The 144,179-nt window shown below is 41.7% G+C and overlaps 1 protein-coding gene across 1 annotated transcript; it reads right to left on the reverse strand.

The window, feature by feature from the left end:
* Positions 1 to 6,035: 6,035 nt before the first annotated feature.
* Positions 6,036 to 106,365, reverse strand: fat4 (FAT atypical cadherin 4). Its single transcript, XM_063493417.1, has 17 exons — positions 100,852 to 106,365; positions 55,872 to 56,003; positions 50,095 to 50,356; positions 49,119 to 49,469; positions 45,646 to 46,568; positions 43,408 to 43,582; positions 32,572 to 32,752; positions 30,562 to 30,812; positions 26,004 to 30,353; positions 24,313 to 24,417; positions 23,586 to 23,893; positions 18,905 to 18,990; positions 17,111 to 17,290; positions 16,525 to 16,649; positions 14,301 to 14,518; positions 12,431 to 12,692; positions 6,036 to 9,184 (listed from the first exon to the last, which is right to left on the reverse strand). The coding sequence occupies exons 1-17, from the start codon at positions 105,952 to 105,954 to the stop codon at positions 7,275 to 7,277; spliced, it is 14,922 nt and encodes a 4,973-aa protein (XP_063349487.1). The 5' UTR covers positions 105,955 to 106,365; the 3' UTR covers positions 6,036 to 7,274.
* Positions 106,366 to 144,179: the final 37,814 nt, after the last annotated feature.

Below are 144,179 nucleotides of genomic sequence, written 5' to 3' on the forward strand. Positions count from 1 at the left end.
ACCTGAGTGATGCACTACATCAAAAGCAAGGGATTCACTAGAAAATAGTGGACTTATTATATGCATTAATCAGATTATGAATATTTTTAAATGTTACATAGAAAAGCATAGGAAAAAATGTTGTGAATGAAGCTTGTAGTGTAGATCAGAGTAAAAGGGTGAATAAGAACCATTACATTTAACCCTAGAACACTATCGCTGGGTGATTTTCACCCGAGCAAATACATTTACATGATTTCTCTCTCCTGCAGCTGTTAGTGTGTCGAGGAGATTGTGCCTTCACCAGGGAAGTCTCAAATGTCCCAGGAATGGGTGTATCAAAGACCAGCTTTCCAGTGTCATTTTTTTTTTAGGAATTTTTTGTTCTTGAATTCCAGATTTTTCTGTAATTTTGGAGCATTACTTTAGCATCCCCCCATGACACTTTTTTTCATTTTGTTAGACATGGCACAGTTGAAAGTAGAAGCTGACCACTCTGATTTGTCATGTGTTTGATATATTTTGATGACAAGTACTTTTTGTTGGTCATATTATATCGGGTAAAAATCACCCGGCGTTAGTGATTGTGTTACTATTTATAGCGATAGTGTTCTAGGGTTAAACTTGGGTAAGAGTTGCTATAGTTTAGTTGCAGTTCGTTTGAAATTATTTAACTAAATATCAGAGTCCTAACTAAATCTAAGGGTTTTAACGCACATTTGCTTCATGTGTTAAGAAAAGAACTGATTTCCATCATTGCTGAATTTTAGTTCAAGCATCAAATGTTGCTTTTAAGCCAAAATTAGTGAGGATCAAAACTGGATATTAAGTTGCAACCTTGTGACTCATTTCAGTGCTGGACCTCCAATTACTGCCATGATTTATTACAGATTCAGATTTTTATTTGATTTGTGTGTTTTCGGAACTGTAGCACATCTCAAGGAGCTCATCTAAACTCAAAGTCCACTGATTGCTTATTCTGGAGCTTACAGCCCCATCACATGATCCTTGTTATTAGAGTTTTCTCAGTTGAGATGGAAGTACTTTCCATTATTTGAAGGTTTTCATTTTTCCGCACTTTTTCCTACCATCATTTTCAACATTTTTATAGCAAATGAGCAAACAATTCATAATAGAGGGGAAAAATTAACTGTTACTGTTTAACAAACAATAAATCAGTTTTATGATGTTGAAAAACATTTGTACTCATACTTAAGGCTGATTCTGTCTTGTGCAATAGTGTTCTAATTAGTTGTGTTTTATTCCAACCAAAGTTGATGTAAAATATACCAACATATGCTTTTTAAGAGCACAGAAACTGGTGGGAGTACAGTGTGTACTCAAACAGTGTATACAGAGTTATATGTATGACTCTGATGGTTGCCAAACATGCAGTGAGTTAACCGGCACTTAACTCAGCAGCATCTTCCTGAAATACAAAACAAAACAAAAGTCAAAAATTGCTGAAGCAGCAGAATATCACACTTGGGATCACAAACAGATGTGCTGCCTCTGCAGAGCCTGACAGAGTGGCTCCCTGACAGTGCAGTGACACTTGAGCCAGGGGTCTCCTGGTGACAATGTCGTCTGTTTAGCATCCATCACACACTTCTATAAATGTTCTCAAGCTGGTGGCAACCAGAGCCGAGTTTAATCCAGGGCCCTCGGTGCTGGAGTAAAACCGCAGGGTTTTACCGAGGAAGAAAGGAGCTTTTCCAAAGATGGGACAGTCATCATCTTCCTCACACAACCACACACAAACATCTATCTTTCCCTTTCATTTCCCAACAACTCAGACTCCTCGCAGAAGCTTTCATGTGTGTTGAAAGGCATCAGCTGGCTGCAGTACACACAGCATTAAAGAACACTTATCGAAGGCGAGCCTCGCAGCTTTGATGCAGATGTGAAATGAGAAACGAGAGAGCCCCAAAGATCGGGGCATAACTTGAGGAGCATCAGTATTGTTTCACGTGTAAGCCTTCAGAAGACGGACTGGTGATTTGTCCATCCTGCTGCAGAACAAAGACCTGACTAACAAGGAGAGATGTAGTGAGTTGTCTGATGGGTACTGAGGATACTGAACAGAGGAGGATGTGAATAATCTAACCACTAATTGTCATTCATTTCTTATATATATATATTCAGGCCCAGCAAAACCGCTCAATAGAACCATCAATGCACTTAATAACAACCACCTTTTAGATTAAATAGACATATTGTCAATATTAATGTAACAGATCCATTTAATTATCAGTCAGAGCTTTACTCAGCCTGCAACACTACCTTTACAATGTGCTTTGTGACTCAGGGGGGTGATTTTGACAACAGTGACGCTATTTAGGTGTTTCTTTAAGAAAAAATGCTTCCAAAAGTTCAGCAGTAGAAATTTCGCTTAATTAAAAACTCCAGCCTTTGAACCTTTCAGGAAAGCGAGACTGAAAAATCTTTGTAAATCACTGCAAGTCCTCTGATTAATATGTTCTTGTCCTAATTGGAGAGGTTTCATTTCACAATCTGGCCAGGAAGGCTCAGAGAAATGATTGATGAGTATGAAATGTGACGGGCTCTGCAGTCATCACATCTCAACATGAACTGAACATTTAAAGGAGATGGATTTGTTGGACAGCAGTCATCACCACCATCATGAAAGCACCAAATGTGATGCAGCATGAGAAAAGCCATAGAAAGACACGGCCTGAGAATCCCAGCTGTGCAATGACAAAATCGAGAACATCCGGCTTTTCCAAACATTTCCAATGTTTGCTATCTTAACTTCCCTGTCTCTGCATATATTTCAAAAGTACGTCAAAATCAAATGTATTGAACCATGTCTGATACTTAAACTGTAAATAAACAATGCACAAATCATCATTCTGCAAACTGCTCAGCACAGCCACACACGCCTGTGGTGCAACATGACCAGTCAGTCAGTAAAATCTGTCCCATCAGTGGTGTTTGTAACATTTCTGTCTTTGGCCTGTCGAGATAACGCTGCCTTTATGAGGTTTATATCAAAAGTTTAATCCTTTATGAATGTGCTACTAGTGAGTATATGCATTTTTTCTAAAAAGTAATAAATAAAAGAACTGACACAGTTACGTTAAACATAGATAAATGAAATTTGTTTTTGCATTTTAACCTAGAAGTTTTGAAATTTTAGCAAACATAGAAAAGTAAGGAGTGAAAATGTTGCATTTTGACCAGATTTGTGACCACTAAACACATTAACTTGTACAGTATTTTAGAAGTTTGACAGGGTCCAAGGACCTTGGACCAAGTCACACTGGCCTAGAGACTGGTCTGCAACCATCTGGCAACAACCAGTCATGAGGGAAAAAATGAGGCTTTCTCAACTAGTTGTGAAGGGTTGCTACCGGTTGATAGCAGTCACTGGGAAAATAATTGCCAACAGTCAAAGTCATGCAGATCTACAGACCGGTCAGTGACTCCCTTGCAACAAACATATATTCCTCAACCAGGCAGCAAAAACTTCCCTGTGATTACTTTGGTCGCTGGCATATTGCTGCGCTGCTGGTTGGAAGGGAAGACAGACTGACAGACTTGTCTGCAAAACAAAGTTCAGCAACTCTCCAAGCTGCAGTGAAACTCTTAACACTGTGATGCAAACTGGAAATGGAGACCGTGCCTCAGTAATGCAGTCAATATGTTTTAAAAGCTGCAACTAGAAGTTTTTGCAGCTTTTTACTTTGAAGTTGACCCTTCTCCATTTCTCATTCGCATGATATGTTTTCAAATTTTACTAATACAGTTGTAGTTAGCAAGCATTTGCAGACAAACATGAAAAACTACAGGCAATCATGGCAATCTGTGAGCAACCAAAGATTCATAGGGAGGGTTTTGGTGCAGCTCTTCTTTGTAACCAGTTTCACTCAGCAAAAGCCAGCCATGTCCAGCAACTACTGCCAGCTAATCAGGGAATACACGCTTTTTCAAAGACATGATATAACTGCGGTTGCATTTTGTCCAATATGGCAGCTGACTATTGAGCAATGTGTGCATGATGTCACATGAGAAACCTCAATAAAGACCAAAAACATTTTGAAACCAGCCTCAAGTGGGCCAACACCTTCCAAAGACACTTTCCCCCTTTAATTCTTTAGTCTATCTTCTTTAATTTTCATGGTAAACATGCTTGATATGGAGATTTCTCACATTTTAGGAGATATTCTGCATCAATTTTGTCTTAGTTATAATAGCATAGATGGGGAATTAAAGCAAGGAGAAAAAAAAAGGATGATAGGGGTCAACTGGGAATGTTGTGCATGCTGGACTGCAGCCAGGATATGCCAACCGAACATAATAATTCACTTACATCTATTGAAGGACACATTCCCTCTGAGATATAGCTTTATTGTTTTTTTGTTTTTTTTTAAGTTGTTTTGATGTTGGGTTGTTCACCCTCAGCGTCTGTCCAGCACACATCCACACTCACGGTCCATTAGCATCGACTAATGAGAAAAGGAGTGACATGTGTTTTTTGATCCCGCAGTGAATGTGCTTTTAATTATCATGAGCCCTTTAATGCAAACCTTTGGAGGCACTGTTGCTGCATCAGGAGACTGAAGCTCAAAATAATCAATCTTTATAAACAAGCTTTCGGGAGGATTTTGTTGTGGGGGGAGACGCTGCTCTAAGAAAGTTACTCAGAGCTCAGTGCCATGTCCTTTTATAAACATAAGTGAAACTCTTGAGTCAACATGGAAATCATTTTAATGGGAATCACGTTTTGATGACATGTGTGAGAAAAAAAAAAGTCAGGAGGGGAGCTCCCTGGGAAATCCAACAACGCCTCTTTCACACCTTCGTTCGAGTTCATGTGAAGCTCTGCAAAATGCATTATGGCTGACTTGCACACACGTGATTACTTTGCTGCATGGCTTTCCAAAATGAGAGTTGCAATCATGGTAGCGTATTCTATAATTGTGTCATTACTAACACAAATAGCTTAATGCTTACTGAAATAACAGGCAAGTGAGCTGACAGGAGTAACAGATGCTGTATTTTCTTAAGGGCCACGTCCTATAATGTAACATGCAGTTTTTGCACTCAGGACATATGCCGCAATTAATCCTTAAACACATCATAAGCTCCTCTGCTGTTCACCAAAGTCAACGAGCCATCTGGAAAACATCCAAAAACAGCAGGACACCCCTCCCAGAAAGACACACATACACATCACGTCACAAAACTAACCCCCAAGAAAATCAGGAAGACAGATTCATGTCAGTTTTCACGAGTGTTTTACATCCTTGTGCACTGTAGAACAATGTTCCCTTTATGTATACAAGCTTCTTCTGCTTACCTATAGAGAGGATGGTGAGGGGACTTTGCTCCTGAAGTTGCCTGTGCCCGATGTCTCAGAGCTCCCACCGTCACACCAGAGAAGACACTGTGAGGTTTATTTGAATTGATCTCCCACTCACTCGTCCCACCACCCACCCAACTCCTCATTATCATTGTTTTATTATCTCAGCATAGGAGTGGTACAGCCTTTTCAAAGAGGCTTTGGTCAACAGATTTCTCTGCAAGACCGAGCCCCTCGTGGTATATTACCCAGATTCAGGCTGTCACTCTTCACGGGGTTCATGGCTCCCTGCCTTTTCTCTCGTGGCCTCTCTCCCCTCGATGATGGAGCAGATAAGCATGTTGCATGCCGAATCACTGAGCTATGGCAAAAAAAAAGCCTTTCTGCTCAATAAGACAGATGTAAATAATTGTTGAAAGCAATATAGGGCCCTGCGTCGTGGAGTCCGCTTGATGTTTTGTTTGGCTGTGAGTGAGGTGGCTCAGTTTCGTTCAGGTCCTGAATTGCCTTTTCAAATGTTTTGTTGAGACTCTGCACAAATGAAAAACTGCACAGACTGAGGCAAAAATACAGAATAACTTACCACCCGAATGATTTGGGAAGGGGTGTAATCTGAGCATGAAGGTGGCTATTTTTAAAAACTGCCAACGCATACATGCATCTAAATGAAAGGAGGAGGGGAAAAAGAGAAACAAAGCACATTTAAATAAATACTTTTTTTATTCTGTTATTGGCTTTTTACAGGTACAAAGCATACAGCATGTTATAGTTTTATCAAAAGTGGAAAATACTGATGTTACATTTGTAACAAATGTAAAAAATAAGTCTTCAATCTTACTTTCCCCGAAAGTAAGAACATACATTTCAGCATATGAAAATATTCATAAAAACACAGCTTAGGTAATTTAAGTTAATAAACAGTACAAAAATGTAGAAACCATACATGTCAAAATAATGAACAGGGACGCCAACATCAAGACAAATGACTCCATGATTGCTCATGAATTTAAAAAAAATGTACACAAGTTCATAGTGTTTTAGTTGGGGTCATGTTTACAGGATTCATACATCATCATCATCATCATCGTTGCCTGAAAACACTTGGCTGGTCTGACAATGTGGTTTTGTGACTAACGACACCCTCACCATCATCCCTCCTGAAAAATCTCCTCTCTTCCTGAACTTGGGCCCAAAAACCAGAATAGTTCTGTCCCGTACTGAAATCCTCAAATGTCTGCAAGGCAGGGGGCTTGATTAAATCTCACTCTTGGAGCGTTTAGCCAGTCGTCTGTAAGAAAACACACCAGGGCAGGCAGAAGGACAGACACAGAGGGATCATAACATCGGTGGGGTCTGCAATACCGTGCGAGCAAAGCAATGTTCATACTTTTACACTGAGGGCTGTGTCCCGTCACCTACAGGTGCAGTTAGATCAAACACAAATGCTTCCTTTTAAGTAAATTAGAAAAATGACCCTAAAAAGACAGAAACTGGGAGATTTCTCTTGCTCTATGGAATTCTCTTCCTGTGAGTTTTTAAATTATCTACCCTCTTATCTCTCCGCTGCGAATGTGACAGAAGGTTCTGGAAAGGAGAAGCAGTATTGGTAATAAAGAACAGAAGTGTTTAATCAAGATAATGTGAATGGAGCTTTGCAGTCACCAAATTGAATTCAGACATGGACTTCTTTCTTCAGTGTCAGTGGATATGTTGTAATGAGGCCTCAGAGAGATGAATGAATGTACAGTCTGAACCTAAAAAGACTGGTAAACCATTCCAAGGTGGCTCGTGATGAAATCTGTTGTTTTACAGGTGCCATTTTTCTGCCTTACTGCATTAAAAGTCGTCTTATTATTTTGAGTTATGCAAAAAACATGAAGTCCAATGTTCTCTGGAAATGTACAGTCTTCTTCTTCTTTTTTTTAATTGGAGAACGACACCATATTGTACAACATTGTAATAAATAGTCTCATACATATTGCTCAGCTTCTCCTTCATTAAGAATGGTCACTGAGCCATCTCCACTGTTCATTTCAATGTCTTTTGCTGCCGCATTTTCGGGAAGCAAGGCTAAGTCCTTGAACACATCTACATAATGTCCAAAGCCAGGGCCCCAGTTCAACAGATTGTCCCAGTTGAAGCCACCGGCTTGCTGACCCAGTTTGTGGGGTAGGGTGTAGTGCTGGTCAGTAGAGGGCATCTGGGCAACGCCAGGCCCTCCTTCTGCCCTCCGACTCGAGTAACGCCTCTGTTTAAGCCTCCCACCGTAGTCCTCATCGTCAGCGTCTGACTCATTGACTTGCGAGAGCTTGGGAACCCGGGAGCTGTAGGACACAGGCTTCTCCCGGTCATACTCCATCTCTGAGCAGGTGAAGGAGTCATGTGAGTCACTTTCTGAAGAGGACTCTGGGGCAGGAATGCCATCAGCGGGGTTACGAACCCTTGACAGCGGCCTGCGGCAGTCCTCCTCTGAACTGGAGCGCCCATGGTCAGCGCTACAGATGCTGGGGTTGCGTGGACGTGGAGTGTTAAGCCGCTCCACTTCCTCGATGGACAGCCCCACAGGAGGCCCCGTCTCCAACGGGATCTGCTCGATCGGCTGCTTCAGCCGACTGCCGGGCCTCGAGGTGTGGCCGTGGCCGGCCATGGTTTGTGGACTCTTGCTGCGCCTCCCCAACCGGGTGGCGTAGTTGAACATGGGTGGCGGTTGGCACATATCATTGTGCAGATCCAGCGGGCTGCCCTCACGACGAGCCAGGTTGAGTTCTCTGGTAGGAGTGTTTCGGTAGAAGGAGGAGGGCTTTGTGAATGGGGCTGGAGAGTGTCTGGAGAGAGGGTTTGGAGTAGGACAGGCTGAGTGGGAATGGCTGAGGGGGGTGGATCTCAGAGCTTGGGTGTACTGAGGCTGGTAGGTGTAGCTTGTTGCTCCGAGAGGTAAGGGAGATTGCCTGGCGAAGCCCAGCGGGCTGTGTCTCTGGATGGAAAACTTGGGCGTGTGACTGCGAAACTGCTTGTAGTGTTGGATGATGTCAGCATCCGAAGGGGCGATACTGCTGGCATTGTCTATATCATAATGTTCAATATCTGCCTCTGGGGCATTGCAGGGGGCACAGGGAGCACTGGGGACCGCCTCGTTGTTGTGAGGAATGTCTGTTTCATCATAGATCAGGTAAGGGTTTTCCCTCTCAATGATGTCTGGTTTGGGGTTCCCTTCCGGTTGCTTCCGTACCGTCATGTCATCTCCATATGGTGGGATGTTATCTGGGTCGTCGAATGCTACATTCTCGCTACCCTTCTTCTTTTTCTTCTTCTTTTTCTCCTTGGGTTTCTTTTCCTTGGGTTCCTTTGGCACTTTGGTCTTGTTGCGGTCCTTGCAATGGTTGCACAGGATCAGGCTGAGCACCACCAAGGCAAGGACAGTGGCACAGCTGCCGACAATAGCTGGCACCGCCCAGATGGGAAGGACCATTGTCTCTGATGTGGGACTGGGGCTGCAGACAAATCCACCATTATTCGCCGTGTTGCACACGGTACCCTGAGGGCACTCGACTCCCAGACAGGCCACCAGGGTCTCGCAAGTCTTGCCTGTGTAGAGCTCGGAGCATACACAAGTGAAACCAGAGTGGGGGTCCGGCACGCAGCTGCCTTGGTTCTGGCAGGGATTAGAGGCACAGTCGCCAGGCGGGACACACTGGTATGTGTACCACTGGTTGACGCACATGAGGCCATCCCAGCATGGATTGCTCTCACACAGGTCGGGACCTCTGCAGCCTATTTTGACGGATGAACTGGTCTTGGTTAAAGTGACGAGGCTGTGCTCTCCCATAAATGGCAGGTTCTCTCTGTTGTACTTCACGTAGGCCAAGCAGCCGTCAAAACCTGTGGACAAAAAGAAGAAAAGAAAGGGCTCAGATAACAAGAAACAGCCAACAGCAGCTAACAGGGACATAACAGTGGCCTGAAGGGGAATTGCTTCTGACTGCCACCAGACCAACTGTTTTTTTCAAAACGTCTGCTGAAGCTGGATTGCTTCCTCATAAATACCAGGAACTGGCAACTATAATAAGAGCTGAAGGAATTTTGTTTAGATGGGTAATTGGTTCAAGCTTAGGATAAAAAGATTTTCATCATGGAAAGCACCTCCTCCAATGAAAAAATAGAAAAATCATATTCTAAAAACTGGCAGAATAAATCACTGGTCAATTTAAGAGAAGAAATATGAAATATTTTCTAACAGAGAATTCATCGTCAGAGGCACTATAGCTTCAAGACATCCATCTGGGTTGGATGAACGTCTCTGTGTCTAATTTAATCTCTTGCTTTGTGTGTTGCCTAACAGTGCTGCCTCACCGGTGCAATTACATTTTTATTGAATTTATCCCAGTGCAGATTAAATCCATTTGTGTCTTTTCATTAGCCCTCAGAAAGCGAGTACACAGCGCTACACAAATGCTCAGATACACACTGAGTTAGGGGGTGGGTTCACAAACAGTCTGCCACAGATCTGCGTGCTGAGAATATGTTTGTTTTGAAATATGCCCCAGTCTTTGTGTAAAAGAGGTTGACAAATCATCCAAATTGCTCATTTTTACCATATTAGTCCATAGTATTAGGTTAGTTTTTCCCTCCCCTGAAACCCTGAAATTTACTGTGCTGCATTACCTCCTCCTGGAAACCCTCTCTTTCACCTTTTCCAAACTGTTCTTAACTCATGCTCGAGGACATCTGATCTGTGATTTAAATCTAAACTAAGAAAAGAGTCTGTGAGGCTTCACAGACAGGCACTCCAAGGCGAAGTCAGATTAAATTATAATTAGTTATTTTGTCCATAAATGATACTCTGATAAAGAAACATTTATTTAACTACTGTAAATTCATAACTTTAAATCTTCGCAGTGTCAAATAGAAATAGATTTCAGGCCAGTTACTCAGAGTCTTGTTGGATCGCCACCAAATATGGTCAGCAATTGAAAGAGCAGACTATTAATTCATATGCAGGAGAAAAAAAATGGGTACTGAATTCATAAAGATTCACGAGCTCACGTGTGCTGTCACATACTTGTGCTATATGTCCATGCACACACCTTTAGTCTGCAGAAAAGCTTTTCATAACATGTAAAAACACTGCTAGATGTGTAATTTATGCTGGGTAAAGAGTAAAATCATTAACATGTGTGTGAAACTATTGTTAAATGTATTCCAGTTGGACCGTCATGTATCTAAAATTTGATTTTCATGACTAAATGTGATGAGTTTCTTTTTTAGAAAAGCCTTTTTAACGAGAAGGAGGAGGAGGAGGAAGAGGAAGCACAGGAGCTGTTCTGACTAAATGCGATTTCTTTAGATACACCAACAGTCTTGTGTCAGGATCTGTAGTGGAATTAAGGAAGGGCAAACTCCCCTCTCTAACTTTTCCCATCAGATTTATCCTGTAATTTGGGGGTTCAACTCTGCAACACTACAGTCACAGTACATTAAAGTGAGCTCTTAGCAGCCAGTTACAAGCAAATCTGGCAAACGGATGGTGGGTTTCACCGTCCCACTCTGCCACCAGTTCTGCAGCGTCAAGTCGTAGCAACAGTTTGTAGTGTAGTTTTCTAACAGTGGCAGCAGTATGTGTTGTTTAACTAGTGATTATAGGCAGCAAACCCTGTATATTGATAATAAAACGTATATGGAAGAAAACTTATTATATGTCTTCCATTTTTAACCTTGTTGGTTTACAGCAACTATTTATTCTATATAGATAATATATATGTTACATATAGCCTCTCTACTTCTTAGTCCACTAACTTTGGCTAGTTAAGCTATATTGATTGCTCTCAACATGTAGAGAGCAAATAATACTATGTGTGAGTGACTACTGTTAACCAAAACCTTCTGTTACAAGGAACAACATGCTTTCTCTCGATCAACTTCTGGTAATCATCTTGGTCCTTTTCAAACCCTTGAATTCTGAAGTTATTTTAGGTGTCTGGTCGCAGACAGGGTATGTCATTGTGAAGAAAAAGTTTTATTTTGCACGGAGCTTTTTTCCAAAACTTTCAGTTTTCCTGCCAATTCCAACTAAATTCTGAAATTAAATAGCGGAAAATCACAGCAACATTTTATATTGTAAGGTAAAGACCTTACAAGAATAGAGAGAAAGCCCCTTGGTGACAGTGGGAAGGAAAAACTCCCTTTTACGAGGAAAAAACCTCAGACAAAAACAAGCTCAGGGGTGGGCGGCCATCTGCTGAGACTTGGTTGTGGGTGAGGGGAGGGAGACAGGACAAAAAGCATACTGTGGAAAAGGGCCAGAGAAGAATAATAACTAATGATTAAATGCAAGTAAGTGAAGAAGAAATGCTCAGTGCATCATGGGAAGCTCCCAGCATCCTAAGTCTATTGCAGCATAACTAAGGAACTAAGGAAGACCTGTTCCAGCCTTAACTATAAGCTTTACCAAAAGGAAAATGTTTTAAGCTTAATCTTAATCTTAGAGAGTGTCTGTCTCCCAAATCCAAACTGAAAGCTGGTAAAGATTAGATGCAGGAAAATGTACACCCCACTGGCTGCCTGTCCGTCAGAGGATAGACTTTAAAGTTCTGATGCTGGTCTATAAAGCTCTGAATGGTTTAGGACCAAAATACATCAGTGACCTCCTGACCCAGTGTGAACCTTCCAGATCCCTCAGGTCATCTGGATCCGGTTTTTTATCAGTTCCCAGAGTCAGAACCAGACACGGAGAAGCTGCATTCAGCTTTTATGCTCCATATATCTGGAACAAACTCCCAGAAAGCCTCAGATCAGCTGAAACACTCAGTTTATTTAAATCCAGGTTGAAGACTCACCTATTCTCAGCTGCATTTGAATAAAACACCAAATCCACACTTTTAAGCTTAAATTTCAAAACTTACATTTTAACTACTGATTTTATCTACTGTTTTTTTTTTTTTAAATCAATTTCAAATCATGCTTTTTATTTGTTTTTGTTTTTTAATGTGTCTGTAAAGCACTTTGAATCACCTTGTTGTTGAATTGTGCTATATAAATAAACTTGCCTTGCCCAAATGCCCATATGTCCATCATTTTTACTCTTCCCCCCAATCAATGACAGGTAACAGCTACACTGTCCAGGCTTACCTGCTCCAGTTTTCTGTTGAGCTGGCCCCGGACCAATCCCACCAAGCGAAAAGGTTAAAACGCTGAGACCTCCAAAATCCTGTGTGGGATGTTGGATGACCCTGGGTTGACCGTTGTCCACCTGGAGCACAGTGGCTGAGCCGTTCTTGACCAGCTGTAGCGTGTGCCACTGGCCGTCTGAAACCACTGCATCTACCACGGTGCGCTCCACCTTCCCCGCAACGCCGGCGTCTGAGATGTAGTGGATGTTGCCGTTCCTCAACTGAGAGAAGCAAATTTTAGATTTTAGTTATTCGGTCACAGCTCAGATGATCTTAAACCGGATCTAGCTGGCTTTGGTAAAAACATGCGTATAAACAGTATATAAAAGACATTAACAATCATGTGAATCTGCAAACAGCCATTATTTCTGATGTCAAGCATACAATAAAAATATTCTTTGAGGAAAGTCTAGATAAACAATGGTTAAAACTGCAGTTTTTTAGATTAATGCAATAAGTTATCGTGTCAGCATCAATCATGACCGATGAGAGGAAGTCTTGTCTCAGTCCCCACAAAACTACCACCGCAGTGCTTTCAGACTCTGGTCGGAGATCGAAAACAAAAATGCAGCTGGATGCTCATTCAATAAATCTTTCTCCCACTGGGACACACTGCAGTCAATCATGTTCTCACAACTTGTGTGTGTAGCTACAGTCACTCAGCCAGAAGATGATCAGAAGCTCGAGCACGACAAATTTAGAGAAAGCGCACATATTCCAACGGCCACAATAGAAGGCTCTTTACTGAAGAGGGACGACGATTGTGCTTTAAAAAGAAATTAATCAAGCTCGCTTTGGCACGCACAGCAAATTTGTGGCTTACACTGTGTATGGTAATCTCATGTGTTCTCCCAACTTCGATGGAAAAGTAATCCTGCCCACCTCCCCCAAAATCAGCAGTGATAAGTCGCTTCCGGAAGAATTGATTTAAAAAGGGAAAAGTGGAAGTCTCCCCAGCCAAAGAATACTAAGAGCTCTCAAGCTGGAAAACCAATCAAGGAGTTTATCTATTAAACATCTTGTTTTTCATTTCTCAGTTTATATAGTTCTCTCTCAACATATGTACACCCACAGTATGTATTCCCCTACTGCTCTTTTGTTTTTAGGTTTCAAAGCACTTATAATACTTTTCTGGACTATTTAGGAAGCCGCAGTGGTGATTTGATGAGCACCAGAAGCCGTTCAGTGGCGGAAAACAAAATCATAAGAGACAAAGCCCGATGCTGAAGTGGGACCGGGTTGATGGTGCTGAGACTGCAGGGTGTCTACATGGAAATTGAAGAGAATGAATGACCGCTCAGGCTTCTTTGGGCAGCTGCCCAGGATCAGGCAAAGGGAGGAGGGTGTATTGAACAGGACGAGAAGAGAGAAAAGACAGACTGGAGTAGGAAAGTGGGCGAGAAAGACGGGGTAGATTTCCTAGAGTGAAAGTGGAACGTAGAGAAATATATATTACCTAGACATGTTTAGGATACAAATGTTCAAGGTGTCTTAACAGTGTATCAGGAGCTGTGGCATAAAACTGTTACTGATGCAAGATACTGCCTGAAGGTCTACAGCTCTGTCATACCAAAAGAAGCTGGTACGTAGGTGCTTAAAATATCATCTACATAGTAACTTCATAGATAATATATGAAACATCAAAGACAGAAGCTTCATTTTACTAGACCTGAGTTGATCCGGGGCTTTAATTTTTAATGATCAGCCTCCGTTTCTAAACATAGCTACTTATTTACTGTTCAAAAAAACAGGATTTGGAAAGCTTTTATTGTGAAATTTACTCTTCATTGCCAACTCATTAAACTCACACACAAGGCAACCTTCTTCACCTTAACAGTAGTGTAGTTGCTGCTCTCTTGCACATGCAGCAGAGTGCCGGTCTTGCTGCGTGTCCTGAACTTGACCTCCAAGTTGCTGGGACCCATGGGGTCAGAGGTCATTCCCTGCAGAGACCGTCTCAGCAAGATGTCACGTTTTGGGCCCTGCTTCAGGGTGTAGTCCAGGCGGCCAGTGCCATCCAGAGACAGAGCGGTGTCGGCTGTCATGTCTGTGTGAGAAAGACAGAAAATATCTTGTGACTTCACACGAGTTTCGCAGGCGGCTTTTAAACTTCCACTTCCACTCTGCTCCTGGCGGACGGTCAGGTGCAAATGATTTTCCTAATCCGACTGCCATAACCACGAATCGGTCCTTCCATTCTTACCAGCGATTACTGATATCTTCCCATAACATCATCGAGTCAGTTTTCAGAACAGCCCGTGTATCGCTGAGCAAGATAATAATTTCTAATAGAGATTAAGTAGGAAAATAACTGAAATGAAAACTGCAAGCCATCTCATTATTACTTAGTGGGAAAGCACGTGAATTTTGTGTGCATATGAACTATAAACCTGAGGCATTGCTAATTGCATCATTTCATTTCAAGAAGCAACAAGCCTTTTGGCATATTTCATTATTACTGTAATGAATATGAGCCCTCTTGCTAATACACTATTAAAAGATTAGTATGTTATCCAGGATAAATAGCCATATGAATGTTAATAAAACACTGATGTGATATTATTTCATAAAAGCAGTGTATTTATGAGGATATTTGTATATTTTGGAAAAAGGAAAAAAGGCTCAAAAGTCACTTTTAAGTTTTCTATTTAAATTGTGCTTAGAAATAGGAGCACAGATGAAAATGAAACAGAATTTTAACAGATTCTAAGATTTATCAACAGTCACTGATGACTCTGTGACTCAGAAAAATTGGTGTTGGTGAGTTTTCTTACTGTCAGAGACTGACTGCAAGTAGTTGCAGTGACCAATTCCTGCCGAGAGATTGAGCCTGCAACACCCTCAACATCTGTACGAGCACAGCTGGACAGGTGTGGGAGGCAACCTGTGTCTAGACAACTGTAGTCTGACTTTAACTACATTCCATCTGAGACAACTGCCGTCTAATTTACTTATCCAGACAGATTCCCAACACGTTGCAATCAGTCTCAGTCAGTCTGTGCTAATGGGTGCAACTTCTCTGCGATGGGTCTCTTTGCAACAGGGGACTCAACTCAGCTGTGGTTGTATTCTGGTTATAGTCTGAAATAAGAGCAATGTTGCTGAACACCTATGTGATTTTGTAGCAAAGTCACCATTCTGCAGTAACTATGTCACTATTTGTAAGATTTTGACCCTGAATGTAAGCAGTTATTGTGAAAGTAGATGGGATTTTTCTTGCTAATTTATCACAGTTAATTGGCATATTATCTCAAAAAATTTCCACAAGGTTGCAAAATTGCATTTTCATTGTACCAAATCACAATCATTTTGATTGTGCCGCAAACTCCAACCACTGTTTTCTCTAATAGGACTGTAGCACAAGTCTTTCGTGCCACTTATTATCTGAGGATGAACGTTTCTGTCCCACATTCACAGGGTTTAAAAATGTAAATCTTTACGCAGTCTGTTCTTTAAATGAAATTAACCAGAGCCCTAGAGTCTATATGACATATTTTATTCACTGCATGTCTTGTTGTTGTTTATTTTTTTCATTTTCTCTTTCCAGGAAACAATACATATGGCACTATGAAAGCCTAGCTCCATGTGTGCTAGAAGAAAATGTCTCTCATCCTTTTTTTCGTGCCAGTAAGCAAACCAGCAGATTTCCCACAAAATCAAACCTGATGGCAAACAGGGAAAAGCTCGCAGTAATGATCTTGTTTGTTTCCAGTAACAATATCAAAGTCTTTGAAAAAAATCTGGTAATAATTACCGGTAACACCGCAAAACACAAAGTTGCACCTTACACAGTAGCTATAAGTTTCTGTCAGTTCTCATGTGTCTCAAAGGGTTTTCTGCATTTTTTTAGGTCTCTGATGCGAGTCTAATTTTTCTCCTATAAAGTACACAAATGCTTTGAAATGAAGCTCAGAACCCACCGATGTGGTCTATATTAAGCTACATGGTGCAGTATGATGACTCAGGAGGGATAATTCATAAATAATCATGGCAGAATATTCCTAAGTAAGTGCAAACTCAGCAAAAAGAGAGACTTCAAAGACATATACTTACATTTCTCACAGAATTTGCCAGTGAAGCCATCCACACACTGGCATTGTTGCCAAGACCAGTGGTCCACACAGGTGCCCCCATGTCTGCAGGAGCTGGTGGTGCAGGCTCCTTCCAGTCTCGGACATCTACGGACACAATGACACACAAACTGACAATCAGACAGTGAATTTGACAAGTCAGCCACACAGCCAAAAGGCGGGGGGTCCGCGGAAAAAGGAAACTCCAAAAACAGGAGCAGATGAGCTGTGATTTCTCTTCCCGTGCGGCAATACAAAAAACCCCATAAAGAACCTCAGAGAATTAGCATATTAAAAGATCTGTCCTCGCTTCGCTATTCACGAGGAAGAGAGTGAAGAAAAAAATTCTCTGGAATTCTGCAATTGGTTTCCCCCGTCAAAAATCTGCCATTTGTACTTAAAAAAAAAGAAGACATCTTTTTAAAAACTCCCAGAGGGTTTGAAAGTGTGAACAGATGTCCCACAGCGAGAGTCAAGGAGGTTAGAGAAGACGGACAGATGGGAAGAAGAAAAAGGAGATGGAGAGAGGCTGGGAGCGGGAGTAAAGGGGGAGAGGTTGGGATGCGGACCTGTCAAGGATGCCATGCGATGCCAGCGCCTGACTGGGCTCCAGCGGGCGGCCGTTGACGGCAAACTCCATGATGCAGCCGACAAAGTCGTGGGTGGCGACCTGACCGCGCCGATGAAGGATGGGTTCTATTGACCTGACGCCTCCCACAGAGAGCCTGTTGGGCTGCACATCGAGGATCCTACAAACACGCACACAGATAGATGAACAGGAGTGCACAAAGACTTAAAATGGATCACGACAGAAAGGAACATATGAGCAGAAATCCAAAAGCTCAAAAATGCATTCAAGTATTCAAAAGTATGCGAGCACACACACAGACACGCACATTTTCACAAGCTTACACAGAAAAACACCGTGGGTCAGCGAGTTTCACAACAATATGGTCCCAAGACCCTTGCAAAATAAACCTTTGCTGATCTCTGTGGCCTTTCCTCATCTGCCAAATCTGTCTCTCACGCATACACACATATACAATACGCACACACACAGCGAAAAACACACAGAAAAACATGCACGGTCTCAAGTTTTCGCCCCACAGGGCCTGGCTCTGTGCAGCAACACTGGTCATCCAGTAATTTAATGACGGTTTACATCATATATCACATATTTGCAACAGATGACTTCATTCTGACTTTGAGTCATTTGTGTAGAAATATGTAAGAGAAAGGCATTTTAAGCAATTTGCATACAACAGAAGACTTAGACAGTAACACAGGAGTAAAGGTCACAATGCTTTGTATAATTCTACAGCATTAAGGAATTTTCCCTATAATAAAAAGAATTAAAGGTCAACACTTTAACCAGAATAGCCATAAAAATTTAGAAAAAAATATAGAAATATTTGTTTGAACAAAAGTAAAGTTTCATTCTTTGCTCTCTTACGTGATTAGCACTTAATAGAATTGGAAGCATCACTGTGAAACTAAAGGTTGAACCTCTGCAATTAATCTCTAAAGTACTGCTTAAAGAAAAACAGTTAAGGCAAGACAAAAATATAAATTGCTGCTTACTGTTACGAAGCTTCCTAACAAAGTTCACTTTGTTCTTATTAATCATCTTGTGGGTCATTTAACTCACAAAATGTCTAAATTAAGCAAAGGGAAATAAACCATGCTAAGTTTATCCTGAGAAATGGCAGCTGAAACGTACGCTGTTTTCTCATTTTTAGACGTAAACTTTGACAAGTGTATTGAGAATGTCAGAGGAATACAGTCGAGACCTTGGATGTTGCGTTAGATGTCTTCTCAGTCCTCGAAATACACAGTTTGGTTTACACGAGTGCCTGAGTAGAGCCTCAAGGACACACTTGGACATTAAATGGAATTTGTACTAAGGAGGTGGCAGAGTAATGAGTCTCCTACGGTAACCTCTAGAAAAGTTGAAAAGTTCAAGGATACAGAACATCTGTACAAGCTGCTGCACATACAGCAACATTTTAAAGCCATAAAATGTTGGAAAACACGGATCGTCATCCATTGACGAGAAGGACAATATGTGGTTAATTAAACCTCTTGATTATGTAGTGTTGATTCACTGCAGAGTGCAACGCAACAGCTGTAAAATATTAGACAAGTATGCTCACACCAGGTATACAAAACCTTTTGGTTATGTATGACTTTCCATTATTTTTACAGTTGTGAAAAATTATTCATCAAGTTTTCCAGTCCTCAGAAGTGAAACTGTCAACAGCGCTTTCCCATTCACAGTTTCTACGGATCATAGAAACAGCTGTTCAGCGTACAGGGCAATACATGCATATATGTGTTTTTGTGTGCGTGTGCTGCTTTCTTACCAGTCAGTGTGCACTGCCACGTTGCTCACAGCACAGTAGCCTGGTTCCTGGTCATCACCACACAGGTCCACGGTCAGGGATGCAGCCTGCATGATGACAAGAACACACATACTGCTGTCACGTGTGATTCTCTTTAAGAGAAACAGCTGTGAAGCTACACTGACTCACACAATTATTGTTCAGGGAGGAAATTACATTTAAGTAAAAAAATGTTTCTGGAAGAGTGTGGTTGACATAAACACCAACAACATGTGTCACTCACTGTTATTTGTGGTGGGGGTGGGCCATAAAACACTCAGTCAATATCAGTCTATCAGTCACTTTTTCTTTTTTAAGAGTGTTTTTCCAGAATGTGGAAACCCCCCCTTTTCATTTGGGGCTTAAACACAGGATGCATTTCAAATTGTTTTTTAGCAAATGTATCTACACTCCTTTTGTTAGTGGTCAGTTTAAAGACAGGTCAATGTAAAAAAGGGACACATGCTAAAAATACGCTCAAAATAGGGCACCAGTGGTAAACCATTTTCTTTGCAGGTTAAATAAAATATTTGAGTAACTAAACTAATTTTATGTTATTAATGGAGCAATTCAATATATTTTGGACTATATCTTCATTAAAACAAAACAAAAAAAAGTCTACAACATGTGAAAAATTGAGCTAAAATCTGCATTTCCTCAAATGGCCACTTGGGAATGGTTCCAAAAGCAGGTAACTCCCATAGAAAGGATAAAACATGACTGTAGCTTCTGGACTGGAGCCATCTTAAGGCTCATACTCATGAGTTTTTTGTCCAACAGAAACCAGAAATGGAGGTTTACTTTTGTCACCATGCAGGCTATGATAGCAGCAACCAACTAAAGTAATCACGAGAAAGCCGACTGTTTGGGAAATACACACTTTTCCCTAAGGTCAGGTGGTTGACAGGGGTTCATTGACCAGTCTGTGTGAGTGGGGACTGCCTTCAGCATCCAACAACCATCGACAAGTGGTCAGGGAATACTCATATTCACCTCATAACCAGTGGTTGCCAGGTGGTTGCAGACCAGTCCTTAGGCTTCTGTCACTTGATCCTAAATTGTCGCCATGACTGGCGTCCAAAATGGTCACGTGTCAGCAAAACCTCTATAGGCGTAAGCTGTTTAGCTTAGCACAAAGCCTGGTACAGACTTATTCTGTCAGAGGGTTATAATATCCAGCTAGCATCATCTTTGAAATTCAGTACTCAAAGGATTTTCCATTTTGTGCTAAGCTAAGCTGTGTGCTGGTAAAATCATATCCAACTTATATATTAAAGTGGTATTAATTTTCTCTCTGTTATACCAGATGGTGAATAAGTATTTCCAAAAATGTTAAGCTTTTTCTTTCTTTTAAAGATGGCAACAGCTGTTTAATTAAACCCCATATTGTGACAGTGAACGACAGAGGGACAGAGCAACCTGATGGGTGCTATATGCTTATTGTTCAAAGTTTATAGTCACAAGAGAAAAAAATCCTCAAACCAACTGTATTTCCTTCCCGATTCCCTGCCTGAAGTATTTAAAGGCTAATTACTAAACCCTAAAACCCATCAGAATGTGTGAATATAAATAAATATTTTCTCAAGCACTGTTGGCATATCTTTTACTCATGAGTTCTGGCAACATAAGCTGAGGGTTACTTCACTCAGATGAGTTACAGTATATGTTCCTGAACATTTGTGTTCCTAAGTCTTGTTCAGTGGTTAATGTGAGCTTTGTTCACCACAAGCCATGCAGTCACATTATTTTTCTTTATTTCATGAGTGTTCGATGGGAGAGGGGCACAGAAATGCCATACAATACAGCAAGCGTTTCCTATTTCCCGTTAATGGGACAAAAGCTTTTGGCCAGATGTGGATTATTCTCTTTTCTCCCTCTGTGCTCAGAGAAGAAACGACCCTGCTAGAAAAAAAAAAAAATGGGCTGGTGAGGAAACTGCCCGGAAAAGTGTGTGAAAGTGTTGAAAAACCAGGGCAATCACGCTCCACCTCTCGTGGAGCTTAAGTAAATACGGACCACACTGGCTTGCATCTCTGACACAAATCATCCACGACCCCACCGGGCACACACACACACACACACACACACACACACTTCATTTAGTACACTCGTGTCACACCCGAGTCAGACACACGAACACACATAATCAAATGAGAAAAAATTACAGAGACAAGAGCAACAGAACGCATTTGTGACTCTGAGGCGCCATAAAGAACATCAGAACCACATAAACATTTTATTAATGTTTTTCCTGTGATCAAAGGCACTGCAGTCATGCTTCTGCATTCACTGTCAACTGTCACGAGCTGTGCAGGAGGAATTATTTCTCAAAAGAAACCTTAGAAATGAAGAGCAAATGCATCCCCCAAAAAATGAGGAGTGTATTTTTCAGCTTGGCTAGCACTGGAGGAAATTTGAAGAAAGCACCACAGGAGATCATTGTTTTCCCCATGACTAATACAATGGGGTGGGGGGTGGGGGGCTGGGACCACAGCCTTACTCTCTGTTGTGGTACATGAGCTGAGTAACATTTGTTTTGTGCTTGTTTCTAGGACAAATAACTCACTTAATCCAAAACTTAATGATTTGCTGCTGGTGTTAATCAGCGGCAGCGAGTCCTAAACTGTCAAACTGAATTTGAAACATCATTGTCAGAAGATTTGAGTTTGTTCTCACACGATATCACTGTAATTGGTATTAATGTATAATTTAATCCAAATAATGCTTATTATTCTTCTACTCACCACCAAAATGTGATCTAAGAGTACAGAAACACTGCGTCTTTGACAAGAATGACTCATCCGAGTTTTTTCTTTTTTTTGTATTCGCAAATCTCCATGGAGATTTCTGTTTATAGTTTCAACCACTACTCCTCTTTTTTTCATGCCCTCAAAGATTACTACAAACTCTGCAAAATGAAATTGATCAGATTTTCAGACTGCAGAGCAGATGGTCCGGCACGGCAACACGAGGACAAGTATGTTTTAGTTGGAGCTGCCAGGCAGGAGGAAGGCAGAAAGACCACAGAGACGTTTTATGGATGTAGTGAAGGAGGACGTGCACAAGGTTGTTGTGACACAAAGATGTGCCAGAGATAGGGTGAGATGGAGGCAAATCACCCACTGTGGCAACGCCTAAAGGGAGCAGCCGAAAGAAGAAGTAGTTCTCAAAAACAGCTCTAATCCAGTTGGCCTTCATTAGGTTAAAAAAATAAGCTAAATCTGACACGGATATGGTTCTGTTTGGGAGCTAATGAGTAACAGTTGAGAAATTTCACATTTTACATTAGAAATGACTTTTTCTTTTTCTTTGTTTATGGCACTTGGACCAATAGCTGCAGTGTTAACCACGAATACAGAAGCAAAGAGAAACATGTCAAACTTTATGAAATGCACTTTGATGTTGCATTCAAATGCTTTTGCTAAATACAGTTAATGGTACTGTAGATTATATATTAAAGGACGCGACATTAAGATAAACTCACTTGGAACAAGGCAATATGGCTGTTTGAATTTTGACACCGATGCTTTGGATGCTTTAAAGCTGGAAACAGTTACATTCTTCCTTAAACTCTCCACTGAACCTTTAACTATTAACATTTTCCATTACTGTGGTTTAAAACTGACGTCTTCGTACACTGTAACTCGTTGGACTGAGACAATTTGCCTAACATTTATGGTATTTGACAATTAAAACTGATTCCTGCAGAGATGACAGTAACTGAGATGGTTGCAGTATCTGTGAACTCTCTGCTCCCTCTGATTACTTGGAGCCTTCACGGTGAAGCAGTGCATGACCGTGTCCGTGGTTTGCGTCTGCTTTCGGGATTGGCTCAGAATTTAGGCGCAGGAACGCAGAACAGACCTCAAGCCTGGCCACCGAAATGACCCGTAGCACCTTTTGCAAACACGGTGATCAGGTTCACTTTACACCGCTCAAGGGAGCTGGCACTTCAGGCGTGACACACTCACATTTCTCTCTCATTCTTCAACAGCCCCAACACGACCACCTTCGCATAATATTCACCGGGTACCATTTGCAGACAGAATCACGGCTTTCAACGTGTGCTGTATTCCTTTACACCCGTCACTCTGCACCATCTCAAAACTGACAATTTAACGATTTTACCAGCTTCCTATGAAACTCCCAGTGCACGGTGGGAAATGACAGATTTGAAGTCCAGCAGGAGAGCTACATTATAGAAGGCTTGACAGGGCCTAGCTGGATTTTTTTCCTCCTCCTGCCTTGCCACTGCATTGCTGGCAGGGAGAAGCCTCTCATTCAGAGCACAGGAGACAGGATTTCAACCGTCATGGCCATTTTGGATCCTGGTATTGTAAATCACAACTAGCAATAAAATATAATTACAAACCATCAAAACCATAAGCTGAGCTACCCGTGGTTTGGGGAAGTTTAATTATCATCTGATGGTGCAAAAAAGAATATAAGGCCAAATTTGGAGGCAGCTTCAGCTATAAAAGCTCAGGACATAAATGCTATTGAATGTGCAGTCCCTTTGCAACTATGCAGCATTTTCTGATTTTCCTAAATGTTTTTGCTGCTAGACCCATAAAAACTAATATGCCACTTAAAGCAAGAGCGAATGATGAGAAACATTTAGAGTATGAGATATTTTCGATCGTAAAAAAACAGGAATTCTTACCATCCCAGCTCTCCTGGCAATGACTGTGTGGAACTGCCCATCCGAAACTTTTATCATGGTCATCAATTTATAAGTTCCACTTCCCAAGTTAAAAGAGAAGCGCATCTGTCCCTCGAAGATCTCCAAAGCCAGGAACTCCGCCTTGTCTCCGGTCTGGTTATCGTGGTTGTATAAAAGCAGCGCGTTGCTCTTCAGGGTAGCAAACTTGATATATATGTAGTTATTGTTGGGATCCAGAGACGGAAACTCCATGTAGGAGAGCTCCTCAAAGCCATAGCTGTTCAACTCGCAGTGCTTGCCGAAAACCCCTGAGGAAAAAAACAGACCGAAAGTGGAATCACGGAGGAAGCCAATGAATGATTCACAGTGCTGCTGTGATAAAAATATCTACAGATAAAACAGAATCTTTATCAAGCAGCATTATCTGCTTTGTATATAGAAGTAACAAAGCAGATATCGTAGCTGTGTGATCACAGTCTTGCAAAAGACTCTTCAAAAAGTTGAAAACTTTTTTTTCTTGCATCAACTGGAGACTACTTCTGAGGACAGCAATACAACACATGAAAAATGGAGACAAAAAATGAAATGACAGTTTCCACATTTGTTTAAGAAATCAAGGGTTAAGAATGAAATAGCTGCTGGGAGAGTGCACATCTGAATTTGTCCATCTTGCTTTTCAATTTAGCGGGACTCTGTAATACCCTGAAAGTTTCCTACTATTACTTACCAAATGGACAATGACAGTAATATCCATCCACTCGATTCTGACAGGACCCGCCATTAAAACACGGGTTACACTCACAGTGATTGATGATGGAATCACACGTTTTGCCTGGGTTCACAGAACAACACAAATTAAAATGGATGGGGTGGCAGACAACACAGGAAAACCCCAAAGGGAACACAGTTCACTTTCCCCACAGGCCAAGTCATGCACGCCTTTCATCGCCTCACAGCTGAGAAATGCACTGCAAAAAAAGATCCATTTAACTACGTACTACACCTTTAAATCTCATTCAAGTTCAAACAGCAATACGATAAAAGTGAAAACTGTAAGTTCACCTGTTTCAATGCAGTTTCACAAAGCTATTTTGGAAATAGCATTGCTTGCCCAAGATGATATCATTTGACCAAAAACAACATCTTGAAACTTTTATAGGAAAAAAAGAAATGATCTCATTCAACTGGCAGATTCCTCTCACTAGGAATAATCAGATTTTCAAACTCATTGCAAATTATGTTTGGACGAGGCTGGGTTTTTTTTTTTTTTTTTTGGTTTTGTTTTGTTTGTTTGGGTTTTTTTTTGCAGTGCAGAAAGGCAAATAGTTGGAATGTACACAAATGGCCACCATACATACAAGCAAACATATACATGAAGTTTAAACATCACGATAAGGAATGCGACACTGATAATACAAATAATACACTGGCTTCGAGAGAACAAACAGTTCATGAGTGGTTAAATAGAAAAAGATTGACAACGAACTTTTGAAAATGCATTTTATGCTGTAAATCTTGAGACAAGTTGCTTAATGGAGATAGATTCTGCTGCCAAACACCAGTTGTGGAAACAGGAAGTTGAAAGTTCACCAGAAGGGCATGAAAACTACTGTAAGTCAATAGGTGCGTTTCTGCAGGAGGGTCATTTATCTTGATGAAACCTAAAGATTTGTGGTCATTTTTTATCATCATAATAAAAAAGGACAGTAATGACTTGACTTGAGGCAAATTGCCTGCTACAGCCGGCTTTGAAAATGTCTTTCAGATGCTACAGTCAGAGGCCGAACAACATACAAGGTCCAAATGACCGTTCTAAGTAATTCCACTTAAAATCCACTCCCATTTTATCAAGGGTAATAATGAAGCATATTCATTAGATTTCCAAATTAAAAGGCCTGATTGGATCTGTTATAAAGCTGCTCATTTGTCATGCAGCTCAAAACCCTGCCAAATGAGAAATCCTTGATTAAGAAATCCCTGTGTATACAGTTGGATCAGAAATGTATCTGTGTGTGGCCAGAGTTGCATGCACACGAACGCACACAATGAAATGCGATAGTGGTGAACTGCGTGTGGAGCCTAGACTCAAGTCCTGACTACGGTCAGCTTCGCATCATCCTCTTTATTAAAGCAAACATGGCGGGCTGATATGCATCACAGCTGATACCCCCCGCCCCCCAAACAGCAATCCAAAAATCTAACTGTTTTTGGCAGCGATGCTTGTATGCTATGGCTACAACACCTCCTGGAAACATTCAGAAGCAAATATTTTCATTGGACCTAAAGTCATGTGTGTGACTCCAGTATTGTGGGAGTTTTAATGCGCGCATGTGTGCGTGTCCCCACGTGCTTTTTTCCGAGCCTAACACGAGTGGCTTTGAGGTCAGACATAAAATGTGACTCCTGCGTGTGTAGTACCTGCAAAGCCGGATTTACAGAGACAGTTGAAACCGCCTGGGAAATTCTGGCACAGCGCCCCGTTCTTGCAGGGATTGGAAAGGCATTCATTGACATCCCTCTCACAGGCCTTGCCGGTGAAACCTTCTGGACAGGTGCAGGAGAAATCCCCCACCAGATTATGGCAGGTGCCGCCATTGTGGCAGGGCGATGGCTGGCACTCATCGATGTCAGTCTCACACAGAGGTCCTGTGTATCCTGGCCTGCAGCTGCAGGCGTAGGGCTGCAGGGGGTGGTTGGAAACAAGGATCACTGGGACGCTTTCTTCTGTCTTCATATCAGGCCCGACACTGAGACGCCTCTTGCAGCTGCCTCCATTCTGGCACGGGTTGCGTGTGCAAGGATCATGGTCCACCGCATCTATTTGCACCCCGCTCTGTCTATATAAAATGTCTTTGATACTCTGGAAGAATGTGGCCACGCCACTCGGGTTGACATATTGTCCGTGGCCGCGTTTCACAGCTGCCATCACGAAAGTCTGATTGTTGAGCTCAAACGCTCCATAAAGCAGCACCCCTGTGCCTAGTCCTGCTAGCTGAGAGTTGGCAATGCGTAGGAAGCTGAGGTAGTGGTTGGTGAGGAAGCTTTTGACTCCATCAGAGTGGAGTCGGATGAGTATGCTGTTATCCACCGTAGCATTGTTGAAGCCCATGAAGAGGACTTTGGCTGTGTTACTAACTGACCCGTGGACACCATCGCTGCTGCGGATGGTTAGGTCAAACGTTCCATCTGTTGAGCGAGCTTTAGAGTTGAGGTTGCACGTTCCAGTTGGGATACTAAACAGACCTGAAGATGGAGGTATAAGGGAACAGTGGAACCTGTCCTGAATATCCGGGTCTTGGGGTCTGACGTCTCCCAAAGAACCACCAGGAAACATGTTTCCAAAGTAGTGGACCAAGATTTCCATGGACCTGGGCTCTGAAGGGTTGTCATTCTGATCATTTATTTTCACGTGAACTGTTCCTGTGGAGGACATTTGCGGCACGCCAGAATCCTTGATCACAACAGAGAGGTAGAAATCACTAATCTGCTCTCTGTCAATCTCCCGACTTGTGGTTAAGACTCCAGCTGGACTGAGGCTGAAGTAGCTTTTGGCAGAGCCAGAATTGAGGAGGCTATATAGAAAAGGGCCTTGGTTGGGTGGTAGATCTGGGTCAGAGGCTGTCAGTGTTGTGACTGCAGTGCCAGCTCTCTGGTTCTCCATGACCTCAGCGTAGGTTTTAGTTAAAGTCGGGCCGTTATCATTGATATCTTCAAGATTCACAATTACCGTGGTGCTTCCGGTTGCGGGAGGTGTGCCAGTATCCACAGCGAGAATCGTCAGATTATACACAGGAATTGTTTCTCTGTCTAGCTCTGCAGCCACAGACACTTGGCCAGTTTTTGCATTGATAGTAAAAATATTTTTATCAGACTCAGGAGCTATGGAGTAGGAAAATCTGCTCCAGCTTGGGACAGAGTCCGAGTCTTCAGCACTCACAAAAGTCACCAGACCACCGGGTGAGAGACCTTCACTGACCTGGACATCATAAAGTTCATTAGTAAAAACAGGCGGATCGTTTGCATCGAGAATAGTGATATTCACAAACACCTCATCAATATCTGCCCCACGGATGCTTCCTGCGTTCTTGGCTAACACTTTCAGTGAAACCTTCTCCTCTTTCTCACGATCCAGGGTACCTGTGACATAAATCTGGCCCGTCCTCTTGTTGATGCCAAAGCCCTTCTTTCTGCTCCTACCAAAAATGAGGTAGTAAACTACTCCATCTTCTCCTTGGTCTCGATCACTGGCAAATACTTCCCCTACCACTGTTCCTTTTGGAGCAGCTTCTGAGATTTCAAAGTAGTACTGTTTGGAGACAAAGCGCGGCACGTATTCGTTGGCTCCCTTTAGCTGAATGTTGACGTTGGCGAAGCTGCAGCGCTCTTCGTCTGGGACATTGAAGGCCTTGACTGTTAAATGGTAGACCTGCTTAGCCTCATAATCCAAGAAGCCCTGGGTGGTGATGGTGCCCGTGTTCGGGTCAATAACAAAGAGGTCACTGTCTGACGATTGAATCACATAAGCCATGACTGCGTTAGCTCCCGAATCAAGGTCTGTAGCATTCAGTTTGATCACGGTGGTGCCACTGGGAACGTTCTCCTGCACAATGGGGAAGTACTCATCAGGATCAAACACAGGAGGGTTGTCGTTCACATCAGTCACGTGTACTGTGACGGAGACGTAGCTTGTTTTTGCAATCCAACCACCGTCAGTGGCTGAAACCCTAAGCTCATGCTGTTGCTTTTCTTCAAAGTCCAGAGGGTGAGCTAATGATAACACTCCAGTTCTACTGTTAAGTGCAAACAGACCCTTGTCGTTGCCTGAAGTAATATTGTACGTGATAAGGCCATTCATTTCTTTGTCTTTGTCTCTTGCAGACAGGGTCCTTATTGCTGTTCCCACAGCAAGGCTTTCAGGTACAGTAGCTGAGATTTGGCTTTGCGAGAACTCGGGTGTGTGGTGGTTTTCCTCCGTAACTGCTATACTCACCGTCGTCTGTGCAGACAACGGAGGATTTCCTTTGTCGCTTGCAGTGATTTTAATCTGGAAAATTTTATTCATATCTGATGTAAGCGAAGAGGCAACAGTAATCCATCCACTTGTTTTATCTAGTTTGAATTTACTAGAGCTATTTCCACCTGTCATTAGGTACTCTACCTCGGAATTAAGGCCAAAATCTTTCTTGTCCTGAGCTACAACCCTGAGCAGTCGGGTGCCAACTTTTACACTTTTAGTGACAGGTGTAAAGTAGCTGGGGGAATTAAACTCAGGGGGATTATCATTGCTGTCTACAATGTTCACAATAACTGTTGTCTCACTCATCAAAGGCTTGAGTGCTCGGTCTGAGGCTGTCACAATGAAGCTGTGGCGGTTTATATTTATACTGCTAGCACCTGTTGAGTTCTGATATTTTAACTGCTGCTTTACAAATATCTCTCCAGTGCTGGCATTAATTCTAAAATACTCTGACTGGGATCGGATGAAATAGAAAATTTTGCCATTGAAATCCTCGTCGGGATCAGTGGCAGACACCCGTGTGACCAGAGAGCCCACCTCTGTGAGCTCAGGATAGTCCAGATAGTAAGATGGTCGACTAAATCTGGGGGCATTATCATTAATATCAGTTATGAATACGGTGACATCTGTGCTTACTGTCCAGCCACTGTCATGGGCGGACACTTTGACAATGTAGTGATTAGTGTCTTCTCTATTGAGTGGCCTGCTAATTGTTATGTCTCCTGTGTTTGGATTAATATTGAATGGAAGGCTGGTATCTGTAATTGAATATCGGCTAATGGCATTTGAACCGGCATCCTCGTCAGTGGTGGTGACTCTGGTGACAGTGTAACCCACAGGGGCGTTTTCAGCCACTGTAGCACTGAAGATCTTGGAAAACCTGGGGGCATTGTCATTCACATCCAGTACGTTGATTAGTACTTTGACTATTGTGTTTTTGGGTGGCAAACCGCGGTCAGTGGCTTTGACTTTCAAAGTGTACAGAGCCACCTTCTCCCGGTCCAGTGGCCTGGTGGTTCGTATTTCACCGGTGGCTCGATTGATGCTGAAACTGTTCTCTTTGTTGCCCTCAATGATGGCATATTCCAGCTGTCCATTTGGCCCACTATCCAGATCAACGGCAGAGACCATGAGCACCCCCTTGGGTGGAAGATTCTCCAATATCTCAGCATGGAATGGATCCTTATCAAATACTGGGTGATTGTCATTCACATCCAGCACAGTTATTTCCAATTTCTCATAAGAGGAGTAAGGTGGGAAGCCCTGATCTCTGGCCTCAATCCAGAGGACATACTTCTGTATGTGTTCATAATCCAGTGGATGTCTGATAGACAACTTGCCTGACAGCTGGTCGATATGAAAAGCATTATCCAGGTTCCCACTGGCAATGTAATATGACAGCGGCCCGCCTCTCATAGAAGACCCGGTCACAGTTGTAACAATGTGGTTGCTTGGCTGGCTTTCAGGGAATGTGAACGCACGTTCCCTCAGCTTAATGACAGGGAAGTTTCCTCCAGTAACAAATCGAACAGTCACGGTAGTCGTATCTGTTTTGGGATTAGCTCCGCCGTCTTTTACTCGAACTGTAAGTGTAACTTCTGAATTTCCAGTTAGCCTCTCATTGGCAGTGATGGCACCTCTGACTGGGTCGATCTTGAATTTCTCAGCGTTGCGGCCCATCAAGGAGTAGTGTAGCTGGGCGTTTGAACCAGAGTCCTCATCAGTGACAGTAACGGCAAAGACCAAGGACCCTGAAGACATAAATGTGAATGAATGAGTCTTTGGCACAGTGATTTAGCAGACTAATTACTTATGTAGAAATTATTAAAAATAGAGTTTATTTTAGCACGTTCTGACATAGTTAAAATATTAAGCTATGCCTAATAACACAGTATAATGACAGAGAGAAAAGGTGCACACCACAACTTTTATTTAGCACCTTTTAATGCATGTGCTCACCTGCTGCAGTAGAGGCGGGGATGTGGGTGACATAGGGGTGGTGGTGGAAACGTGGGGGGTTGTCATTAATGTCGGCCACTGTCACAGACACAGTAGCAGAACTGGACAAGCCCTCGGGCTGGCCTCCATCTGTTGCCACTACCAGCAGCTGGTAATTGGCCCTGTCTTCTCGGTCCAGCAGGGAGCTGGTGATAATCTGTCCTGTAGCTGGGTTGATGGAGAACTGACCGTGTCCTCCGGTCAGGCTGTAGCTGTAGGATAAACACAGAAGGACATGTTTTAGTGAAACCTTTGAGATAAAAACAAAAACAAAAACAAAGACTGCATACCAATTTGATGATGATAATGATGCTGTATCAGGAATTTTTGCAGTCATCTCTAATACAAATCAATATTATTCATTGGTGTTATTGAATATCTTTTATTATTCTTTATTGAAACAGCAATTTTGAATTCATCCACACATAATTTCCTGGGGATTATTAAAGTATTCTGATTCTGACATCTAATACTTGCATGACTTAACACAGTCTATACAGACTGTAGTTATATAGTCTGCTACTCTGCACTGACTGAAGCACCTTGTTCAGTGCCACAAAGTTGCCTATAGAGGGCACTGTTTCAAGGTTCACATTAGCACAGTGAGAGGGGAATATGGTCAGAGATGGTCCCCACACTACACTGCAGTCACATCAAATCAGTGACATATTTAACTAAAGTGTCCATTTGCTTTAACGCTCTGTGGGGTCTAGGCTGCATTCTCCAGAATCATGCATTTGATTTATCTTCCTCATTGTTATATTTGTTATTGTGTAATCCAAAAATGACAAGAATTTTAATAGTTATAAAAATACATGGTATAGAAAGCAAACAAAAAATACATAATATCAGGTCAAGACTCAGGGGGCTAAAATCTTTTACTTTCAAACAAATATCAGGTTTCACCCTGTATCTCCCGAGTCTCCAGCAGGACCCAGACATAAATGTAAACTGACACATAAATGTACACACCAGTGCATATTTTGAAAAGGTTTCTTGAAAAAGCATCCCCCTCCAGAGATGGAATGACAAATTGCTGAACAACGTGTGAATGCAGTGCGGGTGCAAAGCTTATTTGGACATTGAAAACAATGTAAACTGTCCACAGATGCTTGTGGTCAGAACATAGTCCAGAGACAAGTCCAAGCTCGGGACTTACATTTAACGGGCTGTGAAAATCAAAACTAATAACTATTTGTAACCAGTTCTGGGCCCCGAACCCCTGATGGGTACATCTCGTTCTGTCATAGACAATTAACATCCTCATTACTATGTTTTGGGAAACTGGAGCACGCTGCGGTACCCCCCAATGTGTACCCAGTGGGGCTGCCGAAGAAAGAGAAGGGGCTGGACTTGAGTCAGTGTCCGGCCTGAGAGAGACTGGCCAGAAACTCTTACAAGCTTCCCCATGGAGGGGCTTGTGAGCGTGAAAAAGCTTGAAAATCGCAACCCAAAACAATGACTTTGGGTTTTGACTATGACGCTACACTCCGTGACTAAATTCCTATCGTCCATTGCAACATTGGTCTGGAATTTTACAGAGCTGGAAGTGAGGTAAAGCGTTTTACTGTATGGCCCCAAAAGGGTATTTTCACACCAGGGTATGAAATCAGAGCATGAAATCAAACTGAAGCTGGCCTGACTGTGGAACTCAGTAGTTGCTGGGACCTTATAGAGTGACATCTTATAAGAAGTTGCTTCATTGACATATAGTTTTTCTTTTACTCTATTTGATATTTCATGTTCTTTAGAAAAAGAGCTTTGGGAAAACTCGGATTTTCCAAGTCAGTTCAGGGAATTTCAAACTTCAACTATCTGAATATGTTTGAGTGGTTTCATTTTATGAATCCTGTTCAAAAGAGCCATTTCCCACTTTGAATGATCAGAATATCTACAGCACACCAGGGGTCCCACTGACTGCAATAAGTTGGAGTCTGGTTGGAATAAACAACTGAAAATGAAAAAGAATACCTTATAACACCATTAACTCCCACGTCTGCATCAGAGCTGTTGACCAAAAGCACATCTGTCCCAGTTGGGGCATCCTCCATGATGGTGGTGTGAAAGATAGAAGAAGTGAAAACGGGGACGTTATCGTTAACGTCATCCACCATAACCGTTACCGTCCCTGTCCCACTCAGTGATGGAGTGCCTGGAGGTGGAAGAAAGGGAAAAAAAACATGACTGACAGTAGCAGTTTACTTCTCCTTGAGTGATCACCTTAAAGAGAAGTGAAGGAGAAACTGACTCACTTGTTGGGACAGAAACAACTCATTAACCTTTCAGCTCGCCCGACAAACCGAATATGGAGATTATTCCAAGTGACAGAATTACAAACTCTGTTTTTGTGGGGACACGTGAGTGCCATTAAGTCCCCTTCTGACTTAAGACACATGATTTATTGTACATGACTTGTCATTTGCAGCAAGATTCACATTGAAGCAATTCATATTCCTGCAAAGGCTCGACCACAATGTTCCTGCTGCATTTAATTCAAGAAAATGTCTTTAGTCGTGGGTATGCACTTTCCACGGGTTGTACTGTCACATCAACGCACATCAGCGAAAAACACATCAAAGGGGCTCAATGTCTCTGAAACCAAATCTTTCAGGCGTCCTTCCTGGGGTCTTGGACGCTCACCGATTTAATCTCCACAGAGAGGTATCTATTTTAAGGTGCGCGGCACTGTGTGAGATATTCGAGCGAGAAGAAGTGCTATTTTCAGCAAAAATCCGACCGTTTTTTTTTCCCAGAGCAGGTGACGAAACACGGTTTGCTGTGACCCGGGGGGATGGATTTAAATCAATAGCAGATGAAAACGAGCCGCAATGCAGAAAAACCTGAACAGAAAAAAGACATTCAGGCATCTGCCTTGCTTGAGCTGCCCTTTATAATCCATCCCTAAAAGGCACAGCGAACTGCTTAATCTATATTCCAAACATAAGCGCGAGTTTTCAGGCTTGTTACTGAAAGTCACAATATGGGATCTGGAGACATCCTTAAAAGCTTGATGCTATTTTGAGTTCTTAATGATTTCCATATGGTTTACAGTATGAATAATACAAGGACAGAGAGCACCTGAGGAATGAAAAAAGCTGAGATGTGAAAGCCGTAGGAGCTATTTTTCCCACCTCTTACATGTAGTTGTTCCCTCCTGTAGCTCTCTTCAGGAATCTGTGTGAATATGTCAACTATAATACAACCAAATAAAAACATACACGATCCCGATCTTGTGTCTCATGTCCCTGTGTACTCAGCTGCTCAAAACATCAGATACTTGAACTTGTGTACCGTGGAGGCCTGGATTAATAAGAGATAATAAAAAACATTTGGATGGTGGCCACCAAGATTCTCTCTTAATGCTCTTAAATAAAGAATCAGAGAAAAGTGGGTGCCGAGGGGTGGAGGGTCAGAAAGAAAGCTAGAGGGATTCTATGGCTTTATTGCGCAGCCAGCATGGATTAGTTATAAATATGAGGAAATCAGGCCAACATGCTGTTATATTTTGCACCAGTTCTTCTCATTTGGAAGTCAGATGAAACATCTTTGCTGCTGCAGTCTCCCGAGATTATACACGAGTGCTGTTGACACAATGATGTTTTTCAGTCATATTTATACGCCACTAAAAGATTGTGTCAGAGGTTTATTCCTGTTAAAAGGGAGTTTTTCCCTTCCCACTGTCACCAAAGCGATTGCTCACAGGGTGTCATCTGATTGTTGGGGTTTCTCTGTTTTCTCTGTATTATTGTGGGTTTTTTAGTTTACAATATGAAGAGCCTTGAGGCAATTGTTGTTGTGATTTCACGCTATATAAATAAAACTGAATATCAATTGCTACTACCTTATCAGTATGAAAAGCAATATAATTTAGAGACCTGTACGTTACATGCAAATCGGAGCTCCCTGCAAACTATGCTCAAACTACTTAAGAGTGTGTGTGTTTGTGTGTTTGAGCACAAAAAAAATCCTCCACAGGCTCTACAGCTGCTGGGGAATTGCTGACACTGAGTTCTGGGTCCTTGCGGGCAGAGAGCACAAAAGAGATCTTTCCCTGTGAACATCAACAAATTTGAACATTACTGTGGGGCTTGGATACCGCAGCCACTTCTTTCAGGAGGGCTGGGGATTCCTCAAAAAACGAGATTTGTGATAGTTTACCGTAACATCACTTCACTGCCTGGCTTTATGATAATAAACAGACATTTGGCCTCAGGCTTGTAATGCACCCAGGTTTTCTGGTCAGAACAGAAGTGGCTAACATTGGCATTCAGAATAAACAGAGCTGAATTCCAGAAGCAAAATAAATGACACAAAAAGAGGTGACAGTAAACACATTTCATCCCAAAAGAGACCCAGAAACCATACAACACTAATCTTTAGTGACTCATTACCAAAGCGAATCACTGAAGAGTCCTCTGCTGCTCTAGCTATACTGACTCCCGTGTTTATACCCATACATAGGCAATGTTGAATTTTGTATTTCCACCTTTACAAATATTTGTGATTATGAGAAATCCGCTTATAAACAACATTCTCTGCAGCTAGTTACACGGGACATCTGACCACAAATTTGGTGCCAAATACAAAGAATTAACAGCAGCGGAAACATAATCTGAGCATAAAATGTAAACCAATCCCCTCTATATAGCTTCATCGCAGACCTATTATGTAATAACCACAACATGTGTCAGCAAGATTATTTAATTAACATCATGCTTTACTGTAGCTTTCTAATCCGCCTATACTTGGACCCGAGGTATCGTTTGTCTCAGCACGTTTCATTTGACACGAATCATCATTCAGGAGGTTGTCATGGCAATAGATTAGAGCAGCTTTCGCTCCTCCTCAGGTGATCCTCTTAATTGAGGAGCGATCCAAGTCAGCAAGGCGTCTGTATCACTTTAAATTAACCAGCACGGAGCCGCAGGTGGTAAGTAAAGTGTGTTTGACAGTCAGCAACTCGCTAAGACTGCTGTTGATCAAAGATGTTCTGTACAGGCTGGAGCTGCTGATGGCTGATAAGAGGCTCTGAGAGCTAAGTGGCTTTGTCTACCAAAGCCATTAGCTCACACCAAGAGACTTGAGTCAATGCAGGAATGATTTGTTTTTGAATATCAAGCGCGCTGCAGTATTTTTCTGAACTTAACTGATACCGACCGAGCGCAGCAGTCGCATTTCAATAGCATTGTTCCCCTCACTAAGAGAGGAAGCCAGCCAAGCTAAAACGCTAGCGCCGACTGTGTGCATCTATGTGTATGTGGAGCACACCGCCCTCCTTTTAGGCATTTCATTTTTGCACAGGATGTGATGTCACAACCTGTTTACTGCCTGTGAACGGTCAGCCTTCTCTGTTGGAACCTTCAAAGACTCTGTCACCTAACACATCAGGGACCCTGGGGCCCAGGACACTGTTACACCAGCTAATCCTTAGCAAGCACAGAACAGAGACACCCCACCCCCCTTAATAAAGACCTAAACTACACTTGTGGGTTTTCAAAGCCCTCTAACTCTCCTCTGTCCAAAGCTGAACCTGCGTTGACCCAGCAGATGATAGGCATGGGCTCAAATCGAGGATTTTTCACATCTTTCTTGGTGTATCACTTCTCACAGCATCATGCAACTCCGTGCAGTTTCTGAACGTGCCTTCTTGGCCTCATGGGGCTAACTGATATCACATAACCCCCTGGCAGCTGTTACCTCCTCCAAGCCTCCTGTTCGATGTGTAAATAGTTCAGATCTATCTTGTTACATTGCGTGGGATGACAGATTTAGTAAAGGAACACTATATCTTGGCAGGTATGCAAATGTATGTAGATGACAGTTGTTTCAAATAGTTATGGCTGGTGTGAGACATTGTTGAGATTCATATGACGGCAGACTAAATAACAGGGTCAGCGCTGCAGTCGAGTAAGTCATCATCTGTTTCCGATTCTTAAATTTCCTCTGCATCCTGTACCTGTAATAGTAAGAAATCAATCCCAGAGCATTTTTTTTAAACGTACAAAATAATCTCCGTCCAGTTCTTCTTTCTGTGGAGGGAGTGACTCAACAGGAGAGGAATGCTCTCCAAGAGTGCTGAGAAATGCCAGCATCTCCTCCAAACAGTCTTCGCTGGAATCTGGCAAAGCACAGGGAAGAGTGTCAGGGTCAATGATTTAGATTACTGCAGACAAGGCGGGTGTCACCTCGTGCACGGTAGGGATATGGCGAGGAAATTTGCCTGGATCTGGCAGAGCACAATTTGGCCCACCGCTGGACGACAAATGACATCATTTTACCATGGAAAGAGAACTGGTGGAAACTTGCAGCGGGAAGTCAGCTGCCTACCAGTGGCAGCCATGCACTGCGGTTAGACAAATATTTTTTCCATTGGCAAGTCCTGTCCCCAGACCCTTTCTTTTATGTGAGCAGTAGTTCTTAAGGTAAATTTTAAACTTTTATAGGGCTGCATTAACCACAGACATTAAAGACATTGTAAAGGTAATCTAATGCTATTAGCCTCCATGAAACAAAAACTATCCAAGACAATATTCAACAACATATGTACCAGCATATTTAGCATATTCAAGTTGATATTAGGAAAGCGTGATCAGTTTTGTTTGCATTCATAGCACCAGTATGCCTTAAGAGCCATAAGACAGATAAGGTAATCAAGGCACTACCTTACCTCTTGCCGATGTTTGTGCCATGAGCGTAATCCTATTTCAGGGGTTAATCTCAAGTCATTTAGGAAAGCAAACCCGCCCCCCCCCCCCCCACCCGACACTACACTCCTGGTGAGTACAACCTCGCATTATTACGCACTGTCTCATTAAAATCTCATTCAAATGTCAAAGAAAATTGCTTTCAAAACTACTGCCACTGACGGCTTACTATTATTTATTGTTGCACAGAAGGAATCGAGGTTTGAGCCGAGAGGAGTGTGCTGCCTCAATCAGTAAAGAAAATAGTGAACTCTCTGGCACCATGTTTCCATGAGGTGCTTTTGTACCAGAGCCACTAAGTTCTGATGTGATAACTCTGCCTTCTGTTCAAGGGTTTTCTCCAATGCAAGACATCAGACCGATGGTGTTCAGATAAAAGGTTTTTATCCGTGAGCAGCCATTACACTACAGGATAAAGGAAAAAGACACTGGCGTCAGTGCACACAAAGCAACTCAAGCCGTCGGGGGGGGCGCTCAAAGTGCTCGTCCCACATGAGGATTCCTCCCTGCTTTAATTGAATCTAGATGCACCATTACCATTTAATTAAATGCAGCGCATCCCCTTCAGATCTAGGAATGACACAGTTGGAGCAGTGACAACTAAAACAGAGTCCTCTGTTTGATATTTCACAATAATCCTAAAAGAACTTAAAGTGTTTGTTAAACTGGCAATGGGACTGACACTTAAACCTTCCCACTAATATTTCACTGCTGCATCTGAGATCACATCTAAGAGCTTTCTTTCAGTTCGAATCACAACTGGGGGAAACTGGAAAAGCCCAGAATAACCCCAAGGAAGGAGTGTCCAAAATAACAAGCTTTCTGACTAAAGTAGACCAACTGACCATCTGTTGTAGCCTCCTCCATCGAAGAGATCCACAGACAGGTTTCCCCGTAAGCCTCTCAAGTCAGAAAGCATTGTCTAGCAAAAACATATGGCAGGGTCTAAGCACCTTATTAGTGTACATTACCGCTGGACAAATCACATTAACCTTTAAGAAGGTGCTGTGGCCATACTTTCTGCACTAGAGGGGGTACAAATACACGTGTTAATGATGATTAAGCTATGTGTTTTCTGACCGCCGCAGCTGCTATGAGGGTGCACGGCGCTGTGAGAGCCTCACAGGGGGGTTTTAAGGAGACAGCAGCGCTCACCTCCTGGGAAAATCTGCGAGTCACCCCGAGTTGCTCAGCTTAAGCTGTGCTAAGAAGAAGGTTTGAGTGTCTGTGCTGGCACAAGAGATAATCTCTTCCTTTAATATATGACTGCCTGATGTTTTATCGAAAAAAGAAATGAGGAAGGACAAAGCTGGGATGTCCAAACAACCAGGTTCATTAAAGTGGGAAGTTGAGGACAGGTTGACTTTGGGAAGACGAATGAATGTGTAAATTTATGAGACAGCCCATCTGTAGCCTAAAGCTTAAGGCTAAACGGTTAATTACGGTTTATGGACTGCGGCTAGATTGTGCTCTTAAGGGACAGCGTAAATAAAACACATCATTACTCAGGGGGGGTGAGAATTGGCTGCCAACAAGCCAAAATTGACATTTTTCTGCCTCTGAGAACCTGTTGCTTTGCGACAAAGCTTCTTTTAATGCAACCCTGTCCGGCACCCATGAAAGACCTCGTGGAGCCGAGAGCAGGGTGCAAGCTGTCCCACTGCACAGTTTGCCAAACATAACAGAGTAAACAGAGGTTTTCTCACAGTTAACAAGCAACAGAGTGAAAGGGATATCTCAGCAGAACACTCAAAGCTGCTACCCAGCATAAAGGGAGATAGAATATTCCTAATAATATGGCAATGTCAGTGGCATCCATCAAATTAAACCTAGAATTTTATACAGCTCCCCGGTTATTTATGAAGTGCTGCGTCTGAATGCTTTTGCATAATTTCTTCCACATATGTTACAGATACGGGGTGGCGGTTTGCAAGCATGCAAAAAAAAAAAAAAAACCCTATCGACAGACACAGAGCGGAGCTTTTTTTTCCATAGTTTAGGGCCCGTGGTGAAATTTAATGAAGTGATTTGCCTTTTGTGTTTTTATTACTGTGGTGCTTTTATTTGCTGTGTTGAAGAATATTTGGAAATCCCAATCTAGCACTGGGTCTGTGCACCATTCAGTGACTGCTTTCCATTTTATGGTGACATAGCAATACCAGCAGATCATAACATAGTGTGAGAGGTGGAAAACTTATACTGCCAGAATAACTTGCTCATAACACAACTCTATAATGTTCATACATGGGCCACATAAAGCTGAAATATGACTTTGGAAAAGTGTTTAAGAGCGAAAGCATGCACTTATATTCACATACATATTACACAGATTTTCAGTAAGCAAAAAAAAAAAGTGCGTTAGCAATGGCCACATATAGTTCTGATGGGTTTATTTTTGTGAGAAAGTGATGTGGTAGCCAGGCTCCTCGGTGAATAAACATCATTAAAAAGTGGATCTTGCCAGGCCGAAGCACCAATCATTCAGCCCACACCACCTTTTTAATACACGCCTTCTCCCTCCTCCACAACTTACCAAAGCTATTTACACAAACATTCAGATCCTGCAACTGTTAGTGTGTACCAGAGAGTGGAAAAGAGAAAACAGGCGATAGGAAAAAACTCTGCAAGACCACATTGTTACTGCAGAGTTTTTTAAGAGCTGATCCAGAATGTTACTGCTCTGTTAAAGTTCATTTGAGGAACCTGATATTTTATTTGGCCAAGTCCTTTGTTGCCACTAGACTGCAGACTGGGTGAAACCATCAGAAATGGACCCTATTAAAGATTTTTTATGGCAAGTGTTGGACAGTGATCTAGCGATGTCTCGGCCACGTTTTAACGCCACGTTATCAGCGTACGCGCAGGACTTTGTTTGCTCCGTCCATGTTTGCCTAATATGACAAAGACCGATGGATATATGCTGGCATTAAATTTTCTCTGTTGTTTTTTGCTCAAAACCTGACGACAGGCTGGAGATTGACAGATCATTATTCAACCAAACAAGTCCAGGGGAAAGAAAACTCAAGAATACTGAAGGGTTTACACGCCAGATTCATGGGAGCCATTTAAGAGCATAAAGGATCCTGCTTTTAAATAGGCATGGTCATTAAAATTCTTTATCTGCTAAGCGGTCGTTTAGCCCCCCAAAACTCTCCCCTCACCCACCAGCCAAAAGACCATATACAAACAGCGCGGCACTATGGAGCGATGTGCTGGAGGGATGTGAAAGACATGGGATTTCTATGCGCTCGTATCCGCCATAATAGGCATGGGCCAAGGGATTTACTGTGCCTTCTCTTTAATAAATGTGGTCAAACGCTCTGCATGTCAATGCGCCCCGAGGATGCTCTCACCACCACACGCAGACTTGCACAAACTCGAAGGCAACACACAAATGCACAAAAATATGAACATATGTATGAACAAATAATCATTGCATGTCTACTAATCTGCAGACACAAGCATAAGCACGCATCAAATCAGTTAATCTCTAATGTAAATCAAATTAGGTCAGTTTTTATAACTTTTATTAGTTGAAAGGGTTTCCAAAAACATTGAAAAAGAGGAAGTTCAAGTGGGAGTACCTACTTTTAAAAAGATCCAAGAGATTAACAAAGCAAGGCAGACACACCCTTCTGGCTAAATTACTGTCTCAAAAATTCATGGATTCAGGAAAAACAATATAAGAAAATACATTATATTAATCAAAAGCATTAGGGTTAACTTTAAAGCTGATCAGATACAAAAACCTCAAACCTGACAAACTGCCGTGTGCATGAAAATATGTTCTCCACAACCACAGATGCCTACTTAAAGCCATAACAGCAACATTGTTTTGCAAAAGCATTTGCGACTCTGTGGGAGATCTCACTGTTGTACATTCTTCCGAGCAGGCAAAACTTGTACATTACTAAGCAGTGGCTTGAAAATCTGACTTGCCTGCAGCTGATCCCAGATGTTGGCTGAGTAAAAACAACAGTCCGGGTCTGCGTACTCCAAACCCCAAATATCTTCATGTATCTGCACAACTAGTAAACTCAAAAATGCAGAAACAAAACAAATTCCCATAAACAAGGAAGGGAGACTTAAAAAAAAGGAGAAGAAATATTCTGTGTCAGATTTCCTCTCTACATGATGCCTTGTAAAACACCTTTATGCAGCTTGTATGGATGCCACAAGTTGTGGGGGCTGAGCACAGACTTTCAAATAATTGCAGAAGTTTACCAAATTGTGTTCTTCTCACGAGCCAGAACACATTATGAGAAGCACCCAGTGGGCGCCTTTGTTTCCAACCATTTCATGACAGATTTCGCCGTTAGCACAACAGAGGGAGAATACAGGAGTTCTCCTAATGAGTTTACCTTCACTAAAAAACACAAACCAAAGGAAAAAAAGCACCCAAAATGACACATGACAAGGGACCACTAAAGCAAAATGCACAGGGACACAGCTCCAGACATCAGTGTGGAAAAAGACTAGGATCTATTTATAGAATGTATAAAGAAAAAAGCTGAGTTAGAAAGAAAGAAGAAGTTTGTGATGTAGCAGTTTCTCTTAGTCATAATCAAGTTTTTAGGGCACAATGGCTGCAGGGAGATTTTCCCTTGGATTTTACATAACAACCATGACAGCAGTTTTTCAGCAAACAGACAGTCGAGACGTTTTCTGAAAGAATAGGACGCCTTTGCGTAAGAAATCCTCTGGATTTATTTTTCTCTATGTTCTTTATGTTACGACAGACAAAAGCGGGCTTTAACATGTAAAGATGAATGCGTGCGGTTGCAAATGGGTTACGTTAGACGGCAGACTTGGAGACATGTCTGCCCCATCCACCTTCAAACATTTCCTGACAGATAGCGCCTGGGAGAAACATTTCCCTCCACTGACTCAGCTGAGGCCTCAAAAATGTGAGAAAATGCTGCTGGGTAATTTGGACTGTACTATGATTATGGTGTTTTTGATATTTAGATATTCTACCCCAAATCCCTCTCTCTGCCTCGGCATTGTACTGAGATGTCCTGTCAAAATATTTTGGAATTGTTGTCAGGGCTCTAAATATGGACGCAGCGTGAAGGGTACAAAACGAGATCAAATCTTAATTAGCATGTTCGCTTTGTTGGGCAACTTTCTCCATGTGGCACAGATCTCACAACAGCTTACTTTGACAAAACAAAAAAAACAAACAAACAAAAAAGATGTTTGAGCAGGGACTTGATTTTACTTGATTTATAGACAATTTTATAATAAATATTCTAATATTCCAATGATTAAATGATGAGGTAATGAATATACCGCGTAAGTGTTTTTCAATACAAGATACTCCAGGCAAGACCGAGCCAATTCTCACCAAAGTCTCTGCATAAAGTCAAAAATACACAGCATTATGAACGGTCACATGGTCAATCCAGGAATGAAACGGAACCACCCTGAGACCATGACGGCCGCACCAGAGGAGCTCAGGGAAACATATATTTAACTGGGATACCATGTGATTTGGCTGCAACGGGGATATGCATGTACTCCTTTAACTGCACATTAACTGGCCTCTATGCAATAACAAGTTAACCTTTTATCTGGCTATAACAAGCTCTACCGCCGTATCCAAATAAACAGAGGATGCTATTCAATTGAACCCGCTGAAAAGACTTCTGTGGAATAGGTCAAAAAAAAAAAAAAAAACACCCACTAGTTTGCAAGCTAAAAACTCCAGATTGTTTGGGTTATTGTGCCACACAAAAAGACCTCAGAGCAGACTATGAAATCAAAATGCTGTTTGTTGACATTGCTGTTACTTCATGACAATATTCTTTTTCAGCTGTGTTTTGCAGGCTGATTACAAAATATTGCCTGCGCTTTGCTTAAATTCAACAATGTCCATATAGGGACATATGCAATGCTTAGTGCTCACTAGATAAACCAGATCGTGGATCATAACTTGAACACGTTACACGTGGAATGAGTTCAGACGTAAACAATTGATTCTGGAATACTGAAACATAAGGTGGCTGAGCCTGCATAAAATAATCTTTTGCTTAAAAAGCGCCAAACATTTCAAGATGCTATCGGCTGCCTTCGCAGCTCGAAACCTTAAATGCAGTCATACCTGAGTCGGTGGCTGTGATCAGAAGGATGAATTTCTCTTGCACTTCCCGGTCAAGCGTCTCGGTCAGGCTCAGCTGACCGCTGGAGGACAGGGTGAACGCGCCTTCATCGTTCCCGCCGCTGAGCATGTAGCTTAGCTGACCATTTGCACCTTGGTCATCGTCTCTAGCAATAACCTGGAAATCATGAAAAAATATGTTTATTTACAACAAACAGAAAAAAAATGTTAAAAAAAAAAATACAAAAAGCAAAAGGTGAAAAGTGCAAAATGGATCATTCTGAAGTAATTTAAGTTTGCGTTAGTTTTTTATACAAATTCCAGCCATAATTCCAATTACGCTGAGAAATCGCATGATGCTTTTTACTACATTTATTTTTTAGATTTGATTTGCTGTTACTACTATCATGAGAACATTAGATAAAATTGAACTAAGTAAGAAAAGAGAAAACAGACATGAAATTGATAGGGTGGGTAGTGAAGTAGCTTGCAGAGACAGGGGTCTGTGGGCAGGCTGAAACATCTTAAATGTAGGATTTATATAAGATATGTAAACGTGAGGTGCAGAAGGGGAATAAGATGAGCCATATGCTAACAGATTAGTCAGTATATGGCAGTCAATGAATTTAAAATAAGTCAGTAATTACATCTGGATCAGTAAACTTACTCTATTAGTAATGATGTAACACACACAGAGCCTCATTAGTCAGTATTTTGAACTAAACTTTACTAATAATACTCTTTTACTTCAGTAAACACACTTTTTGTATTTTGTAACATTTTTATTTTAATGTGATATTTCTTCTTTTATGTAAGAAAAGATTGTAATTATTGTTAATTTTTTATTATGTGTTTATTATGTGATTTATTATGTGTTAACTTTTCAATTTTGCAGCTTTATAAGACGAGTTAATTTTAACCACATAATTAAATCTATTAAATAGCTTCTTATTCCAGGCTTTGGGCACATTATCAGAATGCAAATGAAAGAAAAATACAACGGTAAAATATAATTACTTAAAGTAAAACAGTGTCCCTTTTAAAAGAAGATACAACACCTTCTTCTTATGAATGAAAAGCAATAAAACATGTTGACTGAGATTTATATGCAGCTAAAATAACTGAATGAGGTTAGTGATGAATAATTCTTCTCAACCTATGTCTTGTACAGGATAATGGTAAAAGTTATCTATTTCTGTAAGTTCTGTAAAATTAGAGGTTTTGTGTGTGTTTACTTCCATCAGTGAAGATAAAAGTTTCTTGGTCTGTATAAATAATCTTGACATTTCAGTGTATTGAGCAAATAGACCAGTTTACATGGTTTACAAGATCTTATATTCTTAAAATCAAAAATAAGCTGTTAACAAACTTCAATTTTCCTTTTTTTCTAATCCCATGAAGCTTGATTTACAAAGCTGCATCAATTTAACCCTGTCTGCAAGTAACCCAGCATAACCACGGACCTCACTGAATCTCACAGTTGAGGCTTAATTACCGTCACGGTGTTCAGCGGCACCATGAAGGTAATTGCTGAGGGAAGGAAGATCATTACTTATTCACTTTGTCTAATCAGACTTTCAAAGGGAATCCACCAAGAAGAAAACCAGAGTCACACACTGTGGGCTGCTGTGGGAATTGCAGACAGACATCTATTTAATGGTTTCTAAAGTATAAAACTATTTGCCAATCTTACTTTGCTGCAACTACTCACTGGTGTGCCCAGATGCATTGTGGGCTTTCCTGTGCATGTATCAGTTAGGTATAGCTAAATTTTGTGGGTAAACCCACTGCGCCTGGGCCCATAACTGTATCCTCATTTCCTCACTGGGTACACGAGTGAAAGTGCAATTTGCTCTGTCACTGGAAATCTGCGTTTCCAGTCCATTTTTTATGTATGGCTCATTTAGTCATCAGGGTGGTTAGAATGTTAATCGTCTCGTCATGCAATTTAGCTGAGTTTCATATTTCGCTGAAATCCTATAAAGCCCTAATTGAGCAGAACAAATGGTAGTTGTATATCATTTCTTTATCATTTCACCCAAGTATTTGCTGCAGCATTTAGCAAAATAAGACCACCAAACTTAGTGGTTTAGTGCCCTAACAGCACTCACACACCTGCACTTATTAAGTTAGTTTAACTACTACGAATTTGGTTGAGGCATTAAGCTTGTTAGAACCTTTTTTCACCCTGGAAGACCTTTCTGTGAATTTCACTTAATGTCTTGGCATATAACAACTAACCTGCAGAATGTTTTTCGGTAGGTTCTCAAGGTTCTCCTGAACATTGACAGTGTAAGGAGAGAGCTCAAAAACAGGTGAGCAGTCATTAACATCCAGTAAAACAATGTTGACTGTTGCTCGGTCCACCCTGGGGCTGCTGCCACGGTCTGCAGCTTGGACCACCAATGAATAGGATGAACGCGCCTCTCGGTCCAGCTGTTTGGCCACTGAGATCACCCCCGTGACAGAATCGATCCGGAAATCAGAGTTGGTGTTTCCCCCAGAGATAGAGAAACGGATCTGCCCATTGGTGCCTTCGTCAGCATCGCTAGCAAACACCTGGATGACATCGGTCCCCGTCAAGATGTTCTCCTCGATCTCGATGTCATAGATATTCTGTGAGAAGCTTGGGGTATTGTCGTTGACGTCCAAAACCACCATAGTCACATCCATTGTCGAAGAGAGAGGCGGATCGCCCTTATCTGTAGCTACGACTGTGAGCGTGTAGTTGGTATGCTCCTCTCTATCAAGTTCCCCAATCAACCGGACATCTCCGTCTATTGTACCAATGCTGAACTTGTTACCGAACGGGCCTCTGAGGGAGTACTCCACGTAGCTGTTGGGGCCACTGTCAGCATCTGTGGCTTGGGTCGTGAACACAACTGTGTCCACTGGAGTGTTCTCCTGGATGTAAGTCATCTTCTGAGAAGTGAAGGCTGGTGGGCAGTCATTGACATCCAGAAGAATGATCGACACTTGGGCAGTGCTGGTGAAGCGAGTAATGGGAGGTGGGGCTAGGTCATTTACTGTGACTACCAGGTTATAGAAAGACTGGGTTTCCCTGTCCAAAGACTTCTTAGTTTGGAGGACCCCATCTTTGGTGATGACAAAGTGGCCTTGGGGATCCCCAGATGCGATTTTGTAGAGGAGCTGTGCATTCTGGCCTGAAAAACATGGCAAGATGCAGGTCTTTAGAAGATAAAAACAATACCAGGAAGTCTTGATGCATTCTCAATCATCCAGGAAAGTAAATCTCCAAAAGTTGAATCTGTTCATCTGGAACGCTACGTCCAGATGAACAGATTCAACTTTTGGAGAATACCAGGAAGGTGAAAGTTAGATTCATCTGTTAGATTTTCTGCACCAAACCAATATGATAACTGAAAATACCTAAATATCATCTTCCATGCAGTTACTTCTTTCAAATTAAAAGACCTCATTTTACACTCTGATTTTTTAAATTGAGTTTAAATGAAATTATTTGATGTGGCCTTGAACAGAAAGGACAGCATGGTGGAGGTCAAATACTGATAACTCTGACTGACATCCATTGTTCTAGATATAACTGTTAGATATTCTCCATGTGTTTGAATTAGGCACTTATATACATTATCAACTTCCATTTCCACAAATTGTGCATGTGCAACAGCTCTGTGCTACTCTTATCATCCGAGTAGACAATCTATTCATGTAAAATGACAGATTGCTATCAGAAAGAAATACCACTGTAACCACTTCCTCAACTGATAGTTTTGGAAAATCCCTCTGAACTGAAATATTTATTTTAAGTGACATAACTACAATGTCTGTGAATGAATGGATGGATGCACTAAACTATCCAACCTTGAAATCTGGCGTAATCTGTACAACCGCCCTGGAAGTGGGGGTTAAAACAAGCTTAAATTGAGCATCTGTAATTCAACTCAACGGGGTATTCATGTGGAAAACGCCGCCACCTTCCCACACTCTTGTGTGCATTTACAGTATACAAGCAATCTCTTATCAAAAGCTTGAGTGCTACTTCTATCTGAGTTTTGGCTACGCTGTCTAGAGCCAAAGTCTGGGGGTCAGGGGTCAGGGCTTAGGAAGCGCTAACAATGGCGGTGTTTTGTTTTGACAGTGCAGAGCGGCAGCTATATATCTGAGAGGACGACGTGGTCAGATTATGCGGACAGTGGAGAAAGAAGCCAGACTTTGGTTGAGAACTAGGCAGCATATTTCCCAGGAATGTAGGTCACAATAACCACATTAGGCCCGGGTGAAGCGATAATTACAGCAGAGGAGAGTAGCGGTGGCCGTTCAAATACCACACGCTTCTTCACAGACACGAAACCCACCACCTGAAACGCAGAAATAACTCCAGCCGCTTAATCACATGGTGAAGATGTTGTATTTCATCAAATCAATTATATGCGACTCAAAATAAAAACGAAAAATAAAATGTAGGCTTGAGAGCTTCTGTGTAACCAGCTGTCATAACAAAGTGACAGGCCTCTATTAAATTAATCTACTAAGGCTAGCTCACACTTGATTTATACGATGAGAGTACATTACTGCTTTAAACATGCCCACTGAGCAGCGTTTTTAAATACACTGACATCACCGGAATACTTCCAGGACTTAACTTGACGACTGTGTTTTCAAGTACAGTTAAAAAAGGCTCATCTTCAGACATATTTATCTTCAGCAAGTGCCAAATAGTTCCAAATGTAGCAGTGTTCAAAATATTTAGTGGCATATCAGTTTTAAGTCATCTGAACTGAGAGTGAAACAGAGAGTGAAATCAGTGCCACAGCTGCACTAGTATTTCTCATTTTGTCTGATAGGTGATGTTTAATACGAAACTAAGCTTACGAGAAATAAAAAAATATATATAATTATAAACACTATATATCAAAGCATGGGAAAATTCCACATTGCTTATTTTAGAAGGGGACCACCACTCTACCTACTGAGGTATCCCTGCCCTTTTGTCATATTTAATATGCTTACACACAATGACGTGAGCAGCGTATGTGTTTATATATACACTACACTATATATACAAGTATATGTAAAATTAATACTTAAATCACACCTTGATTTGACAAACGAAAGAATCTTTACTGATGCAAATCTTATCATTTTTTTCTAAGAATTGAATGACATACCAACAATCAGGGGGGGAAAAATCATCAACCCTTTAAAACCTAGACTCAAAACCACAGCCAAAGTCAAGGTTAAATATTGAAATCACAGGTTCATCCAAGTTCTGTCATAATGTTGCTCAGTAATGTGTCCTCAGGTGCCTGTTGGATTCAGGTCTGAGGAACGTGAGGGCCAGTCACTGGGATCAATGCCTTCATCATCCTTCACCACTGCCTACATACTCTGGCCACCAGATATTATCCTGCACCAGGAGGAACCCACTGCACCAGTATAATGTCTGACACTGGGACTTTGTCCTACTACCTAACAAAAGTCAGGGTACTGTTGGCTAGCATGTGGAGGTCTGAAGTGCACCTTCACTGACCCACTACCAAACCAGTCATGCTGGACGATGTTGCTGGCAACATACTGCAGTGCTCATCATAACATCTCCAGACTCATTCACATATGTGCTCATGTGAACCTGCTCAGACTGATATGCTGGTCCTGTGGTTGGATGAGCTCAAAAGTACTAGTCAGGTATTAGTACATTACTATATCCTATGTAAATTCTTATATATACATACCATTATCAGCATCAGTGGCTCCCACGGTGATGATACTGGATCCAGGCGGCAAACTCTCAGAGACAGACGTGCTGTACGCGGTAGTGTTAAAAACAGGCGCGTTGTCATTTACATCCAACACATTGAAGTACACTCTGACTGTGCTGGCCTGCCCCCCACCATCCTGAGCCTTCGCTGTCAGAATATAGTACTGCTGAGTCTCGTAGTCTAGCGGACGTGTCACGTTGAAAAATCCCGTCACGGGGTTCAGGAGAAACGTCTCGTCCTCGTCATCTTCCTCCAGCGAGTAGGTGACCTCTCCGTTCACCCCTGAGTCAGAGTCGCTGGCCAGGATTGCTGCCACGATGGAGCCTGTGAGACACGGGTTGTAACACAGAGGCGAGAAGTTAGACTTTATGGCCCTTTAGAAAAAAACTAACTGCAGGGGGTTAGAGAGAGGTTTATTAATACCAGTGACTCAGTTATTGCTGCGCCAGTTGCTAAAATAACTGATGATTTTTTAATGTCTTGGCCTGTTCTGCTTTGGACTAAAAGCAGTCGCTGATGTTTTCAGCTTACAGCTGAGGCTGAGCACACAGCTAATCATTAAGTGTTTTATTAGAGCTTTACGTGAAACATTTCTAAATGACACCCTCATTCATCTTTGATTACCAAAATTATGCGTCTTTTTCTTGAGAGTTAAGTGGAGAAAGGAGTGAGGACGCGAGGCCAGACAACTGTCAGTACTGTAGTAAATCCTGCTTGTTGCTGATAGATTTCCATATAAATCAAATATCAGTTACTGTCACTTTGACCCATTAAACTCATGATTTCCCCCTGAAGGAAGATGCACAGGAAAAAAAATACTACAAAGAATTTACCCCCAATAATTTGTAACTGATGATCTTAACAGAGAAGTCCAGTCTGAAGGGCCTTTGCATGAGATCAAACATTGCTTGTCTGCCTTTGCAATCTTGAATTTTTAAAGACATCTTACCAGGCACCATGTCTTCAGGGATATCAAATGAGTACGTTGCACGGGAGAACTTTGGCGTGTGGTCGTTTACGTCCTTGACGGTGATGTTCAGCGTCATGTCAGATGACTGCTTTCCATCGTCTGCACGCACCAGGAGGGAATATTTCGAACGTCTCTCCCGGTCTAGTTTCTTGGTGGCGATGAGATCTCCGGATTCAGGGTCGATACGGAAGCTGTCATCTGCCCCACTGATGATCGTGTACGTCACAAGAGCATTGGGACCCTGAGGTTTAAAAGAATGCGATAATACCAAACAACAAGTTAGGATAGAGTCATCTATTTCACTCCAATATGATTTTTCCTTGTTGGGTTCCTAGTAAACCCAAACTCATTACTTGCAAGTGAGGATTTATAAAAACAGTTTGATTTGTTGTGCTGAACCATGATTGAAATTTAAGTTCTTCAGATACAAGAGGAAGACCATCAGGCATCAAAGCAAATCTATCTACTAGGAAATTAGATTGTTTATTACATGTTAGCATGTCATGCCTCTAGGACAAAATCTCTACTTGTCTAGCATGAATGAAACCCCAAACATGGCCCTTTTCCACAGAGACAGTCCATAAAGTGGAGGCTTGTGATTTCAAAAAGGCCTTGAAGAAGATCACAGATCAAGATAGTGACACCAAATAAAGCACAACTGGGAAAAAACTGAATTGAAGGGATTACATCTCACTGACCTTCACAAACAAACAAGCTTTGAGCATGCTAACGAGAAATCCACCCATCTTATCAGGACCTTAATGTTGTTGCTTTAGCACTAAGATTTTATGTTAAGAGAAAATGTCTAGCAGTGTAGAGAGAAGGAACAGGTTTTCTTGGACGAAGGCAACATTGCTGAACAACACAGAGGACCCATTTATAAGCATAAATGACACGGAATAATAGATTTTTGGAAAGCTGATAAACCTAAATGGCCTTTTTTACGATTAAAGGTCAAACTAGTCAGAAAAAAATACGAAGAAACACAAGAGCTGAGTGGTGATATTCACGAGAGACTTGCGCTTCCTCTTTGAACTTTTGGGGGGTATAGTGTTCGTCTATAAATGCAACTAATAGATCATCTATTACATCGGACAAGTACAAGCGCCATAACACATGCGATCACTATAGCGAGAGGCTTTGGAATCAGAGATGGGGACTGAATGCACTATGACATGTGAATGAGGCTGACGACAGAGCTTGACGTTTACATTTGTGCTGGGGACAATAGGAGATCAGACAACTGTCTCACTCTGTGTCTTCTGCCAAAAAAGCTAAAGCAACATCAAAAAGCTACTGCTGCTCAGCGAGATGAAGCGAGGGCTCCGGTTACAGTTGGTTAAGAGCAAAGCTAAAAGAGACTCTTTCAGCTATGCCTGATGTTTGTGTGATGCTTTTTGATCCCCTTGGAACAATGGAAAGGCTTATAGGGTAGAAGTGCTGCATTAAGCTGGTTTTTATATGCGTATTGACACATTTACTGCCTAAGTGAATAAGCTGTGTTGAAATAAACTGTACGTACGCAGCGGTGCTTCATGGTAAAATCAGCTGGAGAATGATGTGTTAGTTGGCTGTTGTGGTATAAAGCTCCTCCATGTTTTACAGATTCAACCTCTCTTTGGCAATAAAGCAGTCTTCAGACAAATATTTTTGTAAAAATAAAGAATTTTAAGTTGTTAAGATCACTGTTTTGGTTTTTAACGTTTCCAAATCTATTGAACAGATGGTGAACTTGCATTTGTTAATATGAACAATATTTATTTATAACTATTTATTTCATTAACTCAGTGGTTTCAATTAAAGTATTATAATGCATATAATTGCACGTGTAAGAAAATAGCTGCTCCCTTATTTCTCAAGGGGAAACCACAGGGAATGGATCTGCATGCTTAATTTGGCACAGATTTTATGCCGGATGCACTCCCTGAGGCAACCCTCCCATTTACCCAGGGCTTGGGACTGGCACTAGGAATACAAGAGTCCATCTCTCCTCCTGGAATCAAACCGGGTTTGATGTGTGTGTTCCCCCCTACACCACAGAGCCACATCTTATTGACTGTATCCCTCAATCGATTTAAGAATTCTGGAACTTGTTATTTACTTTTTGACATTGAAAGACATTTGAAAGGTAATCACAGTTTAAATGGCTCACTGTTAAAATGCATGTGGGATTGAACAAACAATTTATACATATAGTACATAGTCAAATGCAAATGTAATGTTTTACAGTAGGATTATTTAAAGTGATCCTGTCATTAAATCAGTGAACTCTGAAAGGTTAAAAACTTGAATGTAGAGGAGATTTTACTGTTTGGCCATGTCTGACAGAAGAAAAACACAAGAAACTATAAAATATTCTCTTCCCTTGTCTAACCTTTTTTTAACTGTCTGCTTTTAGGCACAAAGACTGTGCCTAAAAGCAGACATTTAACACACAGAGTCAATATAATCACAGGGCTAACTTCTCTTACTTGCTCTTATCTCTTTCCCATGGCCTGTTTTTTATGATAGATAAAAACTCTGTCTTATTGACCTCGTCTCTCATTGCATTACCAGACTTGGTCTGAGATCCAGGCCCAATAAAAAAATGGGGGAGATGAGGAGGACGGAGTGAGGTTCTGCTCATCGAAGGACCCTGCTGTCATCAATCAGTGGCTCCAGATCTGGCAATCTCATTAACCACCTGGGCCGCAGTCCGGAACCCAACACCCATGGTTTGCCAATTAATTTTCTGATAGGGTTCAAAGGCAGAGCAAGGAAGGTGGGAGAGGCCGAGATGGGGGTCCATCTAGGCTTCAGTCCAACACACACACATACCAACAAAAACTATAAACACAGGCATTTAAAAATAGGTTTATTCTCTTTTTAAACTGTTTGATTCTCCTGAACAATCCCATGTCTTTCTCTTTTCGTAAAATCTTTACACGCACTCAAACACACTCACTTCGACACTGTTCGCCCTCTTGACCTCCACTCAAGAGTCTGACTACTTTACGGCTCTCCAAAGACACGGAGGGTTGTTCGGAGGAAAAGAAAAAAAAAAAAAAACGAGGGCTGGCCAATTAAACAGCAGTATTCCAGGGAGCGAAGTGCACCAGGCAGGGGCAGAAGGAAACTCATTTAGTAGATGAGTGGCTTTTGGGAGCACGCAGTTCCTATGAGAAGCGAGAGGTGCGAAGCAGACAGCACCGGTGGGGATAGCAAGCTTCCTGTATGCAACAGCACCAAGACAGCAAGCCAATCATAACATAGACTCTTGGAAAACAAGCGATGTGTTGTCACTAACAGCTACAGATAAAGAAAGTTAAGGATGACCCAACAGTCTGCGCCGCTGGTGTGTAAATCCATTCTACAAGTGTGCAAAATAGCCAGAAATCTCCTTGTTGTGGGTTTTCAGGCCTCTGGAATGCATTACTGTTCACTTGGAGCCTGTGCTTCCTTGCAGGGATCTCTCCTAAAACCCCCATTGTTGCGTTTTTCTTCATTAATAAAGTTTTTTTCTTTTTTTTTTTTTTTACCTGTGACATATTTTCCACATTAGGTCAGAATTCTAATAAAATGCTCACAGTCTCTCCAAAAGCACAAATGGCTGCATATTTCTTTTAAATGAGGTGAGAAACATTCTCAGAGAGGCCTAACTTGCATTACACAAAAGAGCAGCGTTTTATATTGATTTCCTTTCAACCCCACTGCAATCCCCTCCTCCTTTTTTGGGGTGGAAATGGGCACAGTGAAAAGCGGATGGGTAGAAACAGCATTTTAATACCCTCACACATGAATCCCACATGTAGCACTGTTAAATTGGATGGGATCATTATGATGTCTGAATTCAGCCCGTCAGCTGGCCAACAGCTTGCACTCTTGGCTACTCTGCGCTGGCTCACACATGTGGCTTTCTCAACAAGAGCTCCAATGCGTTCCGTACGCTTAATGTCAGCGCAACTTAAGTTTCCTGCGTAAGGATGTGGGCAAAGGCTTGGCTGGCCTCATATCTGGCTCTGAGTGAGAGCTGGAATGAAGCACAGGCTTCTATTTAGCAGCCTATTCATGGCAGCGCTGAAGTTTGGAGTAAACATCACTAGAATCTGTAATTCTTAAAAAGGCTCCTCTACATTCTCTTTAAGTACTTCTTTTTTTCATTTGCTTGCTTGGAAGTGAAATGTGACTTCTCTTGAATTCAAGTTCTTTAGGTGGGTAATTCAAGCGCGGCTCATATGCATATGCGTGCTTGTAAGAATGAACGCTTAATTTTCTACAAATTACCGAAAAGCCTTCGATTTCAGCCTAAGCACCACAGGTCAGGCTTTTCTTAACTTCAGATATGTGGAAAAAGTGAACAACTGCGCAATTTGATTTCAATACCATATGCTAAGCCTTTCAAGATCAAAACTGTGAATAGTTTGGAACTGAAAAAAGAAAATAATCAAATAACGTCCTTAAGTCCCCCTACTGAAAAGACTGACCTGCCTCCAGGTCCGAGATTTACAGTCAATATAGTATTCTGACAAAAGAGAAATGGCATAAAGTGGGACTTTGTATGACTTTTCTCACATTCAGAGCAAAGAGATGGGAGCGAGGTAACAGCTGTGCAATAAAAAACGTGTGGCCTCATAAGTTAACATTAAATCTGAGTCCATATTCCTGCGTTCTAATCTCTCGCCCCTCTATGGCCCGACTCTTTCCACTCACTTCAACTGTGTCCTTTGGCTTGGGTGAGGGACCGCAGACCTTTGAGATGCCGGCAGGGCCTGCTTTTTGCTCGCGGCAGGATTTAATGTCCGTATCCTGCCGAAAGCAGCCAAAGATGGAGCCTTTGACTAATTCAGAGTGATACTGCTGATGTAATGTGAACTACGGGGACCGCGGAGGGACTATCAGGATGACAGGACGAAGAATCAATCGATGTTTCTGCGACACCAGCGGACTCAAGACATCTCAGATAACATCAACATTTAAGGGTGAAAATGAGCAGACTCTAAATGTGCGTGTGTCTTAGGGGAAAGCACATTAATTGCTACAAAGCGGTGATTTATGCTTTTGTGGTAGTGCGTAAGAGTTGAGGGAGGCAAGGATGGTGCTTTCCCAAATTGTCTTGGCTGCTTTGTGTCACTGTGTGGAGTCGCGAGTACGTGCACATCTGAGCTTGAACTCAACTAACGCTGTACTCTACAACAGGCAATTCCCTATTTTTATGAAATTTAATCAAATAATTGCTGCAATATCTATAGATGATAGTAAAAAATAAAATTTCCCACAGCTAAAGGCAACGTCTTTAAATCACAGCAAAAACCCAGAAATTTTTTCATTCATCATTTTTGTCATAATTGACAAAAATGTTTTTTTTAATCCTGAGGTAATATACTGCTGAGATTTTCCATATACCAGGTTACGGTTTACTGACTTTTATTGCCAATGACAGCGACTGTAAAATTAAAAACTGCTGTAAAAATAAATACTACCCTTATCAGAATAATAATGAACTCGCAATCATAATCAATCAGGGACATGCAGTCTAGACTGTTTCCATTCCTTTTCTGCCTTGAATATTTGCTATTTTGGTATGAAAATGGTCCAATGTAAAGATTTTAATACTGACAACGATGTTAAAAAAAACATTTGAATCTTTAGTGGTTTTGACACTGTAGGAACAAAAATTTAGAGCACGTTTTTAATTCAAATCGCTCCCAGGATATCTATTCCGAAAGCGGCGAAGTGGAAAACGGGCAAAGAAAAGCACAAAGACACCGAGCCATTACCTCGTCTGCATCCGTGGCTGTTAGCTGCATTATCTTGAAGCCATCTCCAACGTTTTCCTCGATGGTCACGTCAAGAATGTCATTAGGGAAAACGGGCGGGTTGTCGTTGACATCCTGTAGCGTGATCTCCACCTGTGGAGGAAGAATAAACAGCACACTTTCCATTAAAGCACTGCCAACCTGCTACAGTCTGTCTGCAACAGCTGTTAAGACTGCTGTAAAGAAAAAAAAAATGTCTGAGTCGTCTCGGGTTTCAGAAGATGAAGAAGCTGCACTAGCAGGGAAATTTATCATTTTCTGGCTCCACGGGGTATAGAGAGGAAAAAGTGTGAAATTATCAGCTGCGAGTCTTGCCGTGAAAGCTTGCAAACAAGAAAGCCTGAATTTTTCTCCCATCCAAAGTTCGTGTATTTTTCGATCTACTAACAGAACAAGTCACATCTTAAACAGACAGAACTATATAATTGGTCGAGAGTGAATGCTCTATAAAAATGTGATGATAAATATAATTCAAATGAAAAGTGAATTACTGAAAGTTGGTGCTGCTTTAGGAGCGACACCAACCCACGATAAGCTTCTGTAAACCAACATATCTAGAGAAGTGCATTGTGGGTCTATGGTAGACCTCATATACCCCACTGTCACTGGAGCTCATGGAAACTGTATCATTTACAAATTGCAGACGTGCAGCAAATATAACAGTAGAGCAAACTAACTGCAGCGCAGGGATTTTCACTTTCAAGTCTTACAAACCAAAATAAACACACATTACAGTAGACCACGGACCCCCCATGTGGAAAAACTTTGCCCCCCCACACTGAGAGACTTGTTCTAATAAATTAAATCTAATACAGATGCGACAGTGGGAAGAGTGAAACCTATGATTAGATCAGTTGTTTATAGAAATTATACGATTTCAAGTGAATCAAAGCGTCCTTTGGCTTTTGCTCATTCACACAAGACCATGTGGAGCACAAACGTTCTGTGACCACACGTGGAGAACCCTCTGCCACCATCCCGGCTTGCAGCTAATACTCCATGTGCGGACGTCCCTTTCAAGAATGTTTGTTGTTGTGCTTTTGATTGGACAAGTTGTTTGTTTATAGTAAAGGAACTCTTGAATTGACGATCTTTTATGCTCAACTTAGCCAGCACCCTCACTGACAAAGCTTAACGCAGATGATAAAGAAGCAATCGGTACTCCATCGATAATTTAGAATGCTAACCGTGAGCCAGGTCTTCTTACAAAAAAACTGAATGAAATCCAACAAGGTAGAAGCAACAGACATGTACATTATGCATTTTCAATGGTTTGTGCATCTAAATAAGTTTACTGCTTTGCTTTCAACCATCTACGGTATAGCGGCACAGTATGAGCAGTCACATGACCCTGTTTGTCCATCTGAGGGGGAAAGTGGAAACCCTGGAGACAGTGAGAGTGACACATTTATGGCTTCAGATGTTCTGCGTCTAGCGTGGCGATATTACATTTCCACTCGCATCCCACAACTTAAACTGCTATCCCTTCCACCTCATCTACTAACCCAAATATGCATTTCAAAGCCGGTAAACATGGCTCGCTTTTGAATCATAACAGACATTTTGCTGCGCATTCTCTGTTTATTGCTTCTATAAATATGGAAAAGCCGTGTTTAAATTCTCCAGTGATAGGATCTCCATTAATGTTGACAGTGATTATGGTAATTCTTGTGCCAGGCATCACTGTAACACACACGCGCACGCAGCGAGGCGTTACTGAGATGATATAAAGAAATGGGAAAAGAACAGTTGTTAAAAGTCTACAATGGGTGCAGCACTTTTTTTTTTTGAGGTAACAAGAGTTTCCCAGTGGGCATTTATAGAGCAGACAACAGGCCTCAAGGCCATATGACCACAGAGACGGGGGGCTTAAACACAGCGGTCTATTCATACTGGGCTATTTACAGGAAAAGCGGCCTTCACATGTCCCACAAATCTGCTTTGCAACCAACAGAAGCAGGAAGCGCTTCATAACAGCTGCCACTGACGCCTTTTGGGAAAAGCTTAGTTCATTAATGTTGACCCAGAACAAAAAGCCTGATGGGGGATATGGCTGAAATAGTGTCACAGCCTGACTGAATAAAATACTCTTCTACTGTTCACTAATGTGACACCGCGAGGGCAAGTCTGAGCAAGGTCACAATTAGAACGAATCCAATCGCTTAACACTGCCTGGATGCCAGGATGCTGTCCACTTATTAAACCCACTCTGAGTTGGTGTCTGTCTGTCTGCATGAGTGGAGATAATTACAGAAGAACAAGACAGATTATGTCCCGGGCACCGGCAATACAGAAGTCTCATAAACAACCACAATGACAGCGGCTCTCGACTCAACTTGCGCCCGAGCCGAGGGACCGGGGCAAAGTCAACAAACAATGAATATTTATCTCCCGCCCTGTGTGTCCCCTTGATGTGTAAATAATGCAAGGCCCACTTCTGAGGAGTGAACTAATTAGGGTAGAAGTGCAGTTTTGAGAAATAATTACGCCTTATGCTTCCAGTTTGCATTACCCGGGCTCCCACGGGACAGCAACATATCAAAGCGCTCTGGTGAAAAATTCATCGGAGGAAGAGGAAGCGAGGTCAGGAGAGGGAGGCTGAGAGAGGCAGGAAGAGAGGTTTTGTTCCCTCTACCTGTCTGCTGATCATGGCGAGCAGGCGGTTAACCCAGACGCCGTGGCCCAGGCAGGTGAAACACATTAGTTTACAAGGCAAAGATTGTGTTTCACGAACTACTGTTTCAAGTTGCAGGTGCTGCTAACTGGCTGCCAGAGTTTTATTATTTATGGGGAGGTATGAATGATTCAGGTGTCAAGCGGTTCCTGAGCGCTGTCGATTATAAGACCGTAAGTGATGGAAAGTATTTGTCCGAGAGCCTGAGACCGGAGCTCAGGAGTGATAAATTCATCTGAAATTCCCAGAGCTTGTATGATGCATGCAGAAATGACAGGTGGAAAAATTTAGATGTCTGAGCTCATGTTATGTAATCAAATCTCTTTTCTTGCGCATAAAGTTGAAATTTAAAGAGTAAGTTCACCTTAAATCACAAGAGACGTTTTTCTCACCGACCTCTGTTTTGATTGCGAGTCCAACACAGATGGAGCGAATGAACTGTCAAATTTGCTGTGCTCAGAGCTTTAAAATTTTATATTTCAGTATTTCAAAAGCAATGTGTATTTCTAGTACAAATGTCCCTGTTACAATATAACATTACTCTTTCTACCAATATAGAACACTGGGGACGATTAAAGATGATGAACTGAAACTTTAAAAATCATCACAAATAAAGTCTGCACAGTATTGTGCAAAAATCTTGAGCCACACCTCATTTCTTTACATTTTGCTAGGAAAATGGGAAAAAGGTGCAGAGATTTATTGAAGCATGTGGGAACATACATGGAAACATAGTACACAATGCAAAAACAGAGTTTGTACAATTCTAATGAGCTTTAAAGTCAATATTTGGAGTGACCACCTTTATTCTTCAACACAGCCTAAACTTTCTTGTATTTTCTTTAAGTAGTCCTTAAGTAGGATATTCAAAGCCTTTTTTGGGTGTTTTTTGTCCTGTTCTCTGTCAAGATGATAGCACACTGCTTGAATAATGCTGAGGTCCGCACTGTGGCGAGGCAAATCCATGACTGGTTGTGTTCCACTGCATGTTTTTTCTTTCAGAAAGTCTAGAAAACTATTGCTCATGACCATTTTACACTAAATCTAAAGACTATTACACAGCAATATATCAAAAATGTATAAAATCAACAACTTGGATGGCTTGTAAGTGAATCTTACCATATAGCTGTAGGTGAAGCCTAACAAACACCCAGCAGCTAAAAAGCCCATGGCCCTAACTTTGGGTCTTAATAAATTCTAATCAGTCATTTAAAAAAAAAAAAAAAACTTCAACCCCTATACAGTTGTTATAAAGAGATAAAACAGCCATAGAAACCCAAAGTGCTTTTGGCATAAGGTTGTAGACATGCATATTTCTGCTGTACATTTGGGAATTTTAACATAGTGGGGGTCGATTGACTTTTGGAGTGTGACATAAAGTGGAAATACAAGGAACTGCAGCTTCTGGCATTTCCATATTGCTTCAATTTCTCAACCCGAGAGGCTGCCTCCAGGTACAAACACTCCACATTTATCCATCTTTAGAAAAACTTGCTCGTAGATTAAAAGCAATATCAAAGTAAAGGCATTCAGTTCAAGCGTAACAGCATATACCAGAACACGTCTTCGATTCCACCACATTTTATTTTCCACAATGAGAAGGAACCAGTTGTGGTTACAGCTGGAAAAAAATATATATCTATCACCTGCGTCCTTGAAAGCCATTTTCACCACATCTAAAAAGTGGAAGTTGCACAGGTTTTCATATGTTTCCCACTTAAAAAAATCTCATACTTGCTCTCTTGCCAGGTCCACTGCAGACAGTCAGACACAGGCAGGGGGCAAAAGCAAAAGATGTATTATTTGAGTCCGGTCCCATGTACACTGCACACATATTTTGTCAGTTAGCAACTCAGTTGTTTTTAATAACTAGTAGAGAGTCTGATAATTAAGTGAGCAATGGTGTGCATTAAAAATGAGTAATGCAGTGCATGCTTGCTCCACTGAACGCCACGAACCTCTGAGTGAAAAGGGTGAACTTCACATCATTAGCACAAACGTTTCTTCCAACCTCGCTGAAAAAAATGTGACCTCTGAGTGCAACTGATGCAACAGTTGGCCTGTAAATGTTGAGATCATCTGATCGTTAAAAAAAGTAGAAAAAATTGCTGGAGCTGGGTGCGCCTCCTGCTGGAAATAATCATTTCAAAATGATTAAATGTCTCATTAGATGCTGTTGACGACTTGGGGTCAAGGGTTGGGGGAAGCACCGACTTCCCGTGCTCATTATACTCGGCCTCTGAGATTGAACGATTCCACTTTGCATCATCCGCTTTTCACTGATGTGCACGAAGATCAACTTGGGCCTAATGCGTTAAAAACTGGGATCACAAAGCAATCCAAAATACTACACTTCATCACAGAGTCTGAGCCAGAATCATACACTGTTAAAGTTATTCAGGCTTTTTTGGCAGAGTCGAAACTGTTAAATTGGACAATGAAAATTTTGCAAAGCCATAAAAGAGTTGACACTAAAAGCCTTTGATTATGATGACGTGTAAGAAACAAATAACCAAAATGAATTCCATCGAGGTTTGTTTCTTTAGAGCGACGTGATGGACGTCTAAGGTTCTGTTTATCTAACACTTCAGCTGGTGTAATGCAAGGACTATAAAGAGTTGAAGGTTGGTACAGCTCGCGGCGGTTAGCTGAGTATTTCAACAGAAGCCGAAAAATACTTCAAGTGTTGCGTTTCCAAAAAGGAGCAGAAGAGTCATCAGTGAGCCTTCTCATATTCTGACTGAGAGGTTACATCCCTTCCAACCACTAACTGGGAAACCTTTGAGGAACCACACCCATGCAGGTCAGTAAGGACAACTGATTCGACAAAGCATCAAACTTCCAGGAGCTTCGAACTAACTCGCAACATACTGGAAAATCATGGAGTCTCCACACTTCCTGCACTATATAAGGGGCACTGTATTGTATGAAGGAATCTGTCATCTCTGAACTGAAATGGATTACCGACCGTCTAGAAAAAGCCCAGGCCCGTGTCTGTGTTTGCCTTACTTAATCTGAAAACCGTATGGCATGATCCATGTGCATCTGATGAATTCCCTGCTATGTATAAAGAGAAACTGTAAAGTGGACCTGAATGATAGAAGGCCACATTCAACATGATACATTTCCCGCAGCTCTAGAGACACACAGACAAAGACCATCATTATTTCACTTCATCTTCACTTCCTCCTCTAGCTCTCCTTGTGGTTATTTCAGCTGTTTAGACAGAACATCGTAGACTCTTGGCTCCAGATTTATGGAGCTAAAGAAGTCACGAGTTCTGTGGGTCAAGGATATTGGTAAAAGTGCCATCTTGGTTCAGTCTTCTAACAACAAAAGGAAACACAACTAAATAATTAAGACAAGGTCAAACGGAGCTCCTCTGTACGGCTTCTTTAACACGTGTACAATCGCAACTGGCTCCATCTGTCAAACAAAGGCCTGCAGAGTAATTCATCTTCCAACCGCAGTCATCAGGCTCGGCAAAGTGCATGCGCGCCCTGGAGACAGGAATTTGCTGGAGATGGGAGCGTGCCCGGGAAAAAGCAGACAAAGCTGGATGTCAGCCAAACCTCAACGCACAGTGCAAGGGAAAAGTCAGGATACGATCATATCCCCCTCATGTCCCCCCCAAAATTTTCTGCAGTCCCATGAAAAAAAGAAAAAAGAGCAACACTAAGGAATAAAATGAGAGACAAAACAACACAAAAAAAACCAGGAGAGTCTGCAAATGATCAGAGAGCACCTCGGCCATACGCAACCAACAAGGGGAGAGACGATGTTGGACAAGTGGTTTTAATAAAAGGGATCACTCTGCTCTCGGTGGACCACTTCACCAACTGTTAAAAGATTGTTTGTCTACAGCAGGCCTCTTCAAGCCCCCTGCGAACTCTTGCCAAATGAGGTTCCCTCCAAGTGTTTAGAGCGGAATATACTGTATAATCCAACAGAACAAATAACCTTCCAGGTCATGTGGGCCAGCGTATTGTTTCACCCAGGCTCTGGGCCATCTTTGCACACAGCAGAGTGGAAAAAAATTGTGATGGATTGCTATTTTTAATGGTCTCGCATCCGGCCGCGAGCAGCGCATACAGGGGTTCTTCTTCACTATAAACAGCCATAACTCTTTCTCCATTATTCCTACCTGGGAGAGTTAGATGGAAAGTTTAATTAGACCTTGCGCAAGATCAGAGTAGAGACAAGATTTCGCTCTCCTTGAAGCTGGAGTACAATTCAAAGCCATCGCTGAAATTACCATAGCCTATTAACTGCAGCGCGTTCTGTATCCATGGATTAAAAGGTTAGAAGAACATCAAAACAAGCATTTTCTCCTTCTGGTGAGATGAAAGTTAAAAAACAAAATAATTAGCCTATTTGTGAGAAGTATGCTTTGAAGATATAAGAGAAGAAATGTATTTTGTTTTTATCAGTTGTCTGTCTTTTTTAAGGAGTTCTTAAAAATGGAAGGAGACCATAACGGCCGCCTGTCTCGGTGTTGGTGCCACTGACTCTGCGTGAGTCTATGGCCTTATCACTCTCACTCGCTCTCGCTACAATTACTTCCAATCACGGCATTCAAGCCGTGCAGACCATGGAAAGCAGAGCAAATGAGAAACACAGCACTTTGTTACCCCTAAAATAGATCAAAAACACAACTATGTTCAGATTTTTAACCATTTCTGGGACTGATTGCTGTAAAAAAGCCATTAATTATTGTAGAAATGGCTCAACGTGCCGAAAGCTTAATAGAAAACGACTTGTGACCAGTGACTTTTTCATCAGCCTCAGTATCATTTCTGGATACTTTGCACCATGTTTCAGAGCAAAATAATGCATCTAGTCCTACTGTTTACTTCTTAAGGGTTAACATACTGCTTTGTTTAAAAATGCTCCTAATGACAGCACATTTTTGCAAAGGGTAAGAGATTTGAGAATATTTCCCAGCCTGTGGATGAGCTTGTAATCCTTAAACTGATTTAAAATAATGGAAAAACAAAGCTTCATGTTTCATCCCATACTGTAGCTGCAGTAAAGTCAGATGCTTTGCCACAGATTAAATTCTTTAACAGTAATGAAGACAGAGTCTGTGCCAAATGGATCACTTAGAACATCAAAAACAGAGCCTACAGACTACTACATAAACTACTTAACACACCTAATGGGAAGGTTCTTCAATAAAGGTTCTTGTACATTTTTTACTTTAGATGAACAAACTATTATTTCAATGCGGTGCTCAAAAAAAGGACCAAGTAATATTTTTCTCTACCAACGCAAATTTGCTTCAATATGTCTGGAGCCGTCGTACACATATGTAAGACGGGAAAATTGTTCCAAGTAATGCACGTAATCACAGACCTCGCAGTAGTGGGATTTTTACAGATAAATGCTCAATCTGAGTGACATACAGTAGATATCAGGCATAGTTCTCTAAAGCCAATGTTGGTTTCCAAGACTTCTGGAAGGTCTGTGCGAGGCTTTAAAGACCATTATGGCATCAGTTTCATCGTTACTGTCACCCACTGATAAATGCATAAGATTTACAGGAGCTGAGGGAATGAAAAAACACATTAACGAAGGATCTCTGTTTGGATTTGACCTAATTATTAATAAATCAAATCTGCGATGACACTCTCCCCCTTCATCCCCAATGCAGTCCGCTACTTCTGAAGATAATTAAACAATTAGCCTACGCTAATGATGTTTAGGACTGATCAGATTATCTGTCCATTAGATCTGACTTCCATCATGGTGACGTGTTGGAAGAAGATGAAAGGAAATTTCCCTCCCAGACGTTTCATCTACCTGTTTGTTAGTAACAGAGCATTTTGAGATGTATCCCTCCACTGACTTAGAGGGTCTATATTTAATAGTATTATAACTGCTTTGCAAGTAAAGTTACAAAAGATTAAAAAAAAATCAACTGAACGAAACACAAAAAAGTGCATGAGTGGAAGGGTCAGGAATATAAGTACACATATGGTTTTGTGCGTGTCTATGTGAGCGGTGGTGTAGAAACCAGCTTTAATCCAAAACAGGACTTGGATTGTTGTGTGAAAAGCTGCAGGCACCCCCTGCAGCCCCTGTTTATGTGAAAAAGCCCTGAAAACATTAGTGCAGAGGAGCAGCAGAGTGGGGGTAGGTAGAGTGGATATATTTGTGTGTGTGTGAATGTGGGGGAGCTCTAGTAGTCAACTTGTGGCTGACCTGTGCTCCAGGAGGAAGCCTGACTGCCACCCAAGGTCCTGCTGATTAAATGAAAAATAACATGGTAGCTTAAGTGATAATTTGGAACAATGGGCGGACGTTTAGGTTTCATATTTTGATGGTCTTAGATGTTTCTATTCTTGTGTGATGCTTAAATGTAATGCCATTTAGTAAGTTGAAGATAAATATGGGGAATTTTCAGTGTATAACGCTCCGGGAAATCTGCTTTTCCTTCTTACCGAGCATTAGATAAGATACACACCGCTCTCACGTCTGTGTGTTAAGCATGGAGCCTGAACCGGGCAGCGGTTAGCTGAGCTGACCATAAAATGGAAACACAAACTGAAATGTAAAAACGGCAATTTGTGGTTTTATGGGGAGTTACGTACTGTAACTACAAGCAAGTTTATCCATCCACCTAGGACTTCTGTTAGCTGCATAACATCTGCATTCTATCAAAAAAGACCAAAAAACGGGAAACGACCTAAAAAAAACAAACACCTTTTTTAATGTATATATGTTGATTATATCAGTGTTTCCACCTGCTCTCGGTCTTAAAGCTAAAGTACGCAAATTCCTGGAAAAGTCATTTGTATACCAAATTAAGCTAAATGTATCATGTCCTGTCGATTATTGTAAAAAAGGCAAAATTTCAACACAAAAATATCACACAGTAACACATCCCACTTAAGCCTCAACCTCACTGTAAAATCGACTGCTAAAAGTCATAACAGTGGCCCCTTTGCCCTCTATTCTGATTCTACTGACCAGATCATGTAACAACATTAAAAAATAGTGACCACCAGTTACCCAGTGACCACACTAATAAAGCTCTTAAAATCACAGCTCCACGTCACATATTCGACCGTGTTATTCCTGATCCTATAAATACCTTATTCCTATTCCTGCTTCACTGCCATGAAATGTAATTTTGGTGTATTATACATCTGCCTCGGTCGTTTAGGCCTCAGCAGGAAACAGCTTGGCAAGAAAACCTGATCTGAAGACATTCTGAGGGGCAAAAGGAAAAAAAATTGACGGAGAAATGTTGATGAATTTAACATGAGGTGGTGTAAAAAAAGTCTTCTGCCAAATAACTTGACAATGAGGGACAGTTTCCCCCTGCTGAAGCCATTCATGGAAACAGGCTGGAGGGTCTGGAGACAGCTCTGCCTCTCTTTTCTTCTTCTCACTCACAGATACAAACACGGATGAAAATGCAGACTCTGCACCGATCACACAGGAGGCTATGACATGCTCATTCATACATGCATGATGGCCACCCTTCCCCCCTTTATTCTGGACACATACCTCCGCTTCCACACTACACAGAGGTCTTACAAGGCCTCACATGTTTAACTCCCTATTATTATGATGAAGATGGGCCTTTTAGAAGTACCATCCATCTTAATTAACAAGCCATTTGTATGCGCTTCAGCCCCCACGACAAAGCAGCATGGGAAGAAATCCTGTGGCCAAAGACGAATTCTACAGCTCTAAGACATCATTAGTGGATTAAAAAACAAAAAAAAAAGAAAGCCTTTAACGGCCTTCCCATGTTGCCTGCATATTTCATTATCTCCCACTGTTCGTGGCAATTCCCAGTTTCATCCTCTGGGTTTTTGGGGCTTTTTTTAACCAATGAGCTCAAAAACTTTCTCCATGCAGTGAGAGCCTTGCTTCTCATTCCTTTAAAGTTCAACATAATTTGAGGCACTCTCCTCTTGATTTACAGCCCGGCCTTAACATCACTGCCTTCGCCGTCTGTAAAGTTAAAGCAACTGACGTATAGCATGTCGCTCTGCGGCTACCGAAACGAGTGAATATAATTTCTGCCTTTAGACGTCAGGCACGAACAAACAAACGTCAGCCTCGATATGATCTGTTTTCTCTCACCAGTTCTGAAGCTACAGGCTCGCAATAAGAAGACCCACTGAAAGATCACTATGTTAAAGTGGCGCCTTTTTGGCAGATGCCTGGCTTTCGAAATGGTCACTTTTCTGGGTGGTGTGTGCGTCTGAGTGCATGGGGTCTTCCCATAGGGCCTATGTCTGGAAAACAAAAAGGAAATGTCTCAAAAACAGCCTTATGGGTAATCTGCCTTCACAGCCATTGCTTTCTTCTTTTCTTTTTCTTTCTTTTTCTTTGTCTGGCGGCACGCTTGAACGCAGCTGAATAGCCAAGAGACAATTCGTCTCAATTCTGCTTTCAGGACGCCTACAGAGGCTATTAATTGTCAACTCATAAAGGCCCCATAGACGCCCCATGTGAGAGGAAGCACCTCATACTCCGGGACTCTTTTTCTCACTCTCCTCGTCAGTTTTAGCTGTCTCTACTATCATCCATAACACCTTTAGGTTTTCTCTAGGGTTTAGAGGGTCAGAGCACGAGGTCAGGAGGTTATTATTAATTCCTCTGAGAAGTTGCATTGTGGGAGCTCTTGGTTACTCTGGGGTCAAAAGCTCAGTTTAGTACAAGGGTGTCATTTGTTAGTTGACCTTTCTTGCGGCTCTGACAAGCATTTTGTCGATCGGGGGAAAGACAAAAAGGATAGGGAGAGCGCATGACTTCTGTTGTTCATTTCTATCACTTGCTGCTTTAAATAAATCCTCCAGACTTTTACCTCAAAAAAGAGACAGACTGCCCAGACAACAGGACTTGTGGGTATTTGGGAATTTGACAGAAATAAATACTCAGACAACAAAAGAGCAATGCTGTTCTTCTCTTCTTTTTACTTGGGAAGTGAAACCAGCAATCAGCAAGCATTCAAACAAAGGACTTCATACAACGGTGAACAAGAAAAAAAAAACGTTGATGTTTACTAGTGGGGAAATTGTTTAGTCTAGCAAAGACAGCAACAACAAAATTCAAACGTCATTATCAATATCTGTGGCAAGCAATGTGGAGATGAAACATAACATATACAGCGTGTCCAGAACTCACTCCTCACCCAGGCAAGCACACAAACAGAGCTTGAGAAGTGGCATATTAATTCAACATTTATACAACATTTTAAACAAAGGGAAAGGCGGATTGCCCTCGGAACCATAATCTTTATGAGATATGTTTAGACTGAGTGGCTTTGGAAAACACAAATACACAGTGGGCAAGATTTGATCCTGGGCATGTACAATGTTATACATCAGATATGGGGTTTTTTTTGTTTGGGAAACTCGAACGGGATGTCACAGATGAGTCCATAACGAAGCCAGAGTTTACCCACAAACTGTCAGTACCCCTTTCATGACTTCATTGCGGATTTGGGCAAAGCGTGTGATCGGAAACTGCGCCAGCATCACTACCATGCAACAGGCGGTGCATGTCAAAAAGTCGAAATGCCGGACTGACAGTTGCACGTCATGAAACGCAGAAGGGAAAAGAGCTCCCAACGTCTAAGCCGGAGGACGTCTGGTTGTTGTCACTCAGTGCAGAGAAGAGGATTTAAGAAGGGCCGAGGCGGGGTAAAAAGGCTTACCGTGTCACATATGATCTAGTCACCGACAGTTGCAGTCACCACCTCCACCTCCACCCATCCAACCCCCTCCATAGCCGTGGCACGGCATGCATGGATGAAATCAGCCACTTGGCTTGACGGGACTGAGAGAAAAGGGGGAGCTTAGAAAGTGGAAAAAGAGAATGAGGGCAGCAATTGAGAAGGCAGAAAAAGACAAGTGAGGCCCTAAAGTCAATCGGGCCTCTTGTTTCCCCTCTCTGCGCCTTTTTTTCCTTTACTCTCCCCTCCTCTTAGCCTCTTCTTCACACAGACACACATACACACTTTATTTCAGTCTGTCTCTCAGCTGTCCTGCAGGGTTTGTTCTACAGCGTAGTGTTATACCAATAAGCTGAGGCGATGCACTAAATATCCGATGCGGATATGGGGGATGTTCTTCCTCAAAAAAAGTTGCAGACATTATTAGAGTACAAACCGTTCTGTAAAAACACTGCTATGACCTTTCGGCGCCTCGAATAAAAGTAACCACTTACTCTATAGCGGTGATCTCATCCTCCACTTCTAGACATAAGCTAAAACATCATAACCTCCCATTTTAGACTGTTTTGGACTCAAGATTGATCCTTCATTGTGCTATATCCTGCCTGCGCATCCTGTTTGAACAGGAAAAAGACCAAATTGAGGAAGTAATACCTTCTCATGCGACCTTTAAATTGGCTAATCTTGATTATTTTGTCCATCTCATTAGGGTAGGCTAAATAACAGAAACACCCATTTGTATACAAGAGTGGGTGTATGCAAACAACAGCATTTATAAAGACATTAAGAGTAAATCAGCACCTCTAAACTATATATGCTTAATTTATTGTAGGAGTCTTTTCCTAAACAGCGTAGACTTTAAGACAAGTTTCCCTAGTAAAAGTTTATTTTTTAGTACATGTCCTGTTACAGATGTGCAAATAATTCTTAAGCTGATGATTTTGGCATTTGAAAAATAATTTAATTGTAAAATAAACCATAAATAGGATCTGACATCCAAAGTAAGGCAGAAAATCTCAGCTGTTGTAAGCTTGCTATTGTGAAAATGCCAGAAGATATATTAACCATGTCCACTATCAGTCAAACTAAGTCTTACTGTGTATCTCCAAACCATCCACTATGCTCACATGCACATCAATTCCACTTTCTATTTTTTCACAGCACACGAGAGCTCCTCTTGCATTTGAGGTTCCTCTGACACGCAGCTAAGGTTTCAAGTAAATCCAGCTCTGGACCCCAACTGTTTATCCCTACCTGATAGAACAATAGCTCAAAAGTTGAGAACAATACTTCTAAGAATACTTCTAAGACAATAAACACTACTGTATGGCTTCACTGTGTGAAATTCAGCACACCAGACTGTCACACAGTGAGAGGTTTATTTTCTATTAGCGTGATATAATTTCCATCTGACACCAAGCTTGGTTCATCAGTGGACCATTGAATTCTCATCTTTCTACCCAGGGAGGCTTTGCTGTGCAGACGCTGAAGTACAGTCTGCTTCACGCTCATAAATCTACACACATTCAGCTGCTCAGTGCTAACACAGCCATCTACTGTTGGTACCTAGGAAGTTTTATTGAAGCTGATGTAGCTTGAATGAGTTGATTTCTCAAGGACACCTAAAAGCTTGACATTGAGCAAGTGTTTCTTATTCAAGCCTTACCATAAATGTCCTAGCTGTGGGAGGAAGTTAGAAAACCTACACAACCACAGGAAGAACATGCAAACTCTACACAGTGTTCTGTAGGCTAACATGGTTTGGTTGAACCTAAAGCTTGCTAAAAAAAAAAGAAGTCTTTGTCCATAATGGTTCAACTCAAGCAAGAATACTTCTAAGGTATGTTCTCATCATTAACTCCCTTTCTAACTAGTCTTTCTTTAGCTACTGCTGCTCTGTATGTCTCCACATTGTCTAGGAATGCCTTTACATAGCACTGCAGCCCTTAGACTTGGTAGGCCAAAAAAACCTCTCCAAGCCAGATGGTTTGGCCGGACAGTGGAGGTCTGGATTCCCACGGAGGAAACACTGAGCTTGGAGCTTTTTCAGTTACGCTTAAAGCTCCCTGCAGCACTGTGTAAAGCCATGATTCAAACTCATTGGGCTGCGTGATGTTTAATTGAACCACAAGCTGTTAATCCAAGGAAAGAAAATCAACTAATCCAGATTAAGGTCAGCCAGGCGGGGAATGGAATTGTCAAAGACACTCCCCGGCCTGCTGGGTACCTTTAAAGATCGGGCTCATTACTTGAAAGCCAAACATGCTCACGTGAAACAAACACCAAATGGACTCAGGGTTTTGTCGCACCGTGAGAAGATTTTGACATAATCTCACACCAACAACTTACTGGTTTGTTTGTTTTCTGCTAAACTAAGGCTCCAAACCGGACAAAGAGCACTGTGAGAAATGTCTGTTTGGACTGATCCAGGAATGGAAATTTAACAAGAGAATTGTTAGGTGTGAGCAGCGAGCAGACGAAGGGTTATTTGATAGCATTAGCAGATGCGAAGTGCACGCCTATCGGTTTCATAGCAAAACTGTGTCTAATTCACCCTCTACTTATCTGCTGACCGTAGACAAACAGACTTTCTCACTCAGTAAGTTTCTTTTACAGACACACATCTGCCAGTTTTATCTGCATTTCACCATCCATCCCATCTTCACTCAATAGATAAATGTAAGAGCCACAACGTCTCTTTATGAGTGTACCGTTGACAGGCAAAATTCCTAAATAGTTTTCTGTTACTCCAGCAACAGCACCACCTACAGAATATATTGAATGTTTTTGTCTTTTTTTCACATCAATGAAACAGTGGGACATTCATCCACCCCTCACTGAATTCTGAATGTGTGAAAGTATAGAAGAGTGAAAGCTATAATATAGCTAGACTATTCTATACACTCAGTAGGATACCCACTCATGTGTAAAGCCAGCCTGTTCCTAACCCCAGGGCATTTGGGACTAAACAGATGCACACAAGATGTCCTTTGGTGTCAGTGACACGGAGCACTAAGTTTTTGGAGATAGTGAGATGGGTCCCGCTCCGAATATAAAGGACCCCTTTGCATTAGACTCAAAAGCACTTGCGAGCATCATTTTTCAACATGTTTATGGTGTGAGGTGCCATGATTTAACCCAAATCAGAATCTTTTTCCAAACACAACCAATGGATTTTATTGCCTTAATCTAATGAAGAACTTTTGGGTGCCTAAACCAAACCAAGCAGCGAAAAAGTACAATGAAAAAGAAACAAAACAGCGAATGAAAACAACGTGGTGAGAAAGCTTACAAAGAAGCCACAAACCACTTTCTGCTGGTTGACAAACTTGTGACTTACTCTACCACCAGTGATGTAGCATGGTTGCTTTTAAAAGGTTGCTTCTTGCCATCCAGTATTGCAGAGGCTGGTTGTCGAGGCTGGGACCACAGTCATGGAATATCATTACATCTTCTTGCTCTACCCTTCTGGATTATTTTCTGCTTTGGTTCCTATTTTGCCCACTACACAATATTTCAGTGTGGAATGCCTGATGCCTGCCAGTGTTGATGAATAAGCATGGGTTCCAGCCTCATTGTATCACTCTGTAACTGTGGTCAGACATAACTGTGAGATTAGAGTATATCATGCACACTGCCAAGTTTATAAAGGTCTCGTGGCACTGTGAGGTGCTTGGGATTAACCTCTCAAACAATGACGAATGGCATCAAGTGCTGTGCTTTACACTCTGTGGCTATTACTGCATACCAGAGGGGACCAAGTATGTGGGAATTCAAGTACGAGGACAAAGAAACAAAGAGTCAAAGATCACCAAATGTATGATTTTTCAACATACTTATACTTGCTATCCTGTATTTTCTCATCTCTTGCAAGTGTAGTGTTCAATAATTAAAAAAAAACAACAACAACAAAACAAGTCATTTTCTGACACATTTCTGCACATTTTTAACATCTCTATTACAAAATAATTTTAGGGTTTCAGGGAATGTGAACATATGGGATTACTTCTTGATGAGTTATGGTTGAGAATATTCAAACGGTGTTGCAGAGGCACACGTGGATAATCCATCCCATACAGCGCTTGTGAGCAATTTCAGGTGTGCTGGACAGTAACATTTATAAAAACCTCTTCATTATTCTTGGGGCGTCAGTGCAAAAGGGGAAAAAACGGGCCCAAATTTGACTAGGCAGCTGTGTTTTTGAAAGGAAATGATTTATCAAAAATGGGGAGCGATATATGCTAACCCCGCATGCGTCGTCTCATTGGCGACCAATTTGATCTGCAACTGTTCTCAAAGATCCATCACAGCCTCTAAGATAGATACGCTGAGAGCTGAGGCCTCCACAATTAGTGTATCAACAGCTGGAGAGACCATTAGACACTCCTGGGTGTTTGCTTCAATTCCTTTGTTTAGAGAAGGCTGAACAGCATGGACAAATATGGGCGACTAATGAATGGTGTCTGTCACTGAGAGTGGGAACGCCTGCTTCTTAAAGGAACTGTGAATTTCGAGGTAAAAACGGGATGAAAACGGGGTGAAGTGACGTCAAACAAACCATGGAGAACTGTTTGGAAAATCTTATTAAGATGTGTAATTTTTGCAGATGTTCATTATACTTTGGCTAGGGTTAAGAAAATAAGTGGTATACAGTTTTGCCATTTGTCTTTGGAGAATAGATCATTGGCTGGAGCCCTGACTAGGAGCCATTTGAGGCCAATGTAGCATATGCATGGGAATCAAACCCAAATGTGAACGTAATTCTTGCCTGATGAGTGCTGCGTACTATGTGAGCTTTCTGGCTCAATCTGGAAAATTTAATTGATTGAACGGATCAAGTTGCTGTCCAAATGTTGCTGCTTTCTGAGCCCAATTATCTGCATAAATGGCAAATTCCCATTGCTCCCATTAATTTGCATTCACGCAGACTACAGGTAGGATCCAAGGCAGCGAGGACAGTGGAGCAGCGAGAGTGTGGGAGTCTGAGAACTGTCCACATTATCTTAAAGAATTAAGATAACCCAGAAGTGAATCATTCAACATGCGCTAAACCTAATCTAAGCCCCAGCTGATGTATGCCGCATTATCTCACCTACACTCACACACCAGCAGGCACGCACACACATGCATGAAAACAAACAGAGATTACAGACGTCATATATCCTCGATAAGTCAAACCAAGGCAAAGGTAAAGTGAATGCACAGAGGGTAAAATGTACCCCCAAACACTCTAAATGTGGTATCGCTGCTTTCAGGAGCAGATAAAAACAGAGTGTTTGCAACGTGCTGCTATAGTTTCCAAAAGACTGACAGTGGTTATATTTTTCCTTTCTTCTTTCTTACAACAGAGGTTGTAAATGTAATCTATCCCAAAAGGAGTGCACTCCTTTTTGCAACAGACTCCCCTCAATGTTGTTATTGGCAAATGCCCTGTAGCTGGCAATCCCAACGAGTGATGCTATTTTCTGTTAAACACTCTCTTTCGTTTTTTTGTTTTTTTTTTGTGTTTGCTCTCTCTTCTCATCTATTCCTGAAATGCTATACAGTAAATATGTTGATTCTTTGGGCAAATGTGGGCTAGAAATCGAAGGCCTGTAATCAGTTTTCCAAACCTCCCCGCCTTCACTCGGCCAGGCTGTTTATTTCTATCTTGATGACATTGTCCAAAGTTGGTTCATGCTTAAGGATGAAACATCAAGACTCAAACCCATACTCTTACATTATGATTAAAAACTCTGGCAGGAAAGGCCTGTTTTTGTTCAAATGAAATACAAAGCAGGATAAATACGGAGTAAATAATGATTAGCTTTTCTGAGGATGATCAGGCTCTATTTGGTGAGTAAGGGGGGGATGTCAAATTTATGGGTACTACATCAAGATCATTTTCCATGTGTTCCACAAGAGTGACACAAATGTATATATGCTGCCCATGACATAAGACATGAGAACAAATGGAATAATTAAACCACTATTGACAGTAACTAAAGGTTCTCCAGCATCCAGATTTAGAAGATAAACAAGGCTGAGCCAGATTTAATTCAAAATGTAACCAACTGTGGCTCCAATGTCTCTTAATCAGCTTTACTACAAGTATGTGGGATTTACAACCTAACCCACTGTATTTGCCACTGGAAGCTATATGCTCATATACGACATACTATACGTGTGAAGATTAACAGCGCAGAATAACAGCTTAAATGCTGCACTTACTTTCTAAGAAAATATTATTTGAAAGTTTTGGGACAACAGCTGGCTCAGTTATCAATCACAGGGCTGTTTATAGTAGACAGAGTAACCACTAACTCATCCATTTACTGTGATCTCAGGAGTAATTTAATCAGAGGAAATGTGACAGTTTTCAAATGGCGTCTTTATCCATTTCAGAACATGAGCTTCAAAGGCAGAAAAGCTTTTAGTGGACTACTTTTACAAATTACTTGGAGGAACACTACATGAGGGGAAAAAAAGTTGCCTCAAGTGAGGGAGATCTAAGATGGAAGCAAGCATATCCAAGTTAAACTCTACTTCTGCAGTTAGAATAAATACAGCATAGTAGAGGAAAACGATACCCTGACGAAGAGCAGCTGAGCCCGAAACACACAAAGCTTGCAACAAGCCAGAGTTCAGATAGTTTCTCTCTTTTGTTTTGCTTTGTTTTTTTTTTTTAAACGCCATTTCTATGAAGAACAATGTATGTACACGTAAACACACTCCGTCCACTTCTTTTCCATTTTTGGTCATTGCTTCTAAATTATACTGTGACTGGACAAACAAACGGCCCCTGAGTCACAATGTGACTGAAACAATACCCAGTGCCACTGCCTAGTGTCAAACCACTCTGGGCCAGATTTGACCGAGGTGACACGAGGCTGAAGGAGGTCATAAAGTTAAGTCAGCAGCAGAAGGGAAGGAACGAAACACAAGGGTGGGGATTGTTGGAATTCTCGGAGCACTGCCAGCGCCGCTTCCTGTTATTTGTTTTGTAGTAAACGCTGACTCTCTGGGGGAATATGAGTGACCGTAATGCTGGACACAAGTCGCCGTTTGTCTTCTGACCGCCACTGTTGTCTGCATAACTCCGTGTGAGTGGACATATGCTCGTATATATGTGAATGCACGGGTAGAATTGAATGTGCCATGACTCTGTGTTTCTGAGTCAGCTTATTGTTTTTGCTTCACATTTTTCAATGAATGTCAACTTGCATATGCATTATTAATGACTTTTATATGGTCATTTGCTTGTATGGAATTCAGAAAATTTTAGTGAAGAGCAGTGCTGCAAACGGATGCAGATCTAGCAAAAACACATGCATACAATAGAAGTAATGATGGCACAGCAGCCAGAATGAACAATAAAATCTCTCATTAGTGAAGTCTTTTTTGCCTTTCAGAAATTCAAACACTAACAAAATCCGTTGTATAATAGACATTAAAATCTCCAAAAAAATTCACATTTTCTGTGGTATTGAACCCATTCTGAAGAATTTGTGGATAAGTGCAGCGCTTTGAATTTGTTTCCACTCATCTGAAGCTCCCAACATCCTTGCTTTTCTTTCTTGTTTCCTTTACACTCAAAAGTAGCAATTTATCTGTATTTATTTCTCAGTGAAAGAAATTACTTGAAACTTTGTTTAAAAATATGCAGCCAGCACTGCACAATTGCTGGTAATATATACACAGGGGTACAGAGAAGTAAACACATGCCGAGTATTTGCGGTGCAGATATGTTCTGACGTGTCTACGGTTACATGAGTCAGCATATCAATATGTTTACTTGTGAGCGATTTGACTCAAGTGATTCGACTCCATAAAAACATGAGAGGCATACAAATCTGATGCTCTCCTCCATCGGAAACTAATGGGCCGGGACCCTTCCTCGCCTCATTATCTGGTTCTGCTTCTTCTCAGAAAAATAGGAGAGAACAAGGAAAAAGAATTAAAAATAGCAAAATGTAGATGGAGAGTGGAAAGAGTAAAAAAGAAAGTAGCAGAAAAACAGAACCAATCAGAGATGATAAAGGGGGTGTGAACAGTTGAGAAAACTATGAGAAAGGGTAAAAACATAAAATGACAAAGTACTTCACAGCAAGCCATTGAGAACTGAGCAGACTCTGTGGCGTAATTTTTATTGTCTAACTACTTAATTGTAAATAACAGGCCTCGGCGATGTGAACGGCCATTCATTCGCCCAGACAGAGTGATTAATCCATGCTGGGCTTTGGGAGAGTGGGCAATGTGTGTGAGAAAAGAGAGAGGGAGCAAAAGAGAAGGGTCTTTCTTTCCCTTTTCTTGTCTCTATCTCACTACCCTGCAGGTCCTAATTGGTTAATTTCATAAACTTCTCAAAGGGGTGCACACAGAGGCCCTAATTGAAAAAACAGGAGCCAGTTCAGCATCGCTACCTGCAGATCCTCGCGTCTTTGTGGCGGTGGGGGATGAGAGTCAGACAGCGACTGCAGGGGGTTCCTTCACAGGGAACTACAGCACGGAGATAATGGGCACGTTGTGCGGCCCAGACGGGGAGACCTTTGAGCCCAGAGCGAAGCTGGTCACTTCTCAGTGTTTTGTCTATGGTAAAAAGTCTATGACCTGCTCATTATTTCAACCTGGGGTGCTGTCGTGATATCATAGCTAACAAGCCGGTCAGGGAATTGAGCGCATTTGGTGTCGTGCCTGGCAAGGTTTATCTGAACAGAACACTGCCTGCGTTTTGTTTTATAGGAATAGAATTTAGGAAGCCTGGTGCATTAGTGCTTCAAAACTACTTAATTAACTCAAATGCTACATTTAAATTGGTTGTAGAGAAAGTTTTGGAGATAAATTGTTGGAAAATAGTCACACCCAGTACTTGTCACCTTACATAGTTAAAGAAGCTTAACTAACACACTAATGTTAGCTTGACACATGACTGCTACAGTAAGAGAAACTTTCAAAACCTGAGATTTTATGCTAATAAATATAGGCTAACTACTACTAGGCTCACTTAAATCTGATATTTTAGCACTACATATCTACCAAAAACAACTAAGAACTATTTCTTCTGTGTATAAAACAATCCAAGTAGTTAAACTGAATACACTGCCAGCTCTTTTTTAAGTCTATTCTGAATTTTAATGGCTACATTTAAAAGCTACCTAAACTAGCCAGTAAAGCTAACTAGCACTAGTACTAAAGCTCCTTCATATCCTAAAACTTTAGACTTATAAATAAGTAGTGGAGTCCAGTCCGGGGAATTATATTCATGGCTATGTGTTCATGCACCAGTGTTGCCAGAACAAATTTCTCTTGTGCTTATTTCACTTAGTAAGTGAAGTGACTCAGATTCTAATTTTGGCCGAACTGCATTTTGTTCACGCAAGAGAGTCATTTGGCTTTGTGCACAAGAGTGTTAATGTTTATTTGCCAACCATGGAAGTTGTTTCTTCTACATGAAGCTGAAAATAGACTGAATACGCTTGAAATAACATTCAATGAATTAACAATAATTGTGTATTACCAAAACAGCCAACTATAATCACTCAATAATAACAACACTAAATGGCCGCCTTCGAAATTGGTGCAGCCAGACATGTCTACATCAGTTACTCTGCCTGCAGCAGCTGCCGTCCCAATGGTGCTCACTTGGAAGAAAGGTATTGTGGAAAACTCCCTATCAAAGCTCGGGATCACAGTTTTTAAAGTATTTTGCCCCTAAAAAAAGGAAACAAACCAAGGCTCTGAGGCCGTGTTTACGCTGCCCTTTCACGGCAAAGTGGACCCTCCGTAAATGTCTGGGCAGAGGAGGAGATATCATCGCACATCGAAGCCCCTTCAATATGTGAACAATAGGCATCCATCTACCTTTCCACCCACCTTGACGAATGAGCCCTTTCATTTTTTTATTCACATGATTTGCGCTGCGGTACCAAGCATTTACGAGAGGAATTCCAGCCTTTGTATGGCGGAGCACTCTTAACAGCAGATAAAAACTCAAAGTATAAACATGCTCCCATTAGGGAACTGGCGGCCAACCAACCTTTACCTCAAAGTGATCTGTGTTATCTGCAAAGCAGCCTCGGCCTGAGTCCGAGTGATTCACAGGGGACTGCCGGAGAGAACTTTGAGACGAGCCAGGTCTCAGTGCAGCCGTGGCCTAAAGGCCAATCTATCTCCATAAAATTGACTCGTTCGTCCAAAATGAAAGAACAAGAGGTGTCCGCGTGTTTGGATCCATGTGTGTCGCCTCTCAAAGCAATCCTACACTCGCTCTGTGTGAACCTTTACATTTCAAGTGTGCATTAAATCAACAAGTATGAGCCTCACGGACCATTAAGAATAGCAGTCTCATTTAAAACAGCCTGACGCATATCTAAAAAGGTGGGATTTTTCTTTGGAGTTTTCTACTTAAGAGTTGATAAATATTGTTCTGTATCTGTAATTGTAGGGGATTTTGCCCTTGTGGTCATGCACAACACTAAAGACACTGTAGTACTGCTATTCATCAGCATCACCAGAGCAGTTTACAGTTCTATAAAAGTGTTACTCTGTCTTTGCCTGTCTGTAAATCAGGTGTGTAGAAAACTGACATCACAAGTAACACAAGGCTAATAAACCAGAAACTAAGTCTGAGAAACTTTCATAAATTACATATATTAAGAAGGCAGGCTGGCAATAAAAATAGAGACCGGTGCTCCATGGGAATGGTGTCCTGCTGCTGAGGCAATTTCTATTCTTTGCAGTCTTATATTTAAAGAAGCGCAGCTGGTTTGAGAAGAGACAAAGTTTGAGACAAAGTTGGAACATGAACTGTAAAATGAGCTACAAGAAAAAATAGTTGCAGGATGCATTTCAGTGAGGGAGTTAAAAAAAAGAAAGAAGCAGAAACACAAACATTCACATCTGCAACTTTCTTTCATCTCGACTTTCCGTGCCGTTAGCCATGACCACTGTTCACATTTGCATTTACATATACGACTCTGCAAAAGCCATTTTATTTTTTGCTTATTGAAGCCGCTTATCAGTTGCTGTTACCAACCCGGAATAAATCCCGAGGATTAAAGGACTTCAAAAAAAAAAACTTTTTGAGGGTGTAGAAGGGTGGGGTGGGGGTGAGGGTTTTGGGGAGGAAAAAAGCCGACAGGATGAAAAGAAGTTGGGGGCCCATAGAAATGCTAAGGAAGTGGCCCTCTTTTTTTTCCCCAAGTCGCTCAGGGGTAGGAAGTTCCCAGCTCTGCCACTTCATTAATTCATGCTATTTAACAAGTGGGATTGTGGTGGGGCTTCTTCGGCCCCCTTCACACTGGAACCAACAACAGTGCCATCAGTAACTGACAACCCCCCGGGCGGAGGGGCTATGGCCTCCGGGGTCCACGCTGCAAACAGAGCCACGGGAAGCAGAACCTTGCCATTCAAGAGTTCAGCCTTTATTTGTCATCCCTGGTTTCTCCCCACCATACACATCCCCAATCATGGGCCTCCGAGGGTGGACGGCAGATTGGAGGATGAATCTCCCCTGTTTCCTATTAGGACAGAATAGAGGAAGGATGGGGGGCTGGGGGCTGGGGGCGGGGGGGGGGGGGGGGGGGGGAGTGTTGCTCATCAGCAGAATCAGTATGCTTATCCATAACTTCTTAACGTTCGCTGACCACAGGGTTTGAGAAACGCTGTGCGGTAAGAGGAGGCAAATCGAGGTAGCAAATGCCAGAAAAAAGAATTAATAAAAACCAAAAAAGAATTGCTTACGGAGAAACTTATTTAAACTTTGATGGCAGATTTAGCTTTTTTTGTCAGCAAATAATTCACAGCATCTATTCTCTTCCAGGCGCTATGATACAACCTGAGCTCTACACACAAGCTCTTTAGTTCTTTACACAGGAATGGTTGTGACTCACACGGATCCATCAGCTGAGAAATGTGCTTACTTATTATTGTTGGCCATTTTGCAATTAAAATTAAAGTCATAGTATTGATTTAGGAATATAAAACACACATATTTTATCTAGATGGACTGAAAGATAAAGGAAGGAAAGAAATTTAATACGATAAAATGCCGTAAATAATCAACTCAAAACTGTTTCCAAGCCTTAGGGTCTGGACCCGATCAGTAAATCTCAGAGAATGCAAAATGTAGAATAACTTCTTGTTAGATAAGATTATGTTTGTATTTTTTGAGTTTTTCCTTTGTTGTTTTACTAGATAACTCTTTTTCAAATACAGTACAACAATTCTGTGTGAGGCAATATTTATACTGGTAAGTACTGCAGCTTATGGATTATTTATAGTTTGCAACAATTATGAAGTTGAGTCAGTAGTTTGGACAGAAAAATGCTTGAGCTTGTCTTGTAGTTTCTCTTAGATTAACAAAACCTGCAAGAAAAGACACTACCATCAAAATGAACCTAAATGTAAAAAAAAAAAAGTATGTAACAATATTTAAAGCCTCATTTCTGTGGTGGGTGGGTAACATAATGAAGTACCAAAATATTACCTACAGATGTACATCGACTCAAAAATAAACGGTAGTGACAAGCATAATTTTGGAAACTAAACCAAAGACTAAAAAATTAGCTAAATGACACAACCCAGTAAGGTAATAGTGGGGCATAAATCACTGGTCTCTCACACAAGACATATAATACAGATTTATTAGGAAACATTTGTAACATTTTAAGGCTTGCTCAAATTTTAAGTATGCACTGAATATGATAGCGCCCAGTTATGTATCTTACATGTGGGCTTCATCCAACAACAGCTCTATGCAAACATGCTATGAACCCTCAGGGGAGATTCATAAAGAGGTAAGCTGACAGATCACTGGGCTGTGAGGGGAGGTTTGCAAATCATCCCCGAGAAATGTGCACATGTGAGGTTTACTATGATTATGGAATGAAAGCTGGGTTATCCTCTTGGTGAATTAGGTAAAATTACATTACATTAATGCCTGTCTAGAAGAATGCTACCCAGAATCCGTCATGAGATCCTGCCTGGGCCCCACATCACTCACCCTCCTTGAAGGTGTTGAAATCAGGGGAGAAATTCCCATATCTGTAACCTCAAACTTTAAATTTAAGTCACCCTCAGCTGCTCTACAATCTGCTCATTTATAATGTTGAGCAACCGTCGAGGGACGGCAACTGAAAATAAACACCGCATATAGTGTTATATCGTCAAGTGACATTATCTTAAGTCTGTTATCTATTATGGTGAGACCATAATGGATGAGGGTTAAAGAGTACATGGATGATGTCTTCTCACAGCCCATTAAGCCTTGCCACAGCCGGCCGAGATGAGGGAAAAAGGGACAATCTATAGGCTCCGAGTGCGGCTCAGCGTCCTCTCTTAATTGCTAATATAGTTATTAAGGGATGCCAGTGGGAAGACCACCGGGATAGGATTGTCCCTGAATTATCACAGTTGCCTTTCAGGCCTGTGGAAATCCTCAAAGGCCGGTGATTCAGTGCCCACAAGGCTTTTATCATTTTCCCATGGGGCCCGAGAGGATCCCCACTAAGACCCACAAAGCCCCACGCCAATACACATTCACAAATACTTACACATTCATAGAAATTCAATTATTACCAATTAATCACCAATTTTACTGCAAAATTTCCAAACGTCTTTTACTTACAGCTTTGAAATTGTTACAGTTTATTGCTTTTCTTTATGTTAGGTGAAAATAAAGTAGATATCTTTGGATTTTTAATTTCTTCTTGTAGAGAAAATGCTTTGTAGTAGTGATGCATGACATGACTATCTCCTTATAGACCCAGAAATTATCAGATACTGTAAGAATTAATTAAATTACACACCATAATGCAACCCAGAAGTTGCCACTTACAAAAACGAGGATGTGATGTACTACTACAGGAAGATCTGGCCAGAACAAATCTTTGGAAATCAGGCTTTTTTGTCCTTCTTTGTCACTTTTGTTGTCCCGATAGCTCAATTTGTTTGCTTTGAAACTGCCACACACACATGCTGCATCATCAAAAATGAGTATGTATAGTGCATGTTGAAAAAAAAGAACACTGTCTACTAACAAAACCTGCAGTGAGATATGAGTATCATGGACATGAACCCAATGAGACATACTGAACTTTCCATTATGCCAAGCTGTCAAAGCTTTATCTAAATCAAACTTCAAGACAGCTTCATTTAAGGAAGTTCACGTTTTAGCAGAATTAAAAGTACTGCTTCTTTTTCAGACATATGCAGAGTTAAATGGAAATCCTGGCAACTGACATCTAATATTTGAGTAAACTTTGTTCCATTACTGAAAGCTAAATGCATTGAGACAAATGTAGAAAATGTACCCTAACTTGACAAGCCACTTCTCTCCTTTTTTCTTAACGTCTCCATTTTTAAAACATTTCCCAAGATGTGACAAATCTTTCCTGAATGAAGTAATGAGCATTAAGGACACTCTTGCACACATCAACCTCAATTCTTCTCTATTTTTTTCCTCTCCCGATGGCTAATGACTTTTACATACATGGATGGGTAGTACGGGTGGATGCTCCTTTTTTTCCCTTAGCCAAACAAGGGGAAATGCCTGGGAATTACCTGTTGGACCCAAGTAATCCTGGCAAGTCCAATGCAAGGGTGAGAGGGCTGCAGTGAAAACGTTCATTTTAACAAACAAAGACAACGGCAGCTCAGGTTTCCAGGGTAAAATTCGCTCATTAATTCCACTTAGCTAAATTTTGCACGGTCTTCACTGAGCACTGACTGACAGTTTGCTACAAAGACAGCATTGAGACATCTTCACTTCTGTGGGAGAGCTGTTAAAGTTCGATAAGGCTACTGTCACGCTGCTGAAGCAGCGAAACTGTGACTTTGACCACCGATTTGGCATAGAAAGTTTCCGATCCGCCCTCCCTTTAAGGCAACTTAGGCTCAAAGAAAAGAATCCTTAACACACTTTTTCCAAATTAAATGCAATATGCCGTTACATCTGATTGCTGGAGCGAGCTTTGCTCAGCTGGGTTAAGTTAACCATCAAAACGGGTCAGAGCATTTTAATGTAAATCCGTTGCCAGGAAGGACATCAGCCCTCAATTATTTGTCAAAGTGAAAAGCGGAAATCCTGCAATAAAAACTTCTAGGACAGTCAATAGACTGTATAATGGGATGGAAAAAGAAAGACTAGAAATGCTGGCTGATGAGATGTGTCACAGTTCACGACTTCTTTCCCCTGTTTTTGCCCTTTTTTGTTTTCATTTGAATCAGTGTGATAACTAACGAGGGGAAAGATTGACCAGGCGTCTCTTTGAAGGCAACAAATACCCCCTGGGTTTGTGACATCTCTGCCTGGTAACAGATAATCTCCGCGGTCCCAGGCTGTGCCACTATTAGCATGGCAGCAGTGGTGCGCGGAGAGCCGGCCGGCCTCTGTGCTTGCTCAAACCTCGGCTAAATCTGTCTGATTCTCATCAAACACAGAAAGGGGAGAGGCAGAGGGAGAAGAAAAAAAACTCAAGCCTAGACTCAATACAGACACTGCGCCACACAACTCGCCTGGCAGGCAAAGCTGTCACCATTCAGTTTACTCCGGTCCTCCAAAGAGACAAGCCAGCTACAAAAACAGTCTGGTGGTGCCTTGAATCGTGAAAAGGAGTGAGGCTACAGAGAGGGGAGAGACAAGAGTGAGGTAATGTCAAGTTAATGGAACATGATAAGGAAAATGTGTCCTTACCAAAACAAGTCACTGTGACAATAGAAAGGTTAGTTTTAATGGCATTATCTCAAATTCTTTAAGGGTGTAGGCACTGGGAGTAGCGAGTGAAAAGAATCCTTGACCTTAGTTCCTGCAAAGTTTCACTTCTTGAGTGGTATAGTTGGAACTGGGATAATTTTTCCATCTTTTACCACCTCTTTCCACCCACTATGCCCACTCCAACTCGTCTTTTGTATTCTCTCCCCCACCCCCCCTTCCACTCAAAGGGTTTAACCTCGGGTCACTGCTAACTTCTTAATCAGTTCAGCACATGACCATTCCTTTCAATCCCCACATACCAGGAGAGAAGCACTCCCTGATACAGTAAATTACGATAAAGAGCTCACGACCCAAAATCGAAGGACCATATCCCCATATGAAAGCTGGGGCCCTCATACTTCAATAGACAGATTTGGGTGTGGGGTGGCGGGGAGGGGCTTTGAAGCACTTCTCCAGAAAATCCTCACTTCAAAAGAAGCCAGTATTAGATTGAGGGGGAAAGGGAGCAGGAGGGTGTGTGGGATGTGTGGAAGATAGAGTCCCCCTACAAAGTCTACCATGCCGATCCACTGCGGTCACCAAAAGAAAGGAAAAATCTGAAGGGAGCCAAGATGTGTGTGTTCTCGAAATTCATTGAAGGATACAGGCCTAATGGTTACCAGTTGGCTTATCATCATTTTGATGTCTTAAACCAAAAATTCATGGGCTGTGATCTCCAACTGTCACCACAGCATGATTTTACTCTCCATTGTGTTCTCATTATACTCTTTTCAACAAACGTCCGAAAGAAGGTACTGACTCGCTGTCAAAGGGAGTCGGGACAATTTCCTGGGTTAGCCCAAAGGTTAGAGGTCAGAAAGAGCTCTAAAGGTTGGATGCCAAGTCGGGAGGGGTTAAAGTTCAGGCGGTGCAATCGTATTTCATTTCCCTGCTCATGAAACCCTGGTAAAAGCTAGCTTCTGACCCACATCTTTTTCTGTAATCGCATAACTCCTTCTGTTGAGTGTGTTCTTTTAATTGGTGTGAGAGATTACAGATTTAGCTGTGAAAAAGCACGAGATAAGTAAGCATGAGTGACAATGACGAAACCTAGGATTATATCAGACTGATGAAAAATAAAAACTGTTTTGGTTAGCTTGAGTTCTGCATCTGTAGAAACAACTCACAGGAGCTCAAATGTGTTTTCACCCAACAATGTAGCCTTGCGTTCTTAAGCTCCAAGTCAGGTTTAAAATTATATCTGGCAAACCTTGGTAATATATTAGCTGGGGCTTTGGAACACTTCTAAGTAAGCACTACCAGCAAATATTCCATCCTTCACACATCCTGGACGCCTGCCCAGACAAAGCCCACATACAGTATTTATCAGAAGGGAAGCAGAGCCAGGGATTACTTCAAAGAGAGGGCTCGATAAGACTGACCCGATAACCTTAAACCTAGACCAATGTACTACACTCTGATGGCTGGCCAAGGCTCTCTGGTTGACACAAACTTGTTAATATAAGAGCAAGGGCTTGAGAGCAGGATTTGAAGTGAATACAAATGACAACAGCTGGACAACTGCTGCCAACACCCACCAACTGCATACATTATTTAGAAAAGAAATAGGTTAATGAAAGGTAAGAAGCAAGAAGGAGTGACACAAAACCTCTGCATGTATTTGTGTTCTTTGCTATATCGACAATCATTCCTCTGGTGCACCCCAAACTTGGCAGGTGCATTACTGAGGATCTGAGAAAGTGCAGTACAGAATTTAAAGTAATAAGGGTGAGATATGGTCTCGTTTTTTTGGGCCTATACCTGTGACCAGTTACAGCAAAAGCCCCACTTGAGAACCCTAGTAAGGCTCCTAGCACAGTCAGCAACAAATAGATCTGAAGAGTACTCTTCCTCCAATGAAGATGACAAACAACCTCTGCACCCAGAGACGATACGACTCAGAGGGAGGGTGTCAAGGGTCAGAGGATAAAACGGCAACACCTCTGCAGCCACTTGACAGGATGAAAAAAGAGCGGGAGAAGTGGGTGGCGGGGTGTTTGAGAGAGGGTGGGAGTAGCACTTGAGGCCAGAATGGAAGACACAAGCCTCCCAGCAGCAGCAGTCAGAAGCAAGGGGACACAGGGGCTACTGTTCCCATTGAGGTCTTTGTCTCCCAGGCGCTCTCTTGTTTTTCCTCAGCAAACCGTGGGTACAATGAAGGCGGCATGCTCCCCTCCCCTCGCGCAAAGGGCTGTCAATACTGGACCTATCAGACCCTGAATGGCCGAATCAGCCTTCCCATGAAAATCAAGTCAATGACCTGCTTCCCCTTAGCTCTCCTCCTTGTGAAATGGGTGACAGCTATAATTTCAATAAGTAAAACAGAGAGAGAGAGAGAGAGAGCGTTTTCTCACATGTTGCTGAGGGGACTTCACCTCAGACTCGGCATCCTCATATAAAATGCATTAATTCCTTCGTTGTGAGCTCACCGTAAATGATTTGATTGTGGCCGATTCGACATAGTATTCCGAGCTTCCCCGAGCGCCATTAAAAAAGAGGAAAGAAAAAACATGACGCTGGGAATGCTAAGACAATTTTGAACCAAACATTTAACCTCAGCCTTCTGACCCAATCAAGTGGAAGAGAAGACAGGCTTTGTCTACCTTGGCCCATCCACGAAAAGTTAGAAAAGAGAGAGTGAGGGAGAGAGGGGGGAGAGAGGAGGAAAAGAAATGTAAAGATTTTGCCAAGCTTTTGTCACGCCTTAAGGACTGGCTTAGTCAATTGCTGTCAGATCAAGAAGACAGAAAGAAAAACAGCCGTGGTTGCCTTATATAAAAAGAACACTTTCTCTCACAGCCAAGTTGGGAGAGTCCCCATAGACAGAATTACACAGTTACTTTTAAAGGATTTGCATTTAAAAGATTGCGTACAGGCCTGAATGCAGGTCGTTTCCCTGTGACCATAGAAACACTAGAAAAGGTGGAAAATTCAGTCCGCTGAACTTTAAACGACTTTATTAAAGTGTCACTAATCAGACGTGAAAGACACAAGGTTTTAGTGTTTGGGCAAACTTACAGAAAAACTCAAAAAAAGCTTAATGACCTGTTAAGAGCATTACTTTGAAAAGCCTTGTTGATGTCCCATCCCATATTAAAGAAAGGACCATTCCCTAATGTCGGGAAAAAAATTAATACCCAAAATATTTCAAGAATTTGACTTCAGCATTGTGCAGAGACGAACTTTAAAAACAACCTGACCGTTGTCCTGTTTTACAGTATTTCTGTAAGACAATATAAGGTTTCAGCTAAACTAAAAGAAAATGCTGAAATGCAAGGTATCAGGATATCAGTGTAAACAAATATTTCCCCAATAAATCCAGCAGAGAACTCAGAGTTGTCTAAAATGTCACTCTTTGTGGAAATACAATTTAACAGGTTTTACAAATTGCACATGATAAATGCTTGATTTAAAAACATTCTGGCATGTATTTCCCCCTAGAAAAAGCCAAATTCCTAAGCAGAAAATTGCTACCATTACAGCATAATGGGATAACAACCCAAAGAATAATCCCTCGCTAACAATGGTGAGATTTGAAAAGACTCCTGTGAGTCCTGCTTGGTGTCTGCCAGCAGAGTGCTGCATTTTGCAGCCACCAACCAACGATGTAATCTCATCTCAATGGAGACCTGGAGAGACAGCTTGCACACTAGCTTCTCTACCCTCCACCCCCATCCATCCATCCATTGATCTACCCATCCCTAAAGAAATGGACAGACCTCATTTCCATCCAACACAAACAGCGCAGTGGAATTGGGGCTCTTATGATCGGAAAGAATAAAACCTCAACACGACAGGAAAGGATTGCGAGAAGGAGGAGACTTGTGGGGGTTTTGGTAAATGAATTAGCATCAATGCCACAGAATAAAAAGAACCTCTGATCTTCGAGGTCGGTCCTAATCATATACACCCTAAATGAATCACCCCGGGACTGCTCCCATGTTCATTTCTGTGCAAGAATTAATTAAAACCAGAGCGAACTGATGTATGCAGAGCAGCGGAAAAATAACAATGTAAACAACACAACAATAGGGTAATCATTGTAGGGGGCTAATTTGTGTCATAATGATATGAATTTAATTTTGCGAGACGAGGAAGATTAATGAGGGAGACACAAATACTTTTTTGAAGAAGATTTTAAATGGCGCAGAAGGGATGCTGGTCCTTCTTTTGCCTTTTTTTTAGCATAAATTTAGGATACTGCACTCAAGATTGTGCAAATTTAACTGTGCCACCACTGTGAACTCTAAAATTTATTTCATTCTGAAGATTATCCCGAGCAATGTGCAGTGAGTTTAAGGTTTAAAAAAATGAAAATGATCATGTTATCACTCTCAAATGCACCCCATACTTGGTCATTAAGGTAAGCTGGATACAATCTTAACTCTCGTGAGAAACTGACGTCGCTGTTTTGTTAATGCCAAACAGCACCATGTCCATGCATCCTCTATATGAAGTTATATGCTGGGGGAAACGCAGAGAATTTGACAGTTAGGGAATCAAACTGGTTCCATATGACCACAGCTGGCATTTCTCCAGGCCCGGGGCAACCACGGTTTCCTCACAGCCTAAGTAGAGAGCTCGTGCAACTCAGCAGCGGGGGTTATGTATGCAGCCTGTGAATAAATCTTGAGTTTCAAAGACAATTTGAAATCCGATGCCCATCCCCTTTTACTGATTGCATTCCACGGTGAGAGTATAATTCCCAAAAGAGAATACCCCGAACTCAAGCGAGACAAAGAAAACACTGTACAAACTATAAAGCCATTAAATATAAAAAAATGTGTCATTACAATCTTCTTTGAACATTTCTTAAGGCATGAATATGTTGTCATAAGAATAACAAGATAATCCTAGCTTCAGTGAATACGTTGCTCTAGTTGCACTCAGCTCTTGAAGCTGTCCTCCATAGTGTACCCCTTGATATGACCACATGTAAGTCAATTTAACAATACGCCTAATTTCCACCAGTGGTGGTGCCAGCTCTACCTTCGACAAGCCCACATTTTGTCCGATTTAAGCACCTAATGTTATGTAGTGTTATACGGGAGAAATTGGAGTAGTTTTTGTGGGAATAAAGTCACAGAAGATGGATATCTGGGGTCTGCATCTATGAATTACTGTTTAAATTCTTGCAGTAGCCCCTCCCAGAGCCACTGATGTAAGTGGTTACAACTTTGGGCCCAGTAATTGCTGTGGTGGCATGCCGAGTGCTAGTTTTCTGGCACTGGCACCAGTCTTTTGTTTTTTGTCAAAACCTGTGGAAAAGTTTCAAGATTGGGCAGGAGCACTACGCAGGTGGAAAAAAGGTAACGGAAACCCTGAAAATTAGACTTTTCCTGTGATACTTCTCTTTCTCATTATTGATTATGGATTTATAAAATTGAGGGACATAAGTGAGGAAAAATGCAAAATCAGTTGACAGTTCTTTGTCGGGTGTCTGTTCTCTATTATAAGCAACCATTTATAGTGTTAGCAAATAGCCTTTGAAGACTATATTGCCATTTGACTTTAGACAACACATCAACAAAATATTAAAACTTTTCATATGAGAAATGTATCTATTTTATTATTAATGTAGAATATCTCCCAGCTATCAAATTTAAAAAATACTGTCTCAAAGACATGACAAAAGCAAATAAAGTTATAATTTCATCTTTTACACAACATGATGATATCATATTGAAGAGCAGTTTGGTGAACGAGGTCCCATGAGTGTATCCCTAAGTGGAAAACGCTTCATAAAACAGCCACAAAGTGCTGGCCACAGTAGGCAGTCGGTGAGGGACACAGTGAATATACCGCACTGTTTTACGGCCCGGCCTGCAGTGAGGCATGATGGGAAGTAATAACCACATCATTACCAACAGCGCCTCAGCCTTGTCAGACGTCAGAGACATAAAGAAAGCATGCAGAGTTCACGCTCAGGCTGCCAGTCTACCACGCTGCAGGACTCTGTCACATGTTAACATGCTCTCACACACATACGCACAAGTGTTTTTTCGGCTTGATGAAACACAATCGCACTTTCTATAAGAGTATATCCACTCACACAGACACTGTGACAGACACATAGCTGGCTGTTTAGCTGCCAAGAGATGTTGCTGTGCTTCCGTTCCAGTTCTGCCAAGTGAGGTCAAAGGTCACAAGAGTGACTGGGAAGGATCCTGAGAGTGTCGCTTTTCATTGGATCACTGAGTCTTTATCAAATAGCTGCATCGAATGGCACGAAACCTGTGCAGGATCATGTGTAAATCTGCAGGAGGACGGATTAACACTGAGCCAGCTGGCGCGCCTGAAGAATGCAGACGTCACTTGTATATTGCATTTCAATAAACTTTAATATCTGACAAGAGACATATTTCAATAAAATGCAAACTAATGTAAGTGTCTTTAATAGTAGACATCTCTAAAAAAGCACTGCACCTTTGAACAGCTCAGTTATGTGATTTCAGAATCCATTAAGTAAGCTGTCAGGCACACACTGGATATATTGATGTTTTCAGAAATGTCAGTTTCCTTGATTCAATTATACTTTTACATTAATTCCATCAATCTGTTTTCTTAACAGCTTATCCAACCAGGGCCCTGGAGCCTATGTCAGCTGACGCTGGGCGTGAAGCAGGGTGCTGGGCAGGTCGTTGATGGTATTTCCAGGTCAGACGCTGGTACTCCAGTATGACTGACCATTAAACAAACACTCCAGGAGTCAAGTCCAAGCTTATTCATAGCCTTGATAATTTGATAATTCATCAGTTAGATGCATGAAAACGTGCGCCAAAATGCTAACGTGCAAAAAGGGTGCAGTTCTTTTTAAAGTCCTTCATCTAGTGAAACGAAACTGACAATGCAGAGAGCAAGCTGGCACTGTTTTCAGCTCACTTCAGTTGCTTCACATTTTCCTAGAATAAATATTTGTTTTGATTACCTCAGTATGGCATTTACAATGATTACAAAGAGACTCAAATATTTAAAAAAAAAAAAAAAGACTCAATGAGAAGAATAATAGATCTTTTTGGCTATTTAAGAAGAACGTGAGCAGATTTCGATTGACTTGAATTGTAAGTGTTGAGTTGTTGCTATTTTGCTCTCATACACCCACAGGCATCTGCGCTCAGTCTGCACACCTCACTGTAAGTGAAGCCCTCAATAGCAGAAGCCCCCTGGAGCAGATAGAAACATAATGTAATATCTGATCACCCTCTATGTAATACCCTTAGATCTTAGTGTCGTGGGAGGGAAACTTCATTACGATCTGTCTGTCAACAGCCGGCCAGCCAAGTTTAGACGATGTTTCGGATGATTCATTGTTCAGTGGGCTGTTTAGGTTTTTTTTCCCATCTCAGTGAACTACGTGTCAGTGCCAGAGACAGCGAGCAGGATAACTTCAGAAAAATTTGGTAAAAAGTACGCAAGAACAGTAGGTTAAAGGCATGCATACGGAGGTGTGCATGTGAGCAATCAGGCACGTATCTGCACTTTAACACACATATAACTAAGAAATGTATACAAAGTCAACAACAGTGTTTGAAAGGAAAGACCATAAAGTCAACTTTGAGAGCAGCAGTTTGTTAAATTACACCTCGACACAAAAGAACCTGCTGAAATTAGGCCACTTCATCCATTTGCATAGGAAAATCACAGAGTGGGCAAAAAAAGAAAAGAAAAAAAAAAAAAAGCGAAAATAGCACAATGTCAACGAATGTAATCGAAACCAGAACCACAGCTTTTTCTCTCTCGTTTAGGAGCTGAAAACAGTCAGACTTTCCTTTAGTCTGCTGCATGAGATATCACAAACTTTGAGAAAAACATAACTTTTGTCTGACAACAAAGCAAAAGGGGGGGCAGCTCAGGTAAAAGCCTGAGTCACGCTGAGTCGACCCCCGCGCATCGCTACCCAGAACCCTCACCAGCTGGTTTCAATTAAACTGACCCAACCAAGGAGGGGAGAGCAGGGCCGCGCTCACCAAAATGGTTAGCTATTTCAAGCCAGGAGTTCTTGCTGCTCTGTTTCTGACAGCAGATCAGTTGTTCGAAATTTGTGTAAACACTGTTTTGTTTGCTATCGAGGGCCAGCATTTGCTAGCTGCCATGCAGAGCCACACAGTATGCCGTGCAAGATGGAAACGTTTGAAGGCGAAGCGTGCACCCAGCATACTCTGTGAGATTTCACCATCAAAGATGCTTTAAGATTATTGCTTTGGAAATACAGCGCACCAACGCCAGCATGGAGACAACTCGGATCCAAGAATCTCCTTCAATGAGATAATAATCCTACAAAGTGAAGCTCATACTCTCCAGTTATTGTCCTGGTGACCACTAGCAATTTTCCCGGGACGTTCCACTCGACTACGTGCTCAAACAACCACATCGTTTGAGCAAAACAACCCAAGGGAGGAGGATGTATACGGGGAATTTAAGCAGCGAGGAAGCTTGAGTTTTCTGATTGTTTGTAAGGTGGTTCAGAAACAATCAGTCTGCCCAGAAACACCCGATAAGAGGCACCTGTCAGTTAAGTAAAACCTTAAACATAAATATCTTTGTAATCTCTCTCTAGGTTTATTTTTAACTTGTTCATCAAATAACGATAACATTTTTGTTTTTTAGGTGAACCAACCCTTTAAACACTCAGCCGTAGGCTTTTCTTTCGGTTCCTCAGCTGAAGCTATTAAAAAAAATATATTGTACACATTTCTTTCAAATTAAGGCTGATATATTGATTTATGATGTGGTTTTAAACAATGTCTGGCTGCACAGCGTGAGTCTGTAATGACCTCAATAGCACTCCATAATATTCACAGTACACAATTCTAAGAGGAGAAAAAGAAAGGATTAGAAAACAAAAAGAAACAAAACATTAAAATCAGCTATAATATGGGGGGAAAACCCATTAGATCGCATTAGATAGGTCAGCGGATTTTCAAAGTCCAAGAAACGTCCAAAAAGCTGTCAAATGAAGAGCACGAACAGAATTACGACTAACACTCCATTGCATGATTCTAAAAATCTAACAACTTGCACAGAAATTGAGTGCCGGAAAAGTCATGCAGGGACATTTTGAGAGCTGAAATATTTCAATTCTAAAATTGAAAACAGCTGCAAATCAACCGCAGCTTGGCTTATTTTTTGAGTTAAGACCTGCACAGCAGACTGAGCAAGACAAAGCTTGCAAAGATTTTGCAAGCTTGAAAAGTAATATTATCACAACAACACAGCTACAAAACATAAAAAAAATAAGTTCTGCTTAGACTCTAAATCACAGTATGGTTAACCTCTTAATAAAGTTAAAAGTGTGGCGCACGCAGAGCATGAGCTACAGTGACTCTCTTGATGGAAAACTCGTAAAATAAGATGGGAGATAACAATAACACAAGCTCTTGCTCTCTGGTGCCAGTCTATCTTTTGCTTGTCTCCTTCTCCTGACACTAAAGTCCTACTCCACTCCTCCCTCCCTTTCTCCCAGCTCCAACCTTAACTCCCCTTACCCCTCCTCCTTTCACCTCCCTCCATCTCTAGATCCTAAATTATCTGCCCAGGCTGTGGGAGATACCCCTTCCTGCCTGCGGGTCACTCATCTTACCGCAAGCAGGGGAGATGAGGGCTATGCATTTCTGCTGTGCACGTGAGAACTCTGCATGCACAGCAGAAGTCTTCTCTGTGTCCTTTTTGTTTGATGTCCCTGAAGATGTGAGGATCTGTGAGTAAGCCAAAAGCACCAAATGTCACTCAAGAGGACGTGAGGGAGAGGGAAGTGAGATGAGCAAAAAGAGCAGCAAGTAGCTCTTTTTTGTTTTTTCTGGGACACAAAGCAGACGGACAGGTCAACCAGGCACCACAGTCAAGTCTGAGCTCTGAAAACAATGGAAATTTGCTGTGTGTATTTCTGCATGTGGAGTGTTTGTTGATGCTAGAGAGCTCGGTAAGTCACGTGGAAGAACAAATCATTCTGTAGCTGGGATCCATTATTACCACTGAGAATATGTGCCAAAATCAACCCACCACTCTGCCTCTCTCGCTCTCTCTCTCTCTCTCTCAAACTCCATTCGTTTTACAAGTGAAAGTAGTGGAACTTTTTTTTTTTTCAGCTGGAGAGACTTGAGTATATTTTATGGTCCCTTCACAGTCAGAGCAGAGCAGAGAGGAGTGATGAAGAAATCACAGGGATGTAGTCATACTCTCAAAGATTTATATCCTTATGTAGCACTTGCTCAGGCAAAATGTACAAACCAAATCATAGCTCTACCTGATCATTCCCACTTCAGCTACTCCCAATCAAACCTTTTTGCGGTTGAGTGACTGGAAAGGTTGGAAACTTTAGATCACAGCTTCCCATCGACCTTTCTGATTGCACTTGAAGAAATCCCACCTGCTACAGTACCAAACAGTAAAGGTCTCCCTTTTGATCACGCCAGATTCTGCAGACCAAAGGAGAAAGGCATTCCCAGCGGAGATTAATACTATTTCAGTCGCACATTTGGTCCGAGCATGTGTGCTTAAGACAGAGGAATGACCCCCTCCCAAATGAGGCATGACAATCAAAGTCACACAACAAGAGAAATGAATCTCTGAAGTGAAAATAAACGCAATGATGCAAAACTCTGCAGAGCATGCACAGCTCTGGCCGCATTCATTTATTATTCTAACCGAAGGTCCTGCATTGACTTTTCATGGGGCAGAACAGGGGGAAAAACTTATTTTGTTTTGTTTTTTTTAAGTTGCGGACAGTCAACTGCAGAGTTAAAGATTTTTCTTTTAATACACACGTACATTCCTTTCACGAACATAATTCAGCGGTTAGCCATTTTTTCTTTTAAATAGAATATGTAAATAATTTTTGTTTTAACCTGTTTAGAGTAGAACAGGGCAGGGATACCACACCAGCACAATTCAGTTTCCCGCAGAAGACAATACAATGAGTGTTAGAAAGTTCAGACAATGCCAGTGAAATCTTAACAGTAATGTCGTTTACTTGGATGTCAGTTTACTTTACTGGATTCGACATGTGTCCAAAGCACCATTACAAATTCCCAAATACCAAAAGACTGAGTTGAACTGCAGGTCAGATACATAATATGACTCTGTTCCTGACTTCTTGATTGAACGTTATTTTAATTATCTGTTTGTGCACAATATTTAACATTTAAGAACTTTTATAAACTAGGAAAAGCACTTTATATTCCAAGGAAAACCTTAAAATATTAGAGACAATCAAACATTCCCCTATGTGAAAGCACTTGGCATGGTAGGGACGAAAAACTCCCTTTTAACAGGAAGAGATCACAACCCTGTTCAGGGAGTGGCAGCCATCTCCTCTTAATGGTTGGAAGGTGAGGGGAAGGAGAAATGAAAAAAAATGAGCGTAGAGAGACAAGGACAAAACACAACTACTAATTTTTTAAAAAACGTAATGAAATGCAGTAGTGGTGTACATACACATTGTGAGTGAAAAGACAAAGTGGAGAAGAAATGCTCAGTGCATCATGGGAAGTCCCTCAGGAGCCTGAACCCAAAGCCGCCTTACTAATGGATGGTTCAGAGTTACCTGATCCAGCTCTAACTCTAACTATTCAACTATATCATCAAGGAAAGTTTCAAGCCTAACTGCTACACAACACATGGAGATTCATTTATGATTATGCCACGAATAAAGAATTTGACTCCTTATTCATTTTAGCAGGTGAAAAACTGAAAGTGAGTTGTGGGATTTACCAGCTTCTGTGACATGTGCCAAAAAAAGGGTTACTTTAGCCGTTTCATTACTAATGCGATGGTTGGCTTAACTTTATAGAACATGGCACAGCAGAACAATATGATCCAGGTCTTGACCTTTCAGGCCCGAGTTTCATAAGTGTGTGTTATGAGCTGTGTTATGAGAAAAAAGTCATATGTTGAGGAGGCCTGCTGTAGCAACTACTCTAGCGTACGAGAGCTCTTCAGAAAAAACGTATAGCACAGTATTTTTGATCTTCATCATTAATACAAGCATCTGTAAGAACTTAAAACAAGCAGAATTTCAGCAAAGCACAAAATAAAAGGCAAACGAAAACAGACAGTTCAATACAATAAAAGGGCGACATGAGTTTGACTTTGAATCTGCAGAAAAGAGCTCTCAATGATCTTATTTGACAGTAACATAATCATACTAATTAAAATGAAACAATTATTTTGACTGTTGCTACCATTTCATATTTCTCCACGAGTCTGTATGAGCTTGTGGTCAGTGTGTGTGTGTGTGTGTGTTTCTGGCAGCATTTGCTTGCAGGCATCTACGCATGAGTGAATGTTTATTCAGCTTTTATGGCGATGGCGTCTCGTAAAACGAATAGACGCTCTGAGACAACCGGCACTCCCCAACACCGGTTCACTCACAGGTTCACCCAAAACCCGGAGAGACCACCTACCAGGAGAGCTGAGCAGATGCGTCACCTCTTCGGTCACCATTTTAAATCGCTTGTCCAGCCAGATTACGGGGTGAATTACAACCCGGGTAATGGCTAGAATAGTGTGTTACCACCCTTTCCCAAGCACATGTGCACAAGCAAAATATCCCAATTAAAGCATGAATTACAATACACAAGGATGCAGTTTGTTCTGCATCATTTTTCATCCAGTTCTTGTAAAATGTGCCTTCTGAGAAACATGAAATTTTCATACTAAACTTGCATTTGACTCAAATCTAATGAAAGCATTTTTTTCTATTTTTTCGATTCAGGAAATTTAAATGCACAGCTGGAGTTATTGGTAATAATATTCCCTCTTTTCTGTGGAAACTGTAGTCATCAATATTTCAGCCTTTATTACGCTCACAAAACGACACGAATGCACAAAGAAGAACCAGCATGCATATCACATCATCATGTACGTGACCTTGTTTTCCTGCCTCGCTGACCTGGATGGCTTTACAGGTTTTGTATTTCAGGGAGGCTTTTTTTGTCTTCTCTACAACCCCAATGATGCCTCTGATCACATTTCCCTCAGAATTCACATTAGAGGAGCTTCAGCATCATGAAATATGGAGAAAGCGAAGGGACTTTGACATTTTGCTACCATTGAGATTTATGAATCTGACAGTGAGACTACAAGCAGTTTCTCAGAGACACAAAACAGGCACGCAGATACAAATGAGATGTAAAGACATGAAGATATACAGCTCTAACGAGGAGGGGAGGATGAATCTACAGTAATGGAGTTCAAACTATCCATAACAATGGATCAACACTAATTTGAGCCTAGTATCTGACTGCATTCCCCGACTATGATGTCCAAAACCTGCTAGCAGACTTATCCCTCTTTCTTGAACCTGCTTGGAACATGATCCTGGACCACGACTGTGCCTCTTACTTCCCATGTCCTTGCAAGGGTCCCTGTGTCTGGCACTTCGAACACCCTCCTAATAACGCTTCCCGTCACCCCACCTCTTCCTTTATTCCCACAACTCCCAATAACACTGTCTGACATGTCCACAACCCTCCCAAAACACTCTTTTCTTTCCTCAGTTTCATGAGCCCAAACAGATTGACTGTGCGTCGCTCACTGGTGCAGACAGGGGAGGAAAGCTGGCTGACAGGGGCATCCATACACATGCCTAAATCTGCCAAGGAAAGACGCTGGCACAGACAAAAAAATAATAAAAGCCTCTCGAATCGCGGCTGGGGCAGCGCAACACTTTATCTGCGAAAGTAAAACAAAGGAAGGCCTGTTCAACGCTGCGACTGTGTTTACTTTTAAAGGGGGAACAATGCCTTTAGGAGGAGGGGGCAAGGCCTGACGTGGCACTTGAGGGTCTGTCCAAAAAACAGCACTTCATTTTGATTCACAGTGAGTTAAGAAAACAGTTGTAGCACTACATTGTATAGGGGCTGATGCATCTGAATGTGAGGAGGAGGCTGATGAAGGGAGAGTGTGCAGAGAGGATAAGAAACAGAGACCAGTAAGACCTCTCTGGTTTCTTCAACAGCATTCACTCCTTTATGCAAAGGAATGCTCCAACCAAATATGCAACTTGAAAAAGAAGAAAAAATAGATTTTGAAAGGTGGCAATGAAAAGTCTGCAAAAACTGCCAACACAAATGGAAGCTGTGTGACATGTCTAGGATGCTTAAGTTCATTTAAAGGGTACGAAGACATATTTCACCCAGAAAGTGCAATGACAGACAGTGGAGATAGACAGAGTGGCTTTTGCAACTACAGTTTCATTTCTCCTCTAAGAACCAGCAAACTGTTCAGTCACTTAGTGTTTACTGATCAAAGGCTATGACTCTGAGTAATGCCGAAATATGATTTTAATATACAAGACACAGTTTCTGGGTCACTTTGATGGATGCTTTTGCCATTCTAAAGAACAATAATAAACAATAGTCTGCTGCAGCCCCACTGTCACATGGCAGGTGACATTTGCATGTAATGACCATTTTACTTTTGGCGGTTAACATATAAACTCTAATCGCAGGTGTTTCGTCTAGCTTATAAACACCTCCTGTCATGTTGCCGATGGCCCAAAGTGGAACCAACATATTTCTTCGCCTGTAAACACGGACATTCCAGGATGTGATGAATCAAAACTTTGACTCAAATGAAAAACATCCTTCTAAACACTGAATGAATTCATCAACAATAGATAAAGCTGCCGCCAATGCATGTTTCCCCCAGCATATTTACCCAAAGTAGGAAACAGGAGAAAGAAACTCAGAGATCTCTGGGTAATGAAGTCATAGGAAAAAGATTTCCAAATGCAAAATGACAACAGCAAAAATACGATTAATAAACTTTAAGTAGAATCGCTGTTTAGTTAAATGAAGACCTCACTGGATATTACATATGACCCAGATGTTTGCCAGAAGGCACCAACCAACAATTACTGACAAACATCCCGAGCTGTTTGAGATTGCAGCCACTGATAAAGCATGTCCAACTAGATTCTCTGTGTTTAAGTGTTTCCAAAACATCACACGTGGTGCACAGTGCAGGAGAAAATGCCAGCTTTCTCTCATGCATCCAATCAATGGGGAAAATGGGAAATGGAGAATGTGAAAGGGTCATAACCTCTTGGATGGAAATACTCCCCAAGTTGCTACTGGGTATCTGGTGTATAAACACTGCACTGGAAAAACATTAGTCTAAGTCAGAAGGTTTACACTATTGTACCACACTGTGCATTGAGGTCCCATTGACAGAGGAGACCCAAACAGTCTGAACAGAACCTGTTCATCTGTGCTGTGAAAAAAAATGTGGCCATAAAACCGACTGCTTATTGCCTTGCAGCACAAAAACCAGCCCATGTATCCAAATGTGGACAGTCATTTGAATTCCACTACGTTATTAGATCTCACGCTTCTCAAACGGGAAAGATTGACTACTCGGCCAGGTGGTATGGTAAAGTCATCTCTCCAAGGGGTGAGAAAGTTCAAACTTAGCATGAAACCAATCTAGAGTTTAAGGTTTGGGAATGAAGCAGTGAAGCACTATATGCTCTCATTAGCCCGACAGCAGAGTCTGCAGGAAAGTAGATTGCCATCTTTGCTTCAGGCAAAGTGAGAGAACATTTGATATTCCCATTTGGCCTGGGCAAACTTTTAAGTTAACTCTGCTAACACGATTTTGCCAAGTAATCCTTGATTTCAATAATATGTGAGTTTGTCTCCAAATAACAGATTGCTGTATTGGATTTCAGTTTCAATATGCGTCTTGGTTGAAAAGGCATCAATCTTGAACTGCTAATCTTAAACTCCTAAATCATTTTGCATCAGGCATCCTTAGAAATGCACTAACACGAAACACATTTTTTTAAAAATATATGAGGTATGAGTGTCATCGAGTCTGTAACAACATGGTATTTTAAGCCCTGGCTAAAATTTCAAAAACATATATAGAATCACATTTGCTTTTAATTTGACTAGCGGCTAGGTATTAGTCACCGAAACTGGCCTTAGGGTTTCGCATGACACTTAAGAGAATTAACTCCATCTCCTTCAGAGAAAACCTAAAAACGATGCATCGCATAATGCAAAGAAACTCAATGGACAGCTTAAGTTTCATTTTCTCTGCCCTGATCCTTTTACAAAGTCTTAAGAGGTCAACTGATTTTAATGGTCACTTATTGCCTGTGGAGCAGTTCCTGGTGGTATAAAGGCACCCAAAGACCACCCCAGTGCCAAAACAGCCTTAGGCCCAAAGGCTCAAAGTAATACCAGCGCTGATGATGCATACCTGTACTGGAACACCGTATGAATGGCTCTCCTTTTCATTTCTGCTTCACGCACAAAAGAAACCATTGTGGGTCTTGAAATTGAGCAGCCTTGAATGAATTATGTCAACTGTGGGGAAATTAAAAAGTGGTCTTTCTTTGATTTGTGCAGTTCATAACCTGCTGATAAGAATATTTCAGTTCAGGAAAGCGCTAGAGGAGCTTGCGCAGAAGACATGCAATGCTCATTTCCTTTCCGAGACTCAAATATTAGAGGAGCCACACTCAAGATGAATTGTTATGGCTAGAATGCTTTGGAAACGAGAACAATAAAGTTATCATGCCAAAGAACAAGGCTTTCTTAGTCGTGTCCAACAAAATTATGATTTAATATAATGCAAAGTGTGTGTGTAAAAAAAAAAAAATTAATGCACACCCAAATGCACTTGGTGGCTCTGTTTTATGTGTGACTTGGACAGTCACCCACCCTCCAACTTTGCTTATTACATTTATTTAATCCAAATGTCTCTAACAAATGCCAGTGGGTGAGTTCATGCCCTTTTCCTGCCAAACAGATCAAATAGACCAATAGTGCAAAATATAAGGTGGCTTTCCAGTACCTGCAGAGAATAGAAAAGTCAGCAGTGTCCTTACCTCAGTACGCTGTGTTCTCGGCTGGCTGGCGTCTGTCTCAATGGCGTACACATCCACCAGGTAGAGGTCAGACCCTTGTTCTCGATCCAGCTCTGCAGCTGTCTGTATCACTCCTGTGTTTCGGCCGATGGTGAAAAGGCGACCCACAGCTTTTCCGCCGCTGCGCACCGCCACAATGAAATACTCCACTTTGGTTGCAGAGCCTCTAGGACTTGAGGCATCCAGGGAGATGACGTTGGTGCCCGGTGGCTGGCCCTCTTTGAGGATGGTGATGTATTTGGGCTGGGAGAAAACAGGTCCATCCACTCCTTGAAGGATGATGGTCAGCTCAGTTCTGGAGGTCTTGCGGTCAGTGCCGTGGTCCGTGGCTGACACTGTGAGAGTGTACATGAGTCGGGATGGAACCAGCTGAGACGCCAGGCGAATATCCCCGCTGTACCTGTCCATGATGAAAGTGTCCGCATCCCCTTCCAGAAGCTCATACTCCACCTCCCCATTCGCACCATCGTCCGGGTCAAAGGCCACCACTGTGGTCAAGATGGAGCCAATGACTATGTTAGGCTCAGCCACAAGTGCATTCTGGGACACAAAAGTGGGAACATTATCATTAAGGTCCGTGACCCATATTGTTACATTTTTCAGGGCATAGCGACGAAATTCAACTGGAACTGCTTGGTCAGTGGCTTTGATTGTCAACTCAAAGAGATTTGAGAACTCTCTGTCAATTTCCTTGCTGGTGTATATAAGCCCAGTGCTTGGGTCAATGCTGAAGTGGTTTCCCCGTGGAATCTGCTGAACAATCGAGTACTGCAGCTGGCCATTTATGTCTGCATCTGTGTCCTGAGCTGTAATGGTCATAACTGAGGCAGAGATAGGAAGATTTTCAGGGATGGATTTGAAAATGTCTCCAGGGGTAAATACGGGAGGGTTGTCATTAAAGTCCCTGACACGAATAACCACAGGAATGGAGGAGGAGCGGGGAGGTCTGCCATTGTCCTTTGCAGTGATGTTGAGTTTGTAAAATGACTGCGTTTCAAAATCCAGCTTTTTAACCAAAAAAATGCTGCCAGTGTTAGGGCTGATGCTGAAAGTGCCATGGTTGTTTGTGGCTGTGATGCTGTATGTTATGTCTGCATTCTGACCCGAATCTGCATCGGTGCCGGTCACAGAGGCCACCAGTTCCCCTATCCTCATGTTCTCCAGGACGTCAACCGACAGTGAGGATTTAGGGAAGATGGGGGAGTTATCATTTTCATCCAAGATGCTAATGCTAAGCATACAAGAGGAGGATAAGGGCACAGCCCCAGCATCAACAGCTATGATTTTTAGTGAATATGAAGATGTGGATTCATAGTCAAGCTTTCCAACCAAAGTCACCTGTCCAGAGCTGCTATCGATTGTGAACTGGCTTTCCTCGTTGCCTTCAGCGATGTGATAACGGACCAGTCCATTTTTGTTCTCATCCACATCTGAGGCGGAGACCCGTAGCAGCTGTGTCATGTTTTGAGCTGATTCAGAGATGGAGGCCTGGAATATGTCTTTGGTGAACTTAGGCGGGTTGTCGTTGATGTCTTGTATGTAAACTTGCACTTTGGCCTGGTCTCTAAGGGGTTTGGGGAGACCCTGGTCTGACGAGACAACCACAAAACTGAACACAGCGGCGCCTCTTTGTCTCATGAGTGACTCCCGGTCCAACTGCAAAGTGCTCGTCAACTCCCCTGTGATGGCATTCAGCTCAAAGTTGGGCTGTGGAGTCTCAAATGTGTATCTGACCTCACTGTTTGGGCCAAAGTCCTTATCCTCAGCAAAAACCTGCCCAACAAGAGACCCTCTCTTCTGTTCTTCCTCAAAATGAAACACATAATTGGTGCTGTTAAAGAGAGGACGATTATCATTTACGTCATCTAGAATCACTGTTACATTTACAGTGGCACTCAGCGGCTCCACAGCCCTGTCTTTGGCTGTAACCACCAAGTTATATCTGTCCTGGATTTCTCTGTCCAGCTCCGCTTTGATGTACAACTGCCCGTCTGGAAAAATCCCAAACACATCACCTGTGTTCCCACCAGCGATGTCATACATAATCTCGCCATTGAGACCGGAGTCTTTGTCAGTGGCCTCCACTTTAAAAAAACGGCTGTTGACAGGCTCAGATTCCAGGATGATGACCTCGTATGAGAGCTGGTCAAATACAGGTGAGTTGTCGTTTACGTCGTATACGCTGACGATGAGGATGAGGCTGGAGGTGTGCTGAGGGACTCCCATGTCTGATGCAATGACTTCAATCTCATAGGAACTTGTCGTGATCTCCAGCGGCCCGGTCAGCGTGATGAGGCCATGCTTCTCATGAATACGAAACAGTCCTTTGGGGTTTTGTTTGAGGCTGTAGACCACCATGCCATTTGCACCTTCATCAGGATCTGAAGCTTTGGCCTGGAATATTACATGACCTGTGCTCCAGTTTTCCACTGCGCTCACATGCTCCACGGCGTGAATAAAATGAGGAGCATTATCATTTAAGTCCTTTACAGTTATGTTAACAAAGGCCTCTCCTGTGATCTCCCCAGCTCTGGCTACAACTTTGAGTTGATAAAAGCCCTGCTCCTCTCTGTCTATCTGGCTCGATGCTGTGATCTGACCTGCACTGTTGACAGCAAAAAGCCCTCTCTGGTCTCCTGAGGTGATCAGATATGAAATGTTTGTATTTAAATCAACTGTGGTTGCTGACACTGTCCCTATAACTGTCCCAACACCTACATTTTCAAACATGACAAAGCTGTACACTTTCTGGCTGAACACTGGTGGATTATCCTGTGTGTCTATTACAGTTACAGTCACAATGGCTGGTGTGTGTGAGCGCAGGCCACTACCATCTGCTGCTGTCACCTGCAACTGGTAAGCAGTTTTCTCCTCTCTATCCAGGGGCACCAGTGTGGTAATTTTGCCTGTATTGCTATTAATGCGGAATTTGGAAGAGTCTCCAGCTGTAATTATATATTTGACTGTGCCGTTCCTACCCAAATCGGGGTCTGTGGCTGAAACCGTGGTTACATAAGAACCAGAGGGCTCGTTCTCTTTCACATTTGCAAAATACTGTACAGGATAGAAAACTGGCCTATTGTCATTGATATCCCAAAGGGTGATATTGACTTTTCCTACAGAGTGCAAAGGGGGGCTGCCTGCATCTGCTGCCTGGATGTGGAGTAAGTAGGAGGCCTGATCCTCCCTGTCAAGCTCCACGGCTGTGCTTAATCGCCCTGACACGACATCCAGGCGAAACAGCTCCTGGACGCTGGCTGGAGTCTCTGCATCAAATGAAAACCGGATAGTTCCATTGGCCCCAAGGTCGTCATCTGAGGCAGACAGTACCACCAGTTCTGTGCCGGCCGGAGCGTGCTCCACCAGTGAAACGTGATATGTGCTCTGTGTAAATGTAGGCACTTGGTCATTCACATCTGTGATGTTGACTATCAGTTTAGTGTAAGAAATCTTGGGCTGCAGCCCCTGGTCTTTGGCACTAATATTGAGCACAATTTCAGATGCTATTTCTCTATCCAGCAAAGCAGCACTGGTTACCAGACCACTGTTTTCACTGATGGAGAACCAGCCCAAAGCATTTCCAGACACCAGGGAGTAGCGCAGGTTGGCATTCTGCCCAGAGTCACCATCTGTTGCAGAAACCCCTTTAATGTAGCTGCCTTTTGGTATATCTTCACTGATATCTACTCTGTACACTGTTTCCTGAAATATGGGCGGGTGATCATTGATATCATTCACAAAAATAACCAGACTAGCAAAAGAAGACCTAGCCATAGGTTTACCGTTGTCTGACACAGACACAGTCAAGTTGTATGAGGAAATTCTCTCTCTGTCTAACACACTGGCCACTTTGATCAGACTTAAATTGGGCACAGGAGACGTGTGCACTTCAAAGTGCCTCTGCTCGTTGCCTCCTAAGATTGAAACAGATATGTTACCATTAGCTGTAGAGGAGTCTGCATCTGAAACGGTAAGCAAAGCCACAACTGTGCCAATCTGTGCGTTTTCATCTACAGAGGCAAATTTAGAAGTAGTGGGAAAATAACGGAATTTCACGACAGGGTCATTATCATTCACATCTAAAAGTTTGATAGTGGCTTCTGTTCTGCCTGACAGAGAGGGCACCCCATTATCTACAGCATGAATAGTCAGAGAATATTCTTTTTTACTCTCATAATCCAAACCTTCTTTTATTATAATAGTACCTGCTTTGGGGTCAATTTGGAAAGGTGTCCCCTCATCTAAAAAGTACCTGATCTCGGCATTTGCTCCCTCATCCTGATCTGATGCTGTAATCTGCAGGATGCTTGAACCTACAGCTGCATCCTCAAAAACACTGGTTTGATACTGGTCCTGCTCAAAAATCGGGGGGTTGTCATTTATGTCTTGAATAGTGACGTTTACTTGCATGTAGCCAAACTTTTTCGGCTCTCCTTTGTCCTCGACTTCAATCAGGAGCTGGTAGAAGGGAGTAACTTCCCTGTCCAAGCCTCCGGTTGAAACAAGGTGCAAGAATGCCCCCTCTCCACTAGGATTGACTGTAATATCCAAGCGGAATTTCCTCTGCTCGTTGCCTTTCACTATTCTGTACGTGGTGTGATCGACTCCGTTACTTCCTATGTCGGAATCTGTAGCAGTGTCCAGGATCACTTGCCTGCCGCTGCTGGCGTCCTCCTTAAAAGACACGACAATTGACGCGTCTGGAAACACCGGGGAGTTATCGTTAATATCCAAAACTACTATCCTGACCTCAGTAGGGTAGGTGGGATGGCTGGACAGCACCACAACGTTGATGACATCACTTTGCAAAACCTCTCTGTCAATCACAGATGAAGTAGAAATGACTCCCGTGGTGGCGTTAATTGCAAAAAGTTTGTGATTTTCGCTGAAGCGGTACGTGAAGCTGGGCTTGGTCCCTATCGTGCCCACATAGGTGCCAATGGGCTGTTCCTCTAGGACTTGAAACTCTTGACGGACTTGGCTGGATGCTGAGTACCGCGACAGAGTCCATAACATCAGTAGAATCAAATGAAGCCGGCCTGAGCCCATACCTGTGAGCGCCATGGTCAGTTAGCCAGTCCACCTTTCTCAGACAGAGTTCATGCCTATGATGCATCAACTTTACTGAGTTTGGACGAGTCACTAAATCATTGTATTCCAGAAAATGTGCAGACAAAACTCAATGAGAAACTCTTTCCACGCTTAGTCAGTGTACCAAAGTGCTCCAGAAGTGTTATTTTATCCTGCGCACCGCGCCGTTTAATTGCAACAAAATCCTCTAAACGGAGAGAATGATTCCTGCAGCTCAGGAAAGTCTCATTTCAACTCCTTAAATAGCATTTTCAAGAAGAAATCTGACAATCCCATGAAAGACAAAAGAAAATAAAAGTTCCCGACTCCTTGGAGATGCGTAAAAAAAAGTTTATCCAAAGTTGGGGCGCAAGTCAGCGGTGTTAAGTGTATGCAGGCGAGCGAGCCTACGCACCGTCCCGTGGAATAACGGTGCAGACGCTTCAGTCATATTGTGCTGGAGTCCCAGTAAGTTAGAACAAAGCCGGAGTTCGCCAAACTCCCTCCCATCGCCAGTCCCATTGGATAGCGGTGCTCCTGCCTGCCCGCCCACAGCCTTTCCTCCTCTATTATGCAGTACAGCTCGCTGTCCCCGCTTGTGGAAGAGAACGTCAATCAAACACGACAGGTAAGGATGCCCCAAGAGATCTTAATTGTCAAATAATATGAGACATATTATCTTTTCTGCAGAAAAAAGGAGACAGTGATCACCACAGAAACTATTTATATAGAATATAAATGTATACAGTAAAGGCATAGTTTAACAAATTCTTTGCATAAAACGAGGTGAAATTCTTCAAAAATAATCATTTTAAAACCGTTCAGGGCGATGTAAAGTCCTCTTTGACATGCCAGACCACATTTTCAGAATGTATAAAAGATTTCAAATATAAAGATGGTGCACAAAACACAACAAAGTCTGCACGAACTTAAAGAAATGTCGAAATTTCACAAGCTGCTTTGGAAGTAACTGCTTGAATTAAAATGACAATTCAGATGAATCATTATTAAATAACATATTGCGTTTGAACTGCAGAGTGATATATAAGAAGAACTATTAACATACAAAAAATAATTCTTATTTATATTATATATATTAAGTCCACATTCTTTCGAAAGATGTTATAATTAAGAGTTTATTAGAGCTTTATTAGTAAGTTTTTTTCTTCACTGAATCATACGATCAAGTGAGATATTTGCATATAATGTAAGGTACAACGAGCGTCCAAGTCATAGGTGAGTCGCTCCATCTAGTGGCCAAATTATGGTACTTCCGAACAAACTGTAACACTATAGTGAATACGGGACAAAGCCACTCCTGAAAAATATATAAAATAAGTACACAAATTGATTTTAATATTTAAGAAAGAGGGTTGCAACACTTGAATTAATTCACTGTGGAAACCAATACATCAAAAATGCTCCAAAAATAAGAATATTAAAGCAAAATTTTCCATCTTCAATGACTCTGTGTTTAGAGAAATATAATTCAGATATTATAGACTGGTAATAATTATAGAATGGTTAAACAGCATTTGGATAAATTAAGGGTTACAAATAAGTAAATTAATGACAACATGAACAGCATATTATTTTATATTCATGAACCAGAACATTAATACTTATTTTGTAATTACTGGCAGATACGTGACTGGAAATGTGGTCATTCAAGAGGCAGGCTGTTGCTGTTTGTATAAAAACTGCACAAATAGAGTTTTTGCTGTGTAAGTTTATGTTACATTACATTCAGTCACGCCATAATTGCTCCATCGGTCTGGTGGGTGTCAAACATACGGCCCACGGGTCAGAACCAGCTCGCCAAAGGCGCCAGTGAGCCATCCTGTCTGGCTCAGTGGTTTATTTTTCAAAGTGTGAAAACTGCAGAGAAGGAGAGCACAATTTTTGAAGTTTTTAAGAATGAATTGTGTCATGAGAGTGGTTTTCCAAACCATTAATGTCAGCACACAAAAGTAACATGGTTACACCAAGGAGACAAGCCCATGTGTTTTCCTGGTTAGAGGGAGCAGAGTTGACAGACTGAATGGAGAAACAGTGAGGCAAAATATTGAAATTGCATTTCTTATTTTTATTTATTTTATGGTCTATTTCCCTTCAGACCAAACTCACATGTATGTCTCCCTGTACTGGGACTGGCTGTAGCTCAGGAGTCAGAGCAGATCATTTATTAATTGGAAGGCTGGTGGTTTGATTCCTGGCTGCTCCAGTCTGCATTCTAAAGCATCCCTGGGGAAGATCCTGAACTCCTAGTTGTTCTCCGATGTTAGAAAGCACTTAGTGTTTGTATGACTGGATGAATGAAGCATGTAATTTAAAGCCTTTTGAGTGCTCAGTTAAAGTAGAAAAGCACTATATAAAAATCAGTCAATTTATGTGGCCCGTATGCATAGTTTAAGAGAAGAAGATTGCCACCAATGTATATACACTGAGCAGTCTCGACATTAAAAGCAACCATTACTGTGAACACGTACACCAGTTGCTACCAAAATGGCTCACAAGCATGGAAACAGCACCTGTGTAAGTGGGGACTTTGGCGTGGGTTGTGGGGTGGGGCCTACGGATGGGAATCGGGAACTGATTAAGTTCTCTTGGAATAGTTAGTCTGCTTGCCTTTGCTCTGCAATCAGCTTGTCCAGTTCCTGTGCCAGAGGAGGAAATAGTGTAACAGTCTACAGCGGGGACATAGACGCTAGTGTTACTTTATTTTTATTGCACAAAAAGATGAGAGCCCGATTGTGAAGTGCAAACTGCATCCTGGATAGAAACAATTGCATTATCCTGCTAACCCAACTTCAATTCTTAGCAAGCATCTGCACCAACAGCTAGCCAAGAACCCAGAGTGATGTTAAAGCTGAGTGAATCCTTTAACATTAGTAGTAACAGTTAGCAGTTTAACAATTAGTGTTATAGAAAAAGGGAGTACACAAGTGTACAAAGACTATTGCTTAAGACAATCAAAAAAAGTCTAACCTCCACTAATACTAATTGCAGTTATTTAGGGAACAATTAAGAAAAAAAAATATTCCGATGGAATAAAGCATGATTGATCTGTCTAAATAGTTTGTGTGTGTTTACCTGTCATCATAAGGAATTTCCCATATTCTTCCACGAAAAGATACTCTGCTCTACATTTAGTTTGTTGGGATTTGGTCGCTCCAGCTTTGGTGGGATTGCACAGATAAACTGTAATTAGATGATTTCCTATACTTCAGTTAGTGGTTCTAATATTGTGGCTAACTTGCATACATCACATGTGCTGTGCTGTATATAAAAGTTTTATGGTCACTTCGGATATCTATCAGTGTTCACACTGTACATTCAGTAACTGCATGACATAGATGATAGAAAATGTCAGTAAATTGAAAAAAAACATCCAGCTTATTCCAGATGCATTAAAAAAAATTCCAAAATAATTTTTGTAACCAATCCTACAAACACTGTGTTTGCAGGGATTGATATTGTTCTATTTCCTAAATGTTTATAGCTTCTGGGAAGAGTTCAGGGTCCAATGAGTTCACTGAGAATTGGAACTGCAGCAGCTGTTCAAATTTCCATGCAGATGATCTGAGAAATGAAGTTTGTTGCTGAACTCTTGCACCACACTTCATATGTCCTCTGAAATAACATTACAGAGCATAATTACAACCCTCCTGGTTTTGAGAGACATAAATGTTTATTCAGGTTTGGTATTTGACAATTTGTGGCTTCCGTAATCAGGCCGTTGACTGCCTGGACGCTAAGTAGGACATGAGTCAACATATGTAATTGAATTACAGAGTGGGCTGGACTGGCGGTTGCTGCTCAGACTGTATAGCCTGACAGAGATTTAATGTTTCAGTAGCAGACGGGCAGCATCAAAGTAGATTACTTCCTCACGGGAGATGTTTAGCTAACCTGATTACACCAGCTAAGCCAGGAGCTTGCAGGATGCTTTTGATAGAAATATCAAGTTGTTGTTATGTTTGAGCTAATTCCCTTATACTGACTGATGGGTTTCTTATGCGCCGTCACTGATCCGAGGCCTAATTTTGACGTTAAAGTGAACCACAAATACAGTAGCAAAGTGAAAGCTGAAGTGACTTCTGTAGCGGCCTGTTCAACATTCTCTAAAGCTGGCTGCTTAACTTTGTATCCTGCCATCATATCATATTAAGATTAAAAAGAAGATATGACTGGGTTCTTTTGAAGATATTCTCTGAATTTTCTTTATGGCAGCATACTCATCTGCTTATGTTATTTATCTTAAGGTTTTTGCCTTGTGGCTGTCGGCTGCTTTGGTCAAATGAAAGATCCATTTGCATGAATTTGTCAGACATGGTTAAACTGCAGTATGTATTAATATTTTAACCAAAACAAGTGAGCTAGTCTTCTCAAGTGTCAGTCTCAAGTCATCATAAATGGGGACAGTAGTGTCAGGAGAAGCACTGGGCTCTAATATGCAGATTAATCTGATGTGGTGGCGCCATAAGGGAAAAAAAAGGGCAGCAGAAATTAATTACATACTTTTTTTTTTTATCCAAAACCAACACATACATGTGCCTAGTTTTAATAAATCTGACCATTTTTCATCTATCCATCCATTGATCCATCTGTCCAGTTTAAAGCAAGAAAGTCCTGGGTTTGAATCCAACATCTGGGGTTCGCCACCTAGGGTTTTTCCAATGCTTACAATGGGTCTTTAAACAGGGTCTATGCACTTAATCACAACTGGAATATTAAAGGCAATGAGTATATATTACCTTATATGAGATAAATCTATCCCTCTTCCAATATTGGAATTTTTAGTCAATGATATGTGAAATGTTAATTATGCTTGAGTAAAGTAAACCATAAATAACAAAACTGGTTAGGCATAATTGATTTGAAAGGTGATGATTATTCCATATGGCTTATCCAGGTTTTTTTTTCCAATTTAATGACCTCTGTGGTAAGGTCTACATGGATTAAGTAGATTTTTTCTGAATGTACTGAATCCAAAGAGAAACAATCAAGACAAAGCTGAATCAAACAATTGATCAGACTTGGAAAAATATTGGCGGACGAAATAGACAAGACACAACACATGAATACAGATTGCTCTTCATCATATCTTAATGAAATCCAGCTATACCGTTTAGTAAGCAGTTCTCTCCTGAATGTTTTCCAAAATAAAGTAGAGCCTTATAAACTATTTGAGGGCCAATGTTCTGCTTGGGGAAATCACCACATGCGTGGGGCAAGTTAAGCCATGCAGGGATCAAACCACCAGTTCTACTAGTTCATTAATACAAAATTCTGGCATATGCACTTTTGTGATCATAATTAGACATAAAATGGTGAGCGCTTATGGAGTGTTTAATTTTTTTCCTGATGCCTTGTAGATAGCTGCATGCAAAATAAGTCTGGGAGAAAGATAAAATAAAAGTGAAATGAAATTATACTTGGCGCTGTTTTTAGCCAAACATTTAGCTCAGGCAGGCAGATGTCAGAAAAGTGAAATCCCCTCAATAAGATTACTTCAGACGTTCAAAGGCTGTTTCCTTCACTCTTAAAAAAGCTCAGTGCAACTACAGTGCCTACTCTCATAAAATCTATCAACATATTGTAAAGTCAAAGCCCGGTCATAAAGATCAAACGAGAAGATGAAGGGCTGCTGTAATCCAAAGCAGCCATTCACGCACTACGTCGTGTCTCCCGTGAAGGGTACAGAAACGGGATCTGACCTGGATGAACTGACGCAAAAAGCGCAATCGAGTTTGAACATGAGTTAAATTAAAATTAGGACAGATAATGGAATGCTAATCATCATCTTTTCATTCACCGACACTTGATTGCAGTCCTTAGGGTCAGTCGTGTCTCATCCTTGCTAAAATGTAGAGAAACCAGGTTGAAGAGGGAAGTAAAATAGTACTTTTTTTTTTTTTAAACAAGCAAATCATTGCTTTCGGTTGCAGGCAACAGGGGCTGGAGTTGAATAGGCTTTTAAAAAGCGAGCTACAAAAAGGTTATTGTATGCCTCGGGGAAGCCAGAGCCAGCAAAACAACACTGCCTTCTTTTCTAATAACAAGTGTGTGAAACGGCCAAGCATTAATGCTGACAGTCGATCTATTACATGTCTGTAGTTGTTTAACATGCTTCTGGGTTTTAAATTGTCGTCCTGGTTTTCTGCTAGTTTTCCCAGTAACTCCTTGTTGCTGAGTCTAATGTGAGGGCCTGCTGTTTCCTCGCATGCTCACTTCATCCCATTTTCCATCTCCCTTATTTGCTCGTCAAGAAGAAATATCAGGAAGAGGAAATAAATGGGCAGTGAGAAATGAGATGTCATTTTCACCAGCATTAGCCAAATAAACCAAAATGTGTCGTTGTGGGGTGAAGGACTGTAAACTGCAGTGTACCTCACCGATGAAGTATGCAGGAGGTTTTTTCAATATTTTCATACCAGATTTAGTCAGATGGGGAAAGCATGGGTTAATGATATATGCTGGAGTTTAAGAAATACAGGTAACTCCCTAATAATGCAGCTTGTAAGAAAATTTATATTTATATCGCATGTGTGGTTTTCACAGTGCTAAATAACTATAGGAAATTTACCTAAGATAGAGTGACCAGCCGTCCTCTTTTATGCAATTGTTGACTTGTAAAAGCCTATATGACATTTTTTATTTCACCATTCATTATCCGCATATAGAAGGCATCGTTTACATATGTTAAAATTTTCTTTAAGCAAACAGTATTATTAAAGTTCTTCATGACTGGGCCAAGTGTCCTCTTTTTTGGAAATGAAAATATGGTCAGCCTACCTAAGAGCTAAACTTTATCACATAACATCAGTGGCAGACCTCAGTAATGCACCTTTTTGTTAGTCTTTTCATGAAACAAAAGAAGCTACCACCACTCCACTTACCTCTTGCTCTTCAATCATACTCTTAGGTTGTGCCTTATGCTGGAAGCCAACTACATATCCTTATTTTGTCTTTTTAACCTATAAGAGAAAAAAAATTTCCCACTTGGGGGTCATAAAAATCAAAACTGTGAACAAAACTTGGCAAACAGTAGCTTATTCATGCATCTAGTTGTTATGGAGCAATATATTGGCTCAGTTTTAGTTACGTTTCTGGCAAACTGGTGAATGCAAGTCTAACATCCACACTCTTTTAGCTCTGTTTTTGCCCTCTATCAACTAGATCTTTAGCTGCTAAGATAGAACCACTTTGTCGGTACTTGACTGATGCAGATCTGCTTTGGTGCTTCTTGAGGACCAATCTAATAACAGAAGTTTGGATAAGTTCTGTGGGAAGAAAACCATAGCAGACAGAATCTAATGACTGCATCTCAGCATGAAATCTGTGAATGTCATGCAGTAGCCATTGACGTCAAAGGCTGCAACCTAATTTCAAGCTGGTGCCAGGTTTTTGGGAAAGGCACCAATCTTTCTGGTGGAAATGCATGGGGGTGGTTGAAGCTCGGGTAATACTAGAAAAACAGTAGCTGGTGCCTGTCGCACAATCAAAATTCATATTAATTGCTTACGTTCAGACTCCAACCAGATCCTAAATTATGTGAAACGACAACTCTAAATGTTGTTGCTGTGGGAAAATGATTTAACTAGATTTAGGTGCTTGACAACCTTGCTTTTGCTTTCTTTTGTATCCATCACAGTATGAGTGAATGTGAATGCTAGATGGAAAGCACCTATATAGAGAAAAAGCGCTTGTATGAAGGGGTGTGAACAGATGAGTGAGGCAAGTTGTATAGAGTGCTTTGAGTGCTCCGGTAGAGTAGAAAAGGGTTATATAAGAGCCAGTCCATTTACCCTTTACTTATATATAACTTGAAAATTGCCATCACAAATACTTGCAATTGGTTGCAGAATGAAAAAAATGTCTTACAATCACCAAACAACCATGATTTCTTCCTAGTTGCAAGGAGGTTGCCATCCTATTTTTACTCTAGTGTGACCCAGCCATTAGGCACTGATAAGTATATGTTTACAGCAATATGAGTTAGGTAAAAATGAATAAAAATAATCAACCTATTCTAAATTCTACATCTGTATTTGAATTCTGCTATAGGAATAGTAACTTTGGGTTACTACTTGGACTTCCTCTTCATATCATTAGTGTTAGACAGATGAAACATTATTGGGGTTTACATAAGCTTTTTATATAGTGTTACCTCTAGTGGATTTTAGCTTTTTATATGTACATTTTAAATTTAGCATCTGTACACCATCGCTCTTAAAGTTTTTGCATATTAGTGTAACTTTGGACCTCGTAATGAATTTTTCACTCAACAGCAGTTGGAATCCACTCCACATCTTTCATTTGTTCAATTTTTATTGAGTATGACCTCAACTGGCCAAGAAACTGCTTATTGGTCAATAGCCGAATTACATATGGGGCACTGAAAATGGGAGACTGTGTAAAAAATGGCTGCAATACCTAGACAGTTGATAGAGTACTTTTGTCTAACACCTTGAAATAAAGCTGAAAGTCTGCACACCAATCCTAACTGCCTGATTTAAAATGCACTATGGTAGCATACAGAGGCAAAAAATGTAACCAGTGTCCACAATCTCGTGTCCCTAACTGTAAAATGAAAATGTCAACTGTCATTTTTTGGGCCTAATGTTTTTGTATTGGTTTGTATTTGACCACACCACAATCAAACAGGACAATGTCACTTCGTTCCTTTCTCATTTAGAGATCTGCACTGCTTTAAACTATAATTACCATAATGCAAGATTGCTAGTATATGTACAATGATGCTTGTACACAATTATAGACAAATGTCCAGGATAGCACTATAAGAGTCTTTTTGCATTCTGTTTTTGATTCATAGTATAAACAGCAACATACAGACGTTCAGGTGACAATTAAAATCTGCCACAAATCTACACAGCCAATACCTCTCAGCCAAATAAAGCAAGACCACTTAAAGACAATAAATATTGCAGGGAATATCTGCCATTCTACATGCAATACCACAGCTGACCTACAGGGGTCAATGCTGCATCATTAAAAAGTCTTTGATCAGTACCCCCCGAGCTCCAGCGAGACAGTGCAAGTTTTTAACCCCCACCCCCATCAAGAAATAAGCAGGGAAACTAAAAACTGTTTATTCCTCAGGACACAGGCCTGTTTATAGCCGAGTTATGTTAATGGAAATATGGAAAAACCAGAATATTTTTATGGGAGTCCAGAGGGGAATTGGCCAGTTCTCTGCCTTTTCATCTCACAAACCGCAAATAGGAATGCCAAAATAACACAGCACTGGCACAGAAGCCATAAATTTCATTCATTAATTGCTTCGGTTATTTGTAAGACAACAAAGGGATTGGATATGTGTGTATAATGCAAAAATTGGCAAGATAATCAGACATTTATATGCTTAATGAACTATCACATATTTTTTGCACTAGAGGGGTTACTGATATTTGACTGATTTTGAGAAAATGCTGAAACCAACACAAAGCCATGAGAAGTACCAATTCAAATGCATTTTAGTTGACTTCTGTAGTCTGTAGCTAAAATCTGTGTGATTTATTTAAAACTTCAAATACCTTGCCAGCTTGGCTGTGCCTGTTATTATGCAGTATTTCCAGGGACAGATTATCAGATGGAGGTTACACAAAGCAACCAATTTAAATTAACTGAAGTCATTTAAATAACAATCTGACCTTTGATAGGTTCAGATGGGGATCATACAGTGAGGTGGCTTTCCTATACAAACACTGCAAATTGCTTGCTGTGCAGATGATCCTGAGTGGAGATAAGAAAAATGAAGACGACTGCTCCTTGATTCCTTTGAAACTGATATGAAACTGTACACTGACTGAGGCTGCAGAGGAGTGAGGCGGACAGTGACAAATCACAGCGAGTGGAGTGTGCTGCTGTTCATTAGACCCCTTATTCCATTTCACACTCGCACTGGGCCCTGTTTTTTTGGACACCCTTTTGAAGTGCTGGGTTAGAGATTTTGCATTCGCCTTGAACATGGTTGAAGGACAACTTTAAACATGACAAAGATTTAAATGTGCTGCTCCCTTTTTTTGGTCAAGAGTTTAAGATCTGTCCGTGTGCTTCACTTAATATTATTAAATGTAAGTGTGAAGGATTAAAGATGATGCTGTATAGGATAGCTGGTACTTAAAGCACATCATTGGCAGAGTCTTACAGGTTGGCTTATCCAACATACTTTACTAGGATATTAAAAAGAAGCTCCTGTCAGTGGTTATGAAACACTGTTCAATGGAAAGCTACACCTCCTGGATGGGAAAACTAGCTAATGCTAATCTGCAAACAAGACCTAACCAAGATGCTGACATAACTATTCAGGATTGTGATAAATGTTGGGTGTGAAGACAGTTGATTTAATGTTTTCTGTGTGGTTTTTTTTTTTTTATATCAGTGTAGATGACCCCGAATCCTCCCTCAGTTATGCTGCAATAGGTCTAGACTGCTGGGGGATTCCCATGATGCATTGAGTATTTCTTCTTCAGTCAGTTTTCTCACTCACTATGTGGTAATAGACCTCTCTGCACTCAATCATACTTGTTATTAATCTCTGGCTCTCTTCCACAGCATGTCTTTTATTCTGTCTTCCGTGTCTCACACCAACCGGTCGCAGCAGATGGCCGCCGCTCTCTGAGCCTGGTTCTGCCAGAGGCATCTTCCTGTCAAAAGGGAGTTTTTCCTTCCCACTGTCACCAAAGCTGTATAGATAAAATTGAATTGAACTGAATGTTGCATAAGCTATAGCTTCAACCTACACCCTTTCAGTTTGTCATTTGTTTTCTTTTTAGGGCCCGAGCACCGAGAGTGCGAAGGCCCTATTGTATCTGCTCCGTTTATTATTATTATTATTATTATTATTATTATTTTTTTTTTATTTTTTATTTTTTTTTTTTACCGAAATGAATTGCCTTTTTGAGGGCTTTAACATGCTCCAAAACTCATGAAATTTTGCACACATGTCAGGTCTGGTGAAAAATTTTGTATTTTAATGGTTTCACATATGAGCACTGGGAAATGGCTCTACAGCGCCACCTATGCCCTGTTAAATGCAGCCCTACGAACACATCGTTTGAGCTACATGTATGAAATCTGGCACACATGTGTACCATGCCAAGACGAACAAAAAAGTCAGTGGGCCCATTGACGCAAACCCAACAGGAAGTCCGCCATTTGGAAGTGAAGGTGACATTTTGGCTCTAATTTTGCCATTTCCATGCCTTGAACTTTTTCGAACTCCTCCTTGGGATTTGGTCGTATAAGCTTCATATTTGGTCAGTTTCAACTACACACCTGGGCCATGTTAAATTGCGGAGCTTTTGAGTTTTCGCGATACGGTGAAGCCGTGGTGCCACGGCGAATTTCGATGGCTCGCCATGAAAATCTTATTGTCTCTCATTCTGTCATACATGGTCTGACCTGGACCAAAGCGCACAGATATGATAAGGCTCCACCCCTGAACATATTTCAACTGCCATATTTGACATTAGAGACAGCGCCACCTAGTGGGAACAGGAAATGTCATGTTTTACACTTTGGGGTACAGTATTGTGATGGGTGACATCTGCAGCCTCAAATTTCTCCAGGAAAGCCCTAAGGAGTTGGTCTTGGGTTACAGTGAAAACTGTGAGTTTTCGCGGAAGGGTGTGACCCCTGCAGCATGGCGAACTTTGACGTCTCGCCATGAAAAAACAAATTAGTATAACTCAATCAAATCCAGTCTGATCAGTACCAGACTTTACAGGGATGATGTCAGACCCGTCCTGAACAGATTGATGTGCCCATTGTCAGGAACACATAGAGCGCCACCTAGTGGGAAGAGGAAATGTCATGTCTTTCATTTTGTTGTACTGATTTTCACAGGTCCGTCGTGGCCACCTCAAAAGCGGTGAATGTCACCATCAGTCCCTCATGATGCTTCAGTGAGAAAATTGTGACTTTAAACTGAACGGCGCACCCTGGTGGCAACGTGGTACACCATGAACAATGAAGTTTCTTTTGAGGGGCTTGGAAAGTTTAAAATGTCGTGAAACTTGGCGTACACCTCTAATGTGATGAGGGCTTTCTTGTTATGTGATCACCTTCCGTGAATAGTGCAAAATGGCTCCATAGCGCCTCCTACAAAATTTCAAAACATCAGCCCCTGCTCTGTGTTTTATGTATGAGTCTGAAACCTGGTAAGCTTATAGGAGATATCAAGATGTACAAAAAAGTCTCTTGAAGCAATATCCCTAATCCTACAGGAAGTCAGCCATTTTAAAATTAATGTGTAATTTTGGCGACATTTTCCCCTCTTTTCAGGCCTCATACTTTGACGAACTCCTCCAAGGGATTTTATCATATTGCCGCGATCCCCAGTGTGTGGAATGTAAAGATCTTTGTGATGTTAAATTGTGAAGCATTTTATGTTCAGGGAAACGGGGTGGTCATGGCGGCACGTGGAGTTTCAATCACTTGCCACAAAGCAGTAATCTGCTGTCACTCAAAAACACAATGTCCAATCTCTCCCAAAGGTCGCAGTTATGATAAGACTCAAGCTCGGAAATGTTTGTTATGCCATTTGTCATTAATGGTTAGAGCGCTACCTAGTGGGACGACTATAATCATGATTGAATGAGATTAAATTTGAGCTGGTGGTTAAATGCATGAATTCCATCAATGTGACATCAGATCGGATGTGCTGGTTGTAGGTGCTGGGCGTGGCTCGACGTGCCGGGGGTGCGAGGGCCCTCATAACGCTGCTTGCAGCTTTAATTATTATTATTATTATTATTACGGCAAATGAATCGGCCTTTTGAGGGCCTAAACATGCTCAAAAACTCATGAAATTTTGCACACGCGTCAGGTCTGGTGAAAATTTACGTATTTTAATGTCCTCAGAAATATCAAGGGAAAATTGGCTCAGTAGCGCCACCTAGAAAAATGAAAAACGCGAGCCCCTGATGTGGGTATGACCTACATGTATGAAACTCGGAACACATATCTAACGTTCGGAGACGCACAAAAAAGTCTGTTATGGCCATGTCCTAAACCCAACAGGAAGCCCGCCATTTCGATGTGAATGTGACATTTTGACCCTAATTTTGCCATTTCCATGCCTCGAACTTTTGCGAACTCCTCCTTGGGATTTGGTCGTATAAGCTTCATATTTGGTCAGTGTCAACTACACACCTGGGCCATGTTAAATTGCGGAGCTTTTGAGTTTTCGCGATACGGTGAGGCCGTGGCGCCATGGCGAATTTTGGTGACTCGCCATGAAAATCTTATTGCCTCTCATTCCGTCATACATGGTCTGACGTGGACCAAAGAGCACACATATGATAAGGCTCCACCCCTGAACATATTTCAACTGCCATATTTGACATCAGTGACAGTGCCACCTAGTGGGAACAGGAAATGTCATGTTTTACACTTTGGTGTACAGTATTGTAATGGGTGACAGTTGCAGCCTCAAATTTCTCCAGGAAAGCCTTAAGGAGATGGACTTGGGTTACAGTGAAAACTGAGTTTTCGCGAAAGGGTGTGACCCCAGCAGCATGGCGAACATTGATGTCTCGCCATGAAGAAACAAATTAGTATAACTCAATGAAATCCAATCTGATCCATACCAGACTTTACAGGCATGATGTCAGACCCGCCTTGAACAGATTGATGTGCCCATTGTCAGGAATACGCAGAGCGCCACCTAGAGGGAACAGGAAATGTCATGTCTTTCCTCTTGTTGTACTGATTTTCACAGGTACATCGTGGCCACCTCAAAAGTGGTGAATATCACAATCAGTCCATCATGATGCTTCAGTGAGAAAATTGTGACTTTAAACTGAATGGCGCACCCTGGTGGCAACGCTGTTCACCATGACAATTGAAGTGGCTTTTGAGGGGCTTGGAAAGTTTGGAAAGTCTTCAAATTTGGCGCACACCTCCAATGTGATGAGGGCTATCATGTTATGTGATTAATTTCATTGAATAGAGCAAAATGGCTCCACAGCGCCCCCTACAAAATTTCAAAACAACAGCCCCTGCTCTGTGTTTCATCTATGAGTCTGAAATCTGGTGAGCTTATAGGAGATATCAAGATGTACAAAAAAGTCTCCTGGAGCAATATCCCAAATCCAACAGGAAGTCAGCCATTTTAAAATTAATGTGTAATTTTGGCGACATTTTCCCCTCTTTTCAGGCCTCATACTTTGACGAACTCCTCCAAGGGATTTCATCAGATTGGTTCAATCTCCAGTGGGTGGAATCTAAAGACCTTTGTGATGTTAAATTGCGAAGCTTTTTACGTTCAGGGAAACGGGGTGGTCATGGCGGCACGTGGCGTTTCAATCACTCGCCAAAAAGCAGTAATCTGCTGCCACTCAAAAATACAATGTCCAATCTCTCCCAAAGGTCACAGTTATGATGAGATTCGAGCACAAAAATATTTGTTATGCCATTTGTCAGTAATGGTTAGAGCGCCACCTAGTGGGATGACTATAATCATGACTGAATGAGATGAAATTTTAGCTGGTGGTTAAATGCATGAATTCCATCAATGTGACATGAGATCGGACGTGCTGGTTGTAGGTGTTGGGCGTGGCTCGACATGCCGGGGTGCGAGGGCCCTCATAACGCTGCTTGCAGCTTTAATTTATCATTTAATTTCTTGTAATATAAATGAACTGAATAAAGATACCGATAAAGGATAAAATTGTCATGTATACATTTAGCAAACTACGTTTTTTCCTCCATCAAAACTCTCCACTGGTATCTGTAAAACCAAACCCTGCTTTGTCTTTACTTAAAAGAAAATCTTTTAAGTAAAGACATTTCTAATTTCTGCAGAAACATTTTTTCACAATTTGAAAGTTCCAGGATTAAAATCCCCAAATCTACAATAATGTAAAGTAATAATTAGTATCTATTTGTGCTTCTTGCTAAGATTTGAGATTTTCAATCTATAACTGCTATAAAGCTTTTTTTTTTAAACATCTTATAGATGTTTATATGTAGAGTATAGCTTTCCTGATTTTCTGGTGCCAGCACACTCTCATCATTATGAGAAGTAACATTTTAATTCTTGTGTAGAAGTTTGGTCATGTTAGTGAGCAGAAGTGCATCTTCATAGACCTGTTAAAACAGCATAAAACTTGAACGTAAAATGTAAATTTCCTAAATGTTGGTTTCAAAATCTCATTGACTAACAAAAAATGAAGATTTATGTCTATGTACACATAATTTTAAGTAACTATTTCATGAAAAGTTCACCATAGGGTAACACTGAGCCATACGGTAAACATAGTAATCTGTTTGCCACATCAGAACATCCCATGTGCACTATTCTCATTTATCACCTCACCGTGTGTTCATCCTGTCTGAATTACCAAATATAAATACTGCCACATTTTCCACTGCTGTTTTTAATCTTTCTACTAATTTTCTGAGGTGTTAAAGATATACCTCACATTACAAGAAATAGCTCCCTTGTCACAATTCAAAACCTGAAATGATAGTACTGTGTATGTCCTCAGCAGGGTGCCGTTTTCTAAAGCCATGGAAATATGTTAGTTGCAGGAAGCCATACTTAGAAAGGTTTATGGTGTTGGCTTAATGAATGGCACAGTTGTTCACAGACTGGTGGCATCTTGGGTTAAGCACTAGTTGATAATCCTTCCAAATGTTCAGGTAATTCACTTGAGTCTGGCCCGATTGCTTTGTCAGCTGAGTTCATATTTGAATTATCCCTGCTGCTCAGCAAGAATCAATGACTAGTATGTGATCTAGATTTCAGATTACACTGTTGTACTGGGCTTACATACCAAAAGGAGTTTTATTATGAAAGTATCCAGACTGTAAGACGCAAAAGCAATTTCGCTAATTAGATTTTAACACTAGACTTGATGACTCTATTGCATCATAGAAGCTTACATGAGGATTACAGCTAAACCTTTTCCTACTGTTACATCATCAAACACTAATTGTTACATGAGAATGTGCTGTCAGTAGTGATACTGTGCATGAGTTTAAGTCGTGTTTGGATTTTACTTTCATAATTCTGATTTGTGTTTTTAACCTTTGAAGAATAGGATCAGTATACAGAACTTAATCATCTTTGAATGGAAAAGAAAACTGCCCGACAGCATATAAAATAATGAACATTACCTCAGTCAATGTTACAATTTTGTCTACATGTGAATAAAAATCATAATGTTGCTGCTGGAGTTGATTACAAAGATGTTGTGGTCCATTAAAAGAAAATAATGAGGGAAAACAGGATTAAATCCATAAACCAGAGGGGAACATGTTAGTTAGTAACACAGACTGTATGGATGTGGCCACAATGCCATTACTCTTTGCTTTATGGACTCATTTTGAAGCCTCAAATTTGCAAATTACCTTCTTGTTTTTTATCCTTTTTTAAACCAAATGCAATGACTAAGTGGGAGATCTGACTGAGAAACTGAGGACAGTGAACGCTATGATATCCCAATAGCAACAAATTACTCTAATAAAATGAGCATCATGTTGTATTAAAGACTGAAATAGCAATTGTTTTCTGAAGTCACAGATCCATACCTTTATATGATGCAACTTTACTTATTTTATTCTTTTTTACAACTCCTGCTTGTCATGAAAGAAAGCAAAAATGCAGGTTTAAAAATGTATTCACTGGCTTTACTTCCTAGATCCAGATGATCAGATTAAGATTATCCTCTGTAAGTTGGATCCATGTGTTTCTTTTCACCTGAAGACTCTAATTCCAATACGCCGAGCATAATGTCTGGATGAGCAACAAACTTCAAAAGGGGGACGTGTCGCTTGCCTCACTCTGTCTGTTTAATTAGAAAAAAAAAAGGTAACTGATGTGCACACTTACAATTGCATGCACACATTATGTCTACAAAACAGAGGGTATAAACTAAGATGCACAGCAGGAAACCCAATGAAGTGAATTTACATTTAAAAGAGTGCTGCAAGAGTAAAGCTCATATATAATTAATAAATTTTCACACTGGGTCACCAAAAAGGATACACACAAAAAAATCAAGGATAAAAAAACCTTCTATAAACTATGCCAGGAACTGGCATGCACCATTACAGCAATTGTTGTGGTTATGAAGAAATTTAAAAAGTTCAAACAATACATCTTAGCATGTCTTAGCACCATATTCAAGGCAGGAGAGATACTTTTTGAAAGTGCACAAGCAGAATAATGAACTCACCACACACAGGGACAGATGAAGTTGCAACCCTGTGAGTCTGGAATTTCTCAATATGTCCATTTGTTTTGCAATTTTCCACTGAGATCATTCACAACCTGATAAATGACCTCTTTTTTAGCTCCAAAGAGATGTGTGGGGTATTTCCCAAGCTCTGGCTCGCAACTGCTTAGGAATTAAAGCCTTTTTTATATACAGGGCCCCATTTTCAGAGGCTCAAAGGTAAATAGACAACTGACTAACAAGTAGTTTCAAATGTGTGGAACTAATTTTCACTGGAAAACTCAATATGATGTCCAAAGAGATGCTGCAAGTGGAGGAGGCCACTGTTAGGCTGAAAAAACAAAACAAACTCATCAGAATGAAGATCTTTAGAACTTAACTAAGAACTTAACTGATAAAATCAACAATCTGGTGCATTTTGTTTGGTAATGTCATAAAGTTGATGATCACAGATTGTTTCCTTGGTTATGAAAAACTCTTCACAGCATCTAGACAAGTCAAGAAAACTCTTGAGGAGGTTTACAACTGTCATCAATGGAAATACAGAGGATTTACAAACCACTGGTTATACTCAAAAACAGGAAGGTCGGGGCTTGCCATAAAATATTTAAAAGAGCCTTAAAAACTGTTAATTTGTAACAAGGTAAAATTGTATCAGAATGATGGGAAGAGAAAAAGAGAAAACCATGATGATGAAGGAAAAAGCTCATGATCTGAAGCTAGGGCTGTGCGATATGACCAAAATCTCATATCCCGATATAAGACATCTATCATCCCGATAACGATATAAATCACAAAAATGTAACATTTTCTGTAAATTCTGTGAATTTCGGGCAGCTCCACTTGCGTGAAGTGTTTCCAGCTGGGCATGAAACGATCAGCCCGTTCTCACTCCCGAGGCATAACATCCCGACGTTTTGTCACGTCCCGCGGCGTTCCTGAGGAACGCGAAAGGTGACCTTCCACGTTTTTATGGTACGCAGCGGGTTCCAGCCCTGTATTGCAGCCCTAAACCTAACCTTATCCCTAAGCCTAACCATAACCTTATGCCTAACCTTAAGCAGCACTTTAATGGCGATTTTAAGGGAAAAAGCTAAGATGTGTAGATTGAGTCCAAAGGGTTCTCATGTGTCCGCAGTTTTTCGATGTCGTCACGTAGGAACGCGTTGGGTGCCCGAAAACGTAATATGTTGACGATTTGTCACCTAGCGTAAAATGTTACGCCTCGGGAGTGAGAACGTGTTGGAAACGATACATTTTTAGACATAAGTTGTAACGGCCGCCGTTTTCTTTTTGAGTATTTACTACACGGCGTGATGCGGGGAAAAGCCTGTTCTAACGTTTGAGTCTAAGGTTTATTTTTTAGCACCTGGCGGCTCATTTTTGCTTCTCATCCGTAAACACTAGTGATGGGTCGGTCGCGAACGAAATGGCTCTTAGAGCCGGATCCTTATCGCGAGCCGTGGGTTTTTTTTTTCTTTCTCTCACCCTCTCTCTCGCACTTTTTTTTCTGCTTCACTCCGCACGCGACCCTTGTGCTTTGCGCTGGGCAGAGGGGGGAGGGGTGGTAGTTACAGCTGCAGTAGCACAGGAACAGAGAGAGAGAGAGAAAGAGAGCCAGGGACAACAACCTCACATTAGAAAGGTATAGTAATCATCCACAACTATTTTCAGTTGCAGATGATAAAGGATAATTTTTGTATTATATGATTTATTTATTACATTTTATGTGGAGTGAATAAATACAAGTATATTTACGGTGGCCCCTAGAGACAAAGCAGCACGTACAAACTTCAAAACATGTACAAACCCTGAAGCACGTACATACTCCAAAACACGTAAAAACTCAGAAGCACGTAAAAACTCCAAAACACATAAAAACTCAGGCTACGTCCACACGTACCCGGGTATTTTTGAAAACGCAGATTTTTCTATGCGTTTGCACCTTTCGTCCACACGTAAACGGCGTTTTCGGTCACTGAAAACGTTGATTTCTAAAAATGCCTGTCAGGGTGGATATTTTCGAAAACTCCGTTTTTGCATTTACGCGTGGATGAGGAAAACGAAGAAAACGCACTGTCAAAGATGTGGGCCTTTTTTGACGTCACACTGTGCGCCACGTTTTTTTTCGGTGAAATGAATTTCTACAATACTGTTACTGTTAATTGTACTCTCTGCAGTGTTTAAATGCTTACATATACACACACAGTTACTGTCCCTCCCTCTACGCCCCATCTTTGTTTACTATTTCCCACCGAGGCTTCTAGACTTCTGATTGGCCAACATTTCTACACGTTTAGGAATATATCGGCACCTGTTGCTTTGGCATGCTCCTAGCAGCGTTTTCCTTCATTTCTGCATTTACATGTGGACGGGATTATTTTTTAAAACGAAAACGGAAAATCTCTGTTTTCAAAAATACCCGTGTATGTGTGGACGTAGCCTCAGAAGCACATAAAAACCCAAAACATGTACAAAAGACAACAGAAGTGCTCCAGAATGCTAGGCGCAGTGTTGAGCTTTTGTTACCTAGAGGCTACACAAGCCAGCAAGTACCAACGACCGGTGTGTGGTAGTAAGAGGTAAATGAACTTTTTTTTTTTAATTATTTGAATATATATGAGTGCTTGTGTATAAATACACAAACAATACACATATGCTTTCAATTGTGTAATTTAAGTGATCTAGGTAGCTCTGTTTTGGAAGTTCAGTTAACGCTAGAAATGTGTTTTAGAGTTTGTACGTGCTTTTTGGAGTTTGTACGTGTTTTGTCTCTAGGGGCCACTGTATATATTTATATATAAACATATATAAATAAAACTACTTTTTTTTAAATTAGTAATTCCTTTTGTGCATAATTTTATATTATTGTAATAATAAATTAATTAAGCAACAAAACAACCTGAAGAGCCGGTTCGGAGCCGAAAGAGCCGGCTCTTTTTAGTGAGTCGAGCCGAAAGAGCCGGTTCTCTAAAAAGAGCCGGAAATCCCATCACTAGTAAACACTCTGCATACTCTTTCACGTGATTCAGTTTATTTTGAAAAGTCTCAACAGGATCTTGAGCTTTATTGTGAAAGGTTTATGTGGAAAATAAACAAGCGGACATGCGATGGTTTTACCATCGTTGTTGCAAACGGCAAACGATAAGGCATAAAAACAGGCTCTTGTCCGTCTGTAGTGTGGTTATATTAAATATAAGAGAAAGAGAGAACTTTAAGAAATTAATATAGCCACTACAGTGACCATCAAAACCATGAAAAAATATTAATAATAAACAGTTTATTTTGCGACACCATGAAACAAACGATAGCGTAAAATGAAACGATAGACGTTTTTATATCGTCATCCGATATATGTCGTTATATCGAACAGCCCTATCTGAAGCACATCGGTAGTCTTTGGTCTAACAGTGTAGAAGCAGTGTTTATGTCACAGACATGGAACCAGGCCAGTACTGCTGATGTGACTGCCAACAGAAGTAGCATGATTTCTGTGATGTACAGGATTATATAAAGACCCAGAAATAAACAGCAACTGAAGGTGGCTCCAAAAATTACCTAGCAGAACATTCCAGAGAAGAAACGGAGCATTTGGTGATACTCATGGGTTCTCAACAGTCATTGACCACAAACGACTTTCATCCAACTATTAAAAACAATCCTTTCATTTAAAATGTCAGGTTGTCCAATTACTTTGTGTGTCTGACAATTGGTGGCTTTATATAGAAAAATGACAACACAGTTAACAGAAAACTTTTGTTAAACCCTCTGAATAAAACCTGTAACCTTTTTTAAAATGCTAAATCGTGAGACTTAATTTCACTTGTAAAGGTACACCAGTATAGCATTGTGAGCTCTACATTCTGAACGGGGAAAGTGACCTTATTCAATTAATATCAACTACTAATGCCCATTCTGCGAATACCCATCACCTTGTATCTCTGGTTTGGTCACCACCACCAACCCCTAAGGAAACACTTGGTTCTTTAATAGTTAAATGCTCCAATGTCTTCACAACCACACAGTGTACAATGAGATTTTAAGATGATATGATTTTCTGCTTTTTGCAGAAAACAGATGTTTCAGGAAAGCAGCTGAGAAACCCAAATTTAGTAGATCAGTGAAAATCTCAAAAATTAAATTAAAGTGGCTAAAACTGTGCAGATGGGTGTTAATACAATAATGTTTGTTTACAGCTTTAAGAAGGCTGAAAACACTTCTTCACCATTACATACTTTACATGGTTAGAGAGATGCTTTAGAAATTATGCACCCATTATCTATTTATTCAGATGTGAAGCATGCATCTCTGTATAGTAAGTGTGTTATCCTTTGTGGCCATGTGGGAGCTGTGTATCACACTCACATGAAAGCCCGAGGCTGTCCCAGGAGAAGTGTGTAAATCTCTTACTGTACATTCAGCCACCTTTTTATAATGACTTCTGCAGTTCTATTATTACCAAGGCATAGATTTCATGTTTGTCAAGGCAGAAAATAATAGCTCTGAAAGTGTTACATTCCTTTATGAAAAATGTGAAAAAGAAAAGCTCAGCTAAAATGTGCTGACTGTGGGCGAGTGCAAACTGTACCTCCCACAAAGAACAGGGGATACCGTGATTTGTATGCCTCCAACCACTGATCACATATCGTGAATGGTGTCGCGATGGGGTAAAAGGGAGCAGGGGTACAGATGGATCCCTGAGGCACCTCCATTAAGCAAAGTTTAACAAGGTAAGCATTTCTTGTGTTACACTGGTGTCAAATGCACTGCTGCCTGTAAAGTGCCTAGGGATACATTTTTCAAGTGTGAACACAAAAGGTACAATAAGACTTTGGCCTTCAGCCATATGGGAAAATAGTTGAATGAGAAGAAAATCTATTTATACCATCACATTTGCCATGCTCAGTAGAAACCAAAATAAACGTCTGTCTGTATGATAAGCTAAAAACAACTTTGGAAAGAAAGGTCTATTTAGCCAGCTTGAAAAGGAAATTGGGGACTCATTAGCCATCAGGAAGCTGGTCCTGAACATTGGCAAGCTCCTGCAGAGAGTTCCACTGAGGCTAGGAGATGTTCTGTAATTTCCAACCCGGAGCTAATCTGTACAACATGCTGTGTGGTGAGATTGCGATTTCTACTCGGGGCGGATGGCGTGGTGGCGGTGGTGTTGGTGGTGCTGGGAGGGGGGGGGATGATGGATTTGTTGCATTTGAACTCCCTCATGTCTTCCTTGTCACGTCTGTAATTAAATATGTGCTCCCTGGGAGACAGAGGGGTACCGAGTAATAAAAAGCAAGCTTTGTAAGCGTCCCTCTCTCTCTCTCTCTTTTGATGTTTTAGTTTGTGTTTGTTGGCATAGTGACAACCCCCAAGACATGCCTTACATGCAGTTTTAATGCTTGTAAAAGAAAATCTCAATATCAGCCAAGAACCATATCTGCTCATACCTCGCTGTGAGCTTGCAGTCAGCAAAGAATGCGGTATAATGTTAATTAAATGGCTGTAATGCACATTTCCTTTCATATAGCCTAAGAGGAAAAAATAAATGGAGGCATTTTCTGTATTTACAGCAATTTTGAAAGACTACTGTATGTCCTAATTACATTTTTTCCACTTTTTTCTCTTGTTGTAAATATGAGGTTTGAAACTGCAGAGCAGAAGCTCAGGGGTCATTAAAGCATAGTACTGTAAAACAACAACAACAAAAACTGGCAGTCACACTCTGTCTGTTATATTTTATAGCCACTATTTCAATTTTCTTTGTTAGTCTGTTTTGTGATTCACCATTGGATTTGTTTTTGTCCAACTGGAAGTTCAAAGAGTTCAAAATTTCGGACTTTCAACTGTAAACGGATCAATTTTTATAAGGTTAGTACTTTAATTTCCTGCTCTGAATAATCAAAAAAGGTATCAGTTTTAACTGGTGTTCTTGAAATCTTATTCTGGGAAGAACATTGGGATAGAAAGAAAATGTTCTATGTGAATCATATCCCCAGAACACAAGCTTGATTTTTTTTAATTAACCAAAGTTATTGATCTAACTCATGGATGTTTTTTTTTTTTGGGAGGATAATTTGTTTTAAAGGGAAGGTGTAGAGCCAAAGATATTGTGTGAGATGAGAGGTACATGGAAAAAAGAGAAGAAAAAAGCATGTGGGAAGTTAGTTGTTGTTTGGTCCACTTATCAGCACAATCAGCTGTTTCAACAGCAGCTGCAACCCGTAGTACATGGAGCAATCAAGGCAGGCTAACCCCCTTAGTGCATAATTGCTGCAATTTGTGTCAGAAGTCAGACTCATAATTTAGTATCAAAAATCTGAACACATGTATGTGATACTAGCCTAGTCTAACAGCTGTTTGTGAGGTCATTACAAAAATCAGTCTACTGTTTAGTGTGGACGCGTTATCACCGCCATTTTCATGTCACTGAGCACGAGTTATTAAGTAATGTAGTTCAATAGGAAGTATATTTCATGTCAGGAACATGTGAAATATACCATGTGTATATCACCATGACAAAAGAAAAAAACCTTCATGCTTCAATCATATCAGGACAAAAAGAGATTGGATCAAAATTATTGCAACCATGTGCAATGAACTTGCAATCTCATTGGACCAGATCTGCAACCACTCACAGTTGTTGTGGTCTTTCAAAATGGTGATAAAGACAGACTCTTTAATTTGGGAAGGAGTTGAGTTGCAGAGTCATTACAATGTGTTAGCAATCACAGCATGATCACAGAAAGGATTCCCTCTGCCACAAACCCTCTAACCTCTTTTTGGCCTTTTTAAAAGTTGAAAATATGAATTTAGTGAAGAATAAAGAATAAAAAAAGAATGCCATTATTTGCATATCTCATAAACTCATGTTTTAGTCACAATGGAACATAGAAAATACATTACATGTTTAAATGGAGAAATTTGTTCTAAGTGTCAGCTGGAACTTTTCTTTGGGAAGTTGAAAAATGTTTGCCATGTTTATCTCTGTGTAACATCCCCACTTCTTTTAATAACATTCCTGGCAACTGAGGAGAACAGCTGCTGGACTTTTGGGAGAGAAATGTTGTCCTATTTTTGTCTGATGTAGGCTTCTAGCTGCTCAGCAGTCCTGGGTCTTTGTTGTGTTTTTCATTTTCATTTCACGATGTGTCAAATGTTTCCAGCTGGTGAAAGGTCTTGTCTGCAGACCTCCAAAGCTATGCTGTTCTAATTGCTGCAGGATACAATAGTATACAGCTTAAAATATTCAAGACTTTTCCTCAAAAAGATGTCATCGGATAGGAGCATATGTTGGAAAAGGGTAATTAGACGTAGTTTAAAACAAACAAACAAAAAAACTTTGTTGTGTACCACAAATAAATAAATGTTCTTGAGAAGAAAAATGCAGTTTTTGCAGGACTCAATCGATCCAATTTTGGGGGTTTGCTCAGTATCACGGGCATTTGCTTTTAATTAGAAAAGTAATTCAATACAAAAGAGTGTGTTTCTTTTTTATGTAAATAGGTTTATTTTATGGGTCATTTTGCATTAAAAGTCCCTCGGATTACCATTGTCAGCTGCACTGTAGCCGTGTAAGTAATGTGTAATTTATTATAGAGCAGCACGTTGGTCATAGTGTGTTAGTACCTCAGCAAGTTTAATAGTTTCATAACACCCCATAATAAATCCCTTCAGACCAATCTGATTCCGTTGTTTGCACACCTTATTTGTTTTCCCAGCATACAGAACTGGCTGTTAGAGCCGGAAGAGCCGATTTATTTATTTAAATAAGGCACTGCATGAAAAGTGCACACAGCTGCCTAAGCCTGAGTACATGAACCTTACTAAAACTGTAAGTTTGAAGATTTAGATGCAATGTTGAAGCTATTTAAATAACGTTTTTAGAGGGCAACTCCAATACAGATTAAGTGTTTATTAGAAAATAAACATTAATCAGTGGTTGACATTACATAGGCTGCTAATGTGTGCTGGTTAGCTGGTTAAAATCTTAGTTGTTTGTACAATGCGGCATTTGCTATTTGTTCTGCGTCCAAATTTCCTCACCAGTTCCCTTATTCAAAGTCTCAAGTCACAAGTTGTGTTTTTAGGTTCATTCCTGCCTGTGTCTAGCTGAAAGACTATAATTTTTGTGACATGAGTCTAAAAGTCCAGGACTCAACTCTGCTTAATTACTGTATTCGTTCACGACACTGAACACAGGAAGCTGCTCGCGATGGCTCCTGAACAGTTCAGATTACAAAAATAGCTTTCTGTGATAAAATCTCGAAGTTACTTGAATGTTAACAGTTTGGTTGTTTGTCCGCAAATGCGTAACAATATGTGAAATAGTGTACCTGTGATGCGTTTCAGCAACGAAAGCAAATTAAGTCACAACAATGTGGGCCCTGCACTGCCCGCCAGCATATATTACTGGCCATAAATCCAGTTTTATCGCTCCTGCATTCTTGAGGATAAATGTCCTCTCTACAAAGTGGTATTAGGTATCACTGTGCAAACACAAAACCGATGATATCTCCTCTATCTCATGCATTGCTCATACAGAATCTTTGTGATCAGGGTTGAGGGGTCGTTTAGTGCTCAGCTTTTATCTCATATTTCAACAGAACAAGGAGCCAATTTGCCTCTATGCTTCACTGATGCAGGTTTATTGTGAGTGTCTCGTCAGCAGTTTCATATAATCATAATAATTATGTGATACTTTGCATCATGAAGTGCTTTCTAGAATATACATGTTCTACACTATTGAACACGTTGAAATAAATCTTCATTTTCACCAGAGTAGAAAGTCAGAGCTGGATCTGATATTGCCATTTTGACAGCCTTTCCAAGATCATATTTCAGGTCTAACATGTTCATTCCTTCTGCATATAAATGACTGTACAGTTTGTACAAGGGAGTGGAATACATTCCTCCCACAAACTGCCCATGCCTATACCCTATCTCAGCTGTCATCAGACTAGATAATGCACACCGGTTCCACTCTGCTGCTGTAGAGATTGCAGTTTCAACAAAATAAAAAATAGTCGGGAAAAAATGCAGTGTTTGTCATATCTGCCCCGATGCTTGCTGTGTGAAAGCGTGGCTCCTGTGTTTCTCTGTACACAGGTTGTTGAGCAAACTTGTTATGATGGACTTGGGTTTGTGTTGTCAACTCTGCAAATGATCTGTGACTGAGGCTGTCTGCCAGCCCCGATCATGCAGATACTGCCATAAAGTCATGTTTATCAGTTTTGTTTTATATTTTGTTTGTCCTCAGACTGGGAATATTCATAATTGTATTCAGGAATATGCAGTAAATGAGAGAAATTATACTATTCCTTTCCAAGAAGAATCTTGTGTTTTTCTCAGACATAGACATAGTAGCTTTAAGTTAGCATGGGCAGCCTAGCCATGGCATTTTTACCAATAAGTAGTAAAAAATGTTCTCTGTTAAACGTTTTCTTCCTCTCCAACAAAAAGTGGTGGATGATCTTTGAGGTTTTAGTGTCATAGACCTGCCCTGAGTCGTTTTAACGCTCTAGAAGCCCGGGATGGCTGAGCACGCATTCTCCGTCCTGAGTTTTCCTTCTCTATAGCGAGACCATCACGCTCATCAGCCACATATATAAAAAGGAGCAGTTCTTGCTCTTAGTCCTCTTGTCAACTTCCTAAGTGTGGTAAAGATGTTCTTCCGTAGCTTCTTGGTGAATTCCTTTCTTCATTGTGCTCATCTGTTTTAATTTCTGATGCCTTCCTGGTGCCTGAAAAAGTGAATAACTTACCTACATATCCAACCTGTTTCTGTTGAGCTAGTTCACTCTGGAAGCCTCCTCGGTCCCTCACCTGCCAACTCACCCTCCACCGGCCACCATCTCTTACGGAAACAAAGCTTTGGACTCCCACTTCTTCCTGTAATTAAAGTAGGCATACTGCAACAGTCCCTTTTTGTCAATGTGATAATGCTCTGTGGACCTTTTGGAATAGACTCACCTGGTCTAACTACTGTCTCCTCTGTGAACTCTTTTGTGACCTGGGTTGCTCTCCTTTATCCTCCTTGTGCCTCTTCAGTCACTCAATGATGCCTAATATTAAAAATAAAGGAGGGTATAAATTTGTTGACTTTTAACTGTATTTTACAGCTTTTCCTGCTGATAAAGACCTCCCACACAGCCATTTATACTACACCAAGGTTAAATGATTTTTAATTGGAGATTATGTATCGGAATTTCAGGAGTGGGACCACGCCTCCAAACACGCTCCTTCCAGTTGTCATCTATATAGGTTCCCCCAGTTCTGCAAGCTGTTCATTCTCGTTTACGTGCCCCACCCTCCCTCCCTCCTTGTTCTCAATTCTTAAACTTCTTCACTCCTATTTAGTACATGGGGATCTGCCAGGCCCAGGAGCTGTCGCCAGTCCCCTTCGAGGCCTTCCCCAAACCGCAGGTCAATTCATGTCCAAGCATTCACCTTTACCTACCTACTAAAACGCTGTCAAACCTAAAATGAGGACATGGGCCCAGCTAGTGAACTGTCTACTATAGAAGTTTGGACTAAAAAAAAAGCTATCACTAAAGCTCTTATTGTGGAAATACAGACTAAAACTTTTTCTGTAATTTCATATAGAAAACTGAGATTTACTATATAATTGCGCATCTGTATTTTGTATTAAAGCATTCAGGGATCAAATGTGCAGTTAAGCATCTTCCCACTGACAGAAAGTAGAATTTCACTCATCTGACCTAGTTAAGTGGGTTGTATATGCCCTGTGATGTAAAGTGAGTTTGACATCCCGGGTCTAGATAATATCACAAAATAACCTGGATTTATTTAGTTCTCTTGATTCAGGGAATTAAATTATGCATGGTGTGGCCTTGGTTGGAGGTACGCAGTCTTATTATCTTCTTGGGTTGTTTGCACTATTGGTGAGAACAGTATATTCTCAATAATTGAAAACTGAAAAAGTCTCAAATAATAAACACTGAAAAAAAAATCTTTATTAACCAGGAACTAAAACACTCGAGATTAAAGGGTTGAATCACCGAGTGTTGGTTGTGACCTGGCATTCCAGGCTCTGGTTGCCCAGGTAATAGCCCTGTTACGTTTGCTGTGCTACCTGTGTGGCGAGTGCCGCATGACGAATTTAACATGACATCTTGTGTCTTGTGCCGCAAACTTTGTGGCACTTCTGCCGGCCATGCACCTCTTGATTTCTGTAACCTGGCATGTCACGCTGAGGCTGCCACACCTGGGTTAAAAACACCTGTGTGCGATTGTGTTGGTTTTTACTAACACCATGGACTGATATTCCAGTACAGAAGCTCAGGGACATACAAATGTGTCTGTCCTTGGCTCAAGGAAGCATTAGCCTAGGTTTATTTTCAGTAGCAAAATTGTAGCTTCCAGAGAAAACCTGTGCACGCATGAGAACAACATACACAATCCAGAGAAAAAGAATGTGTCTAGGTGTTTACTCAGCAAACAATTCTGTCACTGCATATGCAATACACTTTAAGTTAATCCTTTATTTGCGCCCAAAATGCAAAATTGACTTTAGTTCCTATAGAGGAACAAAGAAACTTTTATGTATGGAAATTATATTGTAATAATATTAATAATAATAATGACTTAGATTTGTATAGCGTCTTTCAAGAAACCCATGGACGCTTTACACAAGAGTAGCTAGAGGTTAAAAAGGCTAGAGGTTGAGGGTTTTGTTGAAGAGGTGAGTTTTGAGAAGTTTCTTGAAGGACTCCAGTGACGGGGCATTGCGAGTTCCAAAGGTGCCACAAAGTTATTCCCCAAAGGTATTGAGGTTGGTGCAAGGGACAGAAAGGAGACCCAGGGCTAAGGACTGTAGCAGACTGTGTGTATGTTTGCAGCAGGTCAGAGAGATAACGAGTTGCCAGGGCATTGAGGGATTTGTAAGTAAGAAGAAGGATCTTGTAAGTAATGAAAGCCTTGACCGGGAGCCAGTGGACACTTATGAGGGCGGGGGTGATATGTTCCAAGAACTTAGTGCCTGTTAGAAGCCTGGCAGCTGAGTTCTGGACATGCTGCAGCCTATCCAGGGCTTTAGTGGAAATCCCAAATAGGACCTCATTGCAGTAGTCCAGCTGGGTCGTGACAAAAGCAGGGATGAGGGTCTCTGCTACAGGGTCAGTGAGTGGTGGCTGAAGTCGAGAGATGATCTTTAGGTGGAAAAAAAAGCTGTTTTGGTAACAGATTTGACATGAGTAAGGAATGAAAGAGTGAAGTCCAAAATGACACCCAGATTGCAAAGGTAAGGTAAGGTAAGATGAGGCATCCTATGTATATATTATATATAATGTTCTCTCCCCCCCCCTTTTTTTTTTGCACAAGTCGAGGAGTGTGTCAGGTTACATTCCACTGTGTGTTATACCTGTATAACTATGCATGTGATGAATAAAGAACCTTGAACCTATGTCAATCTTCTGTAGCAGGGTTTGGGACCACAACCAAGAGCTCTTTTTTATTACTGTTAAGCTTGAGCAGGTTGGTTAACATCCATATTTTGATTTCATTCAGGCAGTTGACAAGTGATTGTGGGGGGAGCAAGGTGGAGGGTTTGGTACTGAGATAAAGTTGTGTATCATCAGCACAAGAATGGAAGCAAAGACCATGGCGACGGATGATCTGACTAAGGGGGGGGCATTATGATGGTGAAGAGAAGGGGTCCAAGCACAGAACCATGGGGCACACCGTGGTTAACTGGAGCAGAGGTGGATTGGGAGTGTCCCATGGTGTCAAACTATGTTCTGTTGGAGTGGTATGACTGAAACCAGGAGAGTACCGTACCAGTGAGACCAAGATAGTTGGTTAGGCTGGAGAGAAGCATGGTGTGAGAAATGGTGACGAAGGCTGCAGAGAGGTCTGGGGCGATGAGGATACTGATGTGGCCAAAGTCAGCTACTTGACCATATATTTTTTAAGAAGGACAAACTATGCTCAGGCCAGGAACAGCTATCCAATTCCAGAAACACACCATTGACTCTTTCCCAGCATCTACAAAGGTGACAAGCTAACACAAAGCCCCTAGCAAAGAACCCAGAATGATGTTAAACTAAGTGTATACTAACCCCAGCCAAGCAGCCAGAACCAAGCCTTCAACAGATAACAGAAGCAGTCAGACTTCTGGCATATGAACCTCCATTTCTATCTATGACTGTTTCTACAGTAGAATTGCCACGTTGATCTCTGTGAAGTGCTCTTTTTACTGGTTTTCAGCTTTGCTCTTGACTATGTTGTCATACTTAAACATTGAAAGAAAGATTTTGTGGGATCGTGTCAGTGTGTGGGCAAGTAGCCTAAGGTTTATATCTTTAACTGCTAATTATCTGACAGTGTATTTCACCCCATGATGTGGAAGTGATATTTATGAAGTATAGAGTAGTTCATTACTTTCTGCAGGATGTAATCAAGTGATGTAATACATGTCCTTTACAAGTAATGTATTTCTTTTCTTTTTGTTTGCTCTTTTCTATGACTGTGTCTGATGTTGAAATGTGCTTTACTTTGTGTATGCTATCTCAAGGCCACAGAAATGAAATAAAAATACATTTGTTCTGTTGCTTTTATACTTGAAAAGTGCCTGCGATTACATTATTCATAGAACTTCAGGTCAGTCTGTTAAAATGTTGTAATCATTAACACATTTCTAATCTAATAAAACTTTAATATTCCCAATCAAACAAACAATTTTGAGTTTGACTGATTCAGCAATTACCTAAGCTTAACCTCAAAAAGGTGTGGTTTTCCTTTTCTTTGGGTATAGTGTAAGGGAATGCTGTTATTCTTTGAGACCAACATCACTGCCAGATTATTCCTCCATTAGTAAAACCAGTTCAGAGCTCTTTTTAATGGACATACTTGGGGCACAAGCCAAAGTAGTCATTTTCAGCACTTCTGTTCTGAGAAATGACTCACAATTAGCTCCATTGAGGTAACTGTCAGCGCACTAATCTCTGGCTTTTTTCCATATAATTAAAGGAGCTGCTTTCAGGGTGTTTACACAAAAACACGATCGGATTCTTGGGAACAGTGGCCTTGTTGATGAGTGGGAGATTTTTATTTGATCTCCCTGAGGCTTCTGCATGTGGGAAGACAGGTCACCTGCATCATTCAACCAAATCCCCCCACTCCACCTCCACCTCATCTCTCCCTCAGGATAATGCGGGTGGTGGACAGATGAGTGTTGACTAAGTGATGCTGACTTGCGAGTCCTCGCCTCCCTCATCTTGTATGTGACTAAAAATCCTCGGGTTGTGTTCCTGTGCAAGTGCATAACTAACTCAGAATGCAGTGTTTTCACATCGTGACAGTGGTATGTTTACTGAAGTAGCTGAAAGGATTCGCCTCCACTAAGAACACCCCAAAGGACTCTGTGTATATTACACTTATTACTGGCTATTTCTTCTGTGATGTTTCTTCTGCAACAACATCGTAAGCCACTTTATGGCATTTGTTATCTTGTCTTCACACATCAAACTAGCAGCAGCTGAAAAAGTAGACATTTGATAATTGGTCATAATCAGGTGTGTGGCTAAACTGGGCCACATGTTCCTCCTTCAAACACAACAACCACCTGCGAGTTTTTTTCCTATTATTTTTAAATGGGGTGCACCCCAGAGGTGGCAAAACTGCACGGATTCTTTATTGAAGTAGAAGTACATGTAATGCATATGATTAAAAAAGAAAAAAAGTGAGAAGCTGAAGTGTGGAAGGCTCAAAATTGTGCTCAAAGTATAAAAGTAAAAGGCAACTCTTCAAAGGATATCTCTAACACCTATTTTTATCCAAAGCTTATGTCTGATGTATCTCAACATCTTTCTCTCACATGTAATAAAAGTATATCAATAAAATGCTCTTTTGTGTGCTATTATTCCTCCCTTTAAGTTCAAATCGGTTTTGATGTCAGGAAAGTGTGCACAGACATAAAATAACCACTAGCTCCTCTTCAAATATGTTAAAGTTATGAGCCCGTTTGGAAAATAAAAGGATTAGAACGTAAATAGGTATACTCCAGCGAACCACAGTGAGCTGTTATCCACACATGGAAAAAACTTGGAACAGCAGTGAACTTTCCCAGGAGTGCTAGGCCTCCCAAAATGTCTACAATAGCACATCAACAACTCGTCCAGGAGGTCAGAATAGAACCCAGATGAAGATTTCTTGAAGTGCAGCCTCAATCAAGGTCAGGGTTCATGACAGAGATGGGGCAAAAATATCATCCATGGGAGAGTTCCCCTGATGATCAAAAAGAACACAAAGGATTATCTCACATTTGCCAAAAACATCTTGATGATCCCTAAGACTTTTAGAAAAATATTCTGTGGATTGACGAGAGAAAAGATAAACTTTTTGAAAGGTTTTTGGGAGGTTTGAGTCCCGTCACATCGGGTAGTGTGATGGTCTGGAGCTGCCAGGCTGCTTCAGGACCTGGACAACTTGCAATAATTAATGGAAACATGAATTATCCTGTCTACCAGAAAATCCTGAAGGAGAATGTCTGGCCATCAGTTTGTGCTCTGAAACTGAAACAAGCACACTTAGGTCACACAGCAGGAAAATGATCCAAAACACTCTAGAAAGTTCACTTCTGAATGGCTAAAAAATAAATAAAAGTCATGTTTTGAAATGGGCTAGTCAAAGTCTGGACCTGTTCCTGCTCAAAAATGACCTGCCCAAAATGAATAGAGTATTTCCCTGCAATTACAAACTCTATATAAACAACCTTGGGTTCAAAATAACGCTAAAACTTGTGAGACTTCATCAATATAAATATTACTGCAATAAATGTTACGGAAGATGTTACTTTTTCAAAGTATCTGAAGATGGAACATGGAAAAATAAGATTTTTTTCCTTGGCTAACTTTTTTTTTGTATTTCATAGCATATAACCCAATGAAATTTCGTAGGTATAGAACAGAATAAAAGATTTAACGTTATTTACATGTCTGAAAATGCTTGTTTTTGAATAGTTTTTTTTTTTTTTTTTAACTACCCACACAGATGTATTCTGGGCCTTGTTTTTGCACAGTGAAATTAATCTCTGCAACTTTAAATTGTAAAGGGGCATTAACTTCAGCTTCTATTGGCCGAATTGCATTAATCATTTGAGCCCATAGAATCACGGTAACATGACCACGTTAACATCAGTCCCACCGATCACAAATTAAAATACACATGGCCCAAAATGCATGCTTTCTTTTCAAGCTCCTTAGACTTACACATGCTCAAAAAACCTCCAATGTGGCTGAATTAAAACAATTCTACACAGAAGAGTGGGCTAAAATGAATCCACAGCAATCTGAAACACTCATTGCCAGTTATCAAAAATGCCTGATTGCAGGTCCTGTGACCAAGGGTGGCACAACCAGTTACTGGGTTTATTTACTTTTTCACATTGTAGGCTTTCATTGTTTTTTCATGATCATTTAAAATCTGTATTTTGTATTTCCTTAGCTTACCCATGACTAATGTTATTTTTTTAATGATCTACAAAAAAGTGTGTAAACTAAGAAAAAACAGGAAACTGGAAAAAGGATAAATACCTTTATATAGCAAAGTATCAGAGACCCCAAAGTCAGGAACTTCTAAATGGTTCTTCTCTTTCAGTCTTTGGAAACAAAGTTAAAACAGTTTAAGAAATCAGAATTAAACAGGAGTTCAAACTTTAAATTTTTATAAAAAATTCCTGAGAAAAGTATGCAAAAAACCCCCAAAGAAATCACAAAATACTTTTTCATGGTACTGTTCATTACCTACATAAGTGAGGCGAGCACCATCCTATTTCAACTTTTTGAATTGGAGTTATGCATCGGTCTGCTCTATGCAGCATCCTTCACTTGGGAAGCCTCACTATGAAGAGATTTCTGAAGAAATTACGTGCATGGTTTGTTGGCTTTACAGATGATGGAGCCGCCTTACTCTTGTGTGAACACATCAACCCTCAAATGACCGTCACTCACTGCATCATTCAGAGTTAGAACTTGCAGTCCATTATTCAGTCCACAGCATTTTCTGCTTTTCATTCTGACATTATTTCACATTAAATATTGAAGTTAAATGGCACAGCTGAGAAAGTGGTGCTAAGTGGAATGGGGATTTAATTTTAACATGTTAAACTGTTTGTATTACTATAAATGATTAATTGTCCGAAGAGGAAAATGAGAGACTGGCAATATTGTGCATGTTCTTTTTATTTTTCTTAATACTGTGGAGGTAAGCATCAACGACACAGTGCTCTCAGTTCTCACTCCTTCTTTATTCGTCTCCAACATCAACTGCACATATCGCGCCACAAAACAGAGGAACACACTTCCTCAACACTGGGTGTGAGTGGAGCCCTCTAGTGGTCCACCACACATGCCCCCCCCGAACACCCAGCAGAACTAGTCCAGGACCCGGGGCTTAAGCAAACGGCCGGAACGGCTGAACCGGGGGGGTGGGGAACTGACAGAGGGCAACCCAGCCCGGAAGCGAGGCTGGCACTGGCGGTCAGAAAAAGCTGCAGGCGACTCGGACTCCGTTGATTGCGCGTCGCTCCTGGGGGAAAAAACAGAATCCATCAGCCCGGTGGCAGGTGGGCGGCCGCGGCGAGGGGCCTGGGCCGGGACCACCTGATCCTCTTGCATAACATGTGCAGGCTTAAGTCTGTCAACAGAGACAACCTCCTGCCGACCGCCAAAGTCCAAAATGAAATGTTTGCTGCCTGGTTTAAGAACCCTGTATGGCCCGTCATATGGTGGACGCAGCGGAGTCCTATGGGCATCGTGCCTGACGAAAACGAAACGAGCAGAGTCCAACGAACTCGGAACAAAAGTGTCAGGCAGGCAGTGGTGCACAGGACCGGGAACAGGAAATGAGTCTCTCGGGGGGCGAAAAGGCAACAAAGAGGCATCAAAACATGGGGGAGGGCTCTCAGGCAAGAATTCCCCGGGGACCCGGAGGGGCTGGCCGAGGACCAGTTCAGCCGGGGAAACCCCGAGGTCTTCTTTAACCGCGCTACGCAATCCCAGCAAAACCCACGGAAGACGGTCGACCCAGTCGCCACCTGTTAAGGAAGCCCGGAGCGCGGCCTTAAGAGACCGGTGAAACCGTTCGCACATCCCGTTAGCTTGCGGGTGGTATGCTGTGGTGCGGTGGACCTTGACCCCCAGGCCGTCAGCCATAGCAGACCAAAGCTCAGAAACAAACTGGGGGCCCCTGTCTGAGGTAATGTCAGCAGGGGGACCGAAACGGGAAACCCACGTCGACAAAAATGCTCTGGCCACCGTCGCCGCTGTCGTGGACGCCAGGGGTACCGCCTCCGGCCACCTGGTCGTGCGGTCCACCACAGTCAAAAGGTGCGTGAAACCCTGTGACTGCGGCAAGGGACCAACTAGGTCCACATGAACGTGATCGAAACGCCTACCGGGGATACGGAAAGGTTCGAGGGGTGCCTGCGTGTGCCGGTGGATTTTCGAGCGTTGGCATGGGATACAAACCGCCGCCCATTCTTTCACAGTCTTGCGAAGGCCCGGCCAAACGAACCTGGCGCTGACCAGCTTGACCGAGGCCCGGACGCCGGGATGAGAGAGGGCATGCACCGAGTCAAAAACACGACGACGCCACGAAAGGGGAACCACCGGGCGGGGGCGGCCGGTGGAAACGTCGCAAAGAAGGCGCGGACCGCCGTCCCACACCGGGGTGTCCTCCAGCACGAGGCCCGTTTTCGTTGACTGAAGGGCCAGGATGTCCGGGTCAGCACGTTGCTCGGCGGCCATAGCAGCGTAGTCGACACCGACATACACCGGAGAAACCAACACACGTGACAGACAGTCAGCGACGTGATTGGACTTACCAGCCACGTGCTGAATGTCTGTGGTAAACTCCGAAATGGCCGCCAACTGGCGCTGCTGGCGTGCGCTCCATGGGTCAGAGACCTTGGACATCGCAAACGTTAAAGGTTTGTGGTCAACGTATGCAGTAAAGTTGCGACCCTCGAGGAAAAAACGAAAATGTCGTGTCGCGAGGTGCAGGGCCAGCAACTCCCTGTCAAAAACACTGTACTTGCGTTCGGCATCCCGTAGCGTACGACTGAAAAAGGCGAGCGGTTGCCAGAGACCTGAAACCCGCTGTTCCAACACCCCACCCACTGCCACGTCGGACGCGTCGGTGGTCAACGCGATCTCCGCCGACGGAAGCGGGTGTGCCAGCAGGGCGGCGTCAGCCAGCGCAGACTTGGCTGCGGAAAACGCATGGAGGCGTTCTGGCAGCCAGTCAACCGGATCTTTGGCTGTCTTACCTTTTAAGGCAGCATAGAGTGGCTGTAACAGGTGGGCAGCTCTGGGGAGAAAGCGGTTGTAAAAATTTATCATCCCCAAGAACTCCTGCAACGCTTTAACCGACGTGGGGCGCGGAAAAGCTGAAACGGCCTGGACTCTGTCGGGCAACGGAACCACACCTTCAGCGGAAATGCGGTGCCCGAGGAAATCCAGAACAGGCAACCCAAACTGGCACTTGGAAGGGTTGATGATCAGGCCGTGCGCTGCCAAACGCTGGAAAACCTGGCGCAGATGGGACTCGTGCTGGCTCGCCGAGCAGCTGGCCACCAATATATCGTCCAGATAAACAAAAACGAACGGCAGCCCACGCAAAACTGAGTCCATCAGCCGCTGAAAGGTCTGGGCGGCACCTTTCAGGCCAAACGGCATGCGCAAAAACTCGAACAAGCCGAACGGGGTAATGACAGCGGTCTTAGGAACGTCTTCGGCGCGCACGGGAACTTGGTGATACCCCCGCACCAAGTCAATTTTAGAAAAAATCGACGTTCCGGCGAGATTGGCAGAAAAATCCTGAATGTGGGGGATGGGGTAACGGTCATTCTCCGTGGCATTATTTAAACGGCGGAAATCTCCGCACGGCCGCCACCGACCGTCCGATTTGGGCACCATGTGAAGCGGAGAGGCCCATGCACTGTTCGAACGCTGTACAATGCCAAGGCGCTCCATGGCAGCAAACTCTTCCCGAGCGACGGACAGTTTCGCAGGGTCGAGGCGACGCGCGCGCGCGAACACCGGGGGCCCGACCGTGGGAATATAATGCTCAACCCCATGCTTCGTTACCGTGCCAGAGAAATCAGGGACAGACAGCGATGGAAACTCTGAAAGCAAACGCTGAAAAGCATCCCCGGAGGTCACTACATTAGCCCGAATTACGGGTTCGGCGGCCCGAGTAAAACACGGTAGGGAAGAAAACGAGAGAGCATCAATTAAACATCTGTTAGCAACATCGACAAGCAGTCCATGAGCGCACAGAAAATCAGCACCTAAAATAGGTACAGAGCTAGCGGCAACAACAAAGTTCCACTGGAAATCCCGGCCGTGAAAACAAACAGTCACCAACCTTTCCCCAAACGTTGTGATGGGAGAGCCATTAGCTGCCATGAGCTGCGGCCCACAGTTCGCTGCTAGTCCGTCGGCAGCGGTAGGGGGAAGGAGGCTCTTCTGGGAGCCGGAGTCCACGAGAAAACGTCTCCCGGAGCGCGAGTCCTCTATGAAGAGCAGCCTTTCTGTGTCGCCAGCGGTCGCGGCTGCTACGGCGCGCTGGCGGGTCCGTTTCCCTGGGCCGTGAAAGCTCAAGGCGGCAGGCAGCGACGCGCTCTGTCGCCAAAACGCTGATGGTAGAAACAGATGTTCTTTCCGCGGTGCCGGCGTGTAGCAATCCCTGCCGTCAGCAAGGGGGCGGATGCTCCGGGGGAGGCAGGTGGAGCAGTGGAAGGCGCCGCCGGCGAGTCCGTAGCCAGGGCGTGAACGTTGAAAGTGCGGCTAGCCAGGAGAATGCGATCCGCTTCTTCAGCCAGGGAGCGATAATCCTTCGCCGGCAGAAGTGGGGAGTTTGCGAGGACAGCTCTCACGGCGGCCGGTAGCTGGCGGAGGAAGAGGTGGGCGAAGAGGAATCCCCCGTCATCCGGCCCGAGCAACGATAGCATGTTCTCCATGAGCTCGAGCGCGGTACCGCCACCCA

The sequence above is a fragment of the Pelmatolapia mariae genome, linkage group LG2 (assembly GCF_036321145.2).
Source record: "Pelmatolapia mariae isolate MD_Pm_ZW linkage group LG2, Pm_UMD_F_2, whole genome shotgun sequence".
In the NCBI taxonomy this organism is placed as follows: domain Eukaryota; kingdom Metazoa; phylum Chordata; class Actinopteri; order Cichliformes; family Cichlidae; genus Pelmatolapia; species Pelmatolapia mariae.

Excerpts from the sequence above, each read along its gene's own strand:
- fat4 (XM_063493417.1), bottom strand. The coding sequence starts at position 105,954 with ATGGCGCTCACAGGTATGGGCTCAGGCCGGCTTCATTTGATTCTACTG. Across the intron at positions 30,813-32,571 it reads GGAGTTAATGGTGTTATAAG|CTACAGCCTGACCGGAGGAC; the intron begins GTATTCTTTTTC and ends TTTATCCTACAG. Across the intron at positions 17,291-18,904 it reads GTGGCAGTGCACACTGACTG|GATCCTCGATGTGCAGCCCA; the intron begins GTAAGAAAGCAG and ends GCGTGTTTGTAG.